General features: G+C 39.5%; 4 protein-coding genes and 1 long non-coding RNA gene across 7 annotated transcripts in view; 1 reads left to right on the top strand and 4 right to left on the bottom strand.

Moving 5' to 3' along the window:
- Positions 1-3,328: 3,328 nt before the first annotated feature.
- Positions 3,329-25,756, bottom strand: LOC308693959 (alpha-2-macroglobulin-like). The gene is made up of 35 exons (XM_081371151.1): positions 25,678-25,756; positions 24,826-24,987; positions 24,317-24,497; positions 24,054-24,210; positions 22,999-23,051; positions 22,866-22,886; positions 22,511-22,676; positions 18,836-18,920; positions 18,537-18,648; positions 18,296-18,437; positions 18,065-18,174; positions 17,794-17,964; positions 17,473-17,706; positions 17,153-17,365; positions 16,916-17,065; positions 16,558-16,671; positions 16,328-16,391; positions 15,674-15,773; positions 15,225-15,450; positions 15,028-15,154; positions 13,929-14,050; positions 13,798-13,849; positions 13,134-13,217; positions 12,871-13,047; positions 12,684-12,759; positions 12,341-12,497; positions 12,124-12,198; positions 10,311-10,473; positions 5,482-5,675; positions 5,186-5,398; positions 4,954-5,072; positions 4,163-4,244; positions 3,996-4,079; positions 3,801-3,906; positions 3,329-3,691 (listed from the first exon to the last, which is right to left on the bottom strand). The coding sequence occupies exons 2-35, from the start codon at positions 24,909-24,911 to the stop codon at positions 3,651-3,653; spliced, it is 4,257 nt and encodes a 1,418-aa protein (XP_081227277.1). The 5' UTR covers positions 24,912-24,987; positions 25,678-25,756; the 3' UTR covers positions 3,329-3,650.
- A 12,897-nt stretch (positions 25,757-38,653) lies between these two features.
- LOC308693958 (alpha-2-macroglobulin-like) lies at positions 38,654-65,090 on the bottom strand. Its single transcript, XM_081371150.1, has 34 exons — positions 64,985-65,090; positions 54,971-55,151; positions 54,702-54,864; positions 53,747-53,799; positions 53,614-53,634; positions 53,259-53,424; positions 48,266-48,350; positions 47,963-48,071; positions 47,743-47,863; positions 47,512-47,621; positions 47,215-47,385; positions 46,891-47,127; positions 46,574-46,783; positions 46,337-46,486; positions 45,972-46,094; positions 45,748-45,805; positions 45,295-45,418; positions 44,846-45,071; positions 44,649-44,775; positions 44,128-44,249; positions 43,997-44,048; positions 43,506-43,589; positions 43,035-43,211; positions 42,848-42,923; positions 42,558-42,714; positions 42,341-42,415; positions 42,093-42,255; positions 41,728-41,921; positions 41,432-41,644; positions 41,200-41,318; positions 39,525-39,606; positions 39,356-39,439; positions 39,161-39,266; positions 38,654-39,039 (listed from the first exon to the last, which is right to left on the bottom strand). Exons 1-34 carry the CDS (start codon positions 65,068-65,070, stop codon positions 38,999-39,001), a joined length of 4,266 nt encoding a protein of 1,421 aa, XP_081227276.1. The 5' UTR covers positions 65,071-65,090; the 3' UTR covers positions 38,654-38,998.
- Positions 58,678-60,077, top strand: LOC308693961. The gene is made up of 5 exons (XR_014030532.1): positions 58,678-58,741; positions 58,818-58,896; positions 58,960-59,123; positions 59,218-59,681; positions 59,875-60,077. It is a non-coding gene; the product is annotated as an uncharacterized lncRNA (long non-coding RNA).
- A 2,476-nt stretch (positions 65,091-67,566) lies between the features above and the next one.
- Positions 67,567-140,227, bottom strand: LOC308693960 (alpha-2-macroglobulin-like). Of its 3 annotated transcripts, XM_081371152.1 has the most exons (35): positions 140,138-140,227; positions 122,014-122,175; positions 118,881-119,061; positions 118,612-118,774; positions 116,793-116,845; positions 116,660-116,680; positions 116,305-116,470; positions 115,304-115,388; positions 115,017-115,116; positions 114,797-114,917; positions 114,566-114,675; positions 114,304-114,474; positions 113,979-114,215; positions 113,659-113,871; positions 113,422-113,571; positions 113,055-113,177; positions 112,831-112,888; positions 112,184-112,283; positions 111,735-111,960; positions 111,538-111,664; positions 104,845-104,966; positions 104,713-104,764; positions 103,878-103,961; positions 103,612-103,788; positions 103,425-103,500; positions 102,595-102,751; positions 102,379-102,453; positions 101,432-101,594; positions 70,769-70,962; positions 70,473-70,685; positions 70,125-70,243; positions 69,322-69,403; positions 69,153-69,236; positions 68,958-69,063; positions 67,567-68,842 (listed from the first exon to the last, which is right to left on the bottom strand). In XM_081371152.1, the coding sequence occupies exons 2-35, from the start codon at positions 122,097-122,099 to the stop codon at positions 68,802-68,804; spliced, it is 4,236 nt and encodes a 1,411-aa protein (XP_081227278.1). In that variant the 5' UTR covers positions 122,100-122,175; positions 140,138-140,227; the 3' UTR covers positions 67,567-68,801. The 3 variants fall into 3 exon arrangements, with proteins under 3 accessions (XP_081227278.1, XP_081227279.1, XP_081227280.1); XM_081371153.1 differs by lacking the exon at positions 140,138-140,227 and having other exon boundaries at positions 122,014-122,237; XM_081371154.1 differs by lacking the exons at positions 116,660-116,680; positions 116,793-116,845; positions 118,881-119,061; positions 122,014-122,175; positions 140,138-140,227 and having other exon boundaries at positions 118,612-118,747.
- Positions 140,228-142,594: 2,367 nt separating this feature from the next.
- The window catches only part of LOC308693574 (uncharacterized protein), a 1,876-nt gene continuing 291 nt past the window's right edge, over positions 142,595-144,179 (bottom strand). The window contains exon 2 of the mRNA XM_081370566.1: positions 142,595-143,966. Within this exon, the coding sequence (XP_081226692.1) occupies positions 142,879-143,966 (1,088 nt within the window). The 3' untranslated portion in view covers positions 142,595-142,878. The remainder of the gene's footprint in view (positions 143,967-144,179) is intronic.

The raw sequence follows: 144,179 nt of genomic DNA, 5'->3' as shown, positions 1-144,179 counted from the left end.
CTGAGCCTCAGAGTGTAGAGTTTATCAGGACAACTGATAGAGCTCAGCCCGCCCTGCTGGAGGGGTTGTATAGGGAGTCAGAAGTAGCTTCATGGAGAAGTTATGCATATGCCACCAGAGAGATGTCTATTAATTACACCAAAATATTTATATATAAATATTTTATTTTTAAACGTATGCACGGGTAAATTGTTCGCCATAAGTTCCATAACAAGCATTTAGAAAGTATCTAGGATGTATTTCATTTTGCGCATGCTTTAATTTAATTTTACCAAATATTAGGATGTTAAAGTTCATAGACCATTAGCGCATTCAAATGTATTGAGTTAAAATTAAAACATGATATCAATATTTCGTAAAACACGTCATTACCGAATTCTGGGGTGTTTAATAACTTCAATAGTTATCAAGCACCAGCTGATTTAAGTTTTCCTTCTAACAAAGAGACAAAAGTAATTTTCTGATAAATCATCGTACACGGATGCACTGTGTTTTGTTGTATGCACAGATTTTGAGGGTCACTTATAGAAAGATGTGTCCTTGTCTTTGTTTCATGGCATTTTTAATTTAATAACATACATTTCAACATACAAAACGCACATTCGCAACTCTTGTAAATGTTTTTCTTTTGCTGTAGATTAGGTGGTGCAGGCAACAGGAATTTCTACCAGCTGCCGACATTCTAGGAAGTCTGTTTTTCAAAGTGTAAGGAAAATAGACACGCTACAATAGATTGAGAATGGTGATGTTAAAAATTGTTAAATAAGTTCAAAACAGGGTGTTTCAGAAGAAATGCAAACAAAATCAAAAATGCATAAAAACAAAGGTGTCCAAAATGTTACATGCTAATATTGGTCTTGTTTCAGAGTCGGTATGCTTCGGTGAAAACTTTGTGACTTATGTGAACTTCGATGAGGCCGACAACAATAGCACTGTTAAACATGCGGTTCAATAACAATGTTCAATATAAACAAGAATCCTGCTCTAATGCGACTGAGCTTGTTTCACATATAACTGTTGATAGATATAATAGTTAGATCATTTATCTAACAATTGAAATTTACGATATGTTAAAACATTTTGGCATTATACTGATGAGGCCAAAAACTGCTTATCACATGTTTTCATAAAAAGAAGAACAATTATTAAGACATAAAACACAATGTCTGTTTCCTGGATCGGGCCTAAAAGACTGATGCCTAAAACTCACATGTCAAAGTATTGGTGGGGTCAGAATAAAAAAATGCATCCCCCCCACCTTTCACGTAAAAATACCACTTATCAACTGTAATTCATTAGCTTAACTGTTGTTTAGCGACATACACAAAATAACTGTGTATCTATGACTGTGCTGTGAAATGCACCTCTATAAGTGTAATAGTTAGACGAGTTTGAAGTGTAATACTCATCTTTCATGTCGAGGTTTCGTAGACATAGCAGAGATGTTCTAAAAGAAATATGATTTGTTTAGTCTTAAACACTCTCATGTAGAAGGACTGTTATTTAATTCTCTTTATGCAATATTTGTTCATGTTTTTCATAAATTCCTATATGAACATGTTTGCCCACGCTCTGAGACCATATACTTTTTGCAAACTGTACAAAAATGAAAAGAAACAAGATGTGAACGTTCCACTAGAAACAAACATTGATGTATTGTTTTAATTTATTACTGTGAAGCTGCTTTGATACAACCTATGTTGTGAAAAGCGCTATATAAATAAACTTGACTTGACTTGACTTGACTTGAATTGACTTAAACAGCGTAATTGACTACTATGTAAAATGCCAATTACAAACATTCAAAACTGATCACTAGTGGCTTTTCTGTATTTGTTTTAAATGGCACATGCTGTAATTAGTTTTTATTAAGTTGACCTCTAGAATTTACTTTTGTGCAATTTTATCTGCAGGGTGAAGTTATTGTGGAACTTTGTTTAACAGCCTCAAGCTTTAATGAACATGCCTCTCTCAGTGCAATAGTTAGATGTGATTCTGTTGTAATAGATTAAGTGTAAAACAGCATGTACTTACTTTTCGTGTTAATACTTTGTGTGATTTCACATCATAGATAGAGGGAAAGTTGCACTAAAATAAAGTATCAATTTAGTTCTCAAACAGAAAGACTATCACTTAAATTCTTAATTTCATTTATTTCTATAAGCACTGAATGTTGACAGCTCTCAAAGAAAAGTCTTCACCTAAACATACAAAATGTGACGCAGATTCATCTGCTATCTGAACAAGATGACTAAATCTAGTGGAGTAATAAAACCATCATTTGGTAACTTTTGTGTATTTATTATAAACGGCGCTTTTCAACCCTTTTGAATCTTACATGGATGTTTTGGACACGTGTGATTCCTGTATAAAGATTATGTTTTAAAGTTAGTCCATAGGCTTTACAAGAGTGTGGAACTTTGCATCACTATGGTGTGGCAAAATATGTTGCCGTGTAAAAATACACCCAAAGGTTTAAGCACAACTATTTACACACATACTAAATAGGAGAATATCTAACTGTATATTGTAGATTGTGAACATTTCACTATCTGTTTATTTTGGGTCAGAGAACATCCTTAGCTCATACAGCTCTTTAATTTTGTGCTGGATGTTGAAGTGCTAGTTAAAAGATAAAGGTATTAGTTAATAACAAACAAACAAAAACTTTAAATCAACATGAAGCCATAATATTAATACATATAAAATATGGTATAATTACAGTTTGAGAAAATAACTTCCATAATATTTTATTTTAGTAAAGCTATGCCTGGATCAGCCAACACAAAGTTTTGCGTTGTGCGTGAGACCTCGCAAAGATTACACCAATATTAGATTTCTCGAACATTGCATGTTTGCACTATGCCTGAAACTTACTAATCAACATGCATTTCTGTAGGTCTGTCAAAAAAAGCATCTGTTATCATGGTTTAGTTGTATTTTAAAACACTTTTTTTTTTCTTAAAAACATTGTGTCAGACATATTTGGTAGCATGATTATCTTGTTTAATCGTGTATTCAGTCCATATTTATCAGGCTGATATTTGTAGAAATAAGCAAAGTAAATTTATAAAACAAAAAGAACAAGTTTATGGCCTTGTGTCAGAACTGGTATGAAGATATGTTTGGTTTTTAACTTTTTATTCTGACTTTAAAGATAGATTATCCTTTGAAAAGTGTAATACAGCATTTGATTTTGGGGGAAAATCTGGAAAACTACCTTACACAAGCAGTGTTTTCGCCAATTGACCTAAGCCATTGACCCCTGAAGTTATGACTTCTGCAGTGTCTCAGAACAAGACAAAAAAAAAAAAAGCAGAGCCGAAATGAGATGAGAAAATCACAAGATTTAATCGTAATAACCTCGTCTGATTCTGAAATGTTGCCATAGCATGTAGCTACTACACATTCAACAGTTCAACCAGCTCACCAGAACTTGTTTTCAACACTTTATTAATCATATGCATTGTGAATTGATAAGTCATGATCTCAAGAGACGTAGCCAAAAACTGATTAGGATTTGGAGGTTTGTTCAAATTTGGGATGATGGACTGGAAATAATTTTATCCAGAATAAACATTTTAATATTCATCATTATGGAGTTCCAACATCTTTATCCAAGCTGAACTATAAGGTGACGCTCTTCAGCTTCATCCACAGTGGAAGAAGTACTCGGCCTCTGACTGATCACCTGAAGGAAAAAGAAGATTCATACAACAATGGAAACCTGTACATTAAATCTGAATAAACAATGTGCATCACTTGATCAAAGCATTCAACACTGGCATATTAAATCTTACTTGTTTGGTAGTAATCGTACACTTTAATCACAGCTGGCTTGAGATTCTTCACTTGAAGAACCTGTTTCGTTTGTATCTGGTAATTCACTGGAATATTTTGTGTGATCTACAGGAGGAAACAAACTCATCAGTCATGGACATTAAAGACATAAAGACCTAAGACATACAATCATATGAATGTTGCTGTTTTCTCACCTCCTTCAAATACACAATGACACGATCATCTTTAGAATCGACCCGTTCCACAGGTTTTCTGTACATTCCCCATAAATCTTTAAGCTGTGGGGAAAAAGTGCTGGTTAATTTCTAAAAAGAGAAACTACAAATTTGTACACATTTTGTGATGAATCACTCAAACGCACCATTGATGTATCAGCTGTGAATCCAGATAAGAGTTTAATATCCACAATGACCATGTTAGTCCTTTCCTGTAGACCATCATATCTGGAAAAGAGCAAATGAAAAGGTTCTTAAATGCCTCATATAAATGTACAAATAAGAGAGAACAAAAGCCAGTATAATTACCAAGACACATGCAGAGTTTTAATCACTCACATCACTCATAATGTGTCAATAATAAAAATGTTGTATCTCAAGTCAGTGTGTAGTGTTTTAACTACTGAGATACGCCGTTTCAGTTTATATTGCTTTTGTGTTTATTAAGATGTTAAAAAATATTCAGAAAACATTTATTTGTTAGTTAATCTTAAGTCATTGTCATGTTCTAGTCTTTTGACTTAAAGTCCCCCTGTGGTGAAAATCAAGCTTTTAATGTTGTTAATATGTCTATGTGGTGTTTCTAATATGCTTTTGTGTAAATTCACAAGTCGACATTTCTGAGTATTTTCTCCTTAAAACTGCAGTGAACCAAAGACAGTCTCAAAAACACGGTTTGAAATCGCTGGCGTTTCTGACGTCACAAACTACCTTGTAACCAATCAGATCAACGTGTGATCGTCAACGAGTGGATCTATGAGCTACTGTGAGTGAGTGGAGGCGGGGCTCATTTGCATATTCATAGAACCGCATATACTCAATGAGGCAAGGGTGTAGAGTTACATTCAAGCCGTTTTAAGGCATGAATAATTTAAAGATGAGTTTTAAGGGATACAATTATTGACTACAGGGGGACTTTAAATACAAATTCTCTTACTTGACAGTGAAGTTCAAAATGAAATCTTGTCCCAATGTTTTGCAATCTCCCTCAATCTTAGCATCAATGCTCAATGTTTTAGCTTCAGTTGGAGTGGGAATGTTGTAGAACTGAGCCATCTGAGAGAGTCAACACAAAGAAAAATACATTCATAAATCATCTCACAGCAGAATAACCAAAATGCCAAGAGAGAAAGTGAGTGTGAGTAAATGAAGCTGAACGCACTACAGACCTGCACAGACACACAGGCTGAGCCCTTCACTTCAATGCTGTATGTGGCTATAAGTTTCTGCAGCTGCTTCTCCTGGTACAGTAACTTGTTGTCCTGATTGACATTAAAGTGGAGAGTGTCTCCTGCTGACCGTACCGTCACTGTGCTGGAGCCGTCAGAGCTGAACACTTTGGTGGCGTACAAAGACAAAGCCTGAAGAGCCACCACTGTGTCCTGGGAAATAAATGTGTTCAGTAATGCCTCTTTTACTCATTCACACCAGCAATAATGTGTTTGGTTGGAGAGGTTTGAGTAACCTGTGTGGAGGAGAATCCTCCATAATCATTCTGCTGCTTTACAAGCCAGCTAACAATCCTGTTAGCATAGCCCAGATCAGCTGTAGTGACTGAATCTGCAGTGAGAACAGCAAGCAGCACATATGAGCTGATCTCCACTGCCAGAGAATCAGAGTCATCAGCAGAGCCAGACTGAGACCAGTGGAGAGAAGAGCCTTAAGGACAAAAGACACACGCGTGACTCAAGGAGCATGATTAAAACAAAAAGGTAACACTTTAGAAAACTGTTTCATCATTAATGAATAACTTCACAGAAACAAATGAGTAACACACTATTAACATTCTATTTACTACTATTATTACATCTGTGGAATACTTGATTCTGATTGGTCAATAGCACCATCCAGTGGTGTGTTATTGCTCGATTAGGCTCAACAAGCTTTCTTCGTGGAAGTTTTGCTTTTGGTGAGCTAATAAAATATTAAAACTCAGTCGAATCAATATTTTGTGTATGGTTATTTAATTATGCCATCCAGTCTCGTGGACTCACTCTCTCGTTTCATTCAAACGCAGATGCTGCCATTTTGCGACACTTTTTTTGTACACTGTTGGACTACTAGACAACAAACAAGTACGATTTTAAAACAGTTTCATCTGAAATCAAAATCTCTTATCCCCATAATTATTTATGTGGTGAAATGCTGTGTAATAAGTAGTATGACTGTATACCATATCTCTTAAATGTCCGCCTAATTTGAACTTGTCGTGCTAGCAATAGCTCTCACTGCAAAGAACTACTGTATACAGGTTCATAATTAAAGGTGCTATAAGCGATGTCGGGAGACGTAACTTCTTGTTGACATTCGTATTGTTGTCAAACAAAATGGAGGCTAGCTAGACCCTCCCTCCTCCTCATCCCGTCTCGTCCTTCATCCTCCCCGGCATAAAGGAAAGTCAAAGTAGTCACTAACAAAGTTGAGTTTTACTGATACTTCATTCAATGTGTAATGTCACCAAGTTAGATAAATGCTTTTATATATTGCAGAACAGAATGCAGAAAAAGAGAAACATTATCTTAAAATCGTTTCGCCACCTGAGGTTAATAACTATAGCTCCCATACAAGGACATATAATAGCAATAATATACAATAATAGCATGATAACGTTAGCTTCGCGTTTCCCAGTGAGCATAAACAACGGCGGCGGTGGCGCTAAAAATTTAGTCAAAGTTGTCAATAGCATATACTGTAAATGAACATTCAAATTCATAACAAACAGAGGGTGAAAATAATCATTCACACAAATTGTCGCCCTGATCGCTACCTGCTAGAAACATATATGTTGAATTCACCAAAGTTAACACTGACTGCATAGTTCTAGCTAATTACATCCTTGTGTTGGTTTGGCGAACATGAACATCAGTTTAGAAAAAAAAATGGATTTACCCACCAGTTCTGCAAGAACAGAGCAACTGAATGTCGGATTGGAAGCCCTTCTGCCGGCGGAGTTCTCGCCACCTTTCGAAGGTTTTTCTGATGTAAATTCGGTACTACGTGCGTTCCTTATCCTTGTCCCTCTTCTTTGCAATTTGTTCATCAGAACGTTGTCGCTTTGGTCGTGTGTCGGCCATAATTCAAACTTCCCTCTTCATGCTTCTCTCTCCTCCACACCCCCTTCATGTGTACGCGGCGCGCACTAACCCCCCAAACCCCACCCTCAAATACTTCTTGTCAGTTATTGGCTGGAACACTGTTTGTTGTGTTTCGTGGTGCGGGTGAGCCCAGTTTGTTTTTGTTGCCGTTTGTGGAGCTGCAAACGGAGACGTGAAGTCGGACACTTTCTGGTTCCCGTAGTGACCGCTCACGTGGTGTTTGCATACTTTACCACAGCTGAAGTGAAATAAATGCAATATTTGCCTAATAATGCACAGATGTTTCAGAGACATTTTCATTCAATACTTTATGTACTGCTTCATACAGCGTCTGTTTGAACAAGAATAAAGTTCAACATAAGCTACTATCAATGCAGTGGAGTCTACGTTTTTTAATCAGTTTTAATTTAATAAACATGACACAATATAACATCGCAACTACATGAAAAGAGTGTTTACTGTTATAAAAAACTGATTTGTGAGCTTTAGAGGAACTAAAGGTGTTCGAATAAACACGAAACACACGTGATCGTTGTCATGCGGTGAATCCGGCCAATCATGGAACAGCTGTGTCGTCATCAGCCCTCCTGCAGCCCAGTGCAGCCGCTCTTGATAAGCTGAGCTGGCCATAGACAGTAAAAGAAATGGACACAGCGACCCCATTGGAACTCAATTGAGACAAGTGAAGCCCATTTTAGCGATTTCTTAGCACATCCTTTCCTGACGCGCAGACTCAAACCGAGCAAAGCGTTACACGGACCATGTGAGCAACCCGTCTGTCTTCTAGTAGCTGTGCCAAGAGAAATCTGAATCATTCCCTTCCGAATCTTGCAGAGACAGAGAGTGTGAGTAGGAGGTGTCCATGAGCTTGGAGCAGGAGCAACTTTTGCTAGGTATTCTGATTAATTATATTGTCATTTTGCCTCCACGTCCCCCCGATTGCCAGCGAGCTTCTCCTCCCGTCCATTCTCTTGGTCGGCGTTACGTCACAAATCATGTGACCTGCGTAGCAACAAGCCGCCGCCATATTTGAAGGGTAAAACAAACCGAAGCCCGAGGCAAATCAAAAAGGTATCTATTCACGGAAGTTTTGCTTTGGATTATGTCAATTATGGATACTAACGGACTACTTTGTATTAATGATATCTGTGTATGCGAAATTGCGAATGTATGTCGGTGGTGAGAAGTGATTGTAATAAAACACTCATGTAAAGAGCTTGTGACTAGCTACATGTCTGTGAAAGGTGCTATATGAATACAGATCTTCTTCTATTACAGAATGTCTTATCAGTAGACAGTCTCCTAGCATCTGTAAAAAATAAATAAATATTGCATCACATTAAGTGTATTTTGATTGTCAAAACATTTTAGTAACTAAACTGAAATGTATTAGGTTTAGTGACAACAATTTCTAAGCTAAAAGCTAACGTTACGCTTTTTTATTATTTCAATTCAATTATTGGGATTTGATTTAATATTGACTCATTTGGATAAATATTATTAGGTAGGCTACGCAAGATAGGCATTAATTTTTCTCAAGAAAAAAAGAACTCACCTAATGCTGTAAACATACAGAGAGCCCCATCAGCTGGCAGTATTATTTATATTTAGCAAAATACTCCCTATCGCTCTTTTTTTCCTAGCCAACTACGTGCTTTAGCCTATATTATGGTCATCAAATGGATTTCCTGAGGTAAATGTTATGTGACATTATTGTTCTCCAGCTGTTTTATTGACCCCTTTGTTTGATTGATTGGTCAATATAATGTATGAGGAATAAAAATTTCAGTAAGTTGTACTGTATCTTTCAACATTGTTCATTCGTGTTTATTTACTAGCTAGTAGAGAAGATCAGTTCACATGCCGCTAGGGATCTGTCGCGTCACATTTACAAGCGCCAAAACGCTATTTATTGTCTGAATTTCGTAATAAAAGTCAAACTGTCAAACAAAGTCAAAGTGACAGAATCTGAGAGTTGAGATTGTTGTTGGTGCAACCAACAACACAACAGTTTTTCGGCATGATTTGCAACCAAAGGAAAAGAGATAGGCGCTCGTTTGTCTTCCGCTTCGTGTGTTGCTTATGGCGGGCGCTTGTTTGTTTTACCCTTTGCCGCGTTGTACACGCGTGTTGTGAGCAATATAATTTAGCATTGTGGATGTTTTTTGCATTGGTGGAAGTGTGCCACTTTATTTGTGCCATTTCTGTCGATGTGTCCTGTGTTGTTTCTGATTTTGATGATGAATTTTGTCTATTTTGATTGCGGGGTCTCCAGAGACCCCGAAGACCACGAGTGTCACAATTTTTGTCACGCTAACATAAAAACAGATATCATTCCACTTTATTTTTTTTGTAGATCTAGAAAGTGTTGAGAGCCGTAGAAGGTGGTTTCATACCATTTGGACAAAGGGAACATTTTTTTTAATTTGAGCAAAAGTCATTTGGGGTCAAAAAGACCCCATAAACCATCAGAGGGCTAGAGAGACCGCGTTTTTTTACAGTGTGTTCAGTGGACAGGCAGCGGATAGTGAGGAGATGTTTGCTGTACGCAGTGATGGGCAGTAGGCTACTAGCTTAACTACATTTGTCAGTAGCTTGGCAGTAACGTCGCTATTTACAAAACCAAGTAACTTTTCAGTAGCTAGTAGTAGAGAATTTCCACATGACTAAATGTATTGATACTTTTGTGTTCTGGAATGGTCTAGTGGTAGAACTTTTGCCAAGCATGTCAGAGGTTCTGGGTTCGAATCCACACTTGTATAGGTTTTTTTTTTTTTTTTTTTTTGAATATGTTCATCAGTGGTTGTATATCAAGCAGGGCGTTTGTGTGCATTTTGTTTTGTAAGATTTCAAGGAATAGAATGGGGGGTGGGGGGGGTTAGATCGTTACTGAAGGCCCTGACTGAAACCCCACGGTACGCTACTGGATAATGGTAATCCACTAGTAATGACTCAAGTGTTACTACATCCTTCTAAAGGTTGTACTAACTACTAATAATTTGGATCAGTATTCTAAACTGAAGATCATGAGAACACACTAGTAATGACTAGAATGCAGTTACAAGAATGTTAAAAGTGTGTAACTCATTTGTTCCTTCGTAGTTATTCATTAATGATGAAACAGTTTTCTACAGTGTTACTAAAAACAATAGTACAGTCATAAAAGACAACAGAAAGTCATCAGAAACAAACCTCTTACCATCTGAAATAGCAACATCTTCCAGTTTCTTGAAAAGCTGCTGTCGAGTGTCCGTGTCTCTAGCCAGACTGAAAGTGTAGGCGAGCAGGGCAGTGGTGTAAGTGTTTTTGACATCCTCAATGACGGACCTCAAGCATGACAAACCTTTACTGACGACAGGATCCTGTGACAAAAAAACACAGAGGAATAGACGCTGTGAGTGTCATTTTTCGATGATTTTTTACCATGTTTCCTACAGATGAAGTTTACACTGTAAAAGGTGTTCAGTTCACTTAAATTTTTTTAGCAAACCCGTTGCCTTAAAATTATTAAGTAAATAAACTCAATTTTTAACTGAAAAAATTAAGTTATGTGAACTTCACAAATTCCACATTACTTCTTTTTTTAGATTAAGCATAAGTTTAATACTTAATTTTGAGGCAACAGGTTTTCACCAATTTTTTTTTAAGATAAAGTTAAAATGAAAATGACCCCATGATTTACTCACCCTCAAGTTATCCTAGGTGTATATGACGAATACAATCGTAGTTATATTAATAAACACCCTGACGCTTCTGAGCTTTATAATGGCAGTGAATTGCATCATTGCATCCATCAGTTTGAAGTTCAAAGAAGCTCATCTATTCATCATAAAAGTGCTCCACAGAAGGGGCCCTATTTTAACGATCTGAAACGCAAGTGTCAAAGCGCAAAGCGCAAGTAACTTTGTGGGCGGGTCTTGGCGCTGTTGCTATTTTCCCGGCGGGATAAATGACTCTTGCGCCAGGCGCAAATCTAAAATGGGTTGGTCTGAAGTAGCTTCATTACTCATAGGTGTGGTTTGGGCGTAACGTGAAATAAACCAATCAGAGCGTCATCTCACATTCCCTTTAAGAGCAGGCGCGCTTGTTCAAAAGCGGATTCCTATTATAACGGCGGATTTGCCAGGCGCACACCAGGAGCGGTTCACAGCCGAGGAGACCGACGTTCTCGTCAGGGACGTTGGGGATGGAGAAACACACCCAAATTAACTTCGGTTAAAAAGGCGTATGGTAATTTGGGTAAATGTGTAAGCTAGATGTATGCTTTTATAATAAATTATCTATCTATCTATCTATCTATCTATCTATCTATCTATCTATCGTAATAATGTATAATTTGCAAAAATGAAAACTGCTGCTTCTGTGTAGATGAGAGAATTAAAGTGTATGCGCGTTGTGCACACGCTACATTGATTATGGCCAAGCATGCGCCCTTAAAATAGCTTATGAATAACATGCGCAACGCACCACTGACTTTAAACCATTTTTTCCTGGTTAGTGGCGCAACTGTTTTCTAAACCTGCAAAATAGCATGAAGGAACGTTTGCGCTGGAACACGCCTCCTTTTTTGCGCTGAACCGCCCAGGGAGCGCAAGTTCATTCCCTAGTTTAGCGACGTGCTTCTGTGGAGGGAAAAGCGCGCTTTGCGCGGGTGCAAAATAGGAATGATACATGCGTCGGTGTACAAAGTCAATTGCGCTGGGTGCAAGATAGGGCCCAAGGTCTTTATTAACCCCCCAGAGCAGTGTGGAGTTTGTTTATGATGGATGGATGCTCTTTTATGAGCTTCAAACTGGTAGTTGCAATCTGGCAAACTGCCAATATAAAGCTCAGATGCGTCAGAGTGTTTATTAATATAACTCAGATTGCATTCGTCTGAAAGAAGAAAGTCATATACACCTAGGATACCTTGAGGGTGTGTAATGGGGTTATTTTCATTTTAAAGTGAACTGCTCCTTTAAGTCAACTGATCACTTTTAACAGTGTACCATGTTTCCTACAGATGAACTTACTGTGACTGGAGTTTCCAGTTCAAGCAATGATGCAGTAATGTAGGCAGTCATGGTCACATCATCATTCACCCCACCCTAGAATTTATTAGAAATAAAGGATAAATAAATCAACACACTCAAACCACTGAAGGAAAGTTCATCTAGACAAACTGTGATGTTGGCTTGAGAAAGTCTGAATAAAGACGATAGATAGAGAGATAGAGAGAAGATGACAGACCTTCATTCTGTTGTTGAACAGTGTTCCCTGTTGGATAAAAAAGCCGTCTGAATCCCGTCTGCTTATTAACCAATTCTTTGCTCTCTGAATAATGTTTGGATCAATAAATATGTATTTCTGAGCTTTGCCAAAGGACCTCAGCACAAAGGCAGTCAACCTGATGGTGTGGAAGATATAATAAAAAAAATGTCATCAGGTGTTTCAATGAATTCCATCCATCATAAATCTCAAAACAAGTCATTTGAACTAAGACAATTTTTTAAATGTGTAAATTGTGTTTATTATTGTAGATTACCTTGATATTATTTCTGTTAAACAAAAGTAATCGTGAAAATATATTTACCATGTATTCCCTTTACCATCACCAAATGTGCTGTATGATCCATCAAAATGCTTGTAGTTCATTTGTCTCTGGTATCCTGTTTAGTGTGATAATGGTTAACACTTCAACAGTTTGTTTGAGTGTTGAATAATGTATGATTTGGTATCAAACCGTCTCAGTATTTTCTTGACATGATTTTGTCTCTCACCGCTCTGCAGGAAGCCTGTGGCTCTCTCTCGGATGGCCGAGGTGAGCTGCTCCGTGTTCTCCAGATACTCCAGAATGTAAATATTGGGAGAAAGAAGAGCCATGTTTTGCTCTCCACAGCCGTACGGCATCCGTAATAATCCATGAAGGTTCCTCAGTGCACAACCCAATATGTCGCCTGTAAACCATACACAAATGACACTCACTACATTTTATAAGTCTAAAGCCAATCTCCTCATTTCTGCTCATGTTTGTAAATGTTACCAATGACTGAAACAGAGGATCTGGCTGATCCCTCTATCACATCTTTAGGAAGAGTCAGAGCCACTTCCTCTGAGAGACTGTCACCTATGAACCAGACAGACAGAAACACATCAGTGATCAGCAGAGTAACGCTATAAACATTTTAATTAGGGCTGTCAAATGATTAATCGCGATTAATCGCATCCAAAATAAAAGTTTGTCTTTACATAACATATGTGTGTGTACGGTGTAACGGATAACACATTTTTCTTAAATATATATGCCTGTGTGTGTATTTATATATAGAAAATAATTATACTCCATACACACACATATATTATGTAAACAAACTTTTATTTTGGATGCGATTAATCGTTTGACAGCCCTAATTTTAATACCATCTGTGCCACAAATAGCCACAATTTCAAAATTTGGCACAGCTGAACAACTAAACTACAGTTGTCATGTAAGGCAAATTTAAACTTTCTCAATTGAAAAATGTCCGATACATATGAGCATATTTTAGCTCCCTCTATTGGTCCTCAAATTTGGTGTGTCCTCAAAATGTCCTCTATGCAATGTGTACTTATTTTCATGAAGTTGGAGTTTGTGTTTAGAAGACAAAGAGGGTTGCCGCATTATCAGCGCTTGTACACCAAAACATCTGAAATATCTGCAGACTAACCCTTTGGACACAGTAACCAGCTGCGAGTCTCTGTCTTTTCAGTTCCTTCCGCCTGCAGCAGAAATCAATCACATCAACACATCATACACAAGCAGCATTAAGATCATGAGTAAATGATGACGTGTGCTGACCTGTACGAGCAGACTTCGTGTGACCGTGTCAATGCGTCCTCTCTCCGGGACGCTCACAATCTCATTGTCACACACAGTCTGGGACGCCTCTGCCTCTGCACTGACTGTAATATTCAAGACTCCTACAACACAAGACATATGTGAATATACAACTGAGAAACAGACGCGTTTCCATTACCCTTCAAATTGAGCAAATTGCAAATTAAAATAAGCCCATTGTAAACACATCCATTTCGGAAAAAATATTTTTATGCACGCATGAGGTGGTTTTTCAGGCAATTCGAAAAATGAATTTTTCGCGAACTAATGGAAACAGTTTTTTCACATTTACAGCTGACCTGAACTCATTCTTCACATGATCATTCACAGTTCCTCTGTAGCCACGTTTCCATTATAATTTGTGCAAAACTTTTGCAGTATTTTCTAAATGTCGATAAAAAACTTTTGCGAAATTGATGCCGTTTACGTTAACCGATGTTATGCGACTAAAATATAATTTTTTCATCTTGCGAGAAGCCAAAATTATGGCGACGGATGTTGGTAGGTTTATGTATATCGCAGCCACCGCACTAGCCATTATTTTTAATCGAAGGAGACGTAGGCGTGTTATCCAAGCTTTAATGGCAAGGAAAGCCCCTTATACTTAAGAGCGAAATATTTATCAAAATATTCCTTTTTCGAACAGCCTGAAAAACCCCCTCATGCGAGCATAAAAACATTTTATTTTCAATGGAAGTTTTTGTGAAATTGACGTCTTTCCAATGGGTGTATTTTCAATTTGCATTTTCAATTTGTGCAATTTGAAGGGTAATGGAAACGCGGTGAAATTGCATGTTTAACATTTACATTAACATCTTCACTTGCCAATAATGCTTGGATAACACGTCTACGTCTCCTTTGATTAAAAACAATGGCTAGAGCTGTGATTTTTTAAATGACTTGCAAGAGGGAAAAATAACGCTTTAGTCGCATAACATCGATTAACGGAAATGCCATCGTTTTGCAATAGTTTTTATCGACATTTCAAAATCATCAAAAACATTTTTTTGTGCAAATCTGTAATGAAAAGGCGGCTACTGATTCAGACTGGAAAACTCACCAAGAACAGAGGGAGTGAGGATCCATTTAAAGGTTTTTCTTCCATTAGCACATAGACAGGATGAATACTGATCATCAGAGGAGGCTTTGAGAGTGTAGTCTGAGGAAGGAGCTGGAGTCACTTTAACCTGTCAGTCAAACACACATGATTAGTGGCATATTTGATATGATTTGATTAGAGTGCGTCTGAAATCTCACCATGATGCACTTGGACAGATAGTTGAAGACAGTGGCCTTCAGCTCAAAGATCTCCCCGCGGATGATGGAGTAAGGCAGAGAGAGCTCTAGGAAGAAGGGCTGGAAAACTGTCAGCTGAGCAGGAGGAGCCAGACCCAGACCTTCAGAGGACAGGCAGAAGGCCTCCGTCTCCCAAGAGGTGATGGTGTCAGGAACCGTGACAGGAACCTGAGCTGATCCAGAGTCCCTGTGGAGGAATTACAACAATAGGCATATTTGATTCTGACTCAGCCATTTTTCCTGTAATAAATGACAACATTAAGCACACAGATGATGAAAAAACTGGAATATGAATCTGCAAAGCAAGCAAGGTATTTTCTGTCCTGTGGGCGAGAGGCGAGGAGATGATGTATTAAATATAAGTAATAAGATAAATATGATGTTAAATGTACTGATTATGTTTTAAATACCCCACTTCAGCAAGTTCCCAGATCCACGTTTCTGGAAAGACAGTTCGAAACGTCACTGCTGGAGAATCAGGTACATCCTCTGATGCTTGATCATAATACACTGGAAAAAAAAAGATATTTTGCAGCTTTAAGTGATGTTCAAATAGATACTCTTCTCTAAAATGTGTGTGAGGTCCCTACACTGTACAAAACTGGAAAACAAGTGATATTTTGTAGTTTTAAGTGATATGTATGTGAAGAGTACGTCAAAATGATCTATTCTATATCCAGTCATAAGTAAATAGAAAATGTAAGGTAGATCATTATTTTAACACACATATTTTCACATATATTAAACGTTTCAGTTTATTTAGTTTTAATTTTTAGTTTTAGTATTTTAGGGCTGCAAAAGTGAATGTGTTAATTTTATCTTACAAAAGTTATATAGTTTTATAGATGAGTTTATCTTACCAATATTAACATTGATTCAAAGTTCGTCGTCGTCGTCGTCGTCGTCCCCCCCCCCCCAAAAAAAAAAAACTAAACTGTCTTTTCTTACTACATCTCTATAATTTTCTCTAAGAGTTTCACAATTTCACAACTTGAATATATTTCATAAGAACCAACATATTAAAACATTACAGCTTGGACTGTAATAACAGTACATGTACCTACATCCATCCATCTCACACTCAGGGAGTTCCACAAACAAATTTGTTGCCATCTTCAATCCCACTTTCTGCCAAATGGCAATGATGAACCACAATAAAAGTCATGAAAAAAAAATTACGTTTAAATGTCAGTATAATCATAAAGGTTTTTTATGCATTTACTTAAAACATGTGCAGTATATACTCTCCCAATCATTATCTACTGCACTGCCACACAAATAATCCAACTGTTACCTTTAAGGATTCATAAGTGAATGCGGATCTCGAAAAATGCATATACGGACACTCGTCATCTTCAACAGTCTCAGGGTAATTTGACCACGATTGCACTGGCAGCAGGTTGAAGATCTGTGATGGGACCATGTTCACACACTATCAGTATGATTTCTAAATAATACATGTATTTCCAACAAAAATGTATTTCCAATTTGGTGAGAAAGAATGAAGATTAATGCTAAATTTCCTGAGATCAAAATGTCAGCTGATGGATCATAGCAGCAATAAGTAAAGTCTGTTATCATTAGATTCCCACTGTAGATTCCCACTATGAAGAGACACATTTACTCATCACTGAATCTTAAAGCATCGAGACCTTGTCAGCATCCAGACGTTCTCCTGACTTCAGGATCAGGACGCTCTGATCTACAGCCCTGAGGCCACACAGTGAACCAGGCTGAGCTGAGAGCTGGAGAGTGTTTTTCTCACCGGGAACTGCTTTAGCAGGAGAAAACTGCAGAGATACCTGTGACATACAGGGAATAGGATTTATTTTAGAAATGAGCCAGTAATACAGTTTAAAGAGGCTCATTTCTAAAGCTACAATGCACACCTTGTTTTTGAAACACTTTTCAATGTTGAAATCTTTGCTACTTGCCACAACCGTTTCACTGGGAAGAAAAACACAGTACGCCAGAATCTGCATTACAGGAGCCAGATCTAAACTAATAGACAGTTTGAACGACACTGAGCCCCTTGCTCCATCAGAAATCTTCACTTCAACCTTCTCATATCCATGATGAACAATCACTCCTCTGGACAAGACCTGAAACAGACAGACGACACTCTGATAACAAACTGACTAGTGCAGCCAAATAATACTGTTAAACAAAACCATCTCTGTGATAATGTACACACTGCACATGTTCTCACCATATAGACGATGTCAGTTTTGAAGTTTTTAATTGTCTCTCCAACAAAATAATACTTGATGGTGACAGTAAACTCAGAGTCACACTTTAATGGTTGTTCAGTATTCTCTATAATCAGTTCACTTTGTGATGGGGTGTATGTAGAGACAGGTGGGAAGAGCTGGACTGTTTTTCCATCGAAAGCGATGTGAGGCGTGTTGTCGTATCCAAAACGGACCTCTTGATGGACACTTGCCTAGATTACAAAAAATCTGAAATAACTCCTGTATCTAAACTCTTCAGGCAATACAAAAGAAAATTAAGTGAACACAAAATATCTTACTATTAGATCAATATCACTTTTTGAATGACTGGATGTATTAAGAGAGAAGTTGGCCAGTCCATCGCTGTCTGTAGTGAGATTTAGGAGCAGTTTTGGGGACCAAGTGTTACCCTCCATAAGATAGACCTTTTTGTTTTGAATTGGTGCACCTTTGAAATGTGAGAGTTTTATCTGTTGAAAATAAGATTTTGAAGGAATAAATTACTATATCAATAAATAAATAAATACATATCAATGGTGTTAAACTGAGACAAACGGATTTTAGACTTACTTTTCCTTCAATAACTGATCCATGTTCATATGTTTTGGGCAGGTCAGTAAATGTGACTTTACCAATTTCATAAGTGAGAGATACAGATTCAGATTGTGTCATGGTGATCTCTGTAAATAGTCAAAACACATACATAAATATTTATTCAAATAAAAGTAAATTGAAGAAATGAGAAAATGAGAAATACAAGAAATGTAGGTAACAGACATCTGACCAAATTGAAGAGCTCACCTGTTCCTTCTTCTGTAACCATTGCCTCAACGTGAAGAGAATTCTGCATCACATGCTGTGGGAACCTATGACCTTCTACTAGTGTGACGTTAAAAAAGATTGATGCATCTAAGGTATGGATGGCACAGCCTGTCTTTTTTATCTAATTATAATGAATGAACACAAACATAACTATTAACAGAAGAGTGGTTTAATTATATAAATGTATTAAAGGTAATGTACTGCGTTTCAACTCACATACCTCAATGGTTTCCTCTAAACACACTGAATTTGTGTAATAGGAAATGTAGGACCAATTATTACGGCACACTTTCACCCGTGATTTACCAGGTACAGTCTGTCCATAAGTGTATCTGTGAAAAAGGTACAAGCAACTGATCTACAGCACAGGGTTGAGTTAAGAAACTAATATATTAGGATGGGGGGTTAAAGTAAGAAACTGACCCCAAGAGTTAAATAATACAATTAACAATTAAATGAAAGTGTGAATGGAAGAGCACGTTGCTTTTTTAATGCAGGAAATAAAAAGAAACCACTCACTTTCCGCAAACCTCAATTATCAGTTCCTCTTCTTCAGCACTTACTTTATTTGGGCTTTTTACAGTAACTTCAAACTTAGGCAAAACTAGAAGTCAGAAGGCAGAAATCAGAGTTATTAGTCCTCAATTTATATATGAAAAATTAAAATACAAACATATTATTGAAACTCTTCCCATGCAAAACTGCAAATTGTCTGTTCCCTTTCAAGAGAACTCGTGCTGCGTCATAAGTTACGACACTATGGGAACACCTCTGCGTGATTGCGTTTTGAAGCACATGTGAAATCAGTTCAACGGTGTGGCAGAATGTCATAATACGTCTTAATATTTCTCTTGTGGCCCATAAGTAGTGAAAAAATTAGAGAGAAGTATTTCGTTTTAATCAAGTTGTTTTTTAAATGAGGAGTAAGCTAATCTAACTAATCTTTTATTTTCCTCGCAGCTCTTTGGTAATGGGGTGATGCGCTATAAAATTTTTGCGGGGAAATCCTCTTCTGATCATCGTCTATCGGCGCATCAGCGCACTGATCATCTGATCAGTGAACGCATCTATCAACTGAGCATCGTCTATCGGCACAACCTGGTACAGGGGTTTTTGTGGGGCCCTCCAGTACAGGGTTCTTCCTTTTGGCTAGCACTGTCAGCTTGCACTTTCAAGAAAGGCGTGGATGTTGCACTGGCTCCTCTGCGACTCCAGGGCATTCGCCTGTTGAATTACATTGACGATTGGTTGATACAAGCTCATTCAGAGCACATGGCGTTTTAACATCGAAATGTTGTCCTCGCTCATATGAAAGAGCAAGGGGTTGAGGCAGAACGCAAAGAAGAGTGTTCTTTCTCCAGTATAGAGATCCACCTTTTTGGGCGTAATGTAGGATTCTGTGATGATGCAGGCACGTTTCTCTCCTGCACACATAATCCTCTCAGCATTAAAAGAGCTGAAGCTAGGCCAGTCACGCACTGTCAAACAGTTTCAAAGATTGTCGACAGCAGTAGCCAACATCATACATTTTGGCCTGTTGTACATGAGACCCCTGCAGTGGTGGCTCAAGACCTGGGGCCGTATTCACAAAGAATTTTAAGGCTAAAAGTAGCTCCTAACTGGCGAATTTAGGAGCAACTCCTAAAAATAATGGGCGTGTCACTCGTAACTTTAGGACTCCTAATTTTTTTCACTAAGAGTAATTCACTAAGCGTTTTAGCCCTAAAAGTGGCACCTAAGCCTGGGACAGCTTAAAAGAAGTCGAGAGGACTCCTAACTCACTAAGACCTATTCACAAATCGCTTTTTGTGGCATTTCACGTTGCGATGTTTTGAAATGCGTATGCGGCGGCTACAGGAGCTTCCAATCGCGAGTGAACAATTTGGCATTGTACATTGTAGGCATAACTAGGGATGCAATAACGCCACCAACAACAACCAAAACTAGGCTACTCATTGCATGTAAACTAATTGTAACGTTTCATTGTGAATCAAATTAAAATGTTCTTCTCTTTGCAAACGTAGGCAGAGGCATATAGTGACAGATTAATTCAATAATGTTGCAAAGATATTGCATCAATCCATATGTTTCATTAGGCTACTAGGCTATTTGTTTTGCCTTACTCTTTATTCATTTAGGCTATTTATTCAGTTATTCATCATCTTCCGTCCTTCACACTACTTGTGTAGCGCACACATTCTCAGACCTGTCACCTGTCACTCATCATCGTAGGGGAGGTGTTTGGAATCATTCCCGCGTTACAATCATCAGCCAATCAAGGTGGTCACTTCAGTCAAGCTCGTGCATGAGTAATGACGTCATCCATAGCAACGAAGACTCACTCTTAGTTTAGGAGTTGTCATTTTTCTTTACTAAGAGTAGGTCTGAAAGGCGTTGTGAATAACTTTTAAGAGAAAACTCCTAGCTAAAATCTTTTAGTGCGATTTAGGAGTACTCCTAGTGGTAAGATAAAATGCTTTGTGAATACGGCCCCAGGGGATTTTCCCCAAGGGTCAATCCATTCCACATGATCAAGGTTACAAGAAGATGTCTTTGTTCCTTGACGATGTGGAGGAAACCCTGATTCTTGTGCAAAGGCCCAGTGTTATGACTTACTTGTCATCACATGATACTTATGACAGATGCTTCTCTCACGTGTTGGGGAGCGGTCCTGGAGGGCCACTCACCCCAGGGTCTGTGGAAGTGCATTTTCTGATCTACGGGGGACATGTTCTTGTCCATTTGGACAACACATCTGTGGTCGCTTAGGTTGAGACAAGGGCTGAGGCCTGAGGAATGGAGACTTTACCCCGAGGTGGTGGGTCTTCTATGGAGGAGGAAGAGAACTATAAGAGGACATAATTATTGTCATCCAGCCCCACTAGTGTTGAATATCATTATGCCTGTATGCATTTCCCCGGATCGCTCTGCTTTCGGGAGTTATGGAGAGAGTTTGCCGGGAGGGTGCCCATCTACTGTTGGTGGCTCCTCTTTGGCCAACTCACATATGATTTTTGGACTTGATATCCCTCCTCTGTGGCTCCCTTAAGGAGATTCCGATCAGGAGGGACCTTCTGTGTCAGGCTGGGGCTAAATATTTAACCCCCGTCCAGAGGTATGAAAGCTGTGGGTTTGAGTCATAGAGTCATTGACCAACTCATAGAGGCTGGTCTCACAACGGAGGTTTAGACCCAGTTAACCGCCCGGTTGGTACATTGCTAGAGTTTTCGCACAAGTGTTTCTATACAGGATTATCCCCTTCTACACTTAAGGTTTATTTGGCCCTTTTTACCACACTCCTTTGAGTGGTGTATCCTTGAAAAGAGACCCATTATTATCTTGTTTCCTCCGTGGAACCTTGAGGATTAGGCCTGCAGGCCTTCTGTCCTCCGCCCAGACCAGGAGAAATTAAATGTGCTTTGCTTGTTTAGGGCGCTTGATGCTTACGTCCACAGAGCTGCCATGTGGCGTAAATCGGATCAACTCTTTGAATGCTTTAGGTCGCAGAAAGGCGTACCCAGCATCTAAGCAGAGAATGAGTAAGTGAGTTGTCGAGGTTCTGTCTCTTGCTTATGAATTGGCTGGTCAGCCTTCTCCCTTAGCTGTCTGGGCCCATTCTACTAGGAGTGTGGCGGCTTCTAAAGCCTTGCTCTCTGGGGCCTCTCTTCATGACGTATGGGCTGAAGCGGTCTGGTCCTCTCCGCACACATTCGTCAGGTTCTATGACCTTAACCTGGCTTCCAGGTGCTTCAGTCTTAGTTGCGCTCCAGATATTATTCACACTAGACAAGCACTGGTCAGTATGGCATAGTAGGTATTAACATTCCCATAGTATTGTAACTTACAACGCAAAGCCAGTTCCCTTGAAAGGGAATGCCTCGGTTACGACTGTAACCTCGGTTCCCTGAAGAGGGAACGAGATGTTTCATTGCTCCGCCATAACTTATTTCACTTACTTACTTTATGACTTACTTCAGCCTATCAGAAGCTGACATTCAGGGGTGCTTTAATACCTTCCTGGTTGTGACGTCACCCCCCATGATGTTCTGCCACACCACTGGACTGATTTTACATGTGCTTCAAGACACAATAATGCAAAGGCGTTCCCATAGTGTCGTAACTTACGATGCAGCGTCTCGTTCCCTCTTCGAGAAACCAAGGTTACAGTCATAACGAGTCTTTTTTATGACTTACCATATTGTTTCACTTCAAAATCATGTGAGATCATCCAGTCACCAATAAAAGCCTTCAGTTTGTACATGCCTTGACGGGCCTCTGGGTTTAATTCATAAGAACGCTGCAAAATCCACCTTGTTGAAGAAACATTTGTCCATTGGCCAATCCGGTTACCTTCACTGTCCTGTTTAATAGCAAAGACACAGTGCAGATATTTTGTGACAGTCAGCTACACATATCCTGACTATCAATGAAGAAATATATAATTACCCTACTGAAAACACAATAGTTGCAAATATAACTGAATTTCTAGTGTTAATCAGATTTAAAAGGTGTGTTTGTTATGATTGCACAGAAGGTTTTGTGTTCTTACCTCAAGAACCACTGTACTATACTGTGAAAGAGCAAATAGTAATTAAAGATCAAAAGCCAAAAATGTGTTCATTTATTAAACATGTTTTCAACAATGCAAGAGAAAATAAAGATGCCAGATAAACACATCAGACCTGCTGATCAAGGGGTGCAAAGTTTGTATCCATGGTAACAACTCTGAAGTTCACTGTAAAATAGAAATGTGTATTAGAAAACTTATGTATCTTATGTAAGGGACAATTGCTTACAGTCATATTTCTCTCCTGTAAATGACCAAACTGTGTGTGAACCGTATTAAGTGTCAAATACAGGGCTGAAAACTGTATTCTGCTGCTGGGTGAATGTGTATTTTGAGCCAAATTCAACTAGCTGTCACAGCTGCCTGTTTTAGCCATAATGTTACAAAAATGTCTGACAATTTGCTCCAGCTGACCAGTTAGAATCGAGTAAGCCTATCCCAGACAGCTATGAGGTTTATTACATGTAACGATTTATATCAGGGGTGTCAAACTCCTGGCTTCAGAGTTTAGTCCAAACCCTGTTGATTTCAAAACCTGGGGTGCGTTTCCCGAAAGCATCGTTGGCCAACTATGGTCGCAAGTTCCGTCGTTACCAATAGAGTTCAGTGGACATTGCGATGAACTTGCGACCATAGTTGGCCAACGATGCTTTCGGGAAACGCACCCCTGATCAGGTATATGTAATAATTAGGGTTAAAGCAAAACTCTGCAGGGCTGTGGGCTCTCCAAGAACACCCCTAATCTATTGTATCCATAGATTTCATATAAAATAAAGTCACACAGATACTGATATCAGTACCGATATCATATTTGTAATTACAGTATTTAGGCTGAACATGTTTGAAAGTGAGGGGATTGCTCAAATGCACACTAGATGACCATTCTCGTGTTTCAAAGCTGTTAGAATTCAAAGCTACTCATCCTTAATATCTGCTTTTCTTGTCTTTTCATTTGCTCCTCTTTTTGTTTGTAAATCCATTGAACTGTTTACTTCATACTCTTTTACCATCTGCTGGTTTGTGCAACATTTGTAATCTTTGACCTATGCTCGTTGCCTGATCATAGTGTGCTTTACTTATATGTGCTACATCAGCTGTGATCAGGGTTTAGATGTCAGTGACACCAGCATTATTTACTGAGCTTTAGCCTTTGAGACATTCACAGCTCACCTGTCTGTCCTGGAGTATAGATGGGTTTATCAGTCTGGATAAAAGTCACAGGATTGTAAGGCTTGAACATGACTTTTCTCTCTTCAGTCGTCCTGAAAGTCTCTCCCTGAAGTTCAACCTTCATTTTCTGCACTGATTCTGCCTTGACCAGAGGAGCCTGATGAGAAATAATTCCCTGTATTCACAACCTGTCACAAAAACTAGATGCATTATGATGAAACATATTTGATAATATTCATTATGTGCATGTTTTGATTGCAGACCTTGAAGTTAAAGCAGCGATGAAACTCTTCCTCAGCTTTCTTCTGCAGCAGTAATGTGCTCTGGACACCACGAACCAGATGAATGTTCATGACAAGGCTTTCATTGGGCTTGAGAAGACTTGCACACAGTTTGGCCTCAGATCCAGACTTAATCACTGCGGGAAACGTCACCATGAAATATCTGTCCAGAGAAAATACAATATTGCCTGAGTGGTTAGATGTAATAAGAAAAATAAAACAAACTGGGAGGGAAAATAATACAGTTAATTTACTATTGATCAATTATATGAAAAGTGTGAATTTGTATGTTTATTCAGAGCAATATTGCTCTTAAAAATACACTGTCAGTAATTATAAATAATCGTGTGCCTTAAGTTGTCTTTCAAACAGTAAACCTCTACTGTGCAACACAGATCGGTTAAATAAATACAGGACAAATCATCAAGACTTACAAAATGACTATTGGTATATTAATAATTTATCCTCAGCAAAAACTGTTAAAAACTTACGGCCCTGATGTTTGTCCATTGACACAGATCAGGAGGAAAGAGAGCAGAAGGAGCCCTTTCCAACAGCAGCCAATATTCAGAGCCATGATGACGAGCGATCATCCACGGCATGAGATGAACTGGACCGTCTCTTTTAAAGGGACTCTCAGGCTAAAGGAGGTCCTTCAAAACATGTGTATTGATCATCTGATTAATGATTCAACCATGTAGGCACTGCAGTTCAAAAACATGTGCTAAATTAGATCTACTAAAGCCTTAAAAATACATTTGCGACAAATATTAAAAAATAGTAGTCTAGCATGCAGTAAAATAGTCAAGTCACCTTTATTTATTATTTATTTATTATTTAATACAGTTTGTTTCAAAGCAGCTTTACAATGAGAACAGGAAAATAATGCAACAGTGTTTGTTTCGGCTGTACAGCAGAAAATAGCGTCACAGTCCAGTTTAAGCAAGTTCAGTGATGGTTCATTTTTGTTGTAAAAAAGTTATTAATTTAGGTAATTTATACGATGGCAAACCGATGGACGAGTCTGGGTTTGGCGGTTGCCTGGAGAACGTATGAAGGTAAAACAGTAGCAAAACTCGAGAGCATGTAAATGTGAATTTGAGAACTTGTACAATAAATATTCGTACTTGTACATGAACATTTACACTCACAGCTCCAATGTGAAAACCTGTAAAATAAAAATCTGAAGTTGAATGTTGAAATTTGCACTCGCAGACAATAGTCACAAACCTGTATTCTGAATCTGAAGCTGCAGACAAGTAGACACAAATGTGTAAAATGCCATTCACAGAAATACAACGACAGACACAAACTTGTAATATATATTTTGCGTTTAATCTTACGTTCACATTCGCGGTACTTCCTCAATTAGGCACTTGCAGCTTCTCAAATCTGTCACTGCAATTTCAAATTTCGCGCCTTGACTTTTGCTACTCTTTTCGCGATATATCAGGTGCAAAACTAACTTGTGCACTTGAAACTCAGAGGCGGTGAGAGGGAAAGGGGGGCGGGAGGAGGGGGGTCAAATGAGCCGTTTTATTGGTTGGCACCTAGCCAATGAAATGGGAGTTCGATGATGTCACGAAACCCGCGTGCACTGAAACACTAACATGGCTTAATGCATTAGACTGATATTAAAATAAATAAACGAAATTATCAAACTCAGTAGACACAATGCTAATGCAAGCAGATGAGCACAGAATATGACGTAAAACATATGACGTATGCCATATATATATATATGCCCTATATATATATGGTAGCCTATCATAGACTGTAAAAGACACACACACACACACACACACACACACGTACGTATATATATATATATATATATATATATATATATATATATATATATATATATATATATATATATATATATATATATATATATATATATATATATTTATTTATGTTTTGTTTGTTTTTGTGTGTCCAACAGACAGTTAGGCTAGGGTGAATATGTAAAACATTTACATTTTTCCAAAGCGACTTACATTGCATATTAAGGTATACATTTTACATTCTTATCAGATAATTTAGGTGCATTTTCATATTGCAATGGAATTGGCACACATATATATATATATATATATATATATATATATATATATATATATATATATATATATATATATATATATATATGAGTGATAAAGCACAACGGATTGTTATTGACAAACTCTTGGAGAAAGCGGACATTCTATGTTTACAAGAGACGTTTTTATCCAAACAAGATCTAGATAAAATTAATTCCTTGCATGATGATTTCCATGGAGTTGGTGAATCCACAACTGACTTAAGTAGGCCTATGAGAATATTGCGTGGCAGAATATCTGGGGGTGTGGCCATTTTTTGGCATAAGAAATACGATCCTCTGATCACTGTGATTAGGCTAGAGGTAGACTGGTGTATCGCAATCAAAGTGGTGCATAATGAAAAGGTTTTTGTAATTCTGAACGTGTATACTCCATATGAATGCAGCCAAAATGAAGATGAATATATGAATAGGCTTGCTTTTATAAGTGCTTTTATCAAAGACAATGTATGTAAGTATATTTATAATGGGGGATCTAAACGCTGATATATCTGATAATAATTCTTTGTTTGGCCAACAGCTAATCAGGTTCTGCCAGGATAGCAAGTTGGCTCTTTCCAGTCAAATACTATTGCCAGCAGAAAGCTTTACATATATCAGTGAGGCATGGAATACAACATCTTGGCTGGATCACTGTATATGTACAGCAGATGCTCACGATTCCATAGATAAACTTGAAATATTATATGACTTAGCTACAACAGATCACATACCAATTTCAATTATGTTAAATGTTGAAAGTTTACCTGAGATGACTAAATGTGAAAACTCCATAAATAGTGGAAAATTAGACTGGGCAAGACTCACAGTAAATGACCTTCGGAGATATAAATTATTGACAGAGGAAAAGCTGAGCAATATAAAAGTGCCTACTGAGACAATTGTGTGTGTTAATGCGGGTTGTAAGAATCCAAAGCATAACGAAAAGCTATGTAAGATGTATGATGCAATCGTGGACTGCTTAAATGATGCTAGTAGACCTTTCTGTCAAAAAAGGGTTAAAAAACATAATTTTAGGGCCGGATGGAATGAATTTGTTTCTGAATTACATCTGAAGGCCAGAGTTGCTTTTAAAAACTGGGTTTTGACAGGTAAAGCTAGGTATGGTCCAGAATTTGAGGAAAAGAAACTGGCAAATGCTAAATTCAAATATGCTCTGCGATATATAAAAAGGAATGAGCTGACCATGAGAGCAAACTCAATGGCTAAGAACTTGCAGCAAAATAATGGCTATGACTTTTGGCAAGAAGTTAAGGCTATCAACAACAGAAAAATACCACTGCCGACTTGTATTGATGGGGCTGTTGGAGCCGAGAATATTGTTAACCTGTGGAGAAAACATTATGAAGCTCTTTTTAATTGTGTTGCGAGGAATGAATTTGAAGTTGGTCATGTGTCGAATGAAGAAGATATGATTATTACACCTGATGAGGTTAAGTTCGCAATTGATAAACTCGCTGTGAATAAAGCATGCGGTCCTGATCGAATAACTGCTGAACATTTGAAACACGCTAGTTCAAGGGTTAATGTATTACTTGCTTTGTGTTTTTCAGGTTTTTTATCTCATGCTGTGTTACCTGATTCCATGACAACAGTATTACTATTGCCTGTTATTAAGGATAAAACTGGTAAAATAACTGCGACAGAAAACTACAGGCCAATTGCATTGGCAAGTGTGCTTTCTAAAATATTTGAGCAAATTCTCATGGATAGGATTAAAGAATATTTAATAACTACGGATAACCAATTTGGTTTTAAAAGTAAGCTTGGCACTGATCTATGCATATATTCATTAAAAGAAGTAGTTAGTAAGTATAATACTCATAATTCCACTGTTTTTATGTGTTTTTTAGACGCTTCCAAGGCGTTTGATCGAATAAATCATTCTAAGCTTTTTTTAAAATTACAAGAAAGAGGAGTTCCCCCTTATATTATAAGAATTTTACTCTTTTGGTATATACATCAAACCTTAAAAGTACAATGGGGTAATTCCGTTTCGGAACCGTTCTATATGACAAATGGGGTTCGGCAGGGTGGGCTATTGTCACCCCTTCTTTTTAATCTCTACATGGATGGTCTTTCTGTGGAGCTAAATGACTGTAAGACTGGATGTCTGATAGGTGATAGTATTTTTAATCATTTGATGTATGCGGATGATGTTGTCATTATGTCTCCGTATAGTGTAGGCCTACAACAATTGCTTCGAATTTGCTCAAATTATGGTAAGCAGCATGACATAAAATTTAATATTAAAAAGAGTGTAATCATGATTGTTAAAACCCAAGAGGACCAAAAGATTAACTTTCCTTCTTTATATCTAGATGATAAAGTTTTAAATGTAGTAACTAAAGTAAAGTACCTAGGCCACATCATTAAAGATGATTTAAACGATGATGATGATGTGCAGCGTCAGTGCTGTAAATTGTATGGGCAAGCCAATATGCTGGCTCGTAAGTTTTCTAGGTGTTCAGACGATGTGAAAATAACTCTATTCAGAGCATACTGTACTTCTTTCTATACAGCCCACCTGTGGTGTAAATATTCTAAAGCAAAGATGAGAAAGTTACAGGTAGCATATAATGATGCTCTTAGAATTTTACTTAAGGTCCCAAGGTGGTCAAGTGCAAGTCAAATGTTTGTGGCTAATGATATACCCATGTTGAATGCTGTCTTAAGGAAGTATATGTACAGTTTCATATGTCGGATGAATGATTCTAAAAATAGTATCATAAGAGACTTAAATAATATTGTGTTGAGTGAAACAAGGTATTTTTCCTGTTTCTGGAAGCATTGGAGAGAAAGCTTGTATGTATTTTAAATTATGTATTTTGTTTTTGTCTATGGATGTTGTAAGTTATTTATATGGACCCATGGGTCTGAAATAAAGAATTAATATATGAAGAGTTCAGATGCAAAAGCCTCTAAATGCCATTTGAAATTTTCTTATAGAATGATCATTTTTATCAAGCTTGTATATTTAAGTTCAGTAATTTCACTTAAATGATAATTAATAGGTAATCTTCACTGCCATTTAAGTGAAATTATTGAATTTAAATATACGAGCATCTGAACTCTTCATATATATATATATATATAAGCAAATGTGTGTTCATGTGTGTTTAATTTTTATTTTATAACTGTTGGTCCATCAAGCCTCATTAAGCGTTTTCTTGGGTTTCGAGGAAAACGTACAATTAAAAGCGTTGCGTTCATATTCTGTGCTCAATTTTTTTCTGTATAGGCTATGCTTTATGGTGTTTCCTGTTTGGTCTTTTAATACCACTGTCTCAATTAAACGCGTTGCGTTCATATTCTGTAAAACTATTCCAGTAAAACTAATGATATTTCATAAAAATATTTTCCAAGCGTTTTAAAAAATAGCTGATACATATGCATACAAATGTTTGCATTGTGGCTGGCGTTGTTCATTGGTGAGGCATCGACCAATAAAATGACTTCATTCCGACCCCAGCCCCGCCCCCGACTCTGCTCTCTCAAGTCTGCATTTACAAGTGCACGAGTGAGTTTTGCTACAGGCATATCGCAAAAAGAGTAGCAAAAGTCAAAGCGCTAGGATTTGAAGTTGTACTGCCAGATATGAGAGGTTGTGAGTGCCGACTTGTGGTTGTACAACGAAACTGAACTAAAGCACAAAGATAAATGTGTAGTACACAATTGTGCCTGTCATTTTGTTTATGTAAATGACACTTTACACATTTGTAACTATTAATCTGCAACTTCGAATTCAAAACACAGGTGTTCTGAGTATTGTCTGTGTGTGCAAATCGATAGATGCAGCTTTTCACATCAGAGCTGCAAGTATAAATTTCAACTTACAAATACAAATATTAATTTTACAAGTTCTCACATTCAAATTAGCAAGCTCTCGAGTTTTGCTACTGTTTTACCTTCATAAGAACGGTACTTGACTGAATGCATTGTGCCAAGTGTAAAGTTTGGAGGAGGGGGGATAATGGTGTGGGGTTGTTTTTCAGGGGTTCTGATCCCTTAGTTCCAGTGAAACGAACTCTTAATGCTTCAGCATACCAAGATATTTTGGACAATTTCATGCTCCCAACTTTGTGGGAACAGTTTGGGAATGGCCCCTTCCGGTTCCTGACTGCGCACCAGTGCACAAAGCAAGGTCCATAAAGACATGGATGAGCGAGTTTAGTGTGGAGGAACATGACTGGCCTGCACAGAGTCCTGATTTCATCCCGACTGAACACCTTTGGGATGAATTAGAGCGGAGACTGTGAGCCAGTCCTTCTCGTCCAACATCAGTGCCTGACCTCACAAATGCGCTTCTAGAAGAATGGTCAAATATTTTCCATAAACACACTCCTAAACCTTGTGGAAAGCCTTCCCAGAAGAGTTGAAGCTGCAAAGGGTGGGCCAACTCCATCTTAAACCCTACGGATTAAGAATGGGATATCATTAAAGTTCATGTGCATGTAAAGACGTCCCAAAACTTTTGGCAATATAGTGTATCTTCTAACTATACACAGAAAAAAACAGGCACCTGACCTGTGTCCTGAAACCAATCAATACTGAAATCAAGGGTCAACAATCCCCTACACCCACTCATTGAGAGTGAGAGAGTTACAGTAAATGTTTTTTTATATTTGCAAATCCCTCGACCCCTTCCTAATATGGCATCTGAAAAGATTTTATCATTAAAATAAGTAAGTCAAGTAAATCTTTTTGATGAGCAATTAAACAGTACATATATTTACTTGAGATCCTACACCATGATGAAGATTTACCATGTTTGTTTTTCTGCCTGTTGTAGAAGGATTAAAGGCATTGTCACATTCTTTGGAGAAGAGACCACCAGAACAGATGCCCCCAGCAGATTTGATCTTAAAACTAACAGAATGGACACTAACTAACAATGTTTTCTAAATCCAAAACAAATTCTTTAAGCAGATAAAAGGTACAGCAATGGGAGCTTGCTTTGCACCAACTTATTCAAATTTGTTTATGGGTCTCTGGGAGGAAACATTTGTCTATTCAAGTCTAAATGAATATATTAATAAGATTGTATGGTGGGGTAGGTATATTGACGACGTTCTTCTTATATGGTCTGGGTCACAGCAAGAGCTGCTATACAGTTTCATGCATATCTTAATAACACTAATCCGAAGATGAGTCTAGAGTTCTCATTAACAAATATCCATTTCCTAGATCTGGAGATATCAAAAGATGACAAAGGTGAATTGCACACGTCCGTGTTTAGAAAACCCACTGATCGGAATACCATACTGAGGGCTGAAAGTTACCACCCACCTTGGTTAATAGAGAATATCCCTTTTGGCCAATTTCAAAGGATTAAACGCATACAGTATATGTGATTCTGAAGACGTTTTTGATAAAAATGCTCAAAACATGGTTCAAAGGTTTAAGAAAAGAGGATATAAACACAAGACCTTAGATACAGCCTATAATAGAGTTAAAGAAATTAGTAGGGAACAGCTGTTGGTTTAGAAACAGAGGTGACAACAAGAGCCAAACCAAGTTTATTTTGTTACACAATACAGTAGTCAAGCCAATAAGATAAAGCAAATAATCAAGAAGAATTGGGACATAATAAAAAGTGATACCGTCTTGAGAGATGCACTGCCGGAGGTACCTACCTACTATCACCTTTAAAGGAGCTCCTACTCTAAAAGATAGTCTTGTGAAAAGCTATATGCATCCTGTACAGAATAAAACCTGGCTAGGCACAAAAAGAGGTAACTGTAAGTGTGGAAACTGTAATCACTGTAACAATATGGTCAAGACAGATGTGACATCAAATTGTGAATACAGTATACACTCATTTATTAATTGCAATTCATCATTCATTGTCTATAGACTTGAATGTCCTTGTGGCTGTTTTTATATTGGAAGAACCAAGCATAAGCTTAAAGAAAGATTAGCAGAGCACAAATATGCGATAAGAACAAGCAACCACCAATACCCTATGGCTCTACATTACAAAGAGGCGAACCACGGAAGAAGCGATACTCTAAAAATCTTTGGGATAGAACATGTTAAAATATCACCAAGAGGGGGAGATAGACTCAAAAAACTTTTACAAAGAGAATCCTTTTGGATTTATACTTTAAAAGCTAATCAATACCCTGGTCTAAACATGGAATTTGATTTTTCTCCTTTTTTGTAACTGACTATATGCACATGTCAATGTTTTGCTATGTGTATCTATCTATATTGATATTTCAAATCGTATCTTGATGTGGAAAGTGGTAAAATATAGAAAGTGTAAAATTATTCAACATCTGAGACTGCACATATTTATTAGAGCATGAAATGAAATCTTTTTCACAATGTAACCTTTTTCTGTAACTTGTCTTATATAAAGTAACCTCTTGTTATTTGTATCTATTTATATTGATATTTTAAACTATCCTGATGTGGGAATTGGTAAAATATTGAAAATGTGACTTGTCTTATCTAAAGTAACTTGTTGTAATTGCTCTCTGTCAGGTGATACCTGTGCAGATGAGCACCTGTGCTTCTAGGTCATGTGACCACATACAGATATACAGGATGCAGTCTACAGACTGCCATTTTGAATTTGCCCTGAAGAAGGCCACAGAGGCCGAAACATGTTGGCATGTTTTTTAATGGATAGCCAAGTTTAAATAACGGCTTTATACACTTATATTCCTTTTGAGTGTCTCAGAACTACTGTTTATTTGGGAAACATTTTGGATCTCCAAGCTGAAGAGCACCAGAGGAACACACTCTCAATACCCAAGTAGCACTCCTAGTAACTCATTTGTGGACATATACAAACTGTTTTGAATCATTGAATCATTAAAAGTAAATGTATTTTTTACCATCATTCATTAAAAAGCGATATATCATCATCATTAGGCACACAGTAGTTGGCACAATACTTCATGTTTTATTTTAATTAAACAACATACAATATAACAAAATATTTATAATTACATAACTATATAACTATTATAATATAATTATATTTTTTTTATATCACTGAATATTACTATTAAATACTATGATAATGCCGTGAATGAGTCCTGCCTGTCGCGACATTACCTTATCTGCCTTCCCTTATAAAATAACCTAACATAGTAAAATCGAAATATCGTTCCCAATCCCATCAAAAGTATTTTTTAGCATAAAACATGTTCAAGATTAGCGAACGGGCTGTGTCGATGCAAAGTCAATGCAGACGGATGGATTGTTTTCCCTCCGGTGGGCGTGGTCTTCAGATTATGACGCGTCGCTCTGTCTCTATGCTTTGTCTGTCTCTATGGCTTTGGTGGGACCTTGATATCGTGCCTCCACTTCACGCTCACTACTGCGCAGACTCTGAGACTTCGGCGGCCTCTGAGTTTACAAGAAGAGATTCAAAATTCACTGTTTAATTCCTTTTTGATCACTGCTGAGCACCGTAGGCCTATGTAAGATGTACACTTTTATTACTGAAATGCTGGAAAGTATTTACAAGAACAATATTTCATCGCAGCTCCACCTCAGCGAACTAAAATGGGAAAGAGAAGAAAGCACGTTAAAAACTGAAATGGTTATCATGGCAGCAATATATGGTACAATTTTAAAATATGTTGGCTAGGCTATTAGGCTGGATTTTGTATAATATCCCATGAGTCCCTTTAGTTAAGTTATACCTTAAGAGTCTTCGTAGCACACTAGGAGACAATGTTATCGGAAACGCAGCCATGGTCTGTATAGGGGAAATGCGGTTAATGATTTCTGACTGACACAGGGTTGCCAACTCTCACGCATCTGGCGTGACACTCACGTTTTCAGCATCAATCTCACGCTCTCACGCACACGCAAGAAATGTCACGCCAAAATCCATGTTTCTCCCCTCTCAATCCGTTAATTTTCTGTTGATGACTAAACCACAGCGTATTAATGACAGGAGAGGAGTTTAAGGCCCACAGCTGTAACATCTGCCAACAGCGATCTCACTGCAGTATTCTCTGATCGTTGATTCGCTGAAAACCTTGCACCTGAGACGTCAGTTGCGTGTGAGAAGTTCAATGAGAGTTCAGAGCACATGTTCGGAGTCGGAGCCACTGATGCGCGTTTGAAAGTTTGGATGACAATGAATCAAGGTTAGCAGATAATACAATGGTGTGCCTTTCACTCACGGGCGTAATTTCCTATAGGGACAGGGGGGACATGCCCCCCCTCCTCCCCTCTTTTCGAAATCCTGTTCGTTTCCCCCCCACTTTCAAGTTAGTTTGTTATGATTTTTTAACCGCACGCCGTCATCGCCACAAAAATACCTCATTGAAAGTTATAATGAGCAGGTACCGTGCTGTCTGTGAATGTCCTGACGCACACACTCACACACACGACGCACAGAAAGACTCGCGCCAGTATCGAGCGCACAGACAGCGCGTCAGAATCAGTTTTGCTGGGCAGTTCTCTTACGCGCTTGAACGAACAATAACACACACCAAAATGCCAAAATGTCCGTTTTGTCGAGTATCCTCATAACAGAAAAGCAGTCTTAAATTAGTTACATAAAGTCTTAAATGAACAAGAGTAAATTAGAAAATGAGACGTGTGAGAGACTGTCAGCAGCGGCAGATCTTAAAGTGACAGCAGCCACTAATTCTGTAGTCAGTAACGTTAACCAAAGAACAAAGGGAACAGAGAAAATCACTCACTGCTCTTGACTAAAGAACGCTTGCAGCTTTAATAAAGATTAATCTAATTTAATTCATAATTTATGCAGTGCAGACTGTTTGATAACCTAATTCAATTTCTGTAATTTCATACCTGTTAGACAGGAAGGGCACATGTAAATATTACATTTATTTTTGGGTTTATGTGAGGATAGTTTTAAGTTCACTTATATTAAAAGTTGTTATAATTTTCAAAAGTAAAATCAGACATCAGTAGCTACAGTGATACTGGCCTTCATTCATAAAAAAAATGCTATTAAACAATTATTTACTGTCTTTGTGTTGTTTCTATATTACAGTGGAAATTGAGTCTCAAATTATTTTAATTTTATTTGCACACAAAACATTAATGGTGAACATTTTTGATTTTATAAAATGATTCTCTCAAGTCTTGGCAATTTGCCCCTATTAAACAATAAAGAAAGTAAGACATATTTGTCTTATACATAGTTTAGTAGCCTACTTAATTTATGTTTAATTTATTAATAATCAACTTAATTATTTCCTGGATTTTGTATCACCATAGTCCCTAAAGGTATGTAAATGCAGGAAATGTGATTAAAATTGTGAAAAAACAATTTTCATTTTTGGGTGAACTATCCCTTTAATGCTACTGTTTTCATTTGGAGTAGACTGTTCCCTTACGAGAACGTTCTCTCGTGCTGCGTTGCAAACGCTGTGGGAAAATATTGAAGCCTTTATTTTAAAACGCATTGCAGCTGCACAGCGAGAGCATCATAGCTCGACTGAGCGAGCTGATTGGCTGTGCTGCGGCAACTGCACAAACCTATGGCGAGTGAGCAGAGGCTCGCGGTCCAATGGGAGCGCTTGGCGGCCTGCCAGCCTCGAGCGCGCCAATTTGGACGCGGCTGGAGAGTATAAATTCAGAGAAAAACTCGCCAAAAGACAGATTTATTCTCCTTCAGCTCTGAGACTCACCTCGTCGCTGACTTCTCCGGATTTAGAAGCCTCTCTCACCGTAGAACAGCCCTTCAGCGCCTTGGCAGACATCGCCCAGCTGTGGCATCCGGCAAATGGCGTTGTTCCAAATGCCGCTCCCCATCTGTGAATCCTGCGGGATTCCTCTTCACTTGTCAGACCGACACACCCAGTGCGCTATCTGTCTCGGCCCTGAGCACGCTGAGGCAGCGCTCACTAAAGGCGGCTGCTCCGATCCAGACTCGCTCTCTGACGTAGCCCATCTTCCATCTTCGGCGCCCCACAAGCCCCGTAGGAAGAAGCGGCGCGATCAGAGGACCCTACGAGCATGGTGATTTAAGCACGTCCAGCCGGGTCCTTCCCCGCGTGCCTCGGCCTACACCAGGATCTGATACATCTCCGGTTCTGTTCACAAAGAGCGACCAACGCCCCAGTCTTGGAGCGGCAGGACTCGTTTCTTTCGGTGGATCTGCTGAGGAACTGGATGATGCTGTTTCAGTGGCGGCATCTGATGGTGAGGATTAGCCGGGCTCTGCGGACCCCCCCCTCTCTCTCAGTGTGATCATTTTGACACCAGAACGAACATTGACGCCGAGCTTCTCCGTGTCTTGACTAGCACTGTCGACGAGCTGGGTCTCGACTGGCTTTCCCAAGCTGAGCCCGCTAGAAGCCGCCTCGACGAGTGGTACCTGCCGGGGCGCCAACAGGCCCTTTTTGTGCGCCCTTTTCAGCTCGAAAGCGCTCTTCTGTCTCTGCTACGCTCTCTACTGTTGACTGCGCTGAGGAAAAGGGCTATGTGATGCTCCAGCCACTCGAAGAAGCGGTCGCCGCTCATTTGTGCCCTCCCACTGCAGGCAGTTGGAGAACAAAAGCAACGCACCCATCCAAACCGTGCAGGACTACTTCCACTATGGCCAGCCGCGCATATTCCGCCGCCGGTCAAGCCGCCTCTGCACTACACACCATGGCAATCCTCCAGGTGTTCCAGGCTAAGCTCCTCCGCGCTATGGATGAGTCGGGACCTGAACCGGATGCCTTTAAGGACCTCCGCAGTGCTACGGATTTAGCGCTACGAGCCACTAAGATCACTGCTCAGGCCATCGGTCGCAACATGGCCAGCCTAGTAGTTCTGGACCGCCACTTATGGCTTAACCTGACTGAGATCAGGGACGCGGATAAGACCGCCTTTTCGACTCGCCAGTCTCCACGACAGGTCTCTTCGGCCCTTCCGTCAGCGGCTTCGCAGAGCGCTTCACTGAAGCATAGAAGGCTTCCAGTGCGATGAAGCACTTGCTGCCAAAGCGTTCAAGTTCTGCTTCACGGCGCCCCAAGAGCACGCCGCAGCCAGAAAAACCAGTGCCGCAGGTCTATCAGCCAAGCCCAGTGGCTGAGACCAGCCAGCGTCTGAAGCCAGCTAAACGGTACCCGCTTCCCAAGCGCCAGGGCCGAAGCTCACGCTCGACCACGTGACCAAGAAGCCTTCCTAACCGGCAGAAAGAGGGGTCTATGTCCCGCCGCAGCCGGACCAGCCCCGAAGATTGCTCAAATGCTTCTCACAGCCCCCTCTTCAGTTCAGGTGGCTGGAGTTGTGTTAAATGCAGAACATGGGCCCGTCATCTGTCACGCACACCTGCACCCAAACGCTGTTTTAACAGCAACCCACATAAAGCACAAATTGAGCAAAACCTCTCACATAAACCCCTGTCGGTTTGGGCTCTGGCGAATAGCACTGCGTTTTAAATTGGGTTCCCACAGCGTTTGCAACGCAGTACGAGAGAACGTTCTCGTAAGGGAACGTACTTGGTTACTTACATAACCTCGGTTCCCTTAGAGATAAGGGAATGAGTACTGTGTTGCCTTGCCATGCTATTTCGCTCATATCAGGTATTTTGCTTCAGTCGATATAAACCTGTCTTTTGTCGAGTTTTTCTCTGAATTTCTCTCCAGCCGCGTGCAAATTGGCGCGCTCGAGGCTGGCAGGGCGCCAAGCACTCCCATTGGACCGCGAGCCTCTGCTCACTCGCCATAGGTTCGTGCAGTTGCCGCAGCACAGCCAATCAGCTCGCTCAGTCGAGCTATGATGCTCTCGCTGTGTAGCTGCAATGCATTTTAAAATAAAGGCTTCAATATTCTTGAGAAAAGGAGTTTTCCCACAGCGTTTGCAATGCAGTACTCGTTCCCTTAACTCTAAGGGAACCGAGGTTACGCAAGTAACCAAGTACGTTTATTGTAGTCTGCTTACTGGTTTATTGGTGAGTATTTCTACAGTTTTCTCTTTTTAAAATTGTGCAATTTGCTTGATTTATGAAATGCCCTGTTTAATGCTCTATGTATTCATGTGCTTTTATCTGGCACAATATATAAAGGCAATAAACACTTAAATCTTTTTCCTGGATTCTCTTTGTATGTTTGTTTAAAATGGGGTCATAAAGAACATTTTCATGAATGGTTCTACAAAGAATCTTATAAAGTGACATGAAGACCTGTTAAAGGCTCTTTTAAGAACTTATGAGGCGAGTTCTTGCAGTACCAAAAAGGCTCTTTATGTCACTAAGAAAAAAAAAAGGTTCTTCTCACTATGAAAACCCCGTTTTGGTTATTTCTGGCACCTTTATTTAGCTGAGATAAGATATCAAAAAATAATATCATCATCATAATCCTGAAATATTGCCATAGCATGTAGCTACTACACATTCAACAGTTCAACCAGCTCACCATAACTTGTTTTCAACACTTTTATTAATCATATGCATTGTGAATTTATAAGTCATGATCTCAAGAGACATAGCCAAAAACTGATTAGGATTCAAATTTGGGATGATGGACTGGAAATAATTTTGTCCAGGATAAAGAATAAACTTTATAATATTCAACATTAGAGAGTTCCAACATCTTTATTCAAGCTGAACTATAAGGTGACGCTCTTCAGCTTCATCCACAGTGGAAGAAGTACTCGGCCTCTGACTGATCACCTGAAGGAAAAGGGAGATGTTCACATTCGTACAACAATGGAAACCTGTACATGGATTAAATCTGAATAAACAATGTGCATCACTTGATCAAAGCATTCAACACTGGCATATTAAATCTTACTTGTTTGGTAGTAATCGTACACTTTAATCACAGCTGGCTTGAGATTCTTCACTTGAAGAACCTGTTTCGTTTGTATCTGGTAATTCACTGGAATATTTTGTGTGATCTACAGGAGGAAACAAACTCATCAGTCATGGACATTAAAGACATAAAGACCTAAGACATAAAATCATATGAATGTTGCTGTTTTCTAACCTCCTTCAAATACACAATGACACGATCATCTTTAGAATCGACCCGTTCCACAGGTTTTCTGTACGTCCCGGAAGAAGTTTTGAGCTGTGGGGAAAAAGTGCTGGTTAATTTCTAAAAAGAGAAACTCTAGAAATTTGTACACATTTTGTGATGAATCACTCAAACGCACCATTGATGTATCAGCTGTGAATCCAGATAAGAGTTTAATATCCACAATGACCATGTTAGTCCTTTCCTGTAGACCATCATATCTGGAAAACAGCAAATGAAAAGGTTCTTAAATGCCTCATATAAATGTACAAATAAGAGAGAACAAAAGCCAGAATAATTACCAAGACACATACAGAGTTTTAATCACTCACATCACTCATAATGTGTCAATAATAAAAATGTTGTATCTCAAGTCAGTGTGTAGTGTTTTAACTACTGAGATACGCCGTTTCAGTTTATATTGCTTTTGTGTTTATTAAGATGTTAAAAAATATTCAGAAAAGATTTATTTGTTAGACAATCTTAAGTCATAATCATGTTCTAGTCTTTTGACAAAGTCCCCCTGTGGTGAAAATCAAGCTTTTAATGTTGTTAATACTGTATGTGGCAGAGCCGATCCTGACCTCCCTGGGGCCCTAAGCAAAATTCTGTTAAGGGGCCCTCCTACCTGACCCATTAACCATTGCCACACAGTCACACCTGACACCCCAGTGCTCCCACTACAATCTTCCCTCCTTTAACTAGTAATTCCTTTTATTTACTGAGGGATGTGCATCCATATTGACCAGTATGTCCAGCCAATCAACATTTTAAATGCAATATAGCTTATAAATCAATAGTCAATATCAATGCTTTCCATCTTGTTTTATTGCAGAGTTGTAACTAAACTGACTTGGAGACTACAATCATTGTCTTGTTTTAAAAGTATGTGCGCCTATAATGAGGAGTGCATGAACGCAACATTAACATGCAATGGTTTGCAATGGTGTATGCAACGGTGTTTAATGCACGACGTGGTTATCTTTTCCGAGCTGCAGTTTATAAACAAACACCTTTGCCCTTTGTCGTTTATCAAACCTAATAAATAGTTGTATTTCACTCTCACTTTTTTTTTGTCAGGCACAAAGTCACAGAACACAGCCCTGGAAGTGTCCAACATTAGCAAGCAAGACACAGAAAGACCAAAATACAGTATGCAGTGCCCAGCTGTGTTAGACAGACAGACAGACAGACAGACTAAAGAGAGATGCACATCAACTTAACTTTACTGACATCAAACTTGGAGAGGAGAGAACCTAAGTCTACCTGATAATTCACTCTCATGGTGTTTTTTCCGCTTAATTTTCTCATCGATGTTTTAAACTTTGATTGACACGCTTTGACACGAGGGGGAGGAGGGGCCTTGAGTAATTTGCGGGGCCCTACGCAACTTGCGTATTGTGCGTATAGGGCTGATCGGCTCTGGTATGTGGTGTTTTTAATATGCTTTAAGACAAACCATGTGTAAATTCACAAGTCGACACCATTTCTGAGTATTTTCTTCTTAAAACTGCAGTGAACCAAAGACAGTCTCAAAAACACGTTTTGAAATCGCTGGTGTTTCTGACGTCACAAACTACCTTGTAACCAATCAGATCAACGTGTGATCTTCAATGAGTGGATCTCTGAGCTGAGTGAGTGAGTGGAGGCGGGGCTCATTTGCATATTCATAGTACCGCGTATACTCAATGAGGCAAGGGTGTAGAGTTACATTCAAGCCGTTTTAAGGCATGAAGAATTTAAAGATGAGTTTTATTATTACAATTATTGACAATTATTGACTACAGGGGGACTTTAAATACAAATTCTCTTACTTGACAGTGAAGTTCAAAATGAAATTTTGTCTAAATGTTTTGCAATCTCCCTCAATCTTAGCATCAATGCTCAATGTTTTAGCCTCAGTAGGAGTGGGAATGTTGTAGAACTGAGCCATCTGAGAGAGTCAACACAAAGAAAAACACATTCATAAATCATCTCACAGCAGAATAACCAAAATGCCAAGAGAGAAAGTGAGTGTGAGTAAATGAAGCTGAACGCACTACAGACCTGCACAGACACACAGGCTGAGCCCTTCACTTCAATGCTGTATGTGGCTGGAAGTTTCTGCAGCTGCTTCTCCTGGTACAGTAACTTGTTGTCCTGATTGACATTAAAGTGGAGAGTGTCTCCTGCTGACCGTACCGTCACTGTGCTGGAGCCGTCAGAGCTGAACACTTTGGTGGCGTACAAAGACAGAGCCTGAAGAGCCACCACTGTGTCCTGGGAAATAAATGTGTTCAGTAATGCCACTTTTACTCATTCACACCAGTAATAATAAGTTTGATTGAAGAGGTTTGAGTAACCTGTGTGGAGGAGAATCCTCCATAAGCATTCTGCTGCTTCACAAGCCAGCTAACAATCCTGTTAGCATAGCCCAGATCAGCTGTAGTGACTGAATCTGCAGTGAGAACAGCAAGCAGCACATATGAGCTGATCTCCACTGCCAGAGAATCAGAGTCATCAGCAGAGCCAGACTGAGACCAGTGGAGAGAAGAGCCTTAAGGACAAAAGACACACGCGTGACTCAAGGAGCATGATTAAAACAAAAAAAAAGGTAACACTTTAGAAAACTGTTCCATCATTAATGAATGAATAACTACACAATGTGTCAAAAACAATAGTACGGTCATAAAAGACAACAGAAAGTCATCAGAAACAAACCTCTTACCATCTGAAATAGCAACATCTTCCAGTTTCTTGAAAAGCTGCTGTCGAGTGTCCGTGTCTCTAGCCAGACTGAAAGTGTAGGCGAGCAGGGCAGTGGTGTAAGTGTTATTGATATTCTCAATGACGGACCTCAAGCATGACAAACCTTTACTGACGACAGGATCCTGTGACAAAAAAACACAGAGGAATAGACGCTGTGAGTGTCATTTTTCTATGAGTTTTTACAATGTTTCCTACAGATGAACTTACTGTGACTGGAGTTTCCAGTTCAAGCAATGATGCAGTAATGTAGGCAGTCATGGTCACATCATCATTCACCCCACCCTAGAATTTATTAGAAATAAAGGATAAATAAATCAACACACTCAAACCACTGAAGGAAAGTTCATCTAGACAAACTGTGATGTTGGCTTGAGAAAGTCTGAATAAAGACGATAGATAGAGAGATAGAGAGAAGATGACAGACCTTCATTCTGTTGTGGAACAGTGTTCCCTGTAGGATAAAACAGCCGTCTGAATCCCGTCTGCTTATTAACCAATTCTTTGCACTCTGAATCATTTTTGGATCAATAAATATGTATTTCTGTGCTTTGCCAAAGGACCTCAGCACAAAGGCAGTCAACCTGATGGTGTGGGAGATATAATTAAAGTCATTTGAACTGAGATAAATTTTTAAATGTGTTTATTGGGTTTATTTTTGTCGATTACCTTGATATTATTTCTGTTAAACAATAGTAATAGTGAAAATATATTTACCATGTATTCCCATCACCATAACCAAATGTGCTGTATGATCCATCCGAATGCTTGTAGTTCATTTGTCTCTGGTATCCTGTTTAGTGTGATAATGGTTAACACTTCAACAGTTTGTTTGAGTGTTGAATAATGTATAATTTGGTATCAAACCGTCTCAGTATTTTCTTGACATGATTTTGTCTCTCACCGCTCTGCAGGAAGCCTGTGGCTCTCTCTCGGATGGCCGAGGTGAGCTGCTCCGTGTTCTCCAGATACTCCAGAATGTAAATATTGGGAGAAAGAACAGCCATGTTTTGCTCTCCACAGCCGTACGGCATCCGTAATAATCCATGAAGGTTCCTCAGTGCACGACCCAATATGTCGCCTGTAAACCATACACAATTTAATTTAATAACAAATGATCGTTGCGACGGAAACAAATCAATCAAAACTAATTTTAGATGGAAAATAACTTAACTCTGCTATAAAGCCAAAACAAGCTCTGTTACCTTAAATTATACTCTTACCTCTGTAAAGCTGCTTTGAAACAATCTACATTGTTAAAAGCGCTATATAAATGAAGATGACTTGACTTGACTTGACACAAATGACACTCTTTATAATAAGTTATAAGTCTAAAGCCAATCTCCTCATTTCTGCTCATGTTTGTAAATGTTACCAGTGACTGAAACAGAGGATCTGGCTGATCCCTCTATCACATCTTTAGGAAGAGTCAGAGCCACTTCCTCTGAGAGACTGTCACCTATGAACCAGACAGACAGAAACACATCAGTGATCAGCAGAGTAACGCTATAAACATTTTACTACCACATGTGAAGTTCCAATAATAATAATATAATCACAAACAGGAATTATTGTGATTCAAGCACTTTAGAAAAAGGGAGAAAATAGCCACATTTGGCACAGCTGAACAACTAAACTACAGTTGTCATGTAAGGCAAATTTAAACTTTCTCAATTAAAATGTCCGATACATATGAGTATATTTTAGCTCCCTCTATTGGTCCTCAAATTTAGTGTGTCCTCAAAATGTCCTCTATGCAATGTGTACTTATTTTCATGAAGTTGGAGTTTGTGTTTAGAAGACAAAGAGGGTTGCAGCATTATCAGCGCTTGTACACCAAAACATCTGAAATATCTGCAGACTAACCCTTTGGACACAGTAACCAGCTGTGAGTCTCTGTCTTTTCAGTTCCTTCCGCCTGCAGCAGAAATCAGTCACATCAACACATCATACACAAGCAGCATTAAGATCATGAGTAAATGATGACGTGTGCTGACCTGTACGAGCAGACTTCGTGTGACCGTGTCAATGCGTCCTCTCTCCGGGACGCTCACAATCTCATTGTCACACACAGTCTGGGACGCCTCTGCCTCTGCACTGACTGTAATATTCAAGACTCCTACAACACAAGACATACGTGAATATACAAATGAGAAACAGACGCGTTTCCATTATCCTTCAAATTGAGCAAATTAAATTGGAAACAGTTTTTTCACATTTCCAGCTGACCTGAACTCATTCTTCACACGATCATTCACAGTTCCTCTGTTTCCATTATGATTTGTGCAAAACTTTTGCAGTATTTTCTAAATGTCGATAAAAAACTTTTGCGAAATTGATGCCGTTTACATTAACCGATGTTATGCGACTAAAACATATTTTTTTCATCTTGCGAGAAGCCAACATTATGGCGATGGATAGTTGCAATAGTTTTTAATCGACATTTCAAAAACATCCCAAAAGGTTTGTGCAAATCTGTAATGAAAAGGCGGCTACTGATGCAGACTGGAAAACTCACCAAGAACAGAGGGAGTGAGGATCCATTTAAAGGTTTTTCTTTCATTAGCACATAGACAGGATGAATACTGATCATCAGAGGAGGCTTTGAGAGTGTAGTCTGAGGAAGGAGCTGGAGTCACTTTAACCTGTCAATCAAACACACATGATTAGTGGCATATTTGATATGATTTGATTAGAGTGCGTCTGAAATCTCACCATGATGCACTTGGACAGATAGTTGAAGACAGTGGCCTTCAGCTCAAAGATCTCCCCGCGGATGATGGAGTAAGGCAGAGAGAGCTCTAGGAAGAAGGGCTGGAAAACTGTCAGCTGAGCAGGAGGAGCCAGACCCAGACCTTCAGAGGACAGGCAGAAGGCCTCCGTCTCCCAAGAGGTGATGGTGTCAGGAACCGTGACAGGAACCTGAGCTGATCCAGAGTCCCTGTGGAGGAATTACAACAATAGGCATATTTGACTCTGACTCAGCCATTTTTCCTGTAATAAATGACAATATTCAGCACACAGATGATGAAAAAACTGGAATATGAATCTGCAAAGCAAGCAAGGTATTTTCTGTCCTGTGGGCGAGAGGGGAGGAGATGATGTATTAAATATAAGTAATAAGATAAATATGATGTTAAATGTACTGATTATGCTTTAAATACCCCACTTCAGCAAGTTCCCAGATCCACGTTTCTGGAAAGACAGTTCGAATCGTCACTGCTGGAGAATCAGGTGTTTCAAATTTTCTAAAATGTGGGTGAGGATCTGGCCCTAAACTGTAATAAACTGAAAAAAAGTGATATTTTGTAGTTTTAAGTGATATGTATGTGAAGAATATGTCAAAATGATATATTCTATATCCAGTCATAAGTAAATAGAAAATCGAAAGCAGATCATTATTTTAATACCAATATTAACACTGATGGTGAACTGAAAAGTTCACTAACACCCCCCTATGACAAACTATGTATTTTCTTACTACATCTCTATAATTGTGGAATTGTGTGAGTCACAATTTCACAAATTTAATATATTTAATTTTTGAAATATATTTAATAAGCACCAACATATTAAAACATTACAGCTTGGATTGTAATAACAGTACATGTACCTACCCAGCTCACACAGAGGGAGCTCCACAAACAAATTTGTTGCCATCTTCAATCCCACTCTCTGCCAAATGGCAATGATGAACCACAATAAAAGTCATGAAAATACAAATTACTTTTAAATGTCAGTATAATCATGAAGGCTTTTTATGCATTTACTTACACATGTGCAGTATATACTCTCCCAATCATTATCTACTGCACTGCCACACATATAATCCAACTGTTACCTTTAAGGTTTCATAAGTGAATCTTTGGATTTGGTTTATCCAAAAACGCATATACGGACACTCGTCATCTTCAACAGTCTCAGGGTAATTGGACTCCGATTGCACTGGCAGCAGGCTGAAGATCTGTGACGGGACCATGTTCACACACTATCAGTATGATTTCAAAATAATACATGTATTTCCAACGAAAATGTATTTCCAATTTGGTGAGAAAGAATGAAGATTAATGCTAAATTTCCTGAGATCAAAATGTCAGCTGATGGATCATAGCAGCAATAAGTAAAGTCTGTTATCATTAGATTCCCACTGTAGTTTCCCACTATGAAGAGACACATTTAATCAACACTGAATCTTAAAGCATAGACCTTGTCAGTATCCAGACGTTCTCCTGACTTCAGGATCAGGACGCTCTGATCTACAGCACTGAGGCCACACAGTGAACCAGGCTGAGCTGAGAGCTGGAGAGTGTTTCTCTCACCGGGAACTGCTTTAGCAGGAGAAAACTGCAGAGATACCTGTGACATACAGGGAATAGGATTTATTTTAGAAATGAGTCAGTAATACAGTTTAAAGAGGCTCCTTTCTAAAGCTACAATGCACACCTTGCTTTTGAAACACTTTTCAATGTTGAAATCTTTGCTACTGGCCACAACCGTTTCACTGGGGAGAACACAGTACACCAGAATCTGCATTACAGGAGCCAGATCTGCACTAATAGACAGTTTGAACGATATTGAGCCCCTTGCTCTATCAGAAATCTTCACTTCAATCTTCTCATATCCATGATGAACAATCACTCCTCTGGACAAGACCTGAAACAGACAGATGACACTCTGATAACAAACTGACTAGTGCAGCCAAATAATACTGTTAAACAAAACCATCTCTGTGATAATGTACACACTGCACATGTTCTCACCATATAGACGATGTCAGTTTTGAAGTTTTTAATTGTCTCTCCAACAAAATAATACTTGATGGTGACTGTAAACTCAGAGTCACACTTTAATGGTTGTTCAGTATTCTCTATAATCAATTCACTTCGTGATGGGGTGTATGGAGAGGCAGGTTGGAAGAGCTTGACTGTTTTTTTATCGAAAGCGAAGTAAGGCTCGTTGTTGAGATAGTATTCAAAGATCACTTCATGGGCACTTGCCTGGATAACAAAGAATCAGAAAAAACTCATGTAACTAAACTCTTCAGGCAATACAAAAGAAAACTAAGTGAACACAATCTCTCTTACTATTAGATCAATATCCCATTTAGAATGACTGGATGTATTAAGAGAGAAGTTGGCCAGTCCATCGCTGTCTGTAATGACATTTAGGAGCAGTTTTGGGGACCGTATGTTACCCTCCATAAGATAAACCTTTTTGCTTTGAATTGGTGCACCTTTGAAATTTGAGAGTTGTATCTGTTGAAAATAAGATTTTGAAGGAATAAATTACTATATCAATAAATAAACAAATACATATCAATTAAGGAATAATTTCGTACATATCAGTGGTGTTAAACTGAGACAAATGGATTTTAGACTTACTTTTCCTTCAATAACTGATCCGTGTTCATATGTTTTGGGCAGGTCAGTAAATGTGACTTTACCAATTTTATAAGTGAGAGATACAGATTCAGATTTTGTCATGGTGATCTCTGTAAATAGTCAAAACACCTACATAAATATTATTTCAAATAAAAGTAAAATGAAGAAATGAGAAAATGAGAAATAAAAGAAATGTAGGTAACAGAGATCTGACCAAATTTAACAGCTCACCTGTTCCTTCTTCTGTTACCATTGCCTCAACGTGAAGAAAATTCTGCATCAGTTGATGTAGTTCGAAGTTAAAAAAGAGTGATGGATCTAAGGTATGGATGGCACAGCCTGTCTTTTTTATCTAATTATAATGAATGAACACAAACATAACTATTAACTGAAGAGTGGTTTAATTAGATAAATGGAGGAAAGATAATGTACTGCGTTTCAACTCACATACCTCAATGGTTTCCTCTAAACACACTGGATTTGTGTTATAGAAATTATTGGGCCAGTCACGGCACACTTTCACCCGTGATTTACCAGGTACAGGCTGTCCATAAGTGTATCTGTGAAAAAGGTACAAGCAACTGATCTACAGCCCAGGGTTGAGTTAAGAAACTAATATATTAGGATGGGGAGTTAAAGTAAGAAACTGACCCAAGAGTTAAAAAAAATAATAATACAATTAACAATTAAATGAAAGTGTGAATGGAAGAGTACGTTGCTTTTTTAATGCAGGAAATAAAAAGAAACCACTCACTTTCCGCAAACCTCAATTATCAGTTCCTCTTCTTCAACACTTACTTTATTTGGCCTTTTTACAATAACTTCAAACTTAGGCAAAACTAGAAGTCAGAAGGCAGAAATCAGAGTTATTAGTACTTAAATTATATATTAAAAATTAAAATACAAACATATTATTGAAACTCTTCCCATGCAAATCTACAAATTGTCTGTTCCCTTTCAAGAGAACTTGCGCTGTGTCATAAGTTACGACACTATGGGAACACCTCTGCGTGATTGCGTCTTGAAGCACGTGTGAAATCAGTCCAATGGTGTGGCAGAACGTCATAGGCGGGAGACATCATGACCTGGGCCGGGTTTCCCGATAACGATGTATCTTAGCTCTTAAGAGCGCTTTCTACGTGCAAGATTACGAACGCTCGCAGCAATTCTACGAGCGTTTCCCAAAAATGAACTTAACATGAACGCGCGAGAACGCGCTCTACGTGCTACTTAAGAGTCGCTGTCCATTCGTGAAGTTCTGAAACATAACCTTATATGGAATCGTATTCTGAACGTTTAACCTAATAATTGTAATCTGTTGTGGATTAGCAATCAAGACAAGTCTATATAAAGCACCTACAGGCGGAGGCACTGAAAAAATGGCTAAAAAAAAAAAAAAAAAATTTTTTTTTTTTAATTTTTAACAGATTTAAAGGATTTGTTTTATTTATTTTATGTTCATTCATTTCATTTTGATTAAAATGATTAAATTAAATTATTTCAATTTTTTTTTTTGTTTTCTGACCTTTTTAATTATTTAATTTATACATTAATTTAACCAACAACAAAAAAGAGTAATAAAGTGTACAATAAAGTACAATCAAAACCTTAATTATAATCACATTGCATTTGAATAAAGCTAAAGGTGTAATCTGCCGGTTGTCCTGCAGGTGTCCTCATAAATCTGTCTTCTTACGATGCACTTGGGGATGTACGATTACTCCAGAGCACTCGTAGATCTACGAAGATTTTCAAGTGCTACTTAAGCTACGATGCTTTTGGGAAACAGACCGTAATATTAAGATCAGTCGTACGATCGTTTTTACGATCAACTTAGGCTTACGATGCTTTTGGGAAACGCAGCCCTGGAAGGTATAAAGCACCCCTGAACCAAACAATGTCAGCTTCTGATTCTTCAGCAAGCGGTCTGTCTTACTCCATCTGTCATATTTGGGGTTGTGTGCCTATATGTGTGCCTATATATCAATATATATCTCCTCTCTCAGGATCAGGAAGCCTGCTCTGCGGTTTCTTCCGCCCTGAGTGAGGGCCCGGTGCTTCAGTTATCTTCCTCTGAGGAGGTTGGTGTACTGAGAGTCGATGCAGGAGAGTCTGAAGATTCGCCACTTCACTCTCCTGGGTACAAAGAGCTAGTGAAGGTTATCACTCGTGCTGTGTCAAAATAAAATATCAATTGGCCAGCAGAGAAGCATTACTTGTTTATTTAGCTACTCATTTATTTAATTATTTAATAGATTTTATAACAGGGAATGACTTGTGTAAAATCTAAATCTCTGTCCATCATGTTTCGAACAATTGTTGATTAAACAAATTTTCACACCGTATTGGAAATTTTAAACCATGAAGGTGAGTCAGTGGATATCACACAAGCAATGTGCATACTTTGCTCTAGAGTTATGGTGTTGAAAAAGTCTCAAACCTCAGTCAATTAATTACTACAGAAAGTGAAAGCAAAAACATTTGACACTGCATTAACGGTTCATATTCTTTCAGAGACGATGAGAGCTGATTGTACTTCAACGTGCTGATAATGGTATATAGGCCTAGGCTAACTGTCTTAATTTATTTTCTTAATATTTCTCTTGTGGCCCATAAGTAGTGAAAAAATTAGAAGAGAAGTATTTCGTTTTAATCAAGTTGTTTTTTAAATGAGGAGTAAGCTAATCTCACTAATCTTTTATTTTCCTCGCAGCTCTTTGGTAATGGGGTAAAAAAATTCGGGGAAAACCTCTTCTGATCATCGTCTATCGGCGTATCAGCGCACTGCGTCTATCAACTGAGCATCGTCTATCGGCACAACCTGGCACGAGGGTTTTTGTGGGGCCCTCCAGTACAGCCTGCGTGCTCGTCTGCTGCGCCACTGGTTGATGCTTAAGGTGGAGCAGACGCTTTTGAGCGATCTTTCCCCTGATTCAGCATCATCCCTCAAGGCCCTTACCTAGGCTTATGCAGCAGCAGGTCAGTCTGATGCATGTCTGCATACTATGGGCATTTTGCAGGCATAACAGACGGACTTGCTTAAAGACCTTGACGAGGTGGAGGGCCTTTACTCCAGCCACTGATCTGGTTCTACAGGCTACCAAGGAGACGGCCAGAGCTATTGGCCATACTATGGCAGCTCTGGAAGCCTCAGAGAGACATTTGTTGCTTAATCTATCTATTAAGCCACAAATAAGTATATCTGTTGGATGCCTCGCTTTCTCCTGTGGGACTCTTTGGCGACTCAGTTAATTCAAGAGGTTCCAGAAGGCTAAAAAGGTTGTTTTTTTTTTTTTTGTGGGGCCCTCCAACAAGCGCCTGCGTGCTTGTCTGCTGCGCCACTGGTTGATGCCTAAGGTAGAGCAGACGCTTTTGAGCGATCTTTCCCCTGATTCGGCATCATCCCTCAAGGCCCCGACCTAGGCTTATGCAGAAGCAGGTCAGTCTGAAGGTTAAAGAAGGCTAAAAAGCAGGTGGTGGCATTCCAGCAGGTCTTCCCTTGTCGATCAAAGGTCTCAAAAGGCTTCTGGGCGGAAGCAGCCCCAGGCGCACTCAAGCTCTTCGTACAGGGCGCAACAAAAACAGAAAGTATTGTTTCTCGTGCCCCGCCGCAGAAAGAATGGGGGCAGGGTAAGCGCCCGAAGCCTCAACCTGGCAAAGATAAAACGGATCTGAGGAATGTCATCATTACAAGGAAGGCTTCAGCTAAGAGGTTCTAATGCCAGTGTCAGACCTCTGAGGGCTGGCCCATTCGAGAAATGGTTCACACCTCATCATACGGTGCCCACTTCTCTCCAGTGTCCTCAGGGGGCCGCTCTGTCAACCCAACTAGTCAGTATCCCAGTGTACATCTGGGAACGTAGCGAAATGTAGTACAGAATTCAGTTTTGTTCTTGTTCTCCTTGCTTTCACAGGGTTCTGCCCACTATGGTGGGTCCAGAGAAGTCTCTGGTTATGGAACAAGATGTGAGAACTTTCTTGGGGAAGGGGACCATAGAACGTGTTCCCCACCAGAATCCGGATTTTACAGCCGGTATTTCATTGTTCCAAAAAAGAATGTCCGATTTATTTGCACCATGTAAATCGAGCAGCCAAAAGCTAAAGTTAAAAATGTTAACTTTAAAGCAAATCGTGACTATAAACAGTACAGAGGACTGGTTTGTCATGATAGAACTCAAAAATGCATACTTCCACATATCCATCCTTCAAAACCACAGGAAGTTCCTCAGGTTTGCTTTAGGGGGCAAAGTGTTCCAGTACAGGGTTCTTCCTTTTGGCTAGCACTGTCAGCTTGCACTTTCAAGAAAGGTGTGGATGTTGCACTGGCTCCTCTGCGACTCCAGGGCATTCGCGTGTTGAATTACATAGACAATTGGTTGATACTAGCTCATTCAGAGCACATGGCGTTTTAACATCGAAAAGTTGTCCTCGCTCATATGAAAGAGCAGGGGTTGAGTCAGAACACAAAGAAGAGTGTTCTTTCTCCAGTACAGAGAACCACCTTTTTGGAGGATTCTGTGATGATGCAGGCACGTTTCTCTCCTGCACACATAATCCTCTCAGCATTAAAAGAGCTGAAGCTAGGCCAGTCACACACTGTCAAACAGTTTCAAAGATTGTTGGCAGCAGCAGCCAACATCATACATTTTGGCCTGTTGTACATGAGATCCCTGCAGTGGTGGCTCAATACCAGGGGATTTTCCCCGAGGGGCAATCTATTCCACATGATCAAGGTTACAAGAAGATGTCTTTGTTCCTTGACGATGTGGAGGAAACCCTGATTCTTGTGCAAAGGCCCAGTGTTATGACTTACTTATCGTCACTTGATACTTATGACAGATGCTTCTCTCACGAATTGGGGAGCGGTCCTGGAGGGCCACTCACCCCAGGGTCTGTGGAAGTGCATTTTCTGATCTACGGGGGACATGTTCTTGTCCATTTAGACAACACATCGGTGGTCGCTTAGGTCGAGACAAGGGCTGAGGCCCGAGGAATGGAGACTTTACCCCGATGTAGTGGGTCTTCTATGGAGGAGGAAGAGAAGTGGAAGAGGACATATTAGTGTCATCCAGCCCCACTAGTGTTGAATATCATTATGCCTGTATGCATTTCCCCCGATCGCTCTGCTTTCAGGAGTTATGGAGAGAGTTTGCCGGGAGGGTGCCCATCTACTGTTGGTGGCTCCTCTTTGGCCAACTCACATCTGGTTTTTGGACTTGATATCCCTCCTCTATGGCTCCCTTAAGGAGATTCCGATCAGGAGGGACCTTCTGTGTCAGGCTGGGGCTAAATATTTAACCCCCGTCCAGAGGTATGAAAGTTGTGGGTTTGAGTCATTGACCAACTCATAGAGGCTGGTCTCACAACGGAGGTTTAGACCCAGTTAACTGCCCGGTTGGTACAGTGCTAGAGTTTCCGCAAGAGTGTTTCTATACAGGATTATCCCCTTCTACACTTAAGGTTTATTTGGCCCTGCTTACCACACTCCTTTTAGTGGTGTATCCTTGAAAAGAGACCCATTATTATCTCGTTTCCTCCGTGAAACCTTGAGGATTAGGCACCCTAATGGAACCGTCACCCCCCCCCCCCCCATGATGTTCAGCCACACCATTGGACGGATTTCACACGTGCTTCAAGACACAATCTTGCAAAGGCGTTCCCATAGTGCCGTAACTTACGCTGCAGTGTCTCATTCCCTCTTCAGGGAACCAAGGTTACAATCATAACGAGTCGTTTTTATGACTTACCATATTGTTTCACTTCAAGATCACGTGAGATAACCCTGTCACCAATAAAAGCCTTCAGTTTGTACATGCCTTGACGGGCCTCTGGGTTTAATTCATAAGAACGCTGCAAAATCCACCTTGTTGAAGAAACATTTGTCCATTGGCCAATCCGGTTACCTTTACTGTCCTGTTTAATAGCAAAGACACAGTGCAGATATTTTGTGACAGTCAGCTACACATATCCTGACTATCAATGAAGAAATATATAATTACCCTACTGAAAACACAATAATTGCAAATATAACTGAATTTCTAGTGTTAATTAGATTTAAAAGGTGAGTTTGTTATGACTGCACAGAAGGTTTTGTGTTCTTACCTCAAGAACCACTGTACTATACTGTGAAAGAGCAAATAGTAATTTAAGATTAAAAGCCAAAAATGTGTTCATTTATTAAATGTGTATTCAACAATGCAAAAGATAATAAAGATGCCAGATAAACACATCAGACCTGCTGATCAAGGGGTGCAAAGTTTGTATCCATGGTAACAACTCTGAAGTTCACTGTAAAATTGAAATGTGTATTAAAAAACGTATGTATCTTATGTAAGGGACAATTGCTTACAGTCATATTTCTCTCCTGTAAATGACCAAACTGTGTGTGAACCGTATTAAGTGTCAAATACAGGGCTGAAAACTGTATTCTGCTGCTGGGTGAATGTGTCTTTTGAGCCAAATTCAACTAGCTGTCACAGCTGCCTGTTTTAGCCATAATGTTACAAAAATGTCTGACAATTTGCTCCAGCTGACCAGTTAGAATCAAGTAGGCCTATCCCAGACAGCTATGGGGTTTATTACATGTAACGATTTATATCAGGGGTGTCAAACTCATGGAGGGCTTCAGAGTTTAGTCCAAACCCTGTTGATTTCAAATAACCCTGAAGGACCTGATCAGAACATTTAATAATTAGGGTTAAAGCTAAACCATGCAGGGCTGTGGGCTCTCCAAGAACACCCTTAATCTATAGTATCTATAGATTTCATATAAAATAAAGTCGCACAGATACTGATATCAATATCGATATCATATTTGTAATTACAGTATTTAGGCTGAACATGTTTGAAAGTGAGGGGATTGTTCAAATGCACACTAGATGACCATTCTCGTGTTTCAAAGCTGTTAGAATTCAAAGCTACTCATCCTTAATATCTGATTTTCTTATCTTTTCATTTGCTCCTCTTTTTGTTTGTAAATCCATTGAACTGTTTACTTCATACTCTTTCACCATCTGCTGGTTTGTGCAACATTTGTAATGTTTGAACTATGGTGCTACATGAGCTCATTGCCTGATCATAGTGTGCTTTACTTACTGTATATGTGCTACCTCAGCTGTGATCAGGGTTTAGATGTCAGTGACACCAGCATTGTTTACTGAGCTTTAGCCTATGAGACATTTACAGCTCACCTGTCTGTCCTGGAGTATAGATGGGTTTATCAGTCTGGATAAAAGTCAGAGGATGAACTTGAACATGCTTGAACAGGACTTTTCTCTCTTCAGTCGTCCTGAAAGTCTCTCCCTGAAGTTCAACCTTCATTTTCTGCACTGATTCTGCCTTGACCAGAGGAGCCTGATGAGAAATAATTTCCTGTATTCACAACCTGCCACAAAAACTAGATGCATTATGATGAAACATATTTGATAATATTCATTATGTGCATGTTTTGATGGCAGACCTTGAAGTTAAAGCAGCGATGAAACTCTTCCTCAGCTTTCTCCTGCAGCAATAATGTGCTCTGGACACCATGAACCAGATGAATGTTCATGACAAGGCTTTCATTGGGCTTGAGAAGACTTGCACACAGTTTGGCCTCAGATCCAGACTTAATCACTGCGGGAAACGTCACCATGAAATATCTGTCCAGAAAAAATGATCATACAATATTGGTTAGATAAGAAAAATAAAACATAAACTGGGAGGGAAAATCAATACAGTTAATTTACTATTGATCAATTGAAAATATGAATATGAAAAGTGTGAATAAATGACCAAACAAAGTCAGGTGACTAAATTCTTTATATTTGTACGTTTATTCAGAGAATTGCTCTTAAAAATACACTGCCATTAAAAAAATCTGTCACTGTCCTTAATTTTAAATGATCTTATATGCATAAAGTTGTCTCTTAAAGGACAAGTTCGGTAATTTACACTTAAAGCCCTGTTAATAGATCGTTTCTGATGAAATAGAACGGTTAAGATTAAAATTTGGACACATGCTGCTGGCCCGAGAATTTTAGGTTTCTTTCGCTTTCCGCAAAACCTCTAGAATGGGTGTATAGGTGCACTGGAACAGTCCTTCCTAAAACACATTAAACTTTTGTTTACAAAGACGTGAAACTCACCGAGTGGTCAGGGGTGTCCACTGATATGCTCACACAAAAATCGCTGCAAAAGATGCTTTCCAACAGGTTTTATCGTAGTTTTTGTCCAACTCTATTTACTTGTATTGGATGTGCTGTGAGGTACGATATTACTCCGCCGCCACCAACTGGGCGTCTATTATTCAAGCTCTCAACGGAAGAATGTACAGGTGTGAGACGTTTGGAAAAATACGTCCACAGTTTTACAACGAATGATAAAACACCTGTTGGAAAGCATCTTTTGCATCGATTTTTGTGTGAGCATATCACTGTAGGTATTCCAAATGGGGGGAAATGCACGTTATTTTCCTGGTTTGACTGTGTTATGATCAGGCTTGGGAGGGTTACTTTAAAAATGTATTCCGTTACTACAAATTACTTCATAAAAAAAGTATTCAGTAACGTAATCCGAGTACTATAATATGAAAGTAATGTAACTGATTACTTTTGGATTACTTCAAGGTCACGTATATAAATAAAGACAAGCAAGAAGAAATATTATTTACTATATTATATTACTATATTTACTATAACTTTTATTTATTAAGAATTTGGTCCAGTGTACAATATTTGCAAAGTATACACACAGGCCTGAATATATATTTATGTAAAGGGCTATACAGACATCTAGTGGCTAATGTATGGTATTACAGATTGTTTTATTTTTAACTAATTTTTAACAAAAAAAAATAAAAACACAACATTTAAAATTTTTACACAGTCTACATATTAGTTTATTATAGTTTTTTATAGGCCTACATGTTGACTAAAGCCGTGATCTTTCTTAATTTGCCTGACTGAACTTGGGGCGTTGGCAGTGGGAGTTCCCCCACGTTACCTAGACAGCGAACATCTCGTTATGTGAGAAAAGATTAAGAAAGGACATTTTGGGTACTAAAAAAGCTACTCTCCTAATTTCTACAAAATAGCAGCGGAATTTCCATGAATTAAAACAAGCGATTTTACCCGCAGGCAGCATCGTTTCTACTAGCAGCAGTGATTCAATCTGCGTCTGAGGAGATTGTAGAAAGCTTATTTGTGCATTCACCAGCGTGTGGCACACGTGTCATTACTGGCAACAGAACCAAGAACTACTGTATAATCATGCAGCGCTTAATATAGTGTTATTATGCCAAAATACTTATTTATTTAGTTTTAAATGAAACCATTGTAATCCTGAAAGTATTCCCCCTTTTTTCAATATGTAACTATAATCTGATTACTACGTTTTTTGACGTAACTGTAACGGATTACAGTTACTGGATTTTTGTATCCTGATTACATAACGCCGTTACATGTATTCCGTTACTCCCCAACCCTGGTTATGATGCATTTTAATGGCTCAGTGATCCAAAATTATGTTTCTGAGTATGTGTGGATGTCTGAGAGCAATGTGTGTCTGCGTTGACAAAAGTGTGTGTGTGTGTGTGTGTGTGTGTGTGTGTGTGTGTGTAGGGCCTAAATATAATACATGGTGTTTAGGCGAGTGACAAAAATCATAATATCCTGAAGGTCATATTTTATCCTCTCTCTCTCTCTCTCTCTCTCTCTCTCTCTCTCTCTCTCTCTCTCTGTGTGTGTGTGTGTGTGTCGGTGGTGTAGGATGTGTGTGTAGGCGTGTATGTGTGTGTGTGCATTTAGCAAGAGAAAGCACTTCTCACTGCATTGTTTTCTTTTGATTTGATTCATGCGTATTTTACGCACAGACATGAACCTTTGACACAGCTTTGTTTTTTTTTTAGCAGTCTACATTTCAAAGTTAATTGATAATGTCTCACCTACGTAGAGGCACAAACACAGCCATGCAGTCAGTCCTTAGACAATAATAACACCTTGCATCTTGCGGCAACACAAAGATGTAGCTGCGAGGGATCCAAAACAAAGGCAGACTTTGTTTTGGATTAGAAAAGTTGAGAAATCAGTGTTTATACAAGTGCGGTTGATGCAAAAGTAATAAAGCTGTGCACCTCTTTGGTGCGGCCATTTCACACTCGACAAGATGAAGAAAACCTACACGACCACCGAAGCAGTGGACTACGTTACTGAACCAAGTGAATAATAATATACCTGGATAAGGTATGTGCTATTAGCAACAGTAACTCACACATTTATTTATATACACATCTTTATGTGGTTTTCTAAAATATATAGGCATATTTAGTACTAAGTTTATCATGCATTTGTTTTTTCTTGTATATTTTTTTCTCTTATAACTTGGGCCAAAAAATAGATACATGTTATTCATTTTTCCTTGATCTTTTTTTTATTTTGCTCTATCAGTTTCCTATAATGCCGATGGTGTTATAAGTGTAGAAAATGTGCCCACTCCCACGTGCTCACACCTACCCGCTGCTCGCTCTGCCACTCAGTTACCCCGGGTTGCAGATCCTCTAAAGCTCACAAACATCCTGGCTCTGGCCGAAGGTGTCATAAGTGTAGAAAATGTGCCCACTCCCATGTGCTCACCACTACACACAAACACGGTCCCCATGGTAACACGCTCAGAGCGCACTCTCATAAAGCGTACACATGCCGCTCGTGTACTAAGTGTAGTAAATGTGGCCACAACTCTGTGCTCACACCTACCTGCTGCTCGCTCTGCCATTCAGTTACCTCGGGTTACAGACCCTCTAAAGCTCCCAAACACTGGCCGTGTTATAAGTGTAAACTCTGCGCCCGCTCACGAGCACGCGCACTCACTTTTAGACACGATAACCCCCACGCCGCTCTCGCGCCAGGAGTGTTTGACAGCAAAACGCGCTCCATCCTTAGGGACCGAGCTACCGTACGCTGTACAGCCGGCCAGCACTGTTTACCAGCCCCCGTGTTCGAGCACCGGCGGCGCACGCGCTGCCCCATCCTCTCTGATACAGGTTCCCCATCCCGCGCAGCGCGGCGATCTGAACCCAGAGACCATTCGACCCCTAGCTATGCGTGTGTAGTGTGTGGGTGACGTAGATGTCACTCATTGGTTGTCAAATCAGGAAACGCGTATTTAAGTAGGCTGCGCCTGTGTTGTGATGCGATCGGTTGTAACATCCGCTCTATTGTGTTGTCATTCCGGCTCGACGTGCTGCAGGGAAAAGGTATGTGTTAGTGTCTGCGGTTGATCTATTTTCTTAGGATATGACCATTAAATATTTTTTGCTGGTGCTGGTATAGACTGGGAGGTAGCACGCAAATCAGTTGGACCACTTGATACAGGAGCAGATAGGTTGGAGTTGGCTGGTTGTTTATTCAGGTGAGTGGCGTTCACGTGGGTTTAAGGTTGGTGGGCGTGCGTTTATAATGTGTATCATTGCAGCATTCTGTGGCGTGGGTCGTTTAGTGGCGTTTGTGCACCAGCTGCAGTTCACCTCAGTGAACAGAATCGTCATCTTTGTGGCGTTTGTACACCAGCTACAGTTCACCTAGGTAAACAGAATCGTCATCGTTGTGGCGTCTGTGCACCAGCTACAGTTCACCTAGGTAAACAGAATTGTCATCGTCGGTATGTATGGAACATTTATCCCACTAGGATTGATTTGACTATATTTTGACCTTTTATCTTCGTGTTGGATAGGTTGGGCATGACGTGCTGCAATATTTGGCAGTAGTGTGAGCGGCCCGGCCAGCGCTGTTGTCTCGCTCGGATTTTTTTGATTTTCTTTTTTTTTGTTTCCAGTTAATCTGTTTTGTGTTGTCTGTCCAAGAAGTGCAATGGTGAATTGATGTGTAGTTTTTTCCTTTTTCTTGTCTTAATGATATTTTGTTTGGTTGTTGTTGTATGTGTCTGTGACTTAAGTTGATCTATCCATTATTTTGTTTCTTTGTAAAGACTAAAAGGAGTTATTCTCCTGTGTTTGTAGATTGATTAGCGTGATTTCTTTATATATCTGATTTTGATGATATTATTGGGGATGCTGGATTTTTGGGCTGTGTAAGTCCAGCTAACTGTTCCATCTTGACCCTATTTTTGTTTTGTATTAGCTTACACTGCTAGTGGTGTAAAATTGTTTATTGTATTTGTATTTATTTCTTTTTTTTGTATTTCCATACAGGAGCTGAGGGCCACTTGCGTGGGTGTCCTGGGGCTGTGGTAGTGGGGTCTCCCGTTCACTTGAGAGTGCTTTATTTCACTTGTGTGGTGTGGTGAGGTGTGAGTATGGAGTGAGCTTTTCTTTTTGCTTTCTTTGTAGGCCACTTCCAGCTGGGGGTGCCCAGAGTAGATGTCCTCCAGCCCTGTATGGTTGTCAATGAATGTTTTTCTTTTTTTGTTTTCTTTGGTAATTTACCGTTGCCGTTATTGACATCTCAACTTTTTTTTTGATTTATTTCCTTGTCAATTATTGTGTGTCTGTTGAATTAGTATTTTGTCTAATGCTCCGTTGAGGGGTGGTTTTATACTGTGACTGAGACTTGTAATAAAGTATCTTTTTGTAGAACCCATGACTCTGCCCAGTTACTGGCTGATAACGAACCTGTGTGCTCTGAGTAGATAAAAGCCGGTGGCTTGTAATTCATTCTTAGGGTGCGAGTCCCTAGGTGGCGTAGTCGACAACCAAAAATTATATTAAAAATCATTTCTTTAGGTTAGGCTGACTCCCTTGTTGGTAACCGTTCGGTCACACGTGCAAAGCATGGGAAGCTATTCAGGGCGTGTCAGAATGGGTGCTGAATACTATAAAACACGGCTATTCGCTTCAATTCGCTCATCGCCCCCCGCACTTCTGGCGCAGAAGGTGATGAAAGTGAGTTTAGAAGCAGCGCACCTGCTTCAAGCAGAAATAGCGAAGCTGCTGCACAAAGGGGCTATAGAACAGGTTCATCCTTCTCTGAGCGAGTCGGGCTTTTACAGCCGTTACTTCCTCGTACCCAAGAAGGACGGAGCGTTAAGACCTATTTTAGATCTGAGACATCTGAACAAAGCCCTCATGAGACGGCCGTTCAAAATGATTACAACCAGACAAACCCTCGCGCAGATTCGCCCAGGAGACTGGTTTATCTCTCTCGATCTAAAGGACGCATAATTTCAGATCCAGATAACTCCCCGTCACAGGCCATTCTTGAGATTCGCCTTCGACGGTCGAGTATATCAATACACAGTCCTTCCGTTCGGCCTGTCTTTAGCACCCCATACATTTACGAAATGCATGGACACGGCTCTCGCTCCCCTGAGAAGACAGGGAATGCGGATACTGAACTATCTGGACGATTGGCTTATTCTAGCGCAGTCAGAGACGGAACTTGTGTCTCACAGAACAGCGCTTCTCAGCCATCTGGAAGGTCTGGGTCTCTCGGTCAACTGGACCAAGAGCTCGCTATCGCCCCGTCAGTCAATTTCCTTCTTGGAATAGAACTGGACTCGGTGGCTATGACGGCCAGATTGTCGGAGCAGCGCGCGCGCCGCATCCGTCACCTCGCCGCATCCTTCCAAATAGGCAGCCAGGCTCCCCTGAGGACATTCCAGCGTATCCTGGGGCATATGGCCTCAGCTGCAGCAGTGCTCCAGCTGGGCTTATTGCGCATGCGCCCGCTTCAACGCTGGCTGAAAGCGCGCGTGACCCACCGAGCCTGGGCGGCCGGCGGCTCGCGAGTCAGAGTGAATCAGGGCTGCATTTCAGCCCTGCAGCCCTGGCTGGCAGCCGAATGGTATCACACAGGAGTGACTATGGGGGTGATCTCACATTGGAAAGTTGTCTCGACAGACGCTTCCAACCTAGGTTGGGGAGCGCTCTTTGAAGGCAGACTGGTCTATGGCCGCTGGTCAGACCAGGAGAATCTCCTACACATAAACTGTCTAGAGATGCTCGCGGTCGAGAAAGCGCTCAAACACTTCCTCCCATTCCTCCTAGGTCACCATGTTCTAGTCCGCACGGACAATACATCGGTAGTGGCCTATGTGAATCGCCAGGGCGGTGTCAGATCAAAGACGCTCTGTACCCTGGCGGAACGCCTCCTCGTGTGGGCTCAGCACTCTCTGCGCTCGCTGAGAGCCGCGCATGTGCCTGGCCACCTGAACGAGGGCCCCGACAGACTGTCCAGGGACAACGTTCCCCCTGGGGAGTGGTCTCTACACCCCCAAACAGTCCAGTCACTGTGGCGCCGTTTCAGCAAAGCGAAAGTCGACCTTTTTGCGTCAAAAGACAACGCTCACTGCCCAGAGTTCTTTACGAAGAACGAGGACGCGCTGGCCCAGACCCGGCCCAGCGGCCCGCTGTATGCTTTTCTCCCCGGTCTCCCTGCTGCCTCAGGTCATCAGGAGAGTCAGGAAAGCGCGCCACTCAGTGCTCCTCATAGCCCCATACTGGGAGAACCAAGCTTGGTTCCCGGAACTGATACAGCTGGCAGACACAGTCCCCTGGCCGATACCGGTGAGGAGAGACCTTCTCTCTCAAGCCCGCGGCTCGATCTGGCATCCCCATCCAGAGCGCTGGTCTCTGCATGCATGGAGCCTCAACAGTTACCCGTTGGTCTGCCAAGAGGGGTTATGAACACGATCTACGAGGGGGCTCTACACGTCAAAATGGTCTGTGTTTAGCAAATGGTGCACTGCCAAGGGGCTCGATCCACAGACATGTGTGGTATCGCAAATTATTGTGTTTCCTTCAAGAGCTGCTGGACGCAGGCAGGTTCCCCTCCACGCTCAAAGTTTATGTTGTGGCCATTTCAGCTTTCACTGTCTCAGAGCTGGGCCGCGCATTAGGAAGGAACGAGTTCGTCACCCGCTTCCTTAGAGGACCCAGGAGGATGAACCCCCCGCGACCCCCCTCGGTTCCTATGTGGGATCTTTCACTGGTCTTGGAGGCCCTGAAAACGCATCCCTTTGAACCCTTGGAAACTGTGGATATGAAATACCTCATGCTCAAAACCGTTTTTCTGATAGCTCTGTCTTCAGTCAAACGCGTGGGAGACCTTCACGCGTTATCTATTAACGCCGCGTGCCTCGAGTTCGGACCTAACGACTCTAAAGTTATTCTCAGACCGAGGCATGGTTACGTTCCCAAAATATTGGGCACTCCCTTCTAATATTGGGTCATTTCCCTCTCAGCCCTGCCAACTCCCGGCAGCGAGGCCGATAGTAATCTCCTCTGCCCGGTCAGGGTGCTGAGAAACTAGAACTACATTACACGCTCCGCCGCTTCAGGCGCTCGGAGCAGCTTTTTGTTTCGTTTGGAGGGCGCACCAAGGGTCTCGCCGCCTCGAAACACAGCCTGTCCAGATGGACAGTGGACGCTATCACAACTGCTTATGCGTCTAAAGACCTGCAGTGCCCACTGGGCATTCTAGCTCACTCCACCAGAGGCATGGCCTCATCGTGGGCGTGGTCCAGCGGTATTTCCATTCATGACATTTGTGCAGCGGCAGGCTGGGCCTCCCCCTCTACATTTGTTAGGTTTTACAACCTGGAAGTTCCCGCCTTGCAGGCGAAAATTTTATCAGTCTAAGTCTCGCATAGACCGGCCCACTATCAATGCGCGGGCTAAGTTGGTTGATTTAGCTCTACTGGTTGAGCTGCACTGTGCAGGGATTTGTCAGTTCGGACTGGCTGTGCCGTTCCGTGCTCCCTAGTATGTGCTTATGTACTGCGCTAGCCTTCTGTTGGCCGCCCGGCTCCCTGCTATCACGTTCCCCGGGCTCTCCCTGGGACTCATTCAGTGGATGCTGGGCGCGCACGGCGTTGACAAGGGAGTTCCCGCAGCGTAAGCTACTTACGCAATACGAGAGAACCTCTCGTAAGAGAACGTATTGGTTACTAAACGTAACTTCTGTTCTCTCTAGAAGAGGGAACGAGTATTGCGTAACCCGCCGTGCTCACGCCACGAGCTCACTCACTTCAGCGACAGAAACCAGTGAAGCAGCCTCTGAGCCCTGCTTATATATGCTAAGCCACACCCCTTTTGGCGGGCTGTGAAGCATGAAGCGCGCCAAGCACGCTTATTGGTCATGACGTCACGCCAAGGGCTCAGCGATAGGCTGCTACAGTTGCCGCAGGGCAGCCAATGGGCACGCTAGTAGCCTGCCCTAGGTCTGCATGCTGCCGCACTGCGTTGACAAGATTATTAAAAATTAAGAATAATTTTTTGGCTTCAGTATCTCGAGAAAGAAGACTTTCCCGCAGCGTAAGATACTTGCGCAATACTCATTCCCTCTTCTAGAGAGAACAGAGGTTACGTTTAGTAACCGATACAATCTTAAAGAGTGCGATGGATTATAGGGCGATAGAAGATCCGTTAAATAGACTGGAGCTAAGCCGTTTAGGGCTTTATAAGTCAGTAGCAATACCTTGTAATTAATATGGAACTTTATAGGTAACCAATGTAGTGATGATAAAATCGGTGTTATATGGTCAAATTTTCTTGATCTAGTAAGAACTCTAGCGGCTGCATTTTGAACTAACTGTAGCTTGTTTATTGAGGATGCAGGACAACCGGATAATAAAGCATTACAGTAATCTAGTCTCGAGGTCATGAACGCATGAACTAACTTTTCTGCATCAGAAACAGATAGCATATTACGTAGCTTAGCAATGTTTCTAAGTTGGAAAAAGGCTGTTTTTGTAACATATGAAATATGATTTTCAAAAGACAGGTTGCAGTCAAGTATAACACCCAGGTCTTTTACTGGAGAGGATAAAGTAACAGGACATCCTACTATGTTAAAGTTGTATTGTGAGAGGTTTTGTGGGCGTTTTTTTGAACCAATAAGTATTACCTCTGTCTTGTCTGGATTTAATAAAAGAAAATTGCACGTCATCCAATCTTTTATATCTTTAACACACTCTGTCAATTTGGATAATTTAGCGTTTTCATCCGGCCGTGATGAAATATATATTTGAGTGTCATCAGCATAACAATGGAAACTAATTCCATGTTTCCTTATAATATTTCCAAGTGGCAGCATATATATTGAGAATAATAGAGGGCCTAACACAGATCCCTGCGGCACTCCATAGTTTACTGGAGTTATGATCGATTTTTCTCCATTTAAATAGACAAAATGGTAGCGGTCAGATAAGTATGATCTGAACCAGCTTAATGCTTGTCCTTGAACACCAGTATAATTTTGTAGTCGATCTAAGAGTATTGTGTGATCTATAGTATCGAACTCAGCACTAAGATATAAACTATATATATATAGTTTTATGGCAGTGTTTAGAGTGGACATTTTTGTCCCTTAATGCAATCAACGTCGTAAAATAAATAATAAGGCAGAAAGGTTAAACAGTAAACCTCTACTGTGCAACACAGACCAGTTAAATACATACCGGAGAAATCAAGACATTTCTTACACAATGACTACTGGTATACTAATAATTTTAACCTTAGCAAAAACTGTTAAAAACTTACGGCCCTGATGTTTGTCCATTGACACAGATCAGGAGGAAAGAGAGCAGAAGGAGCCCTTTCCAGCAGCAGCCAATATTCAGAGCCATGATGACGAGCGATCATCCACGGCATGAGATGAACTGGACCGTCTCTTTTAAAGGGACTCTCATGCTAAAGGAGGTCCTTCAAAACATGTGTATTGATCATCTGATTAATGATTCAACCATGAAGGCACTGCAGTTCAAAAACATGTGCTAAATTAGATCTACTAAAGCCTTAAAAATACATTTGCGACACAAAGTACAGTAGTCTGGCATGCAGTAAAAGTCAAGTCACCTTTATTTATATAGCGCTTTTTACAATACAGTTTGTTTCAAAGCAGCTTTACAATGATAACAGGAAAATAATGCAGTATAAATAATGCAAACAATAATGTTTGTTTTGGCTGTACAGCAGAAAATAGCGTCACAGTCCAGTTTAAGTAAGTTCAGTGATGGTTCATTTTTGTTGTAAAAAAGTTATTAATTTAGGTAATTTATCCGATGCCAAACCGATGGACTAGTCTGGGTTTGGCGGTTGCCAGGAGAACGCTACTCAACTAAATGCATTGTGCCAAGTGTAAAGTTTGGTGGAGGGGGGATAATGGTGCGGGGTTGTTTTTCAGGGGTTGGGATTGGCTGCTTAGTTCCAGTGAAAGGAACTCTTAATGCTTCAGCATACCCCAAAGCATTTTGGACAATTTCATGCTCCTAACTTTGTGTGGAGGAACATGACTGGCCCGCACAGAGTCCTGACCTCATCCCGATAGAACACATTTGGGATGAAATAGAGCGGAGACTGCGAGCCAGGCCTTCTCGTCCAACATCAGTGCCTGACCTCACAAATGCGCTTCTAGAAGAATGGTCAAAAATTCCCATAAACACACTCCTAAACCTTGTGGAAAGCCTTCCCAGAAGAGTTGAAGCTGCAAAGGGTGGGCCAACTCCATATTAAACCCTACAGATTAAGAATGGGATATCATTAAAGTTCATGTGCATGTAAAGGCAGACGTCCCAAAACTTTTGGCAATATAGTGTATCTTCTGAACAAACTATACACAGAAAAAAACAGGCAACTGACCTGTGTCCTGAAACCAATCAATACTGAAATCAAGGGTCAACAATCCCCTACACCCACTCAGTGAGAGTGAGAGAGTTACAGTAAATGTTTGTTTATATTTGCAAATCCCTCGACCCCTTCCTAATATGGTGTCTGAAAATATTTTAGCATTAAAATAAGTCAAATCTTTTAGATGAGCAATTAAACAATACATATATTTACTTGAGATCCTACACCATGATGAAGATTTGCCATGTTTGTTTTTCTGCCTGTTGTTTGTAACATTGTAGACTTCCCGATATATTATTGTGAGTTCTTTTGATTTTTAGGAATAATAGTATGTCTCGTACTTGGCTGTGATGGGATGAGTGAAGTTTCTGACTTCTCAATGACTTTGGTTAAAGTGATTTGTTATTGATATTTGTTTGTTTTTCAAAAATGTGGTTGTTGTTGGTTGATCCAGTTCAATTAATAATGACAATTAATGAGGACAAAATAAATATTCTACAGCATGAGGACATACAATGGATATAAATTGCCATCTTAACAAACTAAAAGCTTATAACTTGATTATAGAATTATTCATAATTACTATAACTGTAACTCTTTTCTTACTAATTTCAAGACATTTCTTCACATTCTGTAACTCTAAACTTGAAACAATATCTCACTTGTTTTTTGAACGAGATTATGCAAAGAAGTATCTTGGCTTATTTTCTCATCTTAAAACAAACATATTTTTTATTTTTGAAACAACAAATGTACGGTTTTTGATTTGGGATTTGGGGACTTAAAGATTAGGATTTAGATTTGGCAAAATAAGGGATATCCATTCACGTATATACAATATCCAGAGACACATTATTATAAATGATTCATAAAAACGATAAATTAATAATTAATAATTAATAAACAGGCTCGGCGTGAAGATCAGGCTTGGCAGGGCTGGCGTGGAGCGCAGGCTCGGCAGAGACCTCGACGGAAAGAGACTCTGGAATGGTGGTTTTGGCAGGACAAGACCCCTATCGGCCGATCTTCTTGGCCCTCCGTGCTGACATGAGTGGTGAGTCCATCACGCTGGACATTAATCTAGAACGTCTAGAGACCGATCCGGTGATAGGCCTGATGGGTGGCGTGAAGATTCTCAGGCTTAGAGTTTGCGGGGTTCTTCCTCCGCAAGGCCCACAGTAAATGACGAACCGCTCAAGGAAAGGGCCAAGTCAATATACTGTTCAAGAGTCCCGTTAGGGTCATGTAATGGCATACGGTAGTTGAGTGACTCAGATAGTCCTCTGCGAAAAAATATCATTAGACATACCTCATCCATGTAAGTCAGAGGAGCAAGCTCCAAAAAGTCCATTACATAATTCTCGATGGGTCGATCTCCTTGACGGAGACGGAAAATTTGTGCTGCTGGATTCATCGATGGGTCTGGGTCTTACTTGGCTGCTGGATCTGTGTTGGCGTAGGTTTCTGTCACAAACTGCTCGGAGACCAGAAAGTTTAGATCCAAATGCAGCTTTAATCAGAAGGGTACAATCCATACACGTAAACAAATGAACAGGCAACAAGTTCAAGTCCAGGTAGGCAGTCCAAACAAACAAACAAACAAACAAACACACAAGGCAGGGGACAAGGCAAACGGGTAATCCAGAGGCAGGCAGAGAGTCCAAGAAACCCAAATACAGGGAACCGAAGAAATGCTCAGAGATGCAGTGCAACACATACAAAACTACGCCGTGATTGAATGTGAAAACCAGGCTTATAAGAGGTGAGCTAAACAAGGTAATGACAAACAGGTGAATGTGATCAGTGAAGATGAGTCCGAGCAGTGAGTATGGGAAATGTAGTTGTGAGGGAAAATGACAATCTGAAATGGAGTGCCCTCTGGTGGTTCTCGAGGGCACTCCAGCTGATGACCGTTACAGAGTGGACTGTTTATTGTAGTCTGCTTTTTGGTTTATTGGTGAGTGTTTCTACTGTTTTCTCTTTTTAAAATTGTGCAATTTGCTTGATTTATGAAATGTCCTGTTTAATGCCTTACTGTATGTATTCATATGCTTTTATCTGGCACAATGTATAAAAGCAATAAACACTTAAATCTTATTCCTGGATTCTCTTTTTATGTTTGTTTAAAACGGGGTCATAAAGAACATTTTCATGAATGGTTCTACAAATAATCTTATAAAGTGACATGAAGAACTGTTATAGGCTCTTTTAAGAACTTATGAGGTGGGTTCTTGCAGTACCAAAAAGGGCTTTTTATGTCACATAAACAAGGTTATTCAAGAAACCTTTCAGGTTCTTTTCACTGTGAAAACACCGGCTTTTTTTGTCACTTTTATTTTTAAGGGTGTACAGTGTCTCAGAACAAGATTTTTTAAAAAGCAGAGCCAAGATGAGAAAAAAAAAAAAAAAAAAATCACAAGATATAATAGTAATAACCTCGTCTGATTCTGAAATGTTGCCATAGCATGTAGCTACTACACATTCAACAGTTCAACCAGCTCACCATAACTTGTTTTCAACACTTTTATTAATCATATGCATTGTGAATTGATAAGTCATGATCTCAAGAGACGTAGCCAAAAACTGATTAGGATTTGGGGGTTTGTTCAAATTTGGAATGATGGATTGGAAATAATTTTGTCCAGGATAAAGAATAAACATTATAATATTAAACATTAGAGAGTTCCAACATCTTTATTCAAGCTGAACTATAAGGTGACGCTCTTCAGCTTCATCCACAGTGGAAGAAGTACTCGGCCTCCGACTGATCACCTGAAGGAAAAGGAAGATGTTCACATTCGTACAACAATGGAAACATGGATTAAATCTGAATAAACAATGTGCATCACTTGATCAAAGCATTCAACACTGGCATATTAAATCTTACTTGTTTGGTAGTAATCGTACACTTTAATCACAGCTGGCTTGAGATTCTTCACTTGAAAAACCTGTTTTGTTTGTATCTGGAAATTCACTGGAATATTTTGTGTGATCTACAGGAGGAAACAAACTCATCAGTCATGGACATTAAAGACATAAAGACCTAAGACATAAAATCATATGAATGTTGCTGTTTTCTCACCTCCTTCAAATACACAATGACACGATCATCTTTAGAATCGACCCGTTCCACAGGTTGTCTGTACATTCCCCAAAAATCTTTAAGCTGTGGGGAAAAAGTGCTGGTTAATTTCTAAAAAGAGAAACTCTAGAAATTTGTACACATTTTGTGATGAATCACTCAAACGCACCATTGATGTATCAGCTGTGAATCCAGATAAGAGTTTAATATCCACAATGACCATGTTAGTCCTTTCCTGTAGACCATCATATCTGGAAAACAGCAAATGAAAAGGTTCTTAAATGCCTCATATAAATGTACAAATAAGAGAGAACAAAAGCCAGTATAATTACCAAGACACATGCAAAGTTTTAATCACTCAAATCACTCATAATGTGTCAATAATAAAAATGTTGTATCTCAAGTCAATGTGTAGTGTTTTAACTACTGAGATACGCCGTTTCAGTTTATATTGCTTTTGTGTTTATTAAGATGTTAAAAATATTCAGAAAACATTTATTTGTTAGTTAATCTTAAGTCATGATCATGTTCTAGTCTTTTGACTTAAAGTCCTCCTGTGGTGAAAATCAAGCTTTTAATGTTGTTAATATGTGTATATGGTGTTTTTAATATGCTTTAAGACAAACCACGTGAAAATTCATAAGTCAACACCTGAATATTTTCTCCTTAAAACTGCAGTGAACCAAAGACTCAAAGTCTCAAAAACACGGTTTAAAATCGCTGGTGTTTCTGACGTCACAAACTACCTTGTAACCAATCAGATCAACGTGTGATCGTCAACGAGTGGATCTATGAGCTACTGTGAGTGAGTGGAGGCGGGGCTCGTTTGCATATTCATAGAACCGCGTATACTCGATGAGGCAAAGGTGTAGAGTTACATTCAAGCCGTTTTAAGGCATGAAGAATTTAAAGATGAGTTTTAAGGGATACAATTATTGACTACATGGGGACTTTAAATACAAATTCTCTTACTTGACAGTGAAGTTCAAAATGAAATTTTGTCCCAATGTTTTGCAATCTCCCTCAATCTTAGCATCAATGCTCAATGTTTTAGCCTCAGTTGGAGTGGGAATGTTGTAGAACTGAGACATCTGAGAGAGTCAACACAAAGAAAAACACATTCATAAATCATCTTACAGCAGAATAACCACCCTGACAGCAACATAAAGTCAACTCAGATCCGGCCCACATCTGATACGCGATGAATCCAAATGTACCAGATGTGGCCCGGATCTTGGCCGACACTATGTTGCTGGTCTGGGCATAAAATGCCAAGAGAGAAAGTGAGTGTGAGTAAATGAAGCTGAACGCACTACAGACCTGCACAGACACACAGGCTGAGCCCTTCACTTCAATGCTGTATGTGGCTATAAGTTTCTGCAGCTGCTTCTCCTGGTACAGTAACTTGTTGTCCGGATTGATATTAAAGTGGAGAGTGTCTCCTGCTGACCGTACCGTCACTGTGCTGGAGCCGTCAGAGCTGAACACTTTGGTGGCGTACAAAGACAGAGCCTGAAGAGCCACCACTGTGTCCTGGGAAATAAATGTGTTCAGTAATGCCACTTTTACTCATTCACACCAGCAATAATGAGTTTGATTGGAGAGGTTTGAGTAACCTGTGTGGAGGAGAATCCTCCATAAGCATTCTGCTGCTTCACAAGCCAGCTAACAATCCTGTTAGCATAGCCCAGATCAGCTGTAGTGACTGAATCTGCAGTGAGAACAGCAAGCAGCACATATGAGCTGATCTCCACTGCCAGAGAATCAGAGTCATCAGCAGAGCCAGACTGAGACCAGTGGAGAGAAGAGCCTTAAGGACAAAAGACACACGCGTGACTCAAGGAGCATGATTAAAACAAAAAGGTAACACTTTAGAAAACTGTTCCATCATTAATGAATAACTACACAAGAACAAATGAGTAACACACTATTAACATTCTAGTTACTATTATTATTATATCTGTGGAATACTTGATTCTGATTGGTCAATAGCACATCCAGTGGTGTGTTATTGCTCGATAACAACCGCTGAAAACACAGGCTCAACAGGCTTTCTTCATGGAAGTTTTGCTTTTGGTGAGCTAATAAAATATTAAAACTCAGTCGAATCAATATTTTGTGTACGGTTATTTAATTATGCCATCCAGTCTCGTGGACTCACTCTCTCGTTTCATTCAAACGCAGATGCTGCCATTTTGCGAAAAAAATTTTGTACACTGTTGGATTATTAGACAACAAACAAGTACGATTTTAAAACAGTTTCATGAAATCAAAATCTCTTATCCCCATAATTATTTATGTGGTGAAATGCTCAGGCATGAAAACAGGTCAGGGGTAAAAAAGGTGAGAAGGCGGCATACCCAGCCCCCCCCCCCCCAAATAAATGTAATGAGTGAGTAACGCGTGACAGTTAACACGAACAGATGAAATTAGTACAAATTTGTCATTTATTAATAGAATTGAACTATACTCCACAGTGATGAACACCCCCCCAAAAAACATGTAAGCTGCATTGACATAGTATTAGGCTACCAGTGTTTCTCACAGGATTTTTGGATCACTGTGATGAGTGGACCTCTGCCACTCTAGGGGGGTTCGGGGGCATGCTCCCCCGTAAGAAAATTTTGTGCTTTTTAAATGTTAAATTCATCAATCTGGTGCAAATTAAACAAAGAAAAATTCAAAACTCTTTTAGTTACAGTGTCTGTCTACATTACTACTACAATAATAGTTATAATATTAATCCCATGATAGTAATAGCCATATATTGTAAAACAAATGCACTGAAAAATAAAGGAAACTTTCATAATTAGTTTTGTACTAATTTCTATACTAACTTAATCAAGAAAAGAACCAATGGGCCGCTGATCTACTCATTTCATCGGGTGTCAGAGAAAAAAAACTATTTACTACTACTATTTATCACGCATTAAAAATGCCCCAAACCAGTCGTCTGTATGATAATCTGAAACAAGGACTGTCCTGCTTCACTTCACAGATGCTGAGTGAAAGGAGAATTATAGAATGAAAGGATACTCATTTATATGACACTTTATTCATCACGAGAACAGCTCGTTCAGCTCGTCATACGTCGTCCTTTCAGTTTCGGTTTTCAATCGATCAAGTTTTTTCACGTTCTCTCGATAAACCACCCCTTTCAATCCAATCGAAATTATTTGTAATAGAGCTGACACTGTGAGTTTTTAACGGGTAATGTTAAAGCCCTACTTGTTATTAATGTTTTTATGAAATATCTCTAGTGAATGCATTATCATATCACCGTATTATTTACCGCCATGCGAGCCACAAATTAAAGCTTGGCGAGCCACTTGAGGCTCGCGAGCCGCGCAATGAATAACACTGCACTAACTGTTACTTGTTTCCTGCTCGCTCAGCGCTGACGGCGCCCGCGCCCGCTCGCGATATTATCTCGCCCACTTCTATGTCAAAATGTAAAAATAATTACATTGGCAACATCGCTGTCTGTATCTGACAGGACAGTTAACATTGTAAGCTAACTTACCTCAGGCTTGCTTTCCGACGTGCGGTTCTATGTTCGGCAGTGTGTCCAGTTGTCAGACTCGCGGTGTAAAAGACTTTGAAAACATTTCTGCCCGTTACTCTGACTCGTATTGGCTGTCATGTTTCGGCATTAGGAATGATGATTGTTTTTTAAAGCTGCGAAGTTTATGGTAACTTTATAGGGGATAAATGCTGGCCTCGACCTCGACCCCCCCCCCCCACCCCCATTCAATATTTTCTCATCGGATCTGCACAAATCACGTAGGTGACCCTTTTAGGTTTTAAAACGGCGAATTTCGCCGAAAGGTGAGGAGTTTTCATGCCTGAATGCTGTGTAATAAGTAGTATGACTGTATACCGTATCTCTTAAATGTCCGTCTAATTTGAACTTGTCGTGCTAGCAACAGCTCTAAACGCGAAACCTTTGCGTTTAAAGAGCTAGTTAAATATTTTGAATTAGATCAATATTTCGTGTCTAATTATTTACTTATGTGGCAAGTAGTCGTGTAATAAGCAGCATAATGCACATTCAGCCGTTTGTTATCTCAGAATAAACCCCTTCTGGCTCACGCAAGACCCTCCTGATCATCCTGTCGGGTTTATTCTGAGAGAACAACCAGCATTATACATTATCTTATACTTAACTAACAAGAAACTCTAATTAATAAATTAGTAAGAAATAGTTGAATGTGGTAGTTCACTATTTGCTAATCAGTAACTACTACTTTTTCATAACTCACAGAGGACTACAAGGAACTACTGTAAACAGGTTCATAATTAAAGGTGCTATAAGCGATGTCGGGAGACGTAACTTCTTGTTGACATTCGAATTGTTGTCAAACAAAATGGAGGCTAGCTAGACCCTCCCTCCTCCTCCTCATCCCATCTCGTCCTTCCTCCTCCCCGGCATAAAGGAAAGTCAAAGTAGTCACTAACAAAGTTGAGTTTTACTGATACTTCATTCAATGTGTAATGTCACCAAGTTAGATAAATGCTTTTATATATTGCAGAACAGAATGCAGAAAAAGAGAAACATTATCTTAAAATTGTTTCGCCACCTGAGGTTAATAACTATAGCTCCCATACAAGGACGCAATAATAGCAATAAGGGACTGTTCGTTTTTTATTTAAGGGGCCACCGGAGGAGTTTTGAGATCTGTAGTCAAAAAATACATGACCCTCCCTTCGCCAGCAATACATTTTTCTATGACCCTCCAAAATGATTGTGAAAAAAGGCATGACCCTCCCTGATAATTTATTGATTAGCCTACTTCTGTACTGGTTTGCACTTGGCAAAGATGTTCAGATAGCCATTGTTTTTTTTTTTTACAACCATAAACTCTTGCTTTCTCATCTTACTAGGGCTGTAACGATAGACCAAACCTACAATTCGGTTCGTATCACGATTTTTGAAAAAAATCATGTTTTCGGTGCTGATGCGGTGTGACGCGTTCAACATGTGGGTGGCGCTGCCAATAAAGCATCTAAAAGCTGTCACAAAGAACCAGCAAAAGTAATGAATATGTCAAATATAGCAAGGAGACATTTTAATTGTTTATTAATAAACAAGTGTCTTCTGTGTCGACTGCAAAGATTAAGTTGACGATGCGTCGTGATCTTCGCAGAACGCGCCAGAGAGAAATGCACATTTCATACGGATTACATAAGAGAACAGTCTGTTTTCTTTCGTTTTGAATTGTTCTGTTTAAAAGTAGACATTTCAAGCTTTCTATATATTTCTCAGGTCTGTGAGGCAAGTAGCCTACCTTACGCTGAGTTTCGGTTCATTTATGAGACGAGAGTCCAGTTCACTCGCCGGCGCATCGCTTGTCATGATTATCTATTTTCTACTATATTTACTATTACTATTTATTAAATCCAGGCAATTGGTTGATGAAACATTGATTAAAATTAAGATACAATTAATAAAAAACGAAATTCACTTTAAAGACAGGCTTTGTGCTTTCTGTTTGAGGTCTGTGTGATTTTTTTTAAAGTCGCTTTCAGAGCAGTCATGTCTGTAATGGAGAACTGGAGAAGTCATGTCACGCCCTTAACATTGTTTGTTTGTTTTTTCACATAAATGCGAACACGAAAAATAAAATAAAACGAATATTTTATGTTCTGTGGAGGCCGACCATCCGGTGGGTATACATCTTTTGGTTTGCGCAGTGTAATTCATAGAATTACTAAAAAATATTTTGCCACCTAAAAGTTAAAGATTTTTTGTGTCATGTCAAATGTGTATTTCCCTCATATTAAATATAAAACTCATGTGTAGACTGACATTTTTCTAATGTCTTGACTCCTTTATTAAGGAAGTAAGAACAGCAAGCAGCACGTTTCAATATATTGGTATTAAATGCATTTTCTGAGAATTTATCCTCAACTATTTTTTTGGTGTAGGTCTATGTATTTTATTATGTTAACTTAAATAATAGGCTACTAATAGTAATTTAAAGATGTGGTAGCCCTACATCTTACACATCACACTCCACTGTTATGGTGGCAATTTCAGTAGATTTACTCACTAACATTATTGTGGAAACAAAATAAGGATGGAAACTAAAATATGGTAGTATCGCGCAACAGCGCACATTCTATCAGCTGCAGTTCTGGCGCCTCAAGCCTTGTTTATACTGGACGCAGCCGCAAGATTTTTTTTTTTTTTTATTTTTTTTTTTATTGCATAACAACATACATATACAGAGGAAACACAATGTATTATTATCTATTACATTCATAATAGCATCAAAGAAACAATAAAATTAAAATAAAATAAAAAAATAACAGGGGAAAAAATAAAAAATTACAAAGAAAAGGATTCAAAAATTTTATACATCTGTTTTGCTTTTTTATTTCTAACATCTTTTAGGGCTTCAATATAATGTTTAAGCTCAATTTTAAATAATATAATGTTAGGTTTATTATTTGTCCATTTCTGCTTATGTATATGGTATTTTCCATACATAATTATTAAGTTAACAACAAAATTTTGTTCCACACTCTTATGTTTGTATAACAAAAATATATCTTTACCAGATAGTTGAATCTTTAATTTTGTGAATTTAAATATCAGATATTCAACATCAATCCAAAACAGTTGGGTAAATACACATTCAAAGAATAAGTGTTTTATTGATTCTTCTTCTGTATTACAAAAGTTGCATGTAGTTTCCATGTCTCTAAAAAATCTTGAGACTACTTGTCTCACTGGATAAATCAAGTGAATAATCTTATATGTAATTTCTTTAACTTTATTGGTCAGACAGTATTTACTGGGTAAGTTCCAGACCTCTTTCCAATCAATCTGATTATACATTGAGTTCCAAAAAGGTTTGCATTTAGGCAATAACGTAATCCTACATAATTCTCTAATATAAAAGTTGTTAAACTTTTTATCTATAATTTTCACGCCATCAATACTTAACTGATTAGTAGTATATATGGGGATAGCTTCGGAAGATATATTGCCTGATAAAAGTTGAATAAGGCCACTAGGAATGGCATCAAAAACCACTGCAAACTCTTTAGCCGCTACAGGGATCTTATAATAGTTAAGGAATTCACAGTAATTAAAAAGATGTCCATTATTCTTAAATAACTGTCTGACCAAAATTATACCGTTATTGTACGCAGCCGCAAGATCGCGAGGCGCGCGCGGCAAAAATGACGTCATTGCGGAGTGGGCGGTCTCGCGCGTTGGGTTCGCAAGACCGAATTTCGCCTGGCGGTGTGCACGGCACTTTTTGTAACATCGCGCGCGGCGCCGCATCCGAAGATGAACGATTTCGAGGCGAATCTGGCCGAGCTTGAATTTCTCACCACACCGGCACCCAGTTTACACGTCTAAATTAGTTGCTTACATTTAAAAAATGAGCATACAATAGCATAAAAAGTATTTTTAATGAACATAAAGGTCCATGTTTAATAAAAATGTTCACGAAACTTAAATGTTTAGTGAAATTAGAAAATATGTAAGAGATTGTTAATTTATTTATGTATACACATTCTCATATCCATATATTTTGTTTTATTGTCACTAGTAATAATCTCAGGGTTTAGCCTACTGGGGTTTACACTATTCTTTTTGTAGTGTGGTATTGGTGGCGGTGTACTAAAATAAACATTGTCACGTGTGTATAGCTTCTTCTTCTAACCGCTGATTCCTGATGGTTTAGAGGATAATTACTTGAGTCGCCCCCTATCGTTTCAAAGAATAGTACACCGGCGAGCGCGTCAAGTATAAACGCCTCGTCCGTTTGCGGAGGTGCGCGCGCAGTCTGCGGAGACTCGCGCTGCGGAGCCAGGCGAAAGTATAAACAAGGCTTCAGTCCCAATACTCTAAAACTCTACGTGCATTCACATCACACATGTTAATGCAGCGGTAGAGTTACACTCACAGGACACTGTGCACTTATTCGCAATCACAAAAGTTCATTATTTGCTCGTGCTTTAAAGCTTTGCCGGGTAAACATTTCATTGGCGTTCTGTTCTGACATGATGCACTTTTTCTGAGCGCGTACAGAAGTGCGCGCGCACTGTCAAACAGCGCCAAACTGGATTTGTGTTGGGTCAGACCCATCTGATATAGATGGGGGGCTGATACCGCGAGAGCAAAATGTAAAAGTAAAATGTAAAAGATATGCAGCAAACAAGCCACTTTGAAATGTTGCTGTTTTCATGAATATAAAAGTTGGGTGACCCCTCCCCTAGACTAAAAAAAGTTGGAAGAGAGAGAATGGAGGGTCCTTTCAATCAAACTTTTGACAGATTTATTGCTTTATGACCCTCTAAGCCCCGCCCCCTTTGACCGTGGGAATTTCCCACGCTAGCTCCTCCCACTTATGGGCTGTACGTACACACCGTGGGAAAATCGGACTTACGCCACACCTCCTTATGGGTTGAACATCTGAAGCGTGAGAAATTTCCCACGCTCAGTAGTTCTAAACAGTGTATATTTAAAACTTTTTTAAGAAATAAAAACATAGTCAAGAGTGTGAGATCAGTGTTTTTTATTAAAGAAGACAGATGTACATTCATCACTTTAAACGTTAAACTTTTAAGGTTAAAAAACATTAAAACATTAATGAAATGAGTTGAAATTGCATTTTTTTCTCTAAAAATAGTTATTAAAAAATGAGATGTTAAAACATTAAAACAACATTGACAAAAAGATAATTTTTAAAATGTTGACTTGTAAGCATTTAACTTTCACACAGTATTTTGTAAAACTTTTTACATAAAACACAAACACTGTTAAAAAGTGCTACGTTTTTACATACCAATTGTTAAAGGAGTCAGAGTTTAAAAGATACAAAAGTGTTTTGTTGTAGTGGAGCAGAGTGGACAGCGTCCTCTCACTCCGGAGCCCAGTCAGAAATGAAGCTCTCTGACCCTTCCAGAGAGACAGACCCAAACTCCGCCCCTATCCCACCCACAACAGATGTCATCGTGGGAATCTCCCACACTCCCTTCAAGCTCCCAAATTGAAAACACATCCGGTCATCTTGGTGGCCGAACTTAAATGACCAAAGAAAACCGATGCAACGACCCAAAGAGACCACACCCCTAACACACCCCTCTCAAACCTGAGAGGCCAATTTCGATTTAAGGACATCCCTAAAATGAGGTCATGTGGGAATTCCCCTCTCAACTTTCATGCAACACACACACACACACACACACACACACGCACACACATACACGCGCGCACGCACACGCGCACACACATACACACGCACACACACGCACACGCACCCATGCATGGCGTCATAATGTCTACATCACACACACACACATACACACACGCACACACATACACACACGCACACACACACACACACACACACACACACACACACACACACACACACACACACGCACATGGCGTCATAATGTCTACATGAGGTGTCATGGCCTATGTGATAACATCCTACATATTTATTTTTTCTCTTTTTTGACGGATCTGTGTTAATTAGTTTTATTACAGATCTGAAGAGATCGCTCAAATTCACCATATGCTTTCCTAGCCATCCAAATCAGGTATGAGATTCCCTGCCACGTGGAGAGATGAAGGCTTTCTTTGAAATTAAGTAGAAAAAAATGTTTTTTAAAACGCGTCGTATCGTAATCTTTAAAAGGAGCTAACTAATTCATTCGTGTACCAAGTCAACGAAGGAGACACAACCGGATCGGAAAATGGCTGCAAATCATTATCATGGACCAGAAGGAGCCGAAGTCTCATCGGATCAGTATTTTGATCCTCAATTAGGAGAAATCCTTAATCACCTATGTGAGTTTTTATTTTATTTTATTTTATCATTAATTATAACCTACAAAATTACAAAGATAACGAATGGTTTTTATTTACAGATGACACATCATTCCCTCCGGGGGTTTCGGCAAATGACTTTTTACAAGGCAAGGGGTATATTTTTGTTATGTCTTTTTTTTTTAATATTTACTATTTTAATATTTGTTTTAAAGAAAAAATCAAACTCATAGGCCTATTTCAACAGAAATCACGGAGGATCCACCGAGTCATAACTCCTCCCAGCCACCGGGCCCCAGTAACCACCCATTGGCTGTCGATCCAACCCCCGCGAGTGAAATATACGAAGACTTAACCCCAGAGACAACACCTTTACATCACCCCTTCGGAGAGGTAGAGAGTGTCAAATGTCAAGTCTCACCTCTAGTCGAAGGCGAGAATTCTTTCCCTCAGTCCCCGTCTCTGGGATCGGGAATTACCGGAGCGGCTAATATCACTGACGGTCCAGGCAGAGGGATAAAACGTCTTAGGGAAATTTATGGAGAAGAATTAATCTATCCAGAGATAGGTAAGGGAAAAAAAAGAAAACTATTTATCTTCAATTATAATTTTTTTTCTGTGTTGAATTTTAAAATAACATAATATTGTTTTTAGAAGAAAACAGCGAAAGTCCATCTGTTTCATCCACCACTCGAGGAAAAAAGCGACTGGGGAAATATGCTCATGAGAGTCCAAATTCTTTGCGAGAAGGTAAGATATATTTCTTGTTTCATTATATTTTATCCATAATAAATAAATTGTATGATGTATATATATTTTTACTCTAGAAGAAACCCCCGACGAAAGAGAGGCCCATGTGTTTTTTGATTCACAAGACTCGGTTCTGAACACCATCAATTCGGAACGCAGAACATCAAATAGTAGCTATGAAGATGAGCGGCCCTTCACTCCTCTATTCAACGCCGGAGAACTACACGGCTTAAGTTATGCCTGTCTACGTACAGCAAACAGAAGTTTCCAACGTGTTCTGGAGATCGCCACATTACCCCTCACTTACCACCAGACAGCGGATATAGTTTCACAAGCCCAAAGCGGTATTGCAGACCTTCTACATAGACTCATTGATACACAGAATCAACACACCATTGATTTAAGAACTGCGGTGGAATTTTTCGCTGTCTCCCAAGACCGCGTCTTGGAAGAAAACAGACAATTGCGTAACACGGTCTTATCACTCCAGCAAGCCCTGATGGAGGTGAGGAACGATCATTCCTTGTTAATTACTGTTCTGTCTTTAATCTCTGAAAGATTACATATTATGCAAAGACAATCGAGGGATACATGAGAATGGTTGACTATTTTTTTTTTATAATCCATTTCACTGTTATTGTTTGAAAAGCATTTGTCTGTTATTTTTTATCTAGCTGTGTGAGATCTTGTTTTTTTTTTTTTTTTTTTAAAGTTTTTTAAAAAATCTATTTCTGTTATTGTTTTTTTATTTAGGTGTGTATGTGTGTGTGTATGTGTGTGATTATGTTTTACTGATAGTTATGATGTATACCATTAACAATATTATGAACTATATTTGATGGTACGCTTCTGTTTCACACAATTTTAAAAATAAAAACATATCAAAATGTTTCCTAAAAGGCAACGAATCGACTCAGAGTGTGATGAAATAACTCGCTCAAGATCAAATCCTAGGTCTGAGAATAACGAGAGACTCAATCTTTTAATACGTGAACAGTTAAGAGGTCTAAATAGTAATGATTTGTCTAATGCGGAAAGATTGAATAATATCATAATAGACCAACATGGCTGGATAGATGATGAAGATGAGAGTCTGCAGATGGGGGATGGAATAGGTACATCCCAAACGCGTACGGAGTTAAGTCGTGGGCAGATAGATTCACTGATGGCTCACGGCGGGGTTATCGGTGATTTCACAATAACACCACGCCCCCGTTTCAATGGTTTAGAGTTGCAAAGATCGTTAGATCTTAGACAAATACAGACCACCGATTTTGTAGAATATAATTCACGCCTCCATAATATCCTAAATGAGGTGGTTGACTTTTCACAACAGCTAGCTGGACAAACAGGTTTCATAAACATATCTCTGGCCGGAGAAAGTTTACCGGGATCCATAAATGCAGTATTAACGCCTGATAGCCACCACGACCCATCATCATTCATAAATCAGATTGAGCAAGTTACTCAGAGTAATAGTGATGTAGCCAGTGATTCGACCTTAACATTACAAATCTCAATTGTGCGAGATAAAACAGGAGGAGCACGTAGAAAGATTAGTGACGTAGCTATAAGTGAGAGTATCACTCGTAATAAAATGCATTTATTTAGCCCCATTAATATCGATAATGAAATGTGTTTGAGTTACTGTCTAGCATATTTCTTTAATCCAAAATACACCGATCAAGAATTACAGGCCCCTGCGATGGAGATTCATACAGGATGTGGTTTTAAGACAGACGAGGAGATAGGTCTCCACAATTTATCTGTTTTCGAAAATAAATTAGGCATAAAAATTGTAGTTTTTCACAGAGACTGCTCTGGGAAGCTCCAGGTCTACAAAAACACAGACGAATTACACCCAAAGACAGTCCATCTATTTCTGCACGAGGGGCATTTTCATCTGATAAAAAATTTACCTGGGTTTATAGGAGCTTCATACGTGTGTGAGTATTGTTTTAAAGGCCATAAAGACAAAAAAACACACGAATGTCAGTTTGTTTGTAAGGTATGTATGACATCGGAGTGTCGTTCGTATACGAAAAGAACAAGACAGTGCGCAGACTGTCTGAGATTCTGTAAAAACAACTTCTGTTACGAATCACATAAAAAATCACAAACCCCTGGTGAGCGATCTCAATGTATCTCTGTCAAATTCTGTTCAAAATGCCATGTCGTTTATAGAGTGCCATCTGATGGTGAAAAAATAAAACCTCACAAATGCTCTCCAGAGCGTTGTGTACATTGTTACGAGATTTTGACTAGTGGAGGTACTCACGAATGTTACATTCAGCCTCTAAAACCTGAACCAAAGGACGATAAATACATTTATTATGATTTTGAAACATTCGTTCAAGATGGCAGACACATAGCAAATTATGTTTGCGCCATCACACACGGAGGAGAGACGTTTGAAGCCGGGGGGTTGGATTGTGTAGCACATCTGATTAAACACTTCAGACGTCCTAAATATACAGGATATACGTTCATAGCCCATAACTCGTCCGGCTTTGATGCATATTTACTCCTCAATTATCTTGTCGGGGAGGGGTTGACTCCGAAAGTTATTATGCAGGGCTGTAGAATTCTATACATGTATGATCATGTGTTTAAACAGCGTTTCATTGACTCATGGCAATTTATCCCATTCAAGCTTGCCAAAATACCAGCGGCCCTTAACTTAGATGTACAGGAGAAGGGGTATTTTCCGCACCTTTTCAATAAACCACAAAATGCAGAATATATCGGTCCCTATCCTGCAAAAGAGTTTTACGGTTATGAGACAATGAGTGAAGCCGAGCGTGTCAGATTTGACACATGGTATTCACATGTATGGGGTGATATCTTTGACTTCAAGAAAGAACTCGCTTTCTACTGTAGGAATGATGTAATTATTCTACGCGAAGCGTGTACACGCTACAGAACGGAATTTATAACTTTCACAAACATCGACCCGTTCAAGTCAATAACATTACCAGGTGTGTGTATGAAAACATTCAAAACAAATTTTCTCTCGTGCGACACGTTGGCTCTAACACACAGCCATGCCTATATTAAACAACACAAGACGTTTTCAAACGCATCTATCCAATGGCTTGAATTTCTCAAGCAAAGTGAAAATGTGGAGATAGAACATGCACTAAACTATGGTGAGCGGGCCATCGGCCCATATCACCTTGATGGTTATTATGAGGATGCTAATGGAATAAAGACAGCCTTTGAGTACTTAGGGTGCTTTTTTCATGGGCATTCTTGTAGATTTAAACCAGAAGAAATTCAACCTTTATCGAAAGTGACTTTTGGTGATCTCAGAAGACAGTCGGATACAAAACTAGAAACCCTCCGAAAAGTGTACGACTTGCGTGTCATTTCAATCTGGGAGTGTGAGTGGGAGGGGTTAAAACAGACAGATCCTGACGTCAAACAGTTTATGCAATCTTACGAAAGAGCCGAGAGGCTGAACCCTCGTGATGGTCTATATGGCGGCCGCACAAATGCCTACAAATTGTATCACGAAACAGCTGAAGATGAGAGGATCGACTACTTTGATTTCACATCGCTATACCCGTTCGTTCAGTCGAGTAAAAGGTATCCTATAGGTCATCCTAAAATTATATTCAAGGACTTTGAAGGGATAGAGAGCTATTTTGGCCTCATAAAGGCTGAAGTCCTTCCACCGCGTGGATTGTATCATCCGGTTCTACCTTACAGGTGCAGGGATAAGTTGATGTTCCCTCTGTGTAGAACCTGTGCCGAAAATCAGATTCAGGACACACAATGCTGCCACACAGAGGCTGAGAGATGTATTGCAGGGACTTGGGTGAGCATTGAGCTCCAAAAGGCAGTTCAACACGGCTATCGGATAATAAAAATACACGAGGTCTGGCATTACCCACACACGTCCGACACATTATTCACAGAATATGTTAAAACATTCCTTAAACTGAAACAAGAAGCCTCGGGGTATCCGCCCGATGTAATGACAGAGACAGAAAAACAATCTTACGTAGCTGATTACCAGGAGAAAGAAGGGATCCAGTTAGATCCGTCTAAAATAATAAAAAATCCGGCAAAAAGATCCATTGCTAAGCTTATCTTGAATACACTTTGGGGGCGATTCTGCCTCAGATCTCACCTCGCACAGAGTGAACTCGTGTCAGACCCAGAAGAATTTACTCAGCGTCTCTTCAGCCACGCCCATGTAATACGTCATTTCTCTTTCGTATCTGATTCAGTGGCTTTGATTCAGTCGAGTAGTTTAACACAAGACCCCTCTCCCACGCGTGATGTAAATATTCTCGTGGGTGCTTTTACCACCTGTTACGGACGACTTGAGTTGTATAATCTTTTGGACAAATTAGCCGAACGAGCGATTTATGCCGATACAGACAGCGTGATTTTTGTGTCAAAACCCGGTGATTGGACGCCTGAAACAGGGTCATATCTTGGCGAGTTAACGAGCGAACTAGATTCTGGTCAGCATATTATCCAGTTCGTGTCATCTGGCCCGAAATCTTATGCCTTTAAAACAAACACCGGTCATTCATGTCTTAAAGCTAAAGGAATCACGTTAACAGCAGAGAATGCTGAAATAGTTACACTACAGAGCCTGACCGATCTTGTGCGAGCCTATGTCGAAACAGGTGTCAAATTACACCTGTCGGCAAAAACAGACACCATCACACGAAATAAGAGGGGGTTTACATTGCACAATAGGTCAAACGTGAAAAAATTTTCACTAGTTTACGACAAGAGGGTTTTACAAAGAGACTATACAACATTACCTTACGGATTCTAGTAATATATTTTTAAAAATGTGTGAAACAGATGTGTTCGACTGGAGAATGCATCATCCGTTCTCCAGCATCGTGGTTGGACAAAGTGGATCCGGGAAGACTTATTTTGTGAAAACTTTGATGTATAATTCACAGAAAATGTGTTCTGTCAAGTTTGATAATTTTGTGTACGTGTATACATCCTGGCAACCAATGTATGATGAAATGTCACATGCTTTTGATATTAAATTCATTGAAGGTATACCAAAGAAACTGGATGATGAATCGTTATTTCCTCCTGCTAAAGTGTCTCTTTTGATCTTGGATGACGTAATGACTCAAGCTGCTTCTAACGGTGAAGTCGAGAACGTTTTTACACGCCTAGTACATCACATGAAGATTAGCTGTTTGCTATTAATACAGAATCTGTTTTTTCAGGGTAAATCTACCAGAACAATAGGTCTTAATACAAATTATTTAATAATATTTAAAAACCCTCGCGATAAGCAGCAGATTGGTATTCTGGGTCGCCAAATGTACCCATCCAATGCACGATTTTTTATCGAGGCGTATAACGATGCAACTGAACGTCCTCACAGTTATTTGTTAATCGATTATAAACCACACACACCTGAAAAATTCAGGCTCAGAACAGATTTACTATCAGACTATCCGGTGGTGTACGTTCCGAAGTGAAAATGAGCACCCGGCTATCCAGAAATCTCTACCTCTTAAAAGTATTATACAAGAGCTCACCCAAACAGCGACGTGATATTCTCCAATCATCACCCGACGAGTTAATATTGGCTCTATGCGAAGTGGCTCTCAATATTCTTCATGGTAAAATCCCCTTAACTCTGAAACAGCACGGGACTTTAAAAAGAAGGAAAAAAGAATTAAAATACGTTGCAAATAAAAAGATTAATATAAACAGAAAGAGACGTATGATTAACCAAAAAGCTGGATTCATACTTCCCCTTCTCAGTGTAGCACTCCCTTTCATAACCAGTTTAATAACTAGAAACTAACTCTGAAGAGAAAAATGCAACATACCGAGAAATTATATCTTGTACCAAAACATCAACTCGATAGACTAAGGACTGGTCCGGCTCCTGAAAATATTCATACGGTTGTGGAGAATGATCTGGATTCATCTATTAGAGATATACTACAGAAGCATGATTTGAACGCTTACGAAAAATCCAAGCTCTACACTAATGTTTTACAACGATTCTTAAGTGTGGTAAAACAAGGTGTTATGGAAAGTAACACTCTAACTCTTGCATTGCCTGAACACGAGACACCTGTCACCCCCCATACCCCGGATGTTAGGAATGATGACGTCAGTGAGGACCCAATCGTCTCAGAAGTTTTAAACAATATTCCTCACAGAAGCTTAAAAAATGTAAAATATATTATGGATAAAATGTCCAAAGCCAAACACGTGTCTTCATGGACAGATGATGGCGAATTTGTTTATAAAGGGAGAATCATACCAGGATCCCATATATTTGATCTGGTAAAGAGTGTAACATCATCACAAATGATCCAAGACAATCGCCGGCCTGTAGGTTGGTACGAGTTTCTGGATGCATTTGCGGGATTAAAGATTCCTTATTCGACTGTAACCAACCATAATGTAAGACGGATGATTGAAACGATTAAAACAAAAACGCACGCGGATGACTTTGGTGCTGTACCTACGAAGTCTTTGAAAAAACGCCACACACACACACACCCACAGGACTCTGATGAAAACGTATTTAACTCCCCCAGAGTAGATGCCCACCAGTGGATGAATTTTTAACAAAATATATGTAATGGCATAGCTACGTGTTTTTTTTTTTACAAAATATTATCATGTATGGGATTTGTATCTGTGTTTTTTTTTGTTTTTTTTTAACTATGTATGTTATTCTACACTATGTTGTTAACATCTATGTGTTATTGTTTTTGATGTCAAATAAAAGAAAGAAAATGAAATTATTCATCTGTTTACGACTCGCTTTTATTCATTACATATTCTTTATTCATTACATATTCTTTATTTATTCGTACACAGGAATTAATAAGACTGGAACATTTTACCAGACTGTACACATTGGATACATTTAAATCTTTTACTAACACAGACCATAGGTTTCAATTTTTTCACAAAAAGAGACACCATAGTATCATTTCTTAATAGATTATCGTTATGGTAAAATTTCATTATATCTTTATACTCAACACCCCGTGAAATATGATACAGGAAAAATACACAATGTTGTCCACAGGTGACTGATGTAAAATCTTGGACTTGTCTGGTAGAATAATGAACTTGTGTAGAATTGTTTTTTAGAAACTCGAGAATGGATGAAGGAAAAAAATCTGAATACGGAGGATTCCCAAAACTGTCGAAAAAACACCCGACCCCATTTCGATCGATATACATAGCTAGCCAATGGCGTCCCGGTTCGTCCGATCGATCCGTATTACAGATTAATAGAGTCGGGAGATCTGTCAGCGGTTCTTTTGGAAAATGATCGCTAGCGAGTACTCCTAAAAAATTTACATTACATGCGATGTTATCCATAATTTCCGTTAACTCCACAGTGTTCATTTCAGTAGTGTTCTGCCAGCACCTGTCTCCGATTTGATATTTCAAGTAGAGAATCGTAGATGGCATAGATCAAAATGTTTACTGTGTTTTGTAGAGGTTCTCTAAAACGGGCTTCTAACCTAATATTTCCTGATAAGGTTATAGGCAAACAGTGTGTAGCCGTTGAGAAAATCCTCCCTGTCTATAGCGAGAGACTGGTTCTTCAGATGTCTCCCCGTAGCGGTAACCAGCTGATAATATTCTCTTACAGCATTTCCTAGATTAAATTGTGGCTGAAAAGGACGATTTGGGATATGACCCCCGTCTGAGGTAAGATTTAAATATTCAATATTAAAATGTTTGAACGAAAACGGGTTTTTCTCGTATGATCCCGTGAATGCATCGTTATCTGTCAGTCCAATAATGATGGATTTTGGTAAAGTCCCGAGGAAGAGATTTTCGTGGTTTGAGATGCGCGCCCCTGCCGGCACGGAGTAGGATTTCACGCAGACCTTGTCATACGGGTATTTTGAAGTGGTTGTGAGCAAGGCCTGAGCATGCGCCAAGCGGAGGGAGGGCGAAACTGACACCCTTTTGATAAAAAGTGATGCGGAGATTATTTTTAGTTTATAATCGATCGCGTCCCCTCGCATAAGACAGAACGCATCTTTTGCTCTAGTTAAACGAATACGAATATCAACCCCGTTCAAAAGTAATTTTGGCTGAAAGAATATATCGCTGTGTATCGGGGCCAGTAACTCAAGAACATTGCCTCCGTCCGTAAAGGCAGCTCTCTTTGTCAATCCTGCATTCGCACCAGCAGGATCTGTAGCATCCATGTGCCCAGCTGTGTCCTTGTAAAACAAAGCTGCTGAAAAGTTGTTTTCTAGGGTATCTTTTCCATAATTGATAAGCATCTCCAAAATGGATCTGTACGGATACGTGTTGGACGACTGTGATACCAACCGATCTCCTAACGACACATCCACCTGCGAGAAAATACACGCTCCAGGATAGTTAACAAGACCCACTGGAGCTCCCTGCGGGGGATCAGACCCATCTGGCAGGGTTATTTTAACGCGAGTATATAATAATGTGTTATTTAGATCAGTGTAATCTTCACCAGTCCCTGCAATGAAAAACTCAATCGGAGAAGCATCATTAATCGCTGACATTGGGGGGATTTCCACATAAGTGTTTTTCTCAATAGCTGTCTGAGTTAAGGGAAGTGTAAAAATATCCAGTTCGGATTTAATACATTCGTCTGACAATGCATGGATCAACGACATGATTAGAAGATAGTCTTGCTTCGTCTTTTCAAACTTGTAGATTTTTTGAGACGTTTCGTCTGGCTTCTTCGTCTGCTTTTTGCAACTGGACGTTTCTTAGTGACGCGTCTAGTCTTCTTTATACCGTGACCACGCCCCCTCCTCATACGGGTCCCAGGTGGCTTTAACCCTCTGCGCATGACCATAAGACCGTGACCGCTCTGTCCCTCGGCGTTATCATTATTATTAAATGACTTTGACAAGGCATTGGTGACTACATCACTTACTATATTTTTTGCCGCAGCTTTTATGTGTGGCTTTGCTATACTGAAACCCCTTCTTAGAAACGGGATTGCCATACGATATAATCCACGAAAGAGACCTCCGATCCCTGACGCAAAACCGGAACCGTACATGACTCCACTTCCGGCATAGCCTGGCATTCCATGTCCAGTCTGGGCCTGATAATATGATATGTAGCGGTGGGGGTCTTCTTGGTAGGGATGGAGATAAGCCATTTTTAAAACAAATGTTTTCTCACTGGTCTAAAGTGCAGCTTCGTCACAACTTTGCCGTAGGTGAATCGTACGTCTTTATTCTGATCGTCTTTAATTTCGATCCCAATGTCTGAGATGTAGTTCTTATTAAGACGAACGTAATGAGGCTTGTTGTATCTGACACTGACTGCTTTGTTAGTGGTCGGTTCAATATGTATCGTCTCTAATAATGGAACATACGCGTCACCGATTGCTTGATATTCTATTATATCTATGTATACAAATAGAGTGTAAAATCCTCCGCTTATATCAGCCTGGTGTGGTGCGTATGTGCGCACGTCTTCGTGTTCATCCGAACTGTTTAGATTTTCAATAGGAACACCGGGTTTTAATCCTAGAATAATGGCTAGCTTTCCGTAAAACGTTAGCGATGCTCTCTGATTTGATTTCAGAGATATCTTATTCTTTATATTATCGTACCTGAGCTGCACCCGCGGTGGAAGAGCTGCGTTTATTTCCTTGAGTAATACTAAAATATCCTCAAAATAACCGTATTTTATTTTTAGGTCTTTCCGAAAAGTTTCAATACTATCCCCGCGCACTTTGCTACGTTCATCCACGTTTAAACATGTTGTACATTCAATAATAAAAGTAGCGTCTTCCTCGTTGAAAGTATACCAAGTTTTTGGATAGTGGAACTCAACCAACGCCACTTCCCATAATCCTTTTAAATGTATTGCTCTTGCCAGTCTAGTTCTGTAATTACCTATCTGATTTTCGGGGTAAACATGACCTGATGCATTACACGGCAGCGTGACGTAGAACCCCTCCTCCTCAGACATTTTTAAAAAAAATGAGAACGTGAGCGACTCTCCTAATGTTTTAAAGGAGTGTGAAGATCAATCACCTGTTTTTCAGGAATCCAGCTATTGAATTTTGATGGCCATCCAAACCATTTCACCAAAATGTACGTGGCTTTTCCGCGTCTCTTTTTATCGAGAATTTTTTCGACCTTAAACGATTTATCATCGCTCACAATGATTTTTTGGAGTTCTTTTTCGTAAAAAAAACCCTGTATTATTTCTCCATCATAGTCTTGTAATTTATACACCGGTACATCCCTTGGTATACAAGATGCTATTGTAAAATATTCTTCGGTATAGTTCTGCTCATAGCCTTTGGCAAATATATTTCAGACTTTAGATATTCTGACCACATCCCCCACTGAGAATTTAAAGACGGGTGTCTTTTTAACCATTTTCCCGTATAAATTGTTGAATACCACAGATTCGTTTTCTTTATTTACGTCCAGCGGTCGCATTTTTATGGATTTGTGATAACTGGAGTTATACCCATCTGTCAAATCTTGCAATATATCACAGTAGCGTTTGGAATTTATAGCTGTAAGATACCTCCACATTCGCCCTTTTAAAGTTTTATTAAACCTTTCGACTACACTCGCTTTTAATTCAGAAGCTGTTGCAAAATGTGTTATATTATATTTTTTCATCATCTGCTGAAAAGGCCTGTTGAAAAACTCTGCACCCTTATCTGTCTGTAGTTTGATGGGTACACGTCCCTCTTTCAAAACGGACAAAAAAGCTTTAGTTACTTCGGACGATGATTTATTTTGGAGCACCCTTGTCCACGCGTATTTTGAGAAAATATCAATAATAGTTAAAATATATTTAATATTGTCGTTCTCTTTTGAGTATGCTGTCATATCGACTAAATCAGCCTGGAACTGTTGGTCTTTCCCATACACCACTACGCGGTTCCGTTTATAATGTATTGGTGCGGTTCGATGGAGTGTGTATGTGTCCTGACTAGCGAGCCAATCACTCACGTCTTTATCAGATAATCTTACACCGTGTTGTTCTAATACAGCTTGTTTTAATCTATCTTTACCCCCTAAAGCTCCAGAGCTCGCTGGGTCGTAATATATTTTTTTCATTAGTTCTGCCATGTCAACGCTATGAGATTTCAGTCATAATGATTCGAATTACAAATTTGTTCAGTATTTATTTATTTTATTATTTCACAATATAAAAGTCACAAACATTTTTTTATTTCACAATATAAAAGTCACAAACATTTTTTATTTCACAATATAAAAGTCACAAACATTTTTTATTTCACAATATAAAAGTCACAAACATTTCCAAACAACGAAAATTATTTTATTAGAAAGTTACAAACATTTTTTTTATTTCACAATATAAAAGTCAAACTTTTTTTTATTATTTTACAATATAACGTTACAAAAAAACATTTGAAAACAACGAAAATGATTTTATTATATCACACAAACAAAAAATAAAATTTCACAGACATTTCAAAATTCTTCTCCATAATGTATTCGACTATAAAATCAATAATATTACATACATCAGGGTTTTCGTTACTTAACAAACTGCAGACATCTGTTACATACGTACAAATACACAATATATTTCCTATTCTAAAAAGAGAGTTCTGATCTTTAGACATTAGATCGATAATGTTTTTGATGACAGCAGATGGTATGTTGTCGCAAGTGACAGAAATGTTTATCATATGATCCCATTCGTCCGATAATCCTCTCACGACATTCATTAAATCCATCACCCGTTTTTCATCCGAAGTTATGACGGTATTTGTATTCCAATTATTCCGGATAATCTTGTGGAGTAGGCTAGATATTCCACATTTAACACGTGATTTAAAGAAATATTTTGTAATCCATGAGGTAGAGCAGAAGTTTCCCATTTTCAAACCTGTGTGATTTCCGGATCTTCAGATACAGCAAGTTTCCATTTATCCACAGCCGTGTAAATGATTTCCTCGCATGATTCGTCGATTAATTTCTCACGGATTAAAGATAATTGTTCCACTATGTACATTTCATCTTTGAGGCCGTATAAAATTACCTCAACAGCTCCCTCAATCCTCTGGAGATGAGGTTTGCCTCCGTACTGACTCAAGGCCTGAGCCAATATGTTTTTTAATTCCGGGGTGTGAAGTTTCAGACTGATTTCTTCAAAACATCCGTAAAAATAATATGCACAAGGTTCAAACAAGCAACTGTGTCTTGTCTGCGAAGGATGATCCACTGTGCAGCCGAGACAGTCTTTCTTCATTTGTTTGTCAATCAAAATTTCCAGAATGAGAGCTAAAATAGCTTTGATAATCCGGTGACCTGTATCCCCGAGACATCCGTCCGTCTCATCGACAGTTGTGTCTGGGGTCTCGCTCGCGGGAGAGGGTGTTGAAACTCCGTAGTTTCTGAGGAAAGCCAAATTGTGGTATCCGAGATCTGTACAAAATTTATTTATCCAATCGATGCTTTTGTGAGGTAATCCATCTGTACCATCCGGTAATCCATCAGTAGTTCCAATTAGTTGTGAAGAAGAGTCACTTCCTTGAGACATGATGCGTGAATGAGGTAAGCTTTCAAGAGACACCCCTTTTAAAGTTTGTAGATTGTGGGTGGAGTTATGCGGGAGCCCTTCCTACACGGTACATCCCACTCTGGGTGAAAGAGCTTCACTTTGATGTTTGTGTAACGCTCGTATGCATGGGTCCAGTGGAAAAGCTGATCTACCTTGGAAAAAATCTTAGCCATCACAGGTAGATCTTTCCATTGGAACATGAATTTGAGATCATATAATTTCAAATGATCTTTTTCACATATAGGCCATTGAAATTCCGGATTTGCACCACAGTCGCTACAGAGAATAAAAACATAATCGTTCAGGTGCTTGTTAATCTGATCCCCTAAAATTCGGTATCTCGTACCCATAATTAAACCATTCCATTCACCGATAAAAAGAGGCGTGTCCGTACCTTCTTGTAAATCCGGCCACACTTTTGAATAGAATAAAACCCAATCTCTTTCAGTGAATTTTAACGAAGGTTCATCCGTGGAGTTTCTGGTAAATCTTTCGTTGTTATCCACGTTAAAAAATCTGACTTCTCTGTTGATTTTGTCATAATCATATGTACACGCACGTCCATCTGACAAGTGAAAACTATATATCACAGAATCTTCCGGCTCGTGAAGAAATTGCGTTAAGCATGGCCCGTGCGTTCCTCGTTTTTTTCGTGGAGCTAAAGTCAAATCTTCCATAGCTTCAGCAATGTTTCTCTCTGGAGTTTTCGGAGGGCCAGCCGTTGCCATTGTAGATTATCTTGTAAAATCACAGGTAGTATTTCACTGTAAGTTTGCGCTCCTTTTTAAACATCTCATGTGACTGTGACGTTGTGGGGAGGGAGGGAGGGAGGGGTGGGGGATTCCCACGTGACGTCATTTTTTACACACCCTTAAATCAAAATTGACCTCTCAGCTTTGAGAGGGGTGTGTTAGGGGGTGTGGTCTCTTCGAGCCGTTGCATCGGTTTTCTTTGGTCATTTAAGTTCGGCCACCAAGATGACCGGATGTGTTTTCAATTTGGGAGCTTGAAGGGAGTGTGGGAGATTCCCACGATGACATCTGTTGTGGGTGGGATAGGGGCGGAGTTTGGGTCTGTCTCTCTGGAAGGGTCAGAGAGCTTCATTTCTGACTGGGCTCCGGAGTGAGAGGACGCTGTCCACTCTGCTCCACTACAACAAAACACTTTTGTATCTTTTAAACTCTGACTCCTTTAACAATTGGTATGTAAAAACGTAGCACTTTTTAACAGTGTTTGTGTTTTATGTAAAAAGTTTTACAAAATACTGTGTGAAAGTTAAATGCTTACAAGTCAACATTTTAAAAATTATCTTTTTGTCAATGTTGTTTTAATGTTTTAACATCTCATTTTTTAATAACTATTTTTAGAGAAAAAAATGCAATTTCAACTCATTTCATTAATGTTTTAATGTTTTTTAACCTTAAAAGTTTAACGTTTAAAGTGATGAATGTACATCTGTCTTCTTTAATAAAAAACACTGATCTCACACTCTTGACTATGTTTTTATTTCTTAAAAAAGTTTTAAATATACACTGTTTAGAACTACTGAGCGTGGGAAATTTCTCACGCTTCAGATGTTCAACCCATAAGGAGGTGTGGCGTAAGTTCGATTTTCCCACGGTGTGTACGTACAGCCCATAAGTGGGAGGAGCTAGCGTGGGAAATTCCCACGGTCAAAGGGGGCGGGGCTTAGAGGGTCATAAAGCAATAAACCTGTCAAAAGTTTGATTGAAAGGACCCTCCATTCTCTCTCTGTTGGATGACCCTCCCCTCAACAAAGAATAAAAAGACATGACCCTCCCCTATTTTCCTCCGGTGGTCCGACTCCTTTCCATAAATACCGAACGGCAGTTACATAGTTCTAGCCAGTGGTTAAATTGGGCCGGGGCTCTCCGGGGCTCAGCCCCGGCACATAAGCCTGCTCGTTTGCAGTCAGTTGCCTACTGGAAATTATGTCACAATCACATAAAATTTGATGAAAGTGATGCTTTTGAAAACATATTTCTGATTATAAATGAAAGATTTTGAAATGGCATGTCTATTTTGTCTCGGCGGAGCTGAGATGAGAACAATCGGGACACGGCCGTACTCTTGTTCAGCTGCTTAATCTCGTTGTCAGTCGACCATGATCGCGCACCGCTCGCGCATGCCATGCGCATCTACCAGAGATGGGGGACTCGAGTCACATGACTTGACTCGAGTCAGACTCGAGTCGCAAATTTAAGGACTTGAGACTTGCTTGACTAAATTAAGAAAATGACTCGACTTGACTTTGACTTGAGATCCAATGACTCGAGACTTGACTTGACTTGAACTGTATGATAAATCATCGCAACATCAATTGATGAACAAAATGAAAGCAACGGAACCATTGACGCCAGTCGCGATTGCGTGACGCTGCACAAGCCCAGAAAAAACACATCGCGGTGAGCGCGCTAAATACAAAAACACGAGGCATCGTTGTCCCATGGCATCTCCCAGCATCGTTTCTTTTTGGATATAAAGATTAAAATTGACCATATTCATACAAGAAGATTTGCTGTATGCATAATAACTGGCAAGGGATATCGGACGACCATCACAACCTCGAACAGTCGAACTTCATTCACCACGTCTAAAAGTAAGCTATGGCTTGTTTAACCTGTTTGTTAATTTGACTTTCTTTAAAACTAAATCTTTAAATCTAGAGAGAATATTGGTCAAAACAGCATGCCTCTTTATAAAGCTTAATGTTGTCAATATTCAAATGATAATTAATGATGGCATATGTTTTGTATAACATTTGCCACATTTCTTTCCAATCATGCTTTAAAGGCAAATATGTCGTTCTTTCCAATGACAAAAAACAACATAATTTTTTTTAATGTTTTGTCGTGTTTTATGTTTCTCTTAAAGCAGGGTTAGATGTTATCAGGGGGTCGGGGGCAAAATGCCAGCAGAATTAATATGCACCCAAAATTCAAAATGTGGTGGAAAAATTGCCCTAGTATGAGTTATTTTTATAATTAGCCTAGACGGATTTAACTTCATATTTAAAAATATATAACTTATATAAAGGGGATGCCAGTTTGAAGAATACCATTTGGTGGCATAGAAACCATTATACTTTTTGTGAATTGTTTTAATACCTTTTAATGGTCTTCTGCAATGTTTGAGGCATATTTATTTTTTCATGATTTAATGTTGGCCTAATTTCAGTTACATTTACATTTTAGGCTATGTAGTTTGAAATTTTATTTATTTTTTATTTTTTAGATTTTTATTGTAGTAACCACTCAGCTGTATGTGGAAATGCATATTTTAAAAAAAAAATGTTGCAAATAAAACCATAGTCCACAACTTCTGTAGTTTTAACTTATTTTAATATATAAATTCAGTGAAATCATCAAACGTTTGTATGACTTGCCAATGACTTGTGACCCAAGCTACGACTTGACTTGACTTGCTTGACTTAAAGCAGTGACTTGACTTGACTTGACTTGCTTTTCTCAAAATTGACTTGGACTTGCTTGAGACTTGAAGGTTGAAGACTTGAGACTTGCTTGTGACTTGCACATGTGTGACTTACTCCCACCTCTGGCATCTACAGATAGGCTACTACTCAGAACTCCGACATGGATAAATGTACAGCAATAATGAATGTTCCTGGGAGATCCGTAGTTGCGCGGGATGTGGAAGCGCGTAAGTTCCAGAACCTTCTAAATAAAAAATAAAACCCGAGCTGCTGGCCGCCGCTGCAGCAACAGTTCAGTTTTGTCAAGTTCAGCACAACGTTGGTTGTACAAAAAGTGCCCTGGCCTTGAATGACAAGGTAAGGAAAAAATGTTTGGCACATTGTATGGGTCACTATCATAACAAGGTAATACAATGTGTAATCAAGCGTTTTATATTTAATATGAGGGAAATAGGCTACACATGCCGTGGACGTGACACAAAAAATCTTTAACTTTTAGGTGGCAAAATATTTTTTTGTAATTCTATGAATTACACTGCAAACCAAAGTAATACTACCCTCCGGATGAAGGGTTGGTTCTCCACAGAACATAACATATTGATTTTATTTTATTTTTCATGTTCGCATTTATGAGGAAAAAACAATGTTACGACGGGACCGCTCTGAAAGCGGCACTAAAAGACTGTTTAAAACTTTCACTGAGACCTCAAACAGAAAGCACAAAGCCTTTCTTTAAAATGAATTTCGTTTTGTATTAATTGTATCTTAATTTTAATCAATGTTTAATCAAGTAAATATAGTATATAGACAATAGATAATCACGACACGGACGCGCCGGCGAGTGAACTGGACTCTCGTCTCATAAATGAACCGAAGCGTATAAGGGAGCCTACTTGCCTGACAGACCTGATAAATATATCTATAGAAAGCTTGGAAGGTCTTCTTTTAAACAGAACAATACAAAACGAAAGAAAACAGACCGCTGCTTGTGTAATCCGTATGAAATGTGCATTTCTCTCTGGCAGTTCACTGCGAAGATTGCGAGGATAGCATCGTCAACTTCATCTATGCAGGGCACTGACACAGAAAACACTTGTTTATTAATAAACAATTAAAATGTCTCCTTGCTATATTTTACATATTCATAATCATTACTTTTGCCGGTTCTATGTGACAGCTTTTAGGTGCTTTATTGGCAGCGCCACCCTTACATGAACGCGTCACCACCGCATCAGCACCGAAAACAGGACATTTTTTTCAATCCCTGTTTTGGCAGGGGAAAACTGATCAGAAAATGTACCGAAACGTTGTAGAGATGAGAAAGTATAATAATTGCTGCAAAATGTAACTAAGTAAAAGTCAAAAGTATGCACTATTGATTCTACTTAAAGGTATAGCGGAGGATTTTTTTTACTTCCGGGTGGATACCCTATACTATTGGTCCTCCTAATTGTCAATCATTCTGGTGAATCAATCAAACTTTTCAAAAAGTGGAGAGGGCGGGACTTATCTAAAATTCGGAAAGATCCTCAGCTATACCTTTAAGTAAAGTAGGCCTACAGAAACGAAGTATTTGTACTTCGTTACATTCCACAACTGCTGATTAACAGTAATGTAAATGCTAAATGTCCTAATACCTGTTGATACTACAACAATGCAAATATGCTCTTAACCTTGCAGTTTTTCACATATCATGTAAGACTCAATTTCTCCATTTCTTTGCACAAAACTCTCCAGAAAATGCCATTTAATAGTTTATTTTTCAAAAAAAATTCAGGGGGGGCATACCCCCGGACCCCCCTAGGGAGAGCCCCCCCACATAATAAATCCCAATTTAACCCCTGGTTCTAGCTAATTATATCCTGTTGGTTTGGCGAACATGAAATATCAGTTTAGAAAGAAAAATGGATTTACCCACCAGTTCTGCAAAAACACAGCAACTGAATGTCGGATTGGAAGCCCTTCTGCCGGCGGAGTTCTCGCCACCTTTCGAAGGTTTTTCTGATGTAAATTCGGTAGGCTACTTCGCGCGTTCCTTATCCTTGTCCCTCTTCTTTGCAATTTGTTCATCAGAACGTCGTCGTTTTGGTCGTGTGTCGGCCATAATTCAAACTTCCCTCTTCATGCTTCTCTCTCCTCCACATCCCCTTCATGTGTACGCGCTAGGGCTATCGCGATTTGACCGCTACGGCGCTGTAGCGCTAGAGTGTAATGCAGCCGTTACAAATGCTATTGCGGTAGAAGAGAAAACAGCGCGAATTATGACGGAGTGCAAACGAATCCGTACTAGCAAGGTGTCTGAAAGTTTCACAAAACTTCAAACCAAGAATACTGTCGTATGCAATACATGCAAGGCGGAACTTGCTTTTCACGGGAGCACAACATGCATGTAAAGCACTTAAAGAGGAAACAAGAGGAGCCGGTGAGAGGTGAATGTTTTCCAGCTGGAGCTAAAATAACTAGCAGTAAATCTCTTTATTAGAGAATGCAATACAACTAATAATAGTAATAATATTAACAATAATAATATAATTACAGTAATGTGATGATTTATTTTTGCATAGAATAAAGCTTGATCGAGCTTAGGAGTCAGGGCTGTTTTTATTATTGTAACACTATTAGGTATTACGGTCTTATCACTTGTATTTTGTTCCATATCCATGAAGACTTACAAAAGGAGATGTTATGCAGAATATCATGTCAGTTACTTTTTCATACTGTAAATTAAAAGGTGAATGAGAATGTCTGTCAGCTCAATTGTCATGTCATTTTTTTTTAAATGTTATGCTTATAATAATTGTTTGCAGATAAAGTTTGTCTGTAATGCAGCTGATTAATTTAGGTTTATTTTTTCTATTGAAAGATAACAGAATATTTAAACAATGCTTAGAGAGCATTTGTGTGAGATTTGAGTTGGACAGAAATCTGAAAACTTAAAGAGAATGACCAGGGGTGCGTTTCCCGAAAGCATCGTTGGCCAACTATGGTCGCAATTTCCGTCGTTACCAATAGAGTTCAATGGACATTGCGATGAACTTGCGACCATAGTTGGCCAACGATGCTTTCGGGAAACACACCCCTGTTTAGTTGGCTCAAAGTTCATTAAAACAACCATTTCAAAAGCTGAAGTGATTTTCTTTTTTATATATTAGTTAAAATATGTATAACTCAGTGTTTTTAACTAATTGAAAAAGCTGAATAATCGTGATTACTGATTAGTCGGCGAAATAATCGATGATTAGTCGATTAATCGTTCTAATAATCGTTAGATTAATCGATTATCAAAATAATCATTTGTTGCAGCCCTAGTACGCGCACTAAACCCCAAACCCCACCCTCAAATACTTCTTGTCGGTTATTGGCTGGAACACTGTTTGTTGTGTTTCGTGGTGCGGGTGAGCCCAGTTTGTTTTTGTTGCCGTTTGTAGAGCCTGTGGTGTCTAGAGAGACCGCGTTTTTTTACAGTGTGTTCAGTGGACAGGCAGCGGATAGTGAGGAGATGTTTGCTGTACGCAGTGATGGGCAGTAGGCTACTAGCTTAACTACATTTGTCAGTAGCTTGGCAATAACGTCGCTATTTACAAAACCAAGTAAGTTTTCAGTAGCTAAGCTCTTTTATTGATCAAGTAGCGCAGTAGCGTCCTCGAAAGCTAATTTCTCCTGGACATTTCTGACATTTCACACATAACAGCGTTTCCCTGCAGCCATCAAACACATAATTTAGGAAAACAGGATGTTTCTGTGTCGACGACAACACGCCGGGTACAAGCGCATGCGTAGGCCTACAGACTAATGTTTACGATGACAACACACCATAGACAGTAAGCGACACACACACAGTCAGAGCTGCCAACTCTCACGCATTGGCCGTGAGACATGCATTTGATTGGTTTCACACGCTCACACGCCACACCCCCGATTTCTCACGCTGAAGTGTCAACCCGGTCGTTCAAATGCCTGAAAGATGAGTTTATCTATAGATCTACCTGTTGAGCCACTCGTGATCGACTAGTTATGCCGCAAATTAGTTAAAATCTCCTGGAATCTAGAGCGAGCACGCATGCGAGACAGAGACTGTGCTCAAACCGCGTAGCGTGCGCGCACGGCAGAGAGGGAAAGTGAGCAAGAGAACTTTCGTGTGCAGAGAGCATCCTGATCTAGAACCCCTGAAATCAAGCTTAAATCAGCTAACGAAACGAATTAAGTAGGAAAGAGGTGGGAGAATGGAATAATTGATGAAGTCCAAACAGCTGGACAATAACAAGCTAGGTCCACTGTTAGCCTATGCAAGACAAAATATATTTTTAGTTCTAGCTATTGGGCTATTGTTAGTATAAACAACAGTTAAATAACAGTTCTTAGGAAAATATGTTAATTTGTAAACTAAACTCATCTTTTTGTCCTATTCAGGCTCATTGCTTACAGCCAGCTGCCATATCACCCTGTAGCCCAAGACTGGTTGCCCACTGAAGCTAAGCAGGGCTGAGCCTGGTTAGTACCTGGATGGGAGACCTCCTGAGAAAACCAGGTTGCTGCTGGAAGAGGTGTTAGTGAGGCCAGTAGGGGGCGCTCACCCTGTGGTCTGTGTGGGTCCTAATGCCCCAGTGTAGTGACGGGGACACTATACTGTCAAAGAGCACCGTCCTTCGGATGAGACGTTAAACCGAGGTCCTGACTCTCTGTGGTCATTAAAAATCCCAGGATGTCCTTTGAAAAAGAGTAGGGGTGTAACCCCGACTTCCCGGCCAAATTTGCCCCTTGGCCCCATCCATCATGGCCTCCTAATCATCCCCATATACTGATAGGCTTCATCACTGTCTCCTCTCCACCAGTAAGCTGGTGTGTGGTGAGCGTTCTGGCGCAATATGGCTGCCGTCGCATCATCCAAGTGGATGCTGCACATTGGTGGTGTTTGAGGAGATTCCCCCTTTCTATGTAAAGCGCTTTGAGGTCTCAGAAAAAGCGCTATATAAATGTAACGAATTATTATTATTATTATTATTATTGCTATAATTTTTTCTTACTTTATTTTATTTACAATTTCAAAAGGCATTCTTGCGTAACTAGAGCTAAAAATGTGCTCTGATTTGTATTTATTTTTGTGTGTGTTGGGCTATTGTTCAATGAATGAATCATATTTTAGCCTTTATCTGACTGACAGTTGTGTTGATCACTAAAATTGCATTGACTTGGCATGCATTTTGATTAACTGAAAGTAGCTACTAATGTAGCATATCAAGCTACTTTTGACAGTTTGTAATTTAGCTTGCTACATTTTTATGGGTGGTAGCTTCTGTGTAGTGAAGCTGAATTTATTGTAGAGTAGCTGGTAGCTTAGCTCACTACACATATCAAGTAGCTTGCCCATCACTGGCTGTACGTGACAAAAAATGTTGAAAAAAAAACGCGTGGCATCGCTTAGAGCACCTTTAATGTTAATAATCCATAATGCATAATGTAAGATAATGGTAATCCACTAGTAATGACTCAAGTGTTACTACATCCTTCTAAAGGAACTACTAATAATTTGGATCAGTATTCTAAACTGAAGATCATGAGAACACACTAGTAATGACTAGAATGCAGTTACAAGAATGTTAATAGTGTGTAACTCATTTGTTCCTGCGTAGTTACTCATTAATGATGGAACAGTTTTCTACAGTGTTACTAAAAACAATAGTACGGTCATAAAAGACAACAGAAAGTCATCAGAAACAAACCTCTTACCATCTGAAATAGCAACATCTTCCAGTTTCTTGAAAAGCTGCTGTCGAGTGTCCGTGTCTCTAGCCAGACTGAAAGTGTAGGCGAGCAGGGCAGTGGTGTAAGTGTTTTTGATATTCTCAATGACGGACCTCAAGCATGACAAACCTTTACTGACGACAGGATCCTGTGACAAAAAAACACAGAGGAATAGACGCTGTGAGAGTAATTTTTCTATGAGTTTTTACCATGTTTCCTACAGATGAAGTTTACACTGTAAAAGGTGTTCAGTTCACTTAAATTTTTTTAGCAAACCCGTTGCCTTAAAATTATTAAGTAAATAAACTCAATTCTTAACTGAAAAAATTAAGTTATGTGAACTTGACAATTCCACATTACTTCTTTTTTTCGATTAAGCATAAGTTTAATACTTACTTAATTTTGAGGCAACGGGTTTTCACCAAATTTTTTTTAAGTTAAAGTTAAAATGAAAATGACCCCATGATTTACTCACCCTCAAGTTATCCTAGGTGTATATGACGAATACAATCGTAGTTATATTAGTAAACACCCTGACGCTTCTGAGCTTTATAATGGCAGTGAATTGCATCATTGCATACATCAGTTTGAAGTTCAAAGAAGCTCATCTATTCATCATAAAAGTGCTCCACAGAAGGTCTTTATTAACCCCCCAGAGCAGTGTGGAGTTTGTTTATGATGGATGGATGCACTTTTATGAGCTTCAAACTGGTAGTTGCAATCTGGCAAACTGCCAATATAAAGCTCAGAAGCGTCAGAGTGTTTATTAATATAACTCAGATTGCATTCGTCTGAAAGAAGAAAGTCATATACACCTAGGATACCTTGAGGGTGTGTAAATCATGGGGAAATTTTCATTTTAAACTGAACTGCTCCTTTAAGTCAACTGATCACTTTTAACAGTGTACCATGTTTCCTACAGATGAACTTACTGTGACTGGAGTTTCCAGTTCAAGCAATGATGCAGTAATGTAGGCAGTCATGGTCACATCATCATTCACCCCACCCTAGAATTTATTAGAAATAAAGGATAAATAAATCAACACACTCAAACCACTGAAGGAAAGTTCATCAGACAAACTGTGATGTTGGCTTGAGAAAGTCTGAATAAAGACGATAGATAGAGAGATAGAGAGAAGATGACAGACCTTCATTCTGTTGTTGAACAGTGTTCCCTGTTGGATAAAACAGCCGTCTGAATCCCGTCTGCTTATTAACCAATTCTTTGCTCTCTGAATAATTTTTGGATCAATAAATATGTATTTCTGTGCTTTGCCAAAGGACCTCAGCACAAAGGCAGTCAACCTGATGGTGTGGAAGATATAATTAAAAAAATGTCATCAGGTGTTTCAATGAATTCCATCCATCATAAACCTCAAAACAAGTCATTTGAACTAAGACAATTTTTTAAATGTGTAAATTGTGTTTATTATTGTAGATTACCTTGATATTATTTCTGTTAACCTTTAATCACTGTTTGGGGTCAAAATGACCCCAATGGACTTTTCCTTCATTTTTTAAAAGTGTTACCTTCATCGCAGGGGCATGAAACTCTGTGACTTTTCCTAAATAATCTATCTAAACATGCACAAAAAAACTGGGCTTGATTTGGTTGTTCTAAAGGTGTGTAACATTTTTTTTACCATTTAAGGTGTTTGGGGTAAAAAATGAAATCATTCATTGAAAATGAATGGGAAAATGAAAAAAATGACTTTTTTTAATTTTGTTTGTCAAAAAAATTAAAGTAAATCCATTATAAATCTGAAAATTTTTACAAATAAAACAAGGTCTGGTCCTAGAGCATAAATAAAAAGTAGAACGAACTTTCTATCTCATACACACACACACGCACACAAACACACACGTATGTCACTGCAACAGAGAGCATTTTTAAGTGTTTTTAAGTAACACCTTAAGTGTTGTCCTTTTTTAACACTGATTAAAGGTTAAACAAAAGTAATAGTGAAAATATATTTACCATGTATTCCCTTTACCATCACCAAATGTGCTGTATGATCCATCAAAATGCTTGTAGTTCATTTGTCTCTGGTATCCTGTTTAGTGTGATAATGGTTAACACTTCAACAGTTTGTTTGAGTGTTGAATAATGTATAATTTGGTATCAAACCATCTCAGTATTTTCTTGACATGATTTTGTCTCTCACCGCTCTGCAGGAAGCCTGTGGCTCTCTCTCGGATGGCCGAGGTGAGCTGCTCCGTGTTCTCCAGATACTCCAGAATGTAAATATTGGGAGAAAGAAGAGCCATGTTTTGCTCTCCACAGCCGTACGGCATCCGTAATAATCCATGAAGGTTCCTCAGTGCACAACCCAATATGTCGCCTGTAAACCATACACAAATGACACTCACTACATTTTATTTTAAGTCTAAAGCCAATCTCCTCATTTCTGCTCATGTTTGTAAATGTTACCAATGACTGAAACAGAGGATCTGGCTGATCCCTCTATCACATCTTTAGGAAGAGTCAGAGCCACTTCCTCTGAGAGACTGTCACCTATGAACCAGACAGACAGAAACACATCAGTGATCAGCAGAGTAACGCTATAAACATTTTAATTAGGGCTGTCAAATGATTAATCGCGATTAATCGCATCCAAAATAAAAGTTTGTCTTTACATAACATATGTGTGTGTACGGTGTATAATTATTTTCTATATATAAATACACACACATGCATGTATATATTTAAGAATTATTTGTATGTATATACTGTGTATATATATTTATATTATATATAAATAACACATTTTTCTTAAATATATATGCATGTGTGTGTATTTATATATAGAAAATAATTATACTCCATACACACACATATATTATGTAAACACAAACTTTTATTTTGGATGCGATTAATCGCGATTAATCGTTTGACAGCCCTAATTTTAATACCACCTGTGAAGTCCCAATAATAATAATATAATCACAAACAGGAATTATTGTGATTCAAGCACTTTAGAAAAGGGGAGAAAATGGCCACAATTTCCAAATTTGGCACAGCTGAACAACTAAACTACAGTTGTCATGTAAGGCAAATTTAAACTTTCTCAATTGACAAATGTCCGATACATATGAGCATATTTTAGCTCCCTCTATTGGTCCTCAAATTTGTTGTGTCCTCAAAATGTCCTCGATGCAATGTGTACTTATTTTCATGAAGTTGGAGTTTGTGTTTAGAAGACAAAGAGGGTTGCAGCATTATCAGCGCTTGTACACCAAAACATCTGAAATATCTGCAGACTAACCCTTTGGACACAGTAACCAGCTGCGAGTCTCTGTCTTTTCAGTTCCTTCCGCCTGCAGCAGAAAATCAATCACATCAACACATCATACACAAGCAGCATTAAGATCATGAGTAAATGATGACGTGTGCTGACCTGTACGAGCAGACTTCGTGTGACCGTGTCAATGCGTCCTCTCTCCGGGACGCTCACAATCTCATTGTCACACACAGTCTGGGACGCCTCTGCCTCTGCACTGACTGTAATATTCAAGACTCCTACAACACAAGACATACGTGAATATACAACTGAGAAACAGACGCGTTTCCATTACCCTTCAAATTGAGCAAACTAAAAATGACAAATTAAGTTCCCCCTTCGTAAACACGTCCATTTCGAAAAAAACATTTTTATGCACGCATGAGGTGGTTTTTCAGGCAATTCGAAAAAGGAATATTTCGCAAACTACAATGGAAACAGATTTTTCACATTTACAGGTGACCTGAACTTATTCTTCACACGATCATTCACAGTTCCTCTGTAGCCACGTTTCCATTATAATTTGTGCAAAACTTTTGCGGTATTTTCTAAATGTCGATAAAACACTTTTGTGAAATTGATGCTGTTCACATTAACCGATGTTATGCGACTAAAACATAATTTTTTCATCTTGCGAGAAGCCAAAAGTTGGTAGGTTTACGTATATCGCAGCCACTGCACTAGCCATTATTTTTAATTGAAGGAGACGTAGGCGTGTTATCCAAGCATTAATGGCAAGGAAAGCCCCTTATAGTTTAAGGAGCGAAATATTTAGCAAAATATTCCTTTTTCGAACAGCCTGAAAAACCACCTCATGCGAGCATGAAGTTTTTGCGAAATTGACGTCTTTCCAATGGGTGTATTTTCAATTTACATTTTCAATTCGTGCAATTTGAAGGGTAATGGAAACACGGTTAAATTGCATGTTTAACATTTACGTTAACATCTTCCCTTGCCAATAATGCTTGGATAACACGTCTACGTCTCCTTCGATTGAAAACAATGGCTAGTGCGGTGGCTGCGATATATGTAAAACTACCAACATCCGTTGCCATGATTTTTGGAATGACGTTAGAGGGAATGACGTTAGAGGGAAACAATGTTTTAGTCGCATAACATCGGTTAACGGAAAAGCCATCATTTTGCAATAGTTTTTTATCAACATTTAACCCTCTGGGCTTCTTCGGTCAAAAATGACCGAAAACTTGTACGTTTCGATTTTTTATTTTTTTTGCTTCATCGGAATGGGATGACACTTGGTGACTTAGCTGTATTAGCTATCTGAACACACAAAAAAATCATGGACTTGATTCGGATATGTTAAAGGGTCGTAAAAAAAAAGTCACACTTAGCTTCCTCCCGGTCAAAAATGACCGACCATAGGAAATGAATGGAAAATCCGAAAAAATCTGAAAACTCAGAGAAACTTTTGGTGGTACTGAAGAATAACAAATTTTAAGAATCTATTTCAAATATGCTTCCATACAAAAGATCACGGTAAAGAATGTTGTATTTAGCTTTTAACCCTCTGGGGTCGACAAACGCGCCAGCGCGTTTTGCTGGATTTTTTTCACATAGCAGCAACATAAACTTAAAATACGCCGTCATTTATGATCATACAGAAAAAAGAAATATGAAAAAACAATCTGTGATATTTCTACTTTTGTATGTGTCCACTTGCAATCAAATCAAAACATTGTGCTTTTGTAAAATAAAGAAAATAAACAGGGTGTGCGTTCTGCCTCTCCGTCGCGGTGAACTGAACCAAAACTCAGCGAATACTTGTCACACATTTATGAGCCATATATCTTCATAAACATTTAAGTGTGTACTTTTAAATGATCGGATTCAAACAAATATTCTCTGTTTAAGTAATTTGTATAAAACCAACAAGATGTCCAGTTTCTCAAATGCTTGCTAATTATTTTTAATTCGACCACGCCCACGCGCGCAAAAGAGATTCACATGCAAATCTCCACATGGAATGCGAACGCGCTCATTACCTCAAAAAACAAAACACCACACTTCATAAGTCTCTGCTTTTCGTCAAGTTTGGAAGACACGCAGTGAGCTAACATTGGATTTACCTCAGAAGAAGAAGAACGTGATTTGAAGACAAGATATAAGGTAAGAAATTCTTACTTATTAGTTTATGTTATTGTTGCATAAACTTCACATTGCAGTTGAACTGTTGCTAGATATATGGTGAATATTTAGACCCGTGTTTACTGTTACTGTGTTTGTGGATATCTGCTCAAACGTAGATATGTATAATATGGTAACCATAATGTTTCATATTTTGGAGCGCGCTGTGAGTTTGAATGTATCATATTTTGGAGCGCGCTGTGAGTTTGAATGTATCATATTTTGGAGCGCACGGTGCGTTTGAATGTTTCATATTTTGGAGCGTGCTGTGAGTTTGAATGTATCATATTTTGGAGCGCGCGGTGCGTTTGAATGTTTCATATTTTGGAGCGCGCGGTGCGTTTGAATGTTTCATATTTTGGAGCGTGCTGTGAGTTTGAATGTATCATATTTTGGAGCGCGCGGTGCGTTTGAATGTTTCATATTTTGGAGCGTGCTGTGAGTTTGAATGTTTCATATTTTGGAGCGCGATCGCGTTTGAAAAGCAAAACGCACCAAACATTAGGCTGTTTTTACTATTATCTCATTTCATATCATCATAACGATTACGAATGGAAACATTTGAAGTAACATATGATAATCAATATATTTTTCTCTAGCGTAGTTGTTACTGAAATCTTTTGGAAGATTTATAGGCTGCTATAGGTTATTGCTATTATTATTTTATGCAGCACTGCGCGTAGCTTATGCCTACAAGGCACAACAAACCTGGTGTTCATTATATTATATATTGTTGGAAACATTTGTGTGTGTGTGTGTGTGTGTGTGTGTATTCTGTGAATTTTAAAAAGTTTACACTTTTTTTTTTTTTTTCAGTGACCAGATGCCACTGAGTCCTGCTGACGCCAACATTCACATGAGTCTCTGTATATGAACATGGTAAAGTAAAAATCAAACACCTTGGAAATGAAAGGTATGTACAATGTTTTTAGGAATGGCACAAAGGTCTCTGTCTTTGGGTAATTTTTTCAAATATGTGCTTTTTTGTCATTTGTTGTGTATCTTTGGATTATGTGGTGTCGTAAATAAATCCAAACAATCAAACAGCCATTCTTTTTTAAATCTCCTCATTCTTTGTGCAAGGTTGCTCAGAATGATGGGCCCTGATAAGCTCCTAATAGGGCCATTAGGGAGTGTCTTTGTCTTTCTAAGGTGCGAAAACATACATAGTAATGAGGTGATCACGCCTCCCGCATAAAGCTTTTTCACACAAAACACGTCTTACAATTTTTAAATCAATATATTGTCTTATCTGAATGAGCAGTCAGGGTGATTTTCACATTCTTTTGGAGCAAATATTCTAGGCTACGTGATTTTTTTTTTGTATTTTCACAAACCACGCATAAATGTCATTATCTCAAAACTACAAACTTTTACACACATGCTGCTAATATATAATTGTAGCAGAGTTTGTGCTGAATACAGTGTAATTAGACTTTAGCCATGAAAATGTTACAAGTAACAGAAATAAGCACAAATGTCAGAGCATGTCAGAACACCTCCAGGGCCAGAAAACACCACAGACCCCAGAGGGTTAAGGTTAAAATAATGATTCTTCTCAGCAAAGTTGAAATTCCTGTTTTCTCCTTATTGTCTTTAATGGCTCTTGGAGTCCCAGTTTCACTCAGACTGAAGGGATTAGCACACGAATGATTCACTGAGAATCTCATCTTTTGTTCTGCAAATGGCTTTCGGAGCCCAAATGGCTCTTGGAGCCAAAGTCCCAGCTCCAGACATTGAATCGTTAGGCTGATTGGATTAGCAATGCAATAGACTGTTATGCTTATTGAATTAGGATTGGCCAGACCCTCAGTCTAGGGTGTTACCTAAACCTGTTGCATGCTTTGTTTTAATTTGTCTTCACTTTCAAATGTCCCTCCTCCTAAAATGTCTATAAGACACCATGTAAAGCCAATGTACTTTAGACTGTTGGAAGAACTGCAGCCACGTACAGCGAAGTTCTCAATAAAGAATAACTTCTGTTTGAACGCGATCCCAGCGTCTCCTGGTCTCTTCTTTGAAGAAGGAAAAAGTTCCCAACAGTACAAACTACAAATCAGCCACTGTGCAGAAAAAAAGTGCACAGCAATGAAGGGGTGACACTCTAGAACATCAAGAGTGCAAATAAAACATTTTTGGCCTCATTTTAATTGTAATAATATAATGTAAAAAATGAAGTGCCATTTTCTATGATCTGTGAATGTTTCATGAGCTGTATGATGTTTTTGACACATTGCAGTACATTATTTTATTAGATCATGAAAAAAAGAAATTCTATTTCTCAGCAAATAACTCAGCAATACTTAGGATTTTTTCAAAGTGGCTACATTCACTGTAAAGTTCAGACTCTAAGCTTTCAAATGACATAAATTTTGTGTTAATCCAGATTCCAGGCAATATTTTTGAAGCTAGGTGGCGCCCGCGGGCGGTACACTCCGGTTTAGAGCGACTAGTCAGCACTCGTTCAGAGTTGATCGAAGTGGTTAGATGCTTTAAAAAGATGAGATTCTAAGGTTTAAGATGATATATATTTTCTGTTATTCCACGTTTGAAAACGATCACGGACGGTTACGGGAATATATATATAACACATTGCAACCTGGAAAGATGAGAGACTTGTTTTTTAGCCAAGTATATATCACTTCGTGAGGAATATCTCATGATCAATGAAATGGATTATGTTGTGTTTGGGCTTTTTGTAATCATGAGAATCTGCCGTCAATAAAGATTTTCGATTTTTTACAATCCATGCATGTTTCATTGAGTTATGATCTGAAATGTCACATCAAAACAACATAGCATCACTGCTACTGCTTCATTGGTGCGCCTAGGTGAAAATTCATGTGTTAGAAGTCCATGAGGAATATCTTTAGATCTGAGTGATGGATTATGGTGAGTTTGGGCTCTTTTTAATCATAACAATCTACTGAAAATAATGATGTGTCATTTTCCACAATTTATGCATGCTTCATTGAGTTATTAGTTAAAACGCGACATAAGTGCTCCATCTACATACAATACTCTGTGGGGGTTCGTGTTACAACTCCATAAGGAATATCTTTAGATCCGAGTGATGGATTATGCTATATTTGGGCTCGTTTTAATCACGAGAGTCTGCTGAAAATAATGATGTGCAATTTTCTACAATCTGTGCATGCTTTATGAAGTTATAAGCGAAAACCAAAAACAAGAGTGCTTCATCAGTATATCTTGGCTAGGTGCATCTGAGGTATTTTTTTGTCTTAGAACGCCATAAGGAATATCTTTAGATTTGATTGATGAAATATATTGAGTTTGGTCTCTTTTTAATCGTGAGCTCCTGCTGTAAATAACGATGTGCGAATTTTCATAATCAATGTATGTTTTATGAAGATACGAGTAAAAAGGCCAAGTCTAAGCTACCTTGCTAGGCTACGTGCGTCTTTGGATTTTTTTTGTGTGTTAGAATTTCATGAGGAATATCTTTAGTTCTGAGTGATGGATTATGTTGAGTTTGGACTCATTTTAATTGTAAGCATCAGCTGTAAATAATGAGGTTTCATTTTCCACAATCGGAGCATGTTTCATGTTACGAGCGGAAATGTGTCTAAAATTCAGCATCTATATATATGGTTTACACATGGGTCTCTTGAGACGCTTCTTTTACAAAACCTCGCTCAAGTTTAGTAAAAAGCCTGAAACAATTATGCTTGTTGTATTCTACTCATTGAGACCTTTCAAATCACATATGACACAGGACTATCTGAGCTGTATGATGCATTTGACATATTGCAGTAGGCCTATGTAGTACAAAAAAGTATTTTATAAATTCTGAAAAAAAATATTTCTCTTTATCAGCAAATAACTCAGCACTACTAAGGAGTTCTTCAAATTGGTTACATTGTAAATTTTAGACTCAAAGCTTTCAAATGACACCTATTTTAAATTGATCAAGGTAACGTTAATATTTTTGAAAAATATGAAGATTATTTTTCTGCAGTCAGGTGGCGCCTGCGTGTGGTACACTCTGTTTTAGAGGGATTACTCAGCATTCTTTAGGAGTTGATCAAAGTGATTAAATGCATTAAAAAGCTGGGATTCTAAGCTTTAGAATGATATCTATTTTGTGTTGTTCCATTTAGTGGTTGCTTAGTTATTTGATTTATTTCTTTCCTAATGGGAATCAAAAAGCCTCTATCTATTTATATAGGGAGCTACAGTGTAGCCTATGGGCGGTTACACGACATTGCACACGTTTTTCTTTTTTTAACACCACTGGATGGCGCTTTTCTCACTTCAAAAAATGGATTTTAAAGGCCTGCACTCTATTTTAATGTGAAATGTTGCATTTATTGAAGAAAAAAAAAAAAAAAAAAAAAATCATTTTTTTATATATATATATTAATTCTATTGGAAAAGCTCTTAAAAAAATTATAATTAATGCAAAGTAACATAAAAAACTTAAAATTCTAAATAATAATCAAAAAATATTATGGAACAAAAATATATTAGATTGGTTTTCCTAGGGGAAAAAAAGTAAAATTTTAAGGCTTCGTCCGTTTTTGACTGGGAGGAAGCAACGTGTAACCCATTTACGAAGAAGCCCAGAGGGTTAAATAACATTGCAAAATTTTTGTGCAAATCTGTAATGAAAAGGCGGCTACTGATTCAGACTGGAAAACTCACCAAGAACAGAGGGAGTGAGGATCCATTTAAAGGTTTTTCTTCCATTAGCACATAGACAGGATGAATACTGATCATCAGAGGAGGCTTTGAGAGTGTAGTCTGAGGAAGGAGCTGGAGTCACTTTAACCTGTCAATCAAACACACATGATTAGTGGCATATTTGATATGATTTGATTAGACTGCGTCTGAAATCTCACCATGATGCACTTGGACAGATAGTTGAAGACAGTGGCCTTCAGCTCAAAGATCTCCCCGCGGATGATGGAGTAAGGCAGAGAGAGCTCTAGGAAGAAGGGCTGGAAAACTGTCAGCTGAGCAGGAGGAGCCAGACCCAGACCTTCAGAGGACAGGCAGAAGGCCTCCGTCTCCCAAGAGGTGATGGTGTCAGGAACCGTGACAGGAACCTGAGCTGATCCAGAGTCCCTGTGGAGGAATTACAACAATAGGCATATTTGATTCTGACTCAGCCATTTTTCCTGTAATAAATGACAACATTCAGCACACAGATGATGAAAAAACTGGATTAAGAATCTGCAAAGCAAGCAAGGTATTTTCTGTCCTGTGGGCGAGAGGGGAGGAGATGATGTATTAAATATAAGTAATAAGATAAATATGATGTTAAATGTTCTGATTATGCTTTAAATACCCCACTTCAGCAAGTTCCCAGATCCAAGTTTCTGGAAAGACAGTTCGAATCGTCACTGTTGAAGAATGAGTTACATCCTCTGATACTGAGTCATAACACACTGGGGAAAAAAAAGGTGATATTTTGCAGCTTTAAGTGATGTTCAAATAGATACTCTTCTCTAAAATGTGTGTGAGGTCCCTACACTGTACAAAACTGGAAAACAAGTGATATTTTGTAGTTTTAAGTGATATGTATGTTAAGAGTACGTCAAAATGATCTATTCTATATCCAGTCATAAGTAAATAGAAAATGTAAGGTAGATCATTATTTGAACACACATATTTTCACATTATATTAAACGTTTCAGATTATTTAGTTTTAATGTGTTAATTGTATCTTACAAAAGTTATATAGTTTTATAGATGAGTTTATCTTACCAATATTAACACCATACAACATATTTTTGCAAAACAAATAACACGCTCCAGGTGGAGTTAGAAGCTCAGGGTTTTTTCTAAAACCACCTTATTTATGTTGTTCTGTCAGATTATAGTGTCAATTTCACTGAATTTGATCAAAAGAAAGGTTGCCGACGGCAGCTTTAAATATATTTCATAAGCACCAACATATTAAAACATTACAGCTTGGACTGTACATGTACCTACCCAGCTCACACTCAGGGACTTCCACAAACAAATTTGTTGCCATCTTCAATCCCACTTTCTGCCAAATGGCAATGATGAACCAGAATAAAAGTCATGAAAATACAAATTACTTTTAAATGTCAGTATAATCATGAAGGCTTTTTATGCATTTACTTACACATGTGCAGTATATACTCTCCCAATCATTATCTACTGCACTGCCACACATATAATCCAACTGTTACCTTTAAGGATTCATAAGTGAATCTTTGGATTTGGTTTATCCAAAAACACGTATACAGACACGCGTCATCTTCAACAGTCTCAGGGTAATTTGACCACGATTGCACTGGCAGCAGGCTGAAGATCTGTGATGGGACCATGTTCACACACTATCAGTATGATTTTTAAATAATACATGCATTTCCAAAGAAAATTTATATCCATTTTGGTGAGAAAGAATGAAGATTAATGCTAAATTTCCTGAGATCAAAATGTCAGCTGATGGATCATAGCAGCAATAAGTAAAGTCTGTTATCATTAGATTCCCACTGTAGATTCCCACTATGAAGAGACACATTTAATCAACACTGAATCTTAAAGCATCTAGACCTTGTCAGCATCCAGACGTTCTCCTGACTTCAGGATCAGGACGCTCTGATCTACAGCACTGAGGCCACACAGTGAACCAGGCTGAGCTGAGAGCTGGAGAGTGTTTCTCTCACCGGGAACTGCTTTAGCAGGAGAAAACTGCAGAGATACCTGTGACATACAGGGAATAGGATTTATTTTAGAAATTAGTCAGTAATACAGTTTAAAGAGGCTCATTTCTAAAGCTACAATGCACACCTTGTTTTTGAAACACTTTTCAATGTTGAAATCTTTGCTACTAGCCACAACAATTTCACTGGGGAGAAAAACACAGTACGCCAGAATCTGCACTACAGGAGCCAGATCTAAACTAATAGACAGTTTGAACGATATTGAGCCCCTTGCTCCATCAGAAATCTTCACTTCAACCTTCTCATATCCATGATGAACAATCACTCCTCTGGACAAGACCTGAAACAGACAGATGACACTCTGATAACAAACTGACTAGTGCAGCCAAATAATACTGTTAAACAAAACCATCTCTGTGATAATGTACATACTGCACATGTTCTCACCATATAGACGATGTCAGTTTTGAAGTTTTTAATTGTCTCTCCAACAAAATAATACTTGATGGTGACTGTAAACTCAGAGTCACACTTTAATGGTTGTTCAGTATTCTCTATAATCAATTCACTTTGTGATGGGGTGTATGTAGAGGCAGGTGGGAAGAGCTGGACTGTTTTTTTATCGAAAGCGATGTGAGGCTCGTTATCGAGGTCGTAATCAAAGATCTCTTGATGGACACTTGCCTAGATTACAAAAAAATCTGAAATAACTCATGTAACTAAACTCTTTAGGCATTACAAAAGAAAACGAAGTGAACACAAAATATCTTACTATTAGATCAATATCACTTTTAGAATGATTGGATGTATTAAGAGAGAAGTTGGCCAGTCCATCGCTGTCTGTAGTGAGATTTAGGAGCAGTTTTGGGGACCAAGTGTTACCCTCCATTAGATAAACCTTTTTGTTTTGAATTGGTGCACCTTTGACATTTGAGAGTTTTATCTGTTGAAAATAAGATTTTGAAGGAATAAATTACTATATCAATAAAACATATCACTGGTGTTAAACTGAGACAAATGGATTTTAGACTTACTTTTCCTTCAATAACTGATCCATGTTCATATGTTTTGGGCAGGTCAGTAAATGTGACTTCATCGATTTTATAAGTGAGAGATACAGATTCAGATTTTGTCATGGTGATCTCTGTAAATAGTCAAAACACATACATAAATATTTATTCAAATAAAAGTAAATTGAAGAAATGAGAAAATGAGAAATACAAGAAATGTAGGTAACAGAGATCTGACCAAATTGAAGAGCTCACCTGTTCCTTCTTCTGTAACCATTGCCTCAACATGAAGAGAAATCTGCATCACTTGCTTTAGTGTGACGTTAAAAAGGAGTGATGGATCTAAGGTATGGATGGCACAGCCTGTCTTTTTTATCTAATTATAATGAATGAACACAAATATAACTATTAACTGAAGAGTGGTTTAATTAGATAAATGTATTAAAGATAATGTACTGCGTTTCAACTCACATACCTCAATGGTTTCCTCTAAACACACTGGATTTGTGTAGGGCGAATTATTACGGCACACTTTCACCCGTGATTTACCAGGTACAGGCTGTCCATAAGTGTATCTGTGAAAAAGGTACAAGCAACTGATCTACAGCCCAGGGTTGAGTTAAGAAACTAATATATTAGGATGGGGGGTTAAAGTAAGAAACTGACCCCAAGAGTTAAATAATACAATTAACAATTAAATGAAAGTGTGAATGGAAGAACACACTGCTCTCTTAACGCAGGAAATAAAAATAAACCACTCACTTTCCGCAAACCTCAATTATCAGTTCCTCTTCTTCAGCACTTACTTTATTTGGGCTTTTTACAGTAACTTCAAACTTAGGCAAAACTAGAAGTCAGAAGGCAGAAATCAGAGTTATTAGTCCTCAATTTATATATTAAAAATGAAAATACAAACATATTATTGAAACTCTTACCATGCAAAACTACAAATTGTCTGTTTCCTTTCAAGAGAACTCGTGCTGCGTCATAAGTTACGACACTATGGGAGAACCTCTGCGTGATTGCGTCTTGAAGCACATGTGAAATCAGTTCAACGGTGTGGCAGAACGTCATAATACGTCTTAATATTTCTCTTGTGGCCCATAAGTAGTGAAAAAATTAGAGAGAAGTATTTCGTTTTAATCAAGTTGTTTTTTAAATGAGGAGTAAGCTAATCTCACTAATCTTTTATTTTCCTCGCAGCTCTTTGGTAATGGGGTGATGCGCTTTAAAATTTTCGGGCTGGTCCTCTCCGCACACATTCGCCAGGTTCTATGACCTTAACCTGGGCACCACCCCTGGCTTCCAGGTGCTTCAGTCTTAGTTGTGCTCCAGATATTATTCACACTAGACAAGCACTGGTCAGTATGGCATAGTAGGTATTAACATTCCCATAGTATTGTAACTTACAACGCAACGCCAGTTCCCTTGAAAGGGAATGCCTCGGTTACAACTGTAACATCGGTTCCCTGAAGAGGGAACGAGATGCTGCATTGCTCCGCCATAACTTATTTCACTTACTTACTTCATGACTTACTTCAGCCTATCAGAAGCTGACATTGTTTGGTTCAGGGGTGCTTTAATACCTTCCTGGTTGTGACGTCACCCCCCCATGATGTTCTGCCACACCATTGGACTGATTTCACACGTGCTTCAAGACGCAATCACGCAGACGTTCCCATAGTGTCATAACTTATGACACAGCGTATCGTTCCCTCTTCAGGGAACCAAGCTTACCGTCATAAGTCGTTTTTATGACTTACCATATTGTTTCACTTCAAAATCACGTGAGATCATCCTGTCACCAATAAAAGCCTTCAGTTTGTACATGCCTTGACGGGCCTCTGGGTTTAATTCATAAGAACGCTGCAAAATCCACCTTGTTGAAGAAACATTTGTCCATTGGCCAATCCAGTTACCTTTACTGTCCTGTTTAATAGCAAAGACACAGTGCAGATATTTTGTGACAGTCAGCTACACATATCCTGACTATCAATGAAGAAATATATAATTACCCTACTGAAAATACAATAATTGCAAATATAACCGAATTTCTAGTGTTAATCAGATTTAAAAGGTGTGTTTGTTATGACTGCACAGAAGGTTTTGTGTTCTTACCTCAAGAACCACTGTACTATACTGTGAAAGAGCAAATAGTAATTAAAGATTAAAAGCCAAAAATTAGTTTATTTATTAAACGTGTATTCAACAATGCAAAAGATAATAAAGATGCCAGATAAACACATCAGACCTGCTGATCAAGGGGTGCAAAGTTTGTATCCATGGTAACAACTCTAAAGTTCACTGTAAAATAGAAATGTGTATTAAAAAAACTTCACTTTTGATGTCTTCAGCTCTTATGTAAGGGACAATTGCTTACAGTCATATTTCTCTCCTGTAAATTACCAAACTGTGTGTGAACCGTATTAAGTGTCAAATACAGGGCTGAAAACTGTATTCTGCTGCTGGGTGAATGTGTCTTTTGAGCCAAATTCAACTAGCTGTCACAACTGCCTGTTTTAGCCATAATGTTACAAAAATGTCTGACAATTTGCTCCAGCTGACCAGTTAGAATCGAGTAGGCCTATCCCAGACAGCTATGAGGTTTATTACATGTAACGATATATAGCAGGGGTGTCAAACTCCTGGAGGGCTTCAGAGTTTAGTCCAAACCCTGTTGATTTCAAATAACCCTGAAGGACCTGATCAGGTACATTTAATAATTAGGGTTAAAGCTAAACTCTGCAGGGCTGTGGGCTCTCCAAGAACACCCTTAATCTATAGTATCTATATATTTCATATAAAACAAAGTCACACAGATACTGATATCAATATCGATATCATATTTGTAATTACAGTATTTAGGCTGAACATGTTTGAAAGTGAGGGGATTGTTCAGATGCACACTAGATGACCATTCTCGTGTTTCAAAGCTGTTAGAATTCAAAGCTACTCATCCTTAAAGAGTTAGTTCACCCAAAAAATGAAAATTATGTCATTAATGACTCACCCTCATGTCGTTCCAAGCCCGTAAGACCTCCGTTCATCTTCGGAACACAGTTTAAGATATTTTAGATTTAGTCCGAGAGCTTTCTGTCCCTCCATTGAAAATGTATGTACGATATACTGTCCATGTCCAGAAAGGCAATAAAGACATCATCAAAGTAGTCCATGTGACATCAGTGGTTAAGTTAGAAGTTTTTGAATCATCGAAAATACATTTTGGTCCAAAAATAATAAAAACTACGACTTTATTCAGCATTGTATTCTCTCCCGGGTCTGTTGTCAATCCACATTCACGACGCTGCTGACGTGTTATCTGGTGGCGATTAGGACATCCGCGACATGCACACTTACGCACCATTTTAAAAAATATAGCAATACCAAAATACAAACAATGTAGAATAGCTTGAATACAGCGTGCGTCTCCCTCAGACTGTAAACGACGCTCGGGCGCACCAGATAACACGTCAGCAGCGTCACTGCGGAGTCGTGAACGTGGATTGACAACAGACCCGGGAGAGAATACAATGCTGAATAAAGTCGTAGTTTTTGTTATTTCTGGACCAAAATGTATTTTCGATGCTTCAAAAACTTCTAACTTAACCACTGATGTCACATGGACTACTTTGATGATGTCTTTATTGCCTTTCTAGACATGGACAGTATACCGTACATACATTTTCAATGGAGGGACAGAAAGCTCTCGGACTAAATCTAAAATATCTTAAACTGTGTTCCGAAGATGAACGGAGGTCTTACGGGCTTGGAACGACATGAGGGTGAGTCATTAATGACATAATTTTCATTTTTGGGTGAACTAACCCTTTAATATCTGCTTTTCTCATCTTTTCATTTGCTCCTCTTTTTGTAAATCCATTGAACTGTTTACTTTATACTCTTTTACCATCTGCTGGTTTGTGCAACATTTGTAATGTTTGACCTATGCTCGTTGCCTGATCATAGTGTGCTTTACTTATATGTGCTACATCAGCTGTGATCAGGGTTTAGATGTCAGTGACACCAGCATTATTTACTGTGCTTTAGCCTTTGAGACATTCACAGCTCACCTGTCTGTCCTGGAGTATAGATGGGTTTATCAGTCTGGATAAAAGTCAGAGGATGAACTTGAACATGCTTGAACATGACTTTTCTCTCGTCAGTCATCCTGAAAGTCTCTCCCTGAAGTTCAACCTTCATTTTCTGCACTGATTCTTTCTTGACCAGAGGAGCCTGATGAGAAATAATTTCCTGTATTCACAACCTGCCACAAAAACTAGATGCATTATGATGAAACATATTTGATAATATTCATTATGTGCATGTTTTGATGTCAGACCTTGAAGTTAAAGCAGCGATGAAACTCTTCCTCAGCTTTCTCCTGCAGCAGTAATGTGCTCTGGATACCATGAACCAGATGAATGTTCATGACAAGGCTTTCATTGGGCTTGAGAAGAGTCGCACACAGTTTGGCCTCAGATCCCAAATTGATCACTGCGGGAAACGTCACCATGAAATATCTGTCCAGAGAAAATGATCATACAATATTTGTTAGATGTAATAAGAAAAATAAAACATAAACTGGGAGGGAAAATCAATACAGTTAATTTACTATTGATCAATTGAAAAAATGAATATGAAAAGTGTGAATAAAAGAACAAACTGTGTATTAAGTCTGGTGACTAAATTCCTTATATTTGTACATTTATTCAGAGAATTGATCTTAAAAATACACTGCCATTAAAAAAAAATCTGTCACTGTCATTAATTTAAGTTGTCTCTTAACCTTCTTGCTGCATTAAGACATTTTTGGTCATTTTCAGTTTAATTTCTTTGACCATTTCGGCTGTTTTAATAAAAATGGACTTTTGGATACATTTTTAAATTTTGATCCCATGTTGCATAATATGTATAACACACACTGTGTAGATCAAATAGGAACATATAGCACCATAATGACCAAAAATGGCCCATTGAAACCCATTAAAATGTTGTTTAAAGCCGAGGCTGTCATTGATACATGAATCATGACTTATGTTGAAACATCCTTTCATTTTGAAGCAAAAGCATCATATTTGCATTATATAGTGTATTCCACCAGATGACGTCACTACATAGGTATTCCCTATGGGCAGAAATGAACGTTATTTTCCTGGTTTCCACTATGGGCATTATTGACTGTGTTATGAAGCATTTTAATGGCTCAAAGATCTAAAATTATGTTTCTGAGTATGTGTGGATGTCTGAGAGCAATGTGTGTCTGCGTTGACAAAAGTGTGTGTGTGTGTGTGTAGGGCCTAAATATAATACATGGTGTTTAGGCAAGTAACACAAATCATAATATCCTGAAGGTCATATTTTACCCTTTCTGTCTATACTCTCGCTCTTTCTCTCTTGTTAATTGATAATTTCTCACCTACGTAGAGGCACAAACACAGCCATGCAGTCAGTCCTTAGACAATAATAACACCTTGCATCTTGTGGCAACACAAAGATGTAGCTGCGAGGGATCCAAAACAAAGTCTGCCTTTGTTTTGGATTACAATAGTTGAGAAATCAGTGTTTATACAAGTGCGGTTGATGCAAAAGTTATAAATCTGTCCTCCTCTTTGGTGCAGCCATTTCACACTCGACAAGATGAAGAAAACCTACACGACCACTGAAGCAGTGGACTACGTTACTGAACCAAGTGAATAATAATATACCTGGACAAGGTATGTGCTATTAGCAACAGTAACTCACACATTTATTTTATATACACATCTTTATGTGGTTTTCTAAAATATAGGCATATTTAGTACTAAGTTTATCAAGCATTTTTTTCTCTTGTTTTTTTTTTTTCTCTTATAACTTGGGCCAAAAAATAGATACATGTTATTAATTTTTCCTTGATATTTTTTTTTATTTTGCAGGTTGTTGGCGCACACAGCTGCAAGAGGAAGACAAGTCGGTGGCCAATGACGCTCTTCTACAATCTAATTCAACGCCTTTGTCCTGTGGGTGGCTGTTGACCCTTCCTGGAACCAGGAGAAAACCTTCAAAAGGAAGCGGTGGAGCTTCCTGGAGGAGCTGGGGAGGATGCTGGTGTATCCCCAGGTGGAGAGGAGAGAGCGCCTCCCCCGCGGACCAGCCGCAGCAGCCATGGTGCAATCACAGCGGAGAGCAGAAAAAAAAAGAGGCAAGTGGGGCTGCAGACACCCATGACAAGAGGAGGAGGAGGTGCAGTTTCTGCACTAACAAAAAAAGAAAAATCTCCACCGCCTGCTCAAATGTGGCATTTACATCTGTAAGGAGCATGCATTGCAATTCTGCAGCTCCTGCAAATGAGCTGAACAATGACCCCATTTTGTTTTTAAGTTTTTGATATGTTTATAGAATTTAGAAAAATAAAAATTCATGTTCATGGTGATCTTGTAGTTTTACTTTCTTTCTAGAGCGAATTTTGATGTGTAGGGAGACAGACACAGGTTATAGTCACCTAGTAGGAAATGTTTGCAATACTGCAGAGGTTTGCAGTATATCAATTATATGAAAAATGGTACCAACTGGTGGAAAACAGTAAAAAGTAAATATTTTACCCCAAGGCTTGGTAATGACAGGGTATTTGAATAGAAATTATGATTTTATGATATTATGGCAGTAGGTTCAAAAATGGATATTTTAATGGGTTTAAATAGGATCTAATTTGTCCTTAATGCGCTATGTGTGATTTTTTTTTTAAAATCTGACATAGCACAAAAAATAAAAATGCACCAAAAATAATGTTGCTGCTAATCATTGACATATTCAAGACTGTGATAATCCAAAGCCAAGGTTTACACTTTGCATTAAAATCCTGAAATTAAATAAATATTTGGTAGTTATGATGAGGACTGATGCTGGTTAAAATATTTAACTCAGTAAAAGTGGAAAATAATAATAATATATAATATTTTAGGCAGTGTTTAATATGTGACCATTTTTGGTCCGTGTCTGATTTTTTTTTTTTTTATCTGACATAACAAATCAATGTTGCTGCTAATCATGGACATATACCAGGCTGTGATCATTCCCTCCCAAGAAATCCACCTAGTATGTAGTACACAATTGTTTAAAAAATATATATTTTTATGTTTTTTCCATCGATAAAAACAGTGGCATCATGTAAACAAATGGCATTTAAGGGGTTACATTTCTGAAAATTAAAAAAATATTTGGTAGTTATTTTCAGGACTGATGTTGGTTAAAATATTTATACTCAGTGAAAGTGGAAAAAAATTATAATATATAATAGTTTTATGGCAGTGTTTTGGACATTTTTGTCCCTTAATGCACTCAACGTGGTAAAATATATAATAAGGCATTAAACAGTAAACCTCTACTGTGCAACACAGATCAGTTAAATAAATACAGGAGAAATCAAGACATTTCTTACACAATGACCAATGGTATACTAATCATTTTAACCTTAGCAAAAACTGTTAAAAACTTACGGCCCTGATGTTTGTCCATTGACACAGATCAGGAGGAAAGAGAGCAGAAGGAGCCCTTTCCAACAGCAGCCAATATTCAGAGCCATGATGACGAGCGATCATCCACAGCATGAGATGAACTGGGCCGTCTCTTTTAAAGGGACTCTCGTGCTAAAGCAGGTCCTTCAAAACATGTGTATTGATCATCTGATTAATGATTCAACCATGTAGGCACTGCAGTTCAAAACATGTGCTAAATTAGATCTACTAAAGCCTTAAAAAATACATTTGCAACAAATATTAAAAAATAGTCTGGCATGCAGTAAAATAGTAAAGTTTTTATTTATTTATACATGTAGCAAAATTCACTTCTGGGGAATAATTAACTCAAATGAAGGGGATATTCATGAGTTTATGAATGTGATTTGCTTATCGTCCTCATAGATTAAATTACCCAAAGAGGGAATATTTGATCAATTGTCAGGGTAATTTTACCAGAATTAATTTCAGTTATCTAAGCAATGTATCTGTTCGTCCCGCGAACTGGATGTAAGACTTCTTTATCAAAACTCAATAAAACTCACCCTGTTTATAAACTTAAAAAGGAAGATTAAAATGTCTGGCCATGGAAATTATTCTTTCTTTTGTTTATACAATTTAGGTTACTGTAAGAGAGAGAGAGAGAGAGAAAATGAAAGTGAAAGAAAATCTCTGTATGGCAGAAATAACAGACGAGTAACCTTAGAAAACCAACAAGAAATCATATCACCCTAAGTAGGGCGAAACAATAAGAGCTAGATACAGCTGGTACTTGCAAACTGGTTCTATGTGTTGCTGGAGGAGTGCGTGTGACGGTCCTTCGGAGCAGGGCGGCCTCTCTCATTCTTCCGGGGGCGAGCAGAGTCGTGGGGAATTCAAAGGTCCATCGAAAGTGAAGTTACCAGAATTCGGACTCCGTTCATTTCGCCCACAGGTAGAAATGAACAAAGACGAATACGAAAAGCAAAGCAAAGACTTAAGGAAAAGAAACGAAACACAGAGATAACTCCCGAAGGCGAAGTGCCCAGATTAAGGGTTTGTCCCTGTCTTTATGGACAAGGAAAGTCACACCTGACTTACATGAATGAACCAATCACTTGTGAGAAACTGAGGCGGGAAAAAGCTTTCTTTGTCTGATCAGTGCCGCCCCCCCGGCCTGATTTACGGTGATGACAACATGAGTAGTTCTGAATGAATGGCACGTAACTTAGTTCAAGTTCACTTGTGCATGAATTTGCATCATTTTCTGCAGATATAATTTGTAATATTATGTTTATTTTGAATATATCTGATTAATCTCATATAGGATGCGTTTCAGATAAATAATGTGCTAGCAAAGTGCTCCAGTTTAACGGTAGCAGATTCATTCAGCGTGTGCAGTTGTTCCAGGAAGAGCGCGTCCACAACTGTCACACATTCTAAGCGTATACGAGTTGGTGACACGTTGTATTAGTAGTTATATTTGATTATTAAATAATTTATTTAATTATCAATCACATCTAAACATTTTACAATCCTTCTAGCCCTTTATTTATATTTCAAACCATTCTCATTGATTTGGTGAGGATCATAGCGTTTTGAGCAGCATTTGCAGACCCTGTCATGCTGTTGGCCATAGCCACTGCAGTAGACGCATATCGCAGTATTACGGCTAACGATTAATCGATTAATTGATCGTTAATTTAAATGACGATCGATCATGAGAATTTGTGAAAATTGACATCCCTAGCTTGAAATCACCCAGCTAATATCACAGATCTTGACTGAGTCGGAATTCAATGATTTTGAAAGTGCTGTAAGCAATTATGAACTGCAACAGGCCAGTAAAGGCGATTTGAGAGAAGGTGTTTTGAAAATCCTAAAGCATATCTTAGGACCCAGAATCGATTGGTCGAAAATTACCAATTGTGTACAGAAGAAGGGTGAAACTGTTTGTGAGTACACAGAACAATTCTGTCAGTCAGCTGCAGCGTACAGTGGAATTGCAGACACTCCAGAGAAGGTGTTAGGTGATAATGGCCCTTCGGTTCGCACATGGTTTCATTGTCTTTTGCCAGAACACAGAAAGGCGTTGCCTTACTTAAACATCACATGGTGTACGAGAACCCTGCAAAACAACTTGGAAAGGTTAGCTACTTGGGAAAGAGACTCTGATGTCAAGGCAAGAGTAAAAATTGCAGCAGCATCCTTTAAGGTCAATTCAGAGAAACAGAAACGCAAATGACCTAAGAGAGAGGGCAGCTGTAATTACTGTGGTAAACCTGGCCATTGGATGAATGAGTGTAGGAAAAGCAAAAAGAACTTTAAGAAGTGGAAGAAGTAAATAGAAGTAAATAAGGTTACTCAGCTTCTGCTTAGCCTGCTTGATACTCTGAAGCAACCCCTCCCCTCCTCGTTAAACTCGTGGGGCAACTTGATACGGTGTTAACCATTTAGGCTGTGATTGCTTAATTTCCCCAGTAACTCACAACAAAGATGAAAGACTTATTTTTGTTTAATAGAACAAAAGGAAAGTGACTGTCTCAGCCTTTCTTTGGGAGACATTAAGATAGACTCACAGCCTTAAATGTTATACCACAGAATATTCCAGTCAGACACCTCTGTTATGATGCCTATTAGGACAGATGTTTCACTGGAGAATGGAAATGTGCCAATTTTCTCACACACTGTACAGTTGTTTTCCCCCTTCTACAGGGACAGGATAAGACACACGGACAAGTGAGGTGCCCTGGGAAGAACTGAATGCAACAGGCGTTTGGGGGTGAACCCAGGGTGAAGACACTACCTCATAGGCCTTTCCCCATTTAGTCCATCCTTACCTCACTGGTCCATAGGCCACTGGTCCACTGGTCTCTTTGATAAGAGTTATACGTAAAACCACTATACGATCAAATGACTTATGGAAGAATGAAGTCTATGCATGAATACTGCTGGCCTGCCGTTTCTTTGTTTTCTTGTGTTACAGGTATGTGTTGATGTCTTCGCAAGCGGAAACCTGGTGTAAAGCATCACCTCAGATATCCACGAACAAGCCCTTATGAGGGACGAGTCATCAGAGCGACTCTACGTGGGAAATGGACTCTACAGGAAACAGACTTCACAGCTATTCAGGCGCCATGGACTTTCCAGACTTCCACTCTTATGTTACATGGTTTTCTGTGTAATCATGTAGTTTTTATGACATTTTACACCCTGCGTCGCAGGTGTCAACAGTTATGGTTTCGAGAAGAACTATGACACTCATGTAAATCAAGGACACAACACAGAATAAGTTACACGTGCCTGTAACTTACACAGGTTACAAGAATGAACATATGCTATGTGCCTGTAACTTACACAAGTTACAAGAATTAACTTTTAAGTGTATAAATTTGTATATTATGTGAGAGTTATTAGAACTCTCAAAGGGGGAAAAATGTTGGATTACAATTTTATTAAATGTTTAATTTAGTTTGCAACAGTAAAAGTTGAGTATAGTGAAGTTAGCATTTTAAGGTTAGGTTAAGATAATGGTATCAACAGTTCCTGCCAGTCCTGTTTTCTCTATTGTGTTTTAAATGAGTCTTTGATGGCTCTAGCGAGTAGCTCCAAGACGCAGCTTTTGTCCTCAATGGCTCTGGGATGGCCCGTGGAACCAGAGTTCCTGGCCAGTATCAGCATTTGAATAGGTATGCTGATTAAATAGATACTGGTAACACAATGGGGTCTGGGGCGGGTTCCTTAACCTGTATACCTAATTTGCATGCTTTGTTCAACCTCAATGTAAATCCCTCCCCCTAAATGTCTATAAATTTGCAAGGCAACTGCATTGAGTTAGTCATGATGATGATGATGAACTACAGACTACTTGGAAGAATAAACCTCTTCTGCTTATACGATCCATCTCAAGTCTCCTGGTTTTGCTGAAAAAGTTTACAACACACCATAAACTATACTCTTGCAAGTCAGTAATACAGAGATACAGGATTGTTCTTCATTACAAGCATATCAAGTTTGATTTACACACAATAAACGTTATAGCTATTCCAATACGACAGGTGAAGACATCTAAAGACTAAAAGAGGTACATTTAATACATTTATAGGTAATTTTATCTAAAGTGTCCATGGACATCTAAAATGCACGAGTGTTGGTGTGTGTGTGTTTGTGTGGAATGTCACGCCGCGCTGGCTCCCCCCTTCCGGGGGAAGAGGGTGTCTCTGGACTCGCTCTCAGGGTGCCATAAACGTCATTGCTCCACGGGAGGTTCCAGACCTAGCAGCGCCTACCGCTGTGAATTACCCGTGATGGGTCGTAACACAAAAGTTCTTGTTTACTTGAAATTGAGTCCGGAATGACAGAGGTGTTAGGGAGTCAGGATTCGTTAATTCAGAACAGCTGGCTAAAGAGCCCGACCGATATGGATTTTTGGGCGCCGATGCCGATACCGATAAAAAAAAGCCAGATACCGATATATCGGCCGATATTATTTATGTGTATATTATAATACAGTAGCAATATTATTTTTGTGTATTATAGTACAGTAAGTTTGGACACACTTTACAATTGGTGTGTACAAACTTTTGATGGGTACTAGAGCCCAACTGATAAAGGATTTTGAAGGCTGATACCGGTACAAATATTTGTTGGTTTTAAAATCCGATATTCCGATATATCGGACGATATATATATATTTTTTTTTCAGAAACGCGCAACAAAACATTAACAAATTTCCCTAACATTAGTTATTTGTAGTTATTTATGAGTTTTAACTAAAATAATATGAAAATGCATTTTAAAAAGAAACTTGTTTCTTGTATTGTCACAACAGAACAGAGGAACATCAAAATATAGCCTATTAAAGTTCTGATAAATAAAATGTATAAAAATAACTTAAGATTTTTTTTAAGACTAAACGTTTAGTCCTTTGAACAAAAACAACAATTTCACATTCAAATTGACAACAAATTCAAATTGTCATAATTTACTCTCTCAAGTTGTTTTTTTTCTTCTGTTGAAAATAAGTTATTTGGATGAATGTGGGTAACCAAACAGTTGATGTACCCCCGTGACTTCCATAGTATATTTTTCTCCTTTGGAAGTCAATGGGGACTAGCTACTGTTTGGTTACCCACATTCTTCAAACTATTAATATTAGAAGGAAATTAATACAGTTGGAAATTAATACAGTTGGAACAACATTAGAGTGCCTGTAAATAATGAGATCATTTTTATTATTGGGTGAACTATCCCTTTAAGGACAAGCGGCAATGTGTTTACAATTGCTACTGTCTGTTTAAGAGCTGAGCATGACACGTCTAATGTACACGCATTTGACAAGCGGACAACCGACATTGTTTATGTAAATCTTGTGTGTATTTAACAGTATTAGCACAATAATACTCGAAAGATAACTTAGTCCAGTATCCAGGCGCTGGTAGAAAGGCTTTTAGTGCATGTGAGCTTCACATGTACGCGCTGAGAAACGCACACGTTAGAACAGCGCATCAGCATTTAAAATTAAATGTTTAACCGACAAAGCATTAAAGCACATGCACATTATGAACTTTTGTGAACAGCAGTGTTAACATTTTATGTGAATATAGCCTACGTCGCGTTGTTCCGCTTCACTCTCGGCTTATTTAACCGCAGCAAAACTGGACATGAGTCACGAATTTTGTCATCCTTATTTGAGTTAAGATTACTGATAGGGATGTTCTTTTAATTGTTATTCAAGCAATGTATGTCTCGTGAGTCGTTACCAACTCACCATGAACACAATTCACCGATGATCTCACTCGCGGTTCTCTCTGCCCGACTCTGGCTGGATCAACAGGTTGCTGAATGTGTGGCGCGTTATACACGAGTGTTGCCAACAGGGACGGTGTAGAGTGCCCTCTGGTGGACAAACTATACAACGCCAACACTCATAACATGGTTGAAGGGTGTTTCGTCCGTTTTTATTTTATTTTTGAAATATTAATTTATCGGCCGTTATAAATGCCGATACCGATAGTTTTGAAAATGCCTAATATCGGCCGATAATATCGGCCTGCCGATATATCGGTCGGGCTCTACTAAAGACCATCCACCCATTACTGTTACATACAGCATTTTTTACAATACAGTTTGTTTCAAAGCAGCTTTACAGTGATAACATGAAAATAATGCAACAATGTTTGTTTCGGCTATACAGCAATTTTAGAAGAAAATAGCGCCACAGTCCAGTTTAAGTAAGTTCAGTGATGGTTCATTTTTGTTGTAAAAAAAGTTATTAATTTAGGTAATTTATCCGATGGCAAACCGATGGACGAGTCTGGGTTTGGCGGTTGCCAGGAGAACGGTACTTGATCGACTGGATTGTTTCAAGTCTAAAGTTTGGAGGAGGGGGGATAATGGTGTGGGGTTGTTTTTCAGGGGTTGGGATTGGCCGCTTAGTTCCAGTGAAATGAACTCTTAATGCTTCAGCATACCAAGACATTTAGGACAATTTCATGCTCCCAACTTTGTGGGAACAGTTTAGGAATGGCCCTTCCGGTTCCTGACTGCGCACCAGTGCACAAAGCAAGGTCCATAAAGACATGGATGAGTTTAGTGTGGAGGAACATGACTGGCTTGCACAGAGTCCTGACCTCATCCCGATTGAACACCTTTGGGATGAATTAGAGCAGAGACTGCGAGCCAGGCCTTCTCGTCCAACATCAGTGCCTGAACTCACAAATGCGCTTCTAGAAGAATGGTCAAAAATTCCCATAAACACACTCCTAAACCTTGTGGAAAGCCTTCCCAGAAGAGTTGAAGCTGCAAAGGGTGGGCCAACTCCATATTAAGAATGGGAGATAATTAAAGTTCACGTGCATGTAAAGGCAGAGGTCCCAAAACTTTTGGCAATATAGTGTATCTTCTGCACAAACTACACACAGAAAAAAACAGGCACCTGACCTGTGTCCTGAAACCAATCAACACTGAAATCAAGGGTCAACAATCCCCTACACCCACTCAGTGAGAGTGAAAGAGTTACAGTAAATGTTTGTTTATATTTGCAAATCCCTCGACCCCTTCCTAATATGGTGTCTGAAAATATTGTATCATTAAAATAAGTAAAGTAAATATTTTTGATGAGCAATTAAACAATACATATATTTACTTGAGATCCTACACCATGATGAAGATTTACCATGTTTGTTTTTCTGCCTGTTGTTTGTAACATTGTAGACTTCCCGATATATTATTGTGAGTTATTTTGGTTTTTAGGAATAATAGTATGTCTCGTACTCGGCTGTGATGGGATGAGTGAAGTTTCTGACTTCACAATGACTTTGGTTAAAGTGATTTGTTATTGATATTTGTTTGTTTTTCAACAATGAATAATTAATAATGAATTCAATTAATAATGACAATTAATGAGGATGTTACTCGCATCAGGGCTGGGAAGCCTGAATGGGTGAGGTGAATTAACCACTTCTGCCGGCTCTGTAGAGTGATAAATGAAACGCTGTGAGACAGGAGTACTGGCTGTAAGCTCCGGCAAAGTTTAATTAACTCTCTCGTTTTTCTTAGCTCTCAATGTATTCACAACATTAACATATGTAACTTTACAGAACAACAATTACTTGTTTCTCTGTAACACAACTAGGGATGCTCATATTGACCGTTTAACCGTTAACCGAAAGTAAAAAAAATTACCGATTAATACTATCAGTTAAACGGTTTAAAACGTTTTTTTTTTTTTTTAAGTTTTTTTAAGTTTTTTTTTTTGCTGCATGGTTTAAAAATAAAGACACTCACGTGAAAGACATTTTTTTTCGAGCAAGGCAAGCAAAATGAAGCAAGCGAAAAGAAGCACTGTGCATCTGCGTGCATATGGTGACGCAAAAGTGTGTGAAATTCGATGTAGTATGCACTCCAGGCGGCTAGGTGACAATGGACCGGTGATCGGCGCCTTCACTGTCTAGCAGACTTTGCGTTTTTACCCTGTCTATGTTTTTACCCTTGACGGGAACGCGACGGTGGAGCGTTTTTAAGATTACCACCCTGGAGGGTGGTTTCACTTTTTTGCCGTTTTAAGCCCCAAAACGCCGTCGCCGTCTAAACGAAAGGCACATCTGATAAACTATTTTTACGTTTTCACCCGCGAGCGTTCTCGTGTAGGCTAAACAGGGCCTGTTTACGGAAAAAAAATTGCCAGTTTTTGAAAGCTTCGTTCAAACGGATTCAGTGTTTTCTTTTTGTCATCTTAATTTGTTAATTATTTAAGTTTAAAAAATATATTTAGTGTAGGCCTATTTTGTTTTTTATTTGTATTATTTTATTGTTTTTCTCTCACTGTCAGAAATGCTGCAGGTGCGTGAAAATTTAAACTAAATCCAGGTTCTGTTGTTGATCTGTTCTGTATGCTGCTGTTTGCACTTTGCACGTTAAAATAAACCCTTTGATAAAAAAAAAGTGTTTGTATTTTTTTAAAGGGTCACAGATACGCGTCAATTTTATTTGTATTTAATGGCAATTCAATATTATTATCTTTCTTATCAGTTAACGGTTAATAATCGATTAACGAGCGGCGGTTGTCGGTTGGGAAAATTAATCGAAATGAGCATCCCTAAACACAACACATTCCATTACAGAAAATAACTTTTCAATAAAGGCTTTTCCAAAATTACTTTTGTCTATACTTGACTTGTTCTGCAACACATTATAATCAATCACAATACATTGACCTGCTACTGTTTTCACATGTTTTCACATCATCATTAACAGTAATTCCATTTTAACACTGTCACATAAATGAATCTCGCATTTGGCTTCACTCTAACCTCATGTTTTACATGCAAGCCGCCATTTTGGCTCCAGTTCACACATACATGCACTGCCGTTTTTGGACTGCGGTCAAGCCAGCCGCCACCCCGAAGTGTACTGTCAAACTAGCCGCCGCTATATTTCGCTGTTCGCGCATAAACTAGCTATTACGGTAAAACCGTCAGGCTGTCATCTGGATTGAAAACAATTGATCTTCCGGCGAAGGCTATTTCACATTAATTTATTCTTTCTGTCTGTCTGTCTGTCTGTCTGTCTGTCTGTCTATCTATCTATTTATAACTATCTCTCTATCTATCTCTATAATTATCTATTTATAACTATCTATCTATCTATCTATCTATCTATCTCTATAATTATCTATCTACCTATCTATCTATCTATATAAATATCTATCTATTTATAATTATCTATCTATCTCTATAATTATCTATTTATAACTATCTATCTATCTCCATAATTATCTATCTATTTCTATCTATCTATTTCTATAATTATCTATCTATTTATAATTACCACTATAATTTTATATCTATCCATCCATCCATCCATCCTAAAATAATAATATACTGTTGTGTCTATACATTAAGAAAATCATATTTTAAAAAAATCCTAGTTTACACAGAGTACACCTTCTCACCGTGTCACCTGCACAGTTTCAGGAAATATGCTGTTTTGGCTTTACATTCAGAAAATCATTAAAAAAAAAATACACAGTTTACATAGCCCAATTTCACCTCAGATCGTCCGTTAATGAGAATATCACCTGAAAATCCACATCAACTATTTTCATTCAAGCAGCTGATTTCTGTAAATGAATGTAAAACTGAATGCATATTGCAGCACAGGGTGAAGTCAGTACATTAATTATGATTTGAGACAAATACATGTACATTTAATATAAAACAATGTAAATGGCATTCTGTGTCGTGGCAGGATTTTGAGCAAGGTCCTGAGCCGTAGGCGCTGCGGACAGACACTGAATGGCACCGCCGGTGTGTGTACACTCATGGAGAATAATGCATTTGCATTTTAAAGATGCAAAATACATTATCTGCATCTTTATTTGCATTATTTGCAAAGACGCGCTGCGCTTTTTTCGTCCGGTGTGCGACCCCCTTTACAGCCAGTCATGTAGGTAACAGAATCAAGTTTGATTGCGCCTTATCGTTATCTAGTGTTGGATTTAGGGCTGCTGCACGATTCTTGCTAAAATGTGAATCTTTCTCCATGGGAAATGAGATCACGATTCTCTTACACGATTTTTTCAACCAAAATGTATTGCACTCAAGTGCAAAAAAAAACAAAAAAAACAACAGAATGTTCAGTACATAGTACTTACATCTACTGTGTTTACGGGAATACTCGACTTGGCGTTTTGAAATATTTCTGTGTTTATTTGGCCGTTTAGACGCGCAACCGGAGACAAACTGCTTGTCCGTGTTGCGCTCGGAGCGCGTGCACAGCATCCTGTCAGTATCAGTTCTCTTTCGCGACTTATCGCGCTTTTAATATTTATTTTCGATATAAAGCACATTCTGCTATTTTCTTTCTCTTTCATCCATGATTTGTTATTAATAACTTTAAACAGAATCATCAACTGAAATCTGCGCGGATTATCAAAAATAAGACACATTTATAGGACATAAAATTGTCTCTGCGCAAAAGTGTAAGTAAAAGGACAGCAAAGCACCCGTTTTAATAAAAGGATATATTAAAGTTTATATAGCCTACTTTTACATTTTCGCTGCTGTTCTAAAATGGTTTTCACCATTACCTTAAACGTCTCGGTTACTGATGTAACCCTCGTTCCCTGAAGGAGGGAACGGGAGACGTAACGTCGACGTGACGACGTAATTGGTATCACTTCAGGGAGCCCTATCAACTTCGAGTGTCTACAGAACGAGCCAATGAACGTTGGCGTGCATGAATCGCGTCACGCGCCCCCACCCCGCCGCGCGGGTATAAACAGGAAGCGGGCGCACGCACACATTGTTTTTCGCTGAGGAGCCAAGATTTGTGACGGCCATGCAGCGATGGTCAGCAACGGTGGCGACGGGACGTTACGTCTCCCGTTCCCTCCTTCAGGGAACGAGGGTTACATCAGTAACCGAGACATTACCTTTCAGTCGCTCACGTTCGACGTAACGACGACGTGACGACGTAATTGGGATCCCATGGAAAACGCCACGGTTGCGGCCACATCCAGCGCCCTACGCAAGACTCTCAGACCCCCAACTGCTGGGGCGGAAGACCTGCGTAGAGGGAGTTCAACTGCTGTTCCATTATACCCCACACAGTGGAACTCTTGGATAACACTGGGAAAGCGTACCTTTCCAGGGGAAAGAACGCTGCGGAGCCACATCCTGCCCGAAGGGAGGTGACATGTGGAGAATACACATATGGACTGGCCGACGGGGCAGTGCGACATATGGAATGTCACTGGGGTGGCTCCAACCGAAGGGGGAGACACACCGGAGAGTGACGGCAGAGCAGACTCTGCCAAGGGAAGACACGGGCTCACCGCAGGGAGCTGGTCGTGGAAGAATACACATATGGGATCGCCGCAGGGATCGCACATATGGAACCCAGCCTAGCACAAGTTATACAAGCATACGAACACTAGGCCTGGCGTCGGACGCTCCACAACGTCCGACTGCCGAAGGGGTGCAGAGGAACTCACAGGGTTCACCCATGGGGAACTTGACTGGAGTAAAAAGCACACGTATCCGTTCCTAGGAAGGGAGTGGCGCAGCAAGCCGACACTAGAGCGGGAACTTCTGTGTTACCGGCTAGTAGAAAAGAGCACACAGGAAGAAACCGGCTCAACCCGTAAGCTATAAAACCTAGCGAACGTGTTAGGTGTCGCCCAACCCGCAGCTCTACAGATGTCTGTCAGCGAGGCGCTGTGTGCCAGCGCCCAGGAAGAAGCGACACTCCTAGTGGAGTGGGCTTTCAACCCAGGCGGGCAGGGCACGCCTTGGGCTTCGTAAGCCAAGGTGATGGCATCCACTATCCAGTGGGCCATCCTCTGCTTGGAGACAGCCTTCCCTTTCTGCTGGCCTCCGTAACAGACGAAGAGCTGATCTGAGGTCCTGAGGCTTTGCGTTCTGTCCACGTACAGACGCAGAGCGCGAACGGGACAGAGAAAAGCCAGGGCTGGGTCTGCCTCCTCCGAAGGCAGCACTTGCAGGTTCACTACCTGGTCCCGGAAGGGAGTGGTAGGAACCTTGGGCACGTATCCGGGCCGGGGTCTCAGGATGACGTGAGAGTTATCCGGGCCGAATTCTAGGCACGATTCGTCGACCGAAAATGCATGCAGGTCCCCTACCCTCTTGATAGAGGCCAATGCAACCAGGAGTACTGTCTTACAGGACAGAATTTTTAACTCAGCTGATTGCAGAGGCTCAAAGGGTGGTCTCTGAAGTGCCGAAAGGACCAGAGACAAATCCCAAGAGGGTATAGAGAGTCGGCGAGGAGGATTCAGTCTCCTCGCTCGCCTCAGGAACCTGACGATCAGGTCAAGCTTTCCCAAAGACTTACCATCAACAGCATCGTGATGTGCAGCAATAGCGGCAACATACACTTTAAGGGTGGAGGGAGACAGCCTTCGCTCCAGCCCTTCTTGCAGGAAGGAAAGCACGGCTCTGATCAAGCAAGATCGGGGGTTCTCCTCGTGAGAGAAGCACCAGTCAACGAACAGGCTCCACTTCAACGCATAGAGGCGCCTCGTAGAGGGGGCTCTAGCGGAATTGATGGTGTCAACTTCCGCAGGGGGTAGGTCACCTAGAACCTCCGCGTCCCGTCCAGGGACCAGACATGGAGTTTCCAGAGGTCTGGACGCGGGTGCCATATGGTGCCCTGTCTCTGAGAGAGCAGATCCTCTCTCAGAGGAATGGGCCAGGGAGGGGCTGTCGCGAGGAGCACTAGTTCCGGGAACTAGGTCCGGTTGGGCCAATACGGCGCAACTAACAAGACCTGCTCCTCGTCCTCCCTGACTTTGCACAAGGTCTGTGCAAGAAGGCTCACTGGGGGAAACGCATACTTGCGAAGGCCCCGGGGCCAGCTGTGTGCCAGAGCATCCGTGCCGAGGGTCCCCTCGGTCAGGGAATAGAACAACTGGCAGTAAGACGTGTCCGGGGCGGCAAACAGATCTACCTGTGCGGTCCCGAAGCGCCTGAAAATCAGCTGGACCACCTGGGGATGGAGTCGCCATTCACCCGGTAGCACCTGCTGTCGTGAGAGCTCGTCGGCTGCACGATTGAGCAGGCCCGGAATGTACACGGCACGAAGCGACCTCAGATGCTTCTGACTCCAGAGGAGGAGATGGCGGGCGAGTTGTGACATGCGGCGGGAGCGTAGACCACCCTGGTGGTTGATGTACGCAACGGTCGCAGTGTTGTCCGTACGGACCAGTACGTGCTTGCCTAGTAGCAGTGTTTTGAAACGGCTCAGTGCAAGACGTACTGCTAACAACTCGAGGCAGTTGATGTGCCAATGCAGTTGAGGCCCCGTCCACAGACCTGAAGCTGACTGAGCACCATGTCCCTGTGTTCGCACAACTGCTCTCTCGACTGGGCCAGAATAAGCCAGTCGTCAAGGTAGTTGAGGATGCGAACACCACGCTCGCACATGGGAGCAATGGCCGCCTCCGCGACTTTCGTGAAGACGCGGGGCAACAGGGCCAGCCCGAAGGGTAAGACCTTCTACTGATATGCCCGTCCCTCGAACGCAAAGTGGAGAAACGGTCTGTGTCGAGGGAGAATCGAGACATGAAAGTACGCGTCCTTCAGGTCGATCGCTGCAAACCAATCTTGGGGACAGATGCATTTGAAAATGCGTTTCTGCGTAAGCATCTTGAACGGTAGCCTGTGAAGGGACCGGTTCAGAACGCGCAGGTCCAAGATTGGTCGTAACCCACCACCTTTCTTGGGTACAATGAAGTACGGGCTGTAGAAGCCGGTCTTCATATCGGCTGGAGGGACCGGCTCGATCGCGTCCTTCGCCAGTAGGACTGCGATCTCCGCCCTGAGCACAGGGGCATTGTCCGCCAGAACACGGTTGAACAGAATGCCCTTGAAAGCAGGGGGACGCCGGGCGAACTGAATCGCATAGCCGAGTCTGATGGTACGGATGAGCCAGCGAGACGGGCTGGGAAGCATTAACCAGTAGGGATGCACCGATTGGGAAATTCTGGGCCGATACCGATACCGATGTTTAACATAACAACTTGGCCGATGGCCGATGCCGATGCCGATGTTTTTTCTTTTTGTTATTTATTCCTTCTTTTGTGCCACTGAAACATACAAGTCTTTCGGCTCTTGATCACACTATCCTAGAATGAGCACAAATTCAATCAGACCAAGCAATTTATGAAACAAAAAAAACCTTTAATGTCACTTTCTGGTTGACAGTTATAACCTTATAAGTTCTTTTTCAGTTGTTATGAGGAGCAATATGAGAGAGAAATTTGGTAATCATTGTCTGACCCAACAAAAAAAAACATTATAATATTCATTTTATTTTTCGTGTTCGCATTTATGAGGGAAAAAACACGGGTGAATGTTCATATTAAATTTTAAACGCGCACGCGCTCTTCTGCGAGAGAGAGAGAGAGCCCCGACCGCGCGCGCGCTCTCACTCACTATTCAGAGCGGTCAAGCTTCCCCGTACTTTTTGACAAGCGTCCTTGACAGGGAGGCCAGAGCTTCTTTGCAGCTCAAGTCGGCGGCGGTGTGTACAGTTAACGCTCTATCTGTTGACGGCGCTGAGGGAAAAGCTCCCGCCACTGGAAGAAGCGGTCGCCGCCCATTTGTGTCCTCCTGCGCACCCATCAAAGCCGTGCAGAACGTCTTCAGCACTCGCGGATCGTGCATACTCCGCCGCTTCTTCTGCTACACACCATGGTCGTTCTTTTCTCGAGAAAAGGAGTTTTCTCATAGAAAAATAAATAAATAAATGCGTCATTGTACCCAGCACTTCTGAAAATGCACTTCCGAATGCGTCTCTGTCCCCAGCATATCAAACCAAACTGACGCCCATGTGACATCGGCGAATGTCATTTTTATTTCCCGATGGCCGATGGCAGTTAACGAGGCAAATATCGGCCGTTACCGATGTTCAGCCGATGCATCGGTGCATCCCTATTAACCAGGCTCCCAGAGACCGAGCAAGCGGGACCAACGGCACCACAGACGAACCCGGGGTGGGGCAGCGCGGCGGAATGCAGGGACCCGACTCGGACGGCACAGCGGCCCGAAGTGGGGTCTGAGTGTGTGGTGGAACACATACCTGCTTCCGTCGAAGGGCAGAGCGAGTGTGCGGAGGCGTCAGTGCGTCCAGGACACAGCCACTGCTGCCTGCTGGCGATGAAAGAGGGGCTGGGGAGTGACAAGGCATGGCGGCGTCGTCGACTGCCAAGCGCGCCCTCTTGGGGCCCAGAGGTTTCAGAAATTGCTCTTTTTTGGAAAATGTGGGTGCCCGTGGGTCAGTGGCGGAACAAAAAGAAAAGGAAACAAAAGATTCTCCGCCTGGCCCTCCACCGGGGGAAGGAGTGGCGCCTTCGCCATCTCCTGAAGAGCAACTTGATCCACCTCCGGGCCGCCCGTCTCAGGGTCGTTTGCACCGTCGCTTGCCTCCTGGTTTGGCAGCGGCCTGGACGGGCGGGGGCGGCTTCCAACGGCTTGCTCCGCGCTGAGGCCTGGATGGTTGCTGCTGCTGGGGCTTAGCAGGAGCGGAGGACGCCGCAGAAGGCCGACCTCGGCGACGAGTAGACGGAGGGTCTGCGGCTATGTTTACGCGGCTATGTCTCTATGTTTACGTTTTAATTATTTAAATGTTTGCCATGGTTGTGTTGATATTTCTGCCTCTATAACTGAGGGGATTATAATCAGAGGAAGATTAAATTTAAAATAAAAAAGTTTAAGTGTAATATATTTTTCTCCTGGTCCTTATTTTAAATAGGTCATAAAAATATCAATAATTATTGATATTGACCGATATGAAACGCTTATATCGCGATACAGTTTTCAGCCATATCGCCCAGCCCTAATTTAGGAGGGCTCTTATTTTGTAATACAACATCAGAATGTCGTGAAACTGTGCAGGTGACACGGTGAGAAGGTGTACTCTACATCTGAAGTAAAATTGGGCTGTGTAAACTAGGATTTTTTTTTTTTTTTTTACCATTTTCTGAATGTAAAGCCAAAACAGCGTATTTATGAAGTTTGGAGGGCTCTTATTTTGTAATACAATATCAGAATGTCCTGAAACTGTGCAAACTGTGCATGTGACATGTTGAGAAGGTGTACTCTCTATCTAAGGGTGTACTCACACTAGCCAGTTTGAACCGTGCCCGAGTGCGTTTGACCACCAAAGCGCGGTTCGTTTGACTAGTGTGAGTGCTCCGAACCGTGCCCGGGCGCGGCTCAATTAGCCGGCCCTGGCCCGCTTGGAAGAGGTGGGCCAGAGCACGGTTCAGTTGGACTCGGGCGCGGTTCGCATGCAGTGTGAGCGCTAACTGTGCTGGAGCACGGAACAGGACGTGCGACGTTACGGTTTTGCGACGCTCCAAAACCAACATTGGCGGGGAAAGGGTCGCTTTGGTCTACGGCAGAGGTGCAATTCGAAACCTCCTCATACGAGCAGCACGATTACGTGAAAATTTTCGTGCCCCAAAGGCGATAGATCTGTTTAACAACAGGCTGTGAGAGGGCTGTGGACCACCGTGGACCAAACGACTCAAAATTATCCACAAAGTAAACAGAGCGATGAACTCCATTGTGTTCAGTGAGAGCGCCGCTCTTTCTGTTTATCCCGAAACCGTTGCACCATAATGACGTAAGCGTGCTCCGGCACGAATGCTGAAACCCTATGTGAGTGCAGGCCAAAGGGGGAGTGGGGAGGGGGGACAATCGTACTCGGGCCCGGTTCATGGCAACCGTGCCTAGTGTGAGTACACCCTAAAGGTGAAATTGGGCTGTGTAAACTAGTATTTTTTTTTTTTTTTTATGATTTTCTGAATGTATAGACTCAACAGCGTATTTATGAATTTTGGAGGGCTCTTATTTTGTAATACAACATCAGAATGTCCTGAAACTGTGCAGGTTCAACGCATTCTCATCCTTGGACGTCACATACTGACCCTTGTGACATTTCGTCTACATCGAACGCACATGGCACCCTTTAGGTTTAGGTCTGGGGTAGGTTTAGGGTTAGACCGCTAGGAGGCGCCTTCTGGCTCATATCTGCGTCTCATATTGACAATAAAGGGTGCCATGTGCGTTTGATGCAGACGAAATGTCAACAGCGTCAGTACTATGACGCCTTGGGATGAGAACGGGCTGGCAGGTTACACGGTGAGAAGGTGTACTCTGTGTAAACTAGGATTTTTTTAAATATGATTTTCTTAATGTATAGACACAACAGCATATTATTATTTTAGGATGGATGGATGGATATAAAATTATAGTGGTAATGATAGATAGATAGATAGATAGATAGATAGATAGATAGATAGATAGATAGATAGATAGATAGATAATTATAGAGATAGATAAATAGATAGATAATTATAGAGATCTTTAGATAGATAATTATAAATAGATAGATAATTATAGAGATAGATAGATAATTATAGAGATAGATAGATAGATAGATAGATAGATAGATAGATAGATAGATAGATAGATAGATAGATAGATAGTTATAAATAGATATATAATTAGATAGATAGATAGATAGATTGATAGATAGATAGATAGATAGATAGATAGATAGATAGATAGATAGATAGATAGATAGATAGATAGATAGACAGATAGACAGATAGATAGATAGATGTGAAATAGCCTTCGCCGGAAGATCAATTGTTTTCAATCCAGATGACGGCCTGACGCAACATGACATCATGACTTTGCGTAAACAGCGAAATATAGCGGCGGCTAGTTTGCCAGTAAGGGGCGGCGGCTGGCTTGTCATTTACCGCAGTCATTTACGCTCGAGATAACTCCAGTCCAGTAGCAAATGTACATTTAACTCGCTTAAACTTTATCATCAAATTACAATCAACACATAAGACACTTCAGAAACATTCCTAAACTCTTTTAACATGAGTATTTTCTCTCATTTCGCTTCAAATTCACATATTTGTCACTCGTTTGTAATCTGATATTTGACTCATTACTACTGCATGCGTAAGAACAAAACTAACAGTCTTTCTCAGTAACTTCCCAAAAATCAACATATAGGCTACATGTTTGAAACACAGTTTTTAACATCAGTTTCGACCAGGTTTAGAATCGTTTTCGCTCACCTGTATAATGATAAATGAAACGCTGTGAGACAGGAGTACTGGCTGTAAGCTCCGGCAAAGTGTAATCATCTCTGACGAATCCGGTGTAGTGACTTAGTTCAACAGCGCTAAACGCCCTCTACAGGAGATAATAATAACAGAAACATTTTCTTTACCCACAACAAAGAATGTAACGATGAATTTACCCATCAATAAATGAATGTTGAAAGCATCATTTATGAACAATACAACATTTTAAAGGGGTGTCCTTTTTTCCCTCTTTTATTTTAACATATACATACATTTTTCAACCTACTACAAGGACAAAATAAATATTCTACAGCATGAGGACCTACAATGGATATAAAATGCCCTCTTAACAAGCTGAAAGAACTTGATTATAGAACTGTAACTCTTTTCTTTCTAATTTCAAGACATCTCTTCACATTCTGTAACTCTAAACTTGAAACAATATCTCACTTGTTTTTTGAATGACATTATGCAAAGTATCTTGGCTTATTTTCTCAGCTTAAAACAAACATTTTTCATTTTTGAAACGACAAATGTACTGTTTTTGATTTGGGATTTGGGGACTTAAAGATTAGGATGGCAAAATAAGGGATATCCATTCACGTATATATAATAAGGGATATCCAGAGACACATTATTTTTATTATAAATGATTCATAAAATTATTAAAGAAATTAATAATAACATTAATTAGGCTATAATATATTAATCGTAATCAAGTGTGAAGCTCCATCCGGCAAATGTAAGGCGTTTGTCTTGTGTGAATACATGTGCTTGATAAGATGTGGTTTTTGTATAAAACTTTTTCCACACTGATGGCAAGCAAATGGCTTTTCTCCTGTGTGAATTCTCGTGTGTTTTTTCAGATTGTCCTTATGTGCAAAACCAACTCCACACTGAGTACAGTAGAAAGGCTTCTCTCCAGTATGAATTCGCTCGTGCACTTTCAGGTTTCCAGACTGAGCGAAACTCTTGTCACAATATGAGCACTTGTAAGGTCTTTCTCCAGTATGAATTACTTGGTGCCGTTTCAGTTGGGCGACTGTAGTAAAGCTCATCCCACAATCACAGCACACATGATCTCTCACTTCATTGTGTGTTTTCTGGTGCAGTTTAAAACTGATCAGCCATGAAAAGCTCTTTCCACAGAAAGAACACACATAAGGCTTCTCATCTGCATGAACTTTTAGGTGTGATTTTAGATGTGATGATAAAATGAACTTTTTACCACACTGATCACAGTTAAATGCTTTTTCTCCTGAGTGACAGAGAAGATGTTTACTGAGACCTGATGTACGAGTGAAACTCTTCCCACACTGAGTGCATGGATACGGTTTCTCTCCAGTGTGAATTTTCATGTGTCTTTTAAGGTTTCCTTTTTGTCTGAGACTCTTTCCACACTGAGTGCAGGTGTGCAGCTTTTTGGCTTTTGTTCCTTGAGTTGTGAAGGTACGACTTTCCTCCGCTTCATTCAGGTCTTGTCTTTGCTGTTTCACTTCCGTCTGGTCTAAAATAAAATAAAAATATTGTGGTTAAAATCAGTTCAAGTGAACTCCGATGATTGTACAGAAGAAAGCAACTGAGATCAGGTATCAGATCTTTGATGCGCCAAGGTTTAGGTCAGTCATTTACTTCAATTAAAATGTGTTTAACAACTTCTTTACAAGATTATAATGTATTTATCATCTATATACTGCTTATTATTTCACAGTCACCCAATCTGTTTTACTGAAGCTTTGTTAATGTTTCTCAGCATTAAACAATGAAGAATCAAGAATAAACCAACCTGTAAATTGTTCCTCAGTATCTTCTTGTTTTATTCTGGATGGTTCTGGATCACTCATGTCTTCAATCTCCTCTTTAATAATCTCCATCTTTATAATAGTATGGCACACAGAATTCAGCTGTTGCTGTTTGGATTTCTCCTGTTATTTCTTCTCAGGACCATCTTCTTCTTTTACGTTTTATGAGTTTGTAAACCACTTTAAGGTGCATTTGCGCCACCTATTGGAGTGTAGTATTGAGTTTGGAAAAAGGGAATTTTGTAATTCTGGCTTGATTTTAATTTAAGTGTATTATATACTTTAAATTTCTTCAAGGCATTATATATGTAAATCTAAAGCAGAGGCATTACTCAACATTTAAAACCCTGAAACATATGCTAACAATTAAAAACAATACAGACTTGTGCAATATAGCAGACTGTGGCAATTATTGGTATATATTTGTGGGTCCAGTGGATGTACACATGAAATTCGTGTTACAACCATCCACATTTGGTCGGCCATGAGATTTCAAGTGTTTTATATATTTATATATATATTGAAGTGAAAGTTTGGAGTAAATTTTAAAAATATATATGAAATATGCTGATTCAGATTACATGTTTTGTCATTCAACTTGGATTAAAATGGTCACAAATGAAACAATAAAACAGTGTTTGTTGAATAGGCTATCAATTTTTATATTTATATTTGCACAAACAACTTAATGCAGCATACAAAATGTTTTATTTCTTATTTCATGTACAATCAGAACACTATATAGTACCCATTGATAGACTAACAACAGATGGCATCAATTTATCCTGGACATACAAGTCCCAGCACACAAGCAAGCCTGACAGAGTTTGCAATAAAAATACTTTATTTACCTTAATTTAGATAACCTCTGCGCTCAAACACCAGAAATGTGTAAAGGGTCAATTTCAGCAACTTCTAAGATGAAACTACTTATTCTGGGAGTAAAGAAACCTCCTGATTGGGTGAAACTCTTCCCATACAAGCAGTGCTACGGTCTCTTGACAGTCTATGGTGGCAATGAAGTCGCTCATGTTTTTTCAAGGTTCCTGACCGAGTGAAACTTTTGTCACAATGTGTGCACGTAAAAGGTCTTTCTCCAGAGTGAACACGCAGATGACAGCTAAGACTTGATTTATGTGCGAAACCCTTTCCACACTGAGGACAGGAGTATGATTTCTCTCCAGGACAAACAGGTAAGTGTATCTTAAGTTTGTATTCAGTTGTGAAGCTCCATCCGCACTGAGGGCAAACGTAAGGCTTTTGATTAATATGAGTATTTATGTGCTTGATAAGATGAGGTTTTTGTATGAAGCTTTTTCCACACTGATGGCAAGCGAATGGCTTTTCTCCAGTGTGAATTTTCGTGTGTTTCTTCAGACTGTCTTTACGTGCAAAACCAACTCCACACTGAGTGCAGTGATACGGCTTCTCTCCAGTATGAATTCGCTCATGCACTTTCAGGTTTCCAGACACAGTGTAACTCTTGTCACAATATGAGCACTTGTAAGGTCTTTCTCCAGTATGAATTCGTTGGTGCTGTTTCAGATGGTCATCTCTTGTAAAGCTCATCCCACACTCACAACATATATAATCTCTGACTTCATTATGTGTTTTCTGGTGCAGTTTAAAACAGTCCAGTCGTGAAAAACTCTTTCCACAGAGAGAACACACATAAGGCTTCTCGTCTGAATGAACTTTTAGGTGTTGTTTTAGATGTGATGATGAAATGAACTTTCTACCACACTGATCACAGTTGAATGGTTTTTCTCCAGAGTGAAGGAGCAGATGATTCCTGAGACCTGATGCTTGAGTAAAACTCTTTCCACACTGAGTGCATGGATACGGTTTCTCTCCAGTGTGAACTCTTATGTGTTTGTTAAGGTTTCTTTTTTGTGTGAAACTCTTTCCACACTCAGAGCAGGAGTGCAGCTTTTTGGCTTTTGATCCTTGAGTTATGAAGGAACGACTTTCCAACGCTTCATTCAGGTCTTGTCTTTGCTGTTTCACTTCCATCCAGTCTAAGATACAAATATTATGTGGTTAAAAATCAGTTCAAGTGAAATCTGATTTAACAGAAGTAAGCCAGCAGAGATCAGGTATTGGATCTGTGGTGCGCCAAAGTTCAGTTCTGTCATTCATTTGTTAATACAATAAAAAAGTGTTTGACAACTTCTATACAATATTATGATAATATAAATTAATTTTCTGTGTCATTTATCATCTATAAACTG

Source organism: Scardinius erythrophthalmus (assembly GCF_964197995.2).
Source record: "Scardinius erythrophthalmus genome assembly, chromosome: 7".
In the NCBI taxonomy this organism is placed as follows: Eukaryota; Metazoa; Chordata; class Actinopteri; order Cypriniformes; family Leuciscidae; genus Scardinius; species Scardinius erythrophthalmus.
This window is presented reverse-complemented; position numbering and strand designations above follow the sequence as displayed.

What these genes read in the sequence shown, in the direction of transcription:
- LOC308693959 (XM_081371151.1), bottom strand. Translation starts at nt 24,911, where the DNA reads ATGGCTCTGAATATTGGCTGCTGTTGGAAAGGGCTCCTTCTGCTCTCT. An exon ending in AAAGTGATATTGATCTAATA is followed by an intron (nt 17,707 to 17,793) that starts GTAAGATATTTT and finishes TTTGTAATCTAG; the next exon opens with GCAAGTGTCCATCAAGAGGT. An exon ending in GAGGATTCTCCTCCACACAG is followed by an intron (nt 5,399 to 5,481) that starts GTTACTCAAACC and finishes TTTATTTCCCAG; the next exon opens with GACACAGTGGTGGCTCTTCA.
- LOC308693958 (XM_081371150.1), bottom strand. Translation starts at nt 65,070, where the DNA reads ATGGCTCTGAATATTGGCTGCTGCTGGAAAGGGCTCCTTCTGCTCTCT. An exon ending in AACGTCTGGATACTGACAAG is followed by an intron (nt 46,095 to 46,336) that starts GTCTATGCTTTA and finishes GTCCCGTCACAG; the next exon opens with ATCTTCAGCCTGCTGCCAGT. An exon ending in CAGCCTGTGTGTCTGTGCAG is followed by an intron (nt 41,319 to 41,431) that starts GTCTGTAGTGCG and finishes TGACTCTCTCAG; the next exon opens with ATGGCTCAGTTCTACAACAT.
- LOC308693960 (XM_081371152.1), bottom strand. Translation starts at nt 122,099, where the DNA reads ATGGCTCTGAATATTGGCTGCTGTTGGAAAGGGCTCCTTCTGCTCTCT. An exon ending in AATGGACAAACATCAGGGCC is followed by an intron (nt 119,062 to 122,013) that starts GTAAGTTTTTAA and finishes TTCTCTGGACAG; the next exon opens with ATATTTCATGGTGACGTTTC. An exon ending in AACGTCTGGATGCTGACAAG is followed by an intron (nt 113,178 to 113,421) that starts GTCTAGATGCTT and finishes GTCCCATCACAG; the next exon opens with ATCTTCAGCCTGCTGCCAGT.